This window comes from Tachypleus tridentatus, chromosome 2 (assembly GCF_004210375.1).
Source record: "Tachypleus tridentatus isolate NWPU-2018 chromosome 2, ASM421037v1, whole genome shotgun sequence".
NCBI classification, from domain to species: Eukaryota; Metazoa; Arthropoda; class Merostomata; order Xiphosura; family Limulidae; genus Tachypleus; species Tachypleus tridentatus.
Genome location: NC_134826.1, coordinates 23,864,712 through 23,979,801, shown reverse-complemented (window position 1 = coordinate 23,979,801; position 115,090 = coordinate 23,864,712). Strand labels below are relative to the sequence as shown.

The following is a 115,090-nucleotide window of genomic DNA, read 5'->3' as shown; positions in this document are numbered from 1 at the left end:
AATCATGGATGAAGAATCAGCTGCTTTTAAAATAACACCATGTAACAAAATGTTTACTTTTTTTTGTTCCTGGGCAGAAAGTGTTATTTCCCAGTTGCTTATGCCTAAAATAAATGGAAAAGGCCTATTTTTCTCTTCAAATTGCCCTCTGCTAGTACAGCGGTATGTCTTCGGATTTACAACGCTAAAATCAGGGGTTCGATTCATCTCAGTGAACTCAGCAGATAGGCCGATGTGGCTTTGCTATAAGAAAACACACACATCTCTTCAAACTTTGCTTTTGTGATCTAGGAGCGTATAACAAAAACATGATGGGAGACCATATTTGGGGCTGATACGTGAAAGTGATTTACCTTACAGTCGCAAATCTCGAAAAACTACTCACTTCTAAACATATTTGTATAACTTTAGTATAAATACACGTATATCTTGATTCATATGTTGTTTTATTCAGACCTTATGTAAATGAAAATGTGCAAATTTGCCCGTTTTTATATAAAAAATCGTTAATTTCTAAATTTCATTATTCAGGTCACAAAAGCAAAGTTTGAAAGGAATAATGGCCATTTTCTGTACTTTTACAACATAAACAATTAATAAATACAACATACTATCCAGGAACAAAATTTGTTTTGCATAGTGTTATATTCTACTACTTGCAGAATGCACTGAATTATTTAATATAAGAAACAAACAGACCTTGTGTACTAGATTTGATAAGTATAGATATGAATGACAGTTGTTTTAGATAAACTGTTGCTTTTATACACTGTTTGAATTTTTAAATCATTTTGTATATAATACACTTGTAGATTTTTGTGGAAGGTTACAGTAGTATGCAAAATATATGGTAAAACAATACATATGACACGTTTTTGAAAATTTTAGAGGAACTGAAATATTACATTAAACTAATTCATATACTTTCAAACTTGGATATCAGTTAGTGCTCGCGTCAAATATCATTTGTAATAGCATTATATATATATATAAAACATTGTGCTAAAGATTATATTTTCATGTTTTCAGCTATTTATTTGTATGTATCAGACTTTTCCCACAAAGCTATCATGAAGGCCGAGAGTTCAATTCTCCGCTACCAAAATGCTCGTTCTACCTGGTGAAACAGCAATTATATACATTTCTGTTTTATACAAACACAGAATATTCGAATCCATTCAACTTTTTTTTTTTGAATTTCTCACAAAGCTACTCGAGGGCTATCTGTCCCTAATTTAGCAGTGTAAGACTAGAGAAAGACAGCTAGTCATCACCACCCACCGCCAACTCTTGGGCTACTCTTTTACCAACGAATAGTGGGATTGACCATCACATTATAACGCCTCTACGGCTGAAAGGGCGAGCATGTTTGGCGCGACGGGGATGCGAACCCGCGACCCTCAGATCACAAGTCGCACGCCTTAACGCGCTTGGCCATGCCGGGCCATCCATTCAACAAATTAAAATATAAACATGTTTAGTATTATGAAAAGTTCCAATGGATAAAGTGTTCTGCACAAATTTCATGACTCTGAATTCACTGTTTAGACATCAAAAATTTTGAATGGGTAAAAATAAAATCTTTATTATAAATGTACAGTATTTCGACCAGATCACGTCCTGCTCGTACATTTATAATAAAGTTTTCTTCCTTACTTAGAATTATGAACAAAAACAATATGAAAAGAATTAAGAAGGAATTCTCAATAGCCGCGGCACTTGAAATTATTTTAGATTGGATTACAGTAAATTAATCTATCAGTTTCTTGTTTTGTTTTGAATTTTGCACAAAGCTACACGAGAGCTATCTGCACTAGTCGTCCCTAATTTAGCAATGGAAGACTAGAGGGAAGGCAGCTAATCATCACCACTCACCGCCATCCCTTGGGCTACTCTTTTACCAACGAATAGTGGGATTGACCGTCCATTATAACGCCCCTACGACTAAAAGGACGAACATGTTTGGTTTGACGGGGATTCTAAACCATGACCCTTGGATTACGAGTCGAATGAGTGTATTAAACCACCTGGCCATGCCAGGCTCCGTTCCTTGTTTCCATTTTTAGTAGATATTTTACTGTGCAACCAGCAATTTCAAGCATTGGGCGCATGGTGAATCGATTAGATTTTATCACCCCTCAAGATCTCTACCAGCCAATCATCATTGAAATTTTTCTTTCAGATTGGATTTAAAAACACTAGTCTATTACACCTTGGGCGTGGTCGAATACATAAATCGAAAGGATTTGACCACCCATTGTATGAGCCGCTTTCCAATGACTTGAAACAAAAATAACTCGCACTACTTTTGACTTAAATAATAAAGTTTGGAATATCTACTAAATAGTACTATAGCAGTTGTATTAATTTATCATAAGTATTTTGTAAATAGCACGTTTTTCATGTCTTTCTTACTGAAAATTATCATGTCGCGAAACCGCAAAGGGAAATACTTGAAAAATGTCTACTGATGAAATTTAATAAGCAACAAAGTTTTTACTATTATACTAAGATATTGAACGCTGTTCACAATATTCGTATTTTATAGATTAAGCTATATCAAAAAAAAAAAAAAAGACGTTATTTTTAAACAAGAGACTTTTGTAGATTAAAATAAGTGATGCTATATTATATCACTATTTCATTGAAGGTTTCGTTTTTGAAATTCTCGCAGAATTACACGAGGACTACCTGCGCTAGCCGTCCCTAATTTAGCAGTGTAAGACCAGAGGGAAGGTAGTCATCACCACCCACCGCCAGCTCATGGGCTACTCTTTTACGAACGAATAGTGGGACTGACCGCCACATTACAACTTGAGCATGTGAGGTGTGACGGGGATTCCAACCTGCGACCCTCAGATTACTATTCGAGTGCCTTATCTTCCTGGCCATGCCGGGCCTCGTTAAAGGATAAATCGCTTAAACGTTTTATTTAAAAAAATTCGTTTATACAATGTATATTAAAAATACTTCTAGTAAATCGTTATGTTATTTATACAATATATGTTAAAAATACTTCTAGCAAATCGTTAATTATTTATACAATATATATTAAAAATACTTGTAGTAAATCTTTATGTTATTTATACAATATATGTTAAAAATACTTCTAGTAAATCGTTATGTTATTTATACAATATATATTAAAATATTTCTAGCAAATCGTTATGTTATTTATACAGTATATATTAAAATACTTCTAGCAAATCGTTATGTTATTTATACAATATATATTAAAAATACTTCTAGCAAATCGTTATGTTATTTATACAATATATATTAAAAATACTTCTAGCAAATCGTTATGATATTTATACAATATATATTAAAAATACTTCTAGCAAATCGTTATTTTATTTATACAATATATATTAAAAATACTTCTAGCAAATCGTTATTTTATTTATACAATATATATTAAAAATACTTCTAGCAAATCGTTATGTTATTTATACAATATATATTAAAAATACTTCTAAATCGTTATGTTAAATCGTTATGTTATTTATACAATATATATTAAAAATACTTCTAGTAAATCGTTATGTTATTTATACAATATATATTAAAAATACTTCTAGCAAATCGTTATGTTATTTATACAATATATATTAAAAATACTTCTAGCAAATCGTTATGTTATTTATACAATATATATTAAAAATACTTCTAGCAAATCGTTATGTTATTTATACAATATATATTAAAATACTTCTAGCAAATCGTTATGTTATTTATACAATATATATTAAAAATACTTCTAGCAAATCGTTATGTTATTTATACAATATATATTAAAAAAAATACTTCTAGCAAATCGTTATGTTATTTATACAATATATATTAAAAATACTTCTAGCAAATCGTTATGTTATTTATACAATATATATTAAAAATACTTCTAGCAAATCGTTATGTTATTTATACAATATATATTAAAAATACTTCTAGCAAATCGTTATGTTATTTATACAATATATATTAAAAATACTTCTAGCAAATCGTTATGTTATTTATACAATATATATTAAAAATATACTTCTAGCAAATCGTTATGTTATTTATACAATATATATTAAAAATACTTCTAGCAAATCGTTATGTTATTTATACAATATATATTAAAAATACTTCTAGCAAATCGTTATGTTATTTATACAATATATATTAAAAATACTTCTAGCAAATCGTTATGTTATTTATACAATATATATTAAAATACTTCTAGCAAATCGTTATGTTATTTATACAATATATATTAAAAATACTTCTAGCAAATCGTTATGTTATTTATACAATATATATTAAAAATACTTCTAGTAAATCGTTATGTTATTTATACAATATATATTAAAAATACTTCTAGCAAATCGTTATGTTATTTATACAATATATATTAAAAATACTTCTAGCAAATCGTTATGTTATTTATACAATATAGATAAGAATAATTATCTTGTAAAAATCTTTATAAACATTACAGCTTCTGTTTAACTACAAAATTATTGTTTGATTATAACTAACAAAATACATGAATTTTTAACAACTGTTTTCTTTCTGTCTGTAACTTAAATTCAGCTAATGATATGACTGAAGAGGCGAATGTTTCCTACTGTTATCCTTAAAAAAGCATTAAAAATGTTCGATTTTTATCATCAAAGTAGTGGGTGATAATCAGAAACCGTGTTTCTTGTATAAACTACTGTTTTTTGTGTTCCTTTTAGAAAAGCATGAAATGTAATATATGTTTTTGTTGTTTTTATGGTGATGTTTAATTTATATTAAACTAGTTTACGACTAGTTAAATGGAACCGTACTATAGTTCATAAGTAATAAGTATTTATTATTTATCGTACCTGTTTGTGTTAAAACTGTTGTTTGGCTTTATTGGACTCGGATATTAATCCTCGAATTTACTGTAAAATATTGTATCTGTTTGTGAAAGGTAATAATATCAAATGTAGGTTTTATTTTTGTAAAGGGCGGAAACAATTGAAACCCATTAAAGGTTTTGGTTTTGTTTCCAACTGGATTAATTATATGCGGCCCGGCATGGCCGGTTGGTTAAGGCACTCGACTCGTAATTCGATGGTCGCGGGTTCAGCTCCCCATCACACCAAACATGCTTGCCCTGTCAGCCGTGTGGGCGTTATAATGTGACGGTCAATCCCACTATTAGTAAGTATAAGAGTAGCCCAAGATTTGACTCGCTACCTTCCCTCTAGTCTTACAGTACATAATTAGGGACGACTAGCGCAGATAGCCCTCGTGTGAGTTTGCGCAAAATTCAAACCAATGCTCATATGCTCTATTGGGTAAAGAATAACGTAATTAATGACAATATTTTATATTTTTGACAAAGAAAAATAACTCTATAAATTGTAATATAATCGTTTTATCGAATCAAAATTACGTTTCTAACATTTCTTCTCTAACGATTTAGGATCAAACTGAGCCGAACAGATCGTTCGAAATGTATAAATTTAATTATAATTTATCATAAGATTAATTGTATTTCACTTTACGAGTGCACTGATTGGTTTAAGACAGTTTGTATAAGTACTGAAATCGCTCAGTGAAAAGTACAGTTTGATAGGCTTTATTCTTGGTTGACGAGAAACCCACTTGAAATAAAAATGTATAAGTGTTCCTGTATTACTTTATAACTTAACGTCTCACTGCAACGCCCCCTTACGATTCCGTACCCGTTTATACTCTCTTTAGTTGCTCTGTTTGTTAGTTTTGAATTTCGCGCAAAGCTACGCGAGGGCTATCTGTGCTAGCCGTCCCTAATTTTGCAGTGTGAGGCTAGAGGGAAGGCAGCTAGTCATCACCACCCACCGTCAACACTTTTGGGCTACTCTTTTAGCAACGAATAATGGAATTGACCGAACATTATAACGCCCATTATAAAGCATGTTTGGTGAAACCGGGATTCGAACTCACGATCCTCAGATTATGAGTCGAGGGCCTTAACCCACGTTGCCATGACGGGCCCGGTTAGTTGCAAACTCTCTCTTTGTTTACTTGTAGATGACCTAAGAAGGTCGGAACGTTGTTCTCTGCTTATCATTGAAAGTGTAAATACCCATACCAGCCGTTCTGAGACACATTTTGACAGACTTTATGCCAACGGTTATACCTGAATGACTTTCGAACAATAAAGTATCGCTTTGACGACTGGCCCAGCATGGCCAGGTGGTTAAGGTTCTCGACTTGTATTCTGAGGGTCGCGGATTCGAAACCCCGTAACACCAAACGTGCTCGCCCTTTCACCCGTGGGGGCGTTATAAAGTGACGGTCAATCCCTCTATTCGTTGGTAAAAGAATAGCTCAAGAGTTGGTGGTGGGTGGTGATGACTTGCTACTTTCCCTCTTGTCTTACACTGCTAAATTAGAGACGGCTAGCGAAGATAGCCCCCGATTAGCTTTACACGAAATTCAAAACAAACCAAACGTTTTGACGACTCTGATTTTTAGTATAGAGAATTGAAATAAAATTGTATGCAGATAAATGATGTTTAAGTATTAAACAATACTGTAACTAACAGTTTCATTAAATCCACTTAAACCAAGTATTCGATTGTGTTAGACATTGATTTATTATTAAGCGATCCATAAGATAGTTTATAACAAAGAGAACAGAAAGTAAAACAAGTTAATGTTAACATTGAAATGTTTATATTTTACCGATCAGTGATGATAGACGCACGTGTACATATGGAAGATCTCTTTGTTTTGAACAATTAACTGAATGTAAATGATTATAATAGTAACGTTTTATCAAAACGTTTGCACGTGTTATCTAGAAAACCTCTTTGCTTCGAACCATTTATTGAATAATAATGATGACTGTTGTGGCATGTAATTAACACATGTGTTTCAGATGTCTGTTCTTTGGCATTAAATACACAGATAGACAAACTGATAAGTAGACTGTGTTCATCTATAATTGACAGAGCAGCATAACAAATTAGCTTTGTTATTTGATTATTCCAACAAACTTCCCTTACTACAGAATAATACATTACATCACACTAATTACAGACAGTTATAATTTAATATTTAATAAGTAAGTTGTAAGGAACGATGACACTACGTACATTACTTGTAAGATAACGGTGGTAAATGAATCATAAAATCACATAATAAATAATAAACATTTTTGATACAGGTCGCCAAAGTATCCTGTTTAGGTTTATGGATTTCATCGTTAAAAGAATTAGGCAAAGTTAAAAAAAAAAGAACCTAAAGTAACACTTTAATTTCGATGCATGTGTCTCACGTACCACGTTTATTTCTTAACGTTAACTCTTTTTCGTTTCTACAAAGACCTAAGATGAACAATACCCCTAATTAACGTGAATTACAAAGGTTTTTGTGCAACTGTGCTTAAGGCCCAGAGCTATAATCTCGATTGTTTGTTTGCTTTGAATTTCGCGCAAAGCTATTCGAGGGCTATCTGCACTAGTCCCTAATTTAGCCGTGTAAGACTAGAGGAAAGGCAGCTAGTCATCACCACCCACCGCCAATTCTTGGGCTACTCTTTCACCAACGAATATTGGGATTCACCGTCACATTATAACGCCCCTACGCCTGAAAGGACCGGCATGTTTGGTGCGACCGGGATTTGAACCCGCGACCCTCGGATTACGAGTCGAACGCCTTAACACGCTTGGCCATGCCGAGCCCCTATAATCTCGAACTCATAAAACCAGGAAATGTAAACATGATTTAATAAAATTTGATTAAAATGTATTAACCAATGCACAAGAAGAAACAAACAGTTTAAGACGTATTTTTATCTGAAACGTTTATTTTACATAAGGGTAAATATGTTATATTAAAACGAATTTAAATCAGCAAGTCAGGTGAAAAACACAGCCGACAAAATGTCGTGGTAGAACTGAATGCATCAGAACCACATTTTGATAAACTTTAGTACATAGTATTTAGTCTGATGTCACCAAAAGTTGGTCGTTTTGGGGAAAGATTTCTAAATTTTTTTTTCTGACTTCAAATATCGTCCCCTGCTGTTACAGCGGTAAGTCTGGGATTTCAACGCTAGAATCATGGGTTCAATTCGCCTCGGTGGACTCAGCAGATAGTCCGAAAACATGCACACGCACACGTACACTCAGACCTGTCATTTGTGACAGTCTATACGCTAGTACTATATCTAAACGCTAGTGAAATTAAAGGAGGCGCACTTTGGTTTGTTTCTTTGTTTTTCATTTCACGCAAAGCTACTTATGAATCTGGCCAATCACAAGATTGTATCGTAAATAATCATTGGTAAAAGTAGACACAATTCACTGCTATATCTAATTCTATTGTAATAGTATATTCTGTTATATGGAAAATTATATCTGAGGAAGTGTAATTGTGTTTAGAAGTAACGCTTAAGTGGGTCTAACAGCTAAGTGAACTTTATACTAAAGTACATTTATACGTTTCGTATGTGATTGGCTTCCATTGATTCGTGTAATTCAGACTCCAATACTTATATGCTTGTTAGGCGTCAAGCTTCAATATAGTCATTTTGTTTCACCACGAGGAATTGTCTCGAGATACACAGGATTATAATACTTGTATGTTTTCTTAAATACATTCACTTGAGATGTCGCCCCAGGACTTACATCTGTTCTTGACAGGATTCTGTTGGATCTCACGTGCCATGAAATGAATCAGACTGTGAAATATCACACTGCATCTGAATGTTTTGAAAACAAAGGTTTCTTGGAGAAATGGTCCATTTTACCATTTCAAAACCCATTTATTCTGGAACCATTTTACTTCCGTAGGGGAAGACTTGTGACAAGTAGAATTTTGTCACTTATAGTTTGAAAGTAATATTATATTCAAGACTTTTGAAAATGATATATTGAATTTAAGATAAACACATTTTTGAATGAACAAACATTTAGCATTGTCAAGAATTACTGCTTGGAGCGCTATTCAAAACAAGATCATACAGAAGTAACTAATTGAAACTTATAAGTTCACTACCATTATTATGTGCACCATTTGTTCAATTTTGTTACAATAAATACACGGAAAAAGTTCAGTAATTGTACCATATCTCACCATTATTAGATGTTTTTGGACTATAAAGTTAGTAAAATATTTAGCAGTTGTTTCAACTGTTATTAAAATTATTATGTCTTCGTTCTCTTAGTTATATTTACTTCATTGAAAATTATTATTTTCGAAACCATTATCTTCTTTATTACACAAAGTAAAGAACAGAAGACAAAAACAACCAAAAACAATTAGTTTCTAGATATTGTTTTCATGTATTATTTAATTAAATACTATTTTCTTAATCGAAGAGTCTTTGTTGTATTAATAATATCGTCTGTCAATAGAAGATTTTACACGAGCTCAAAATCACTATTTGTCAACGTAGAAAACTTTAAGAACTATATTTGAATACAGTATATCTTTTTACTGAAAATAAGTCTCTTTATTTTGAATTACCACAGCAACATTGGCTAAACTGTCATTTCTATCAGTAAAACACAATATATTCCGCATCAGGTTTTGATGTTCCAGTGATGTGCAATATATTTCTGAAATGTAAGCTGTGGGATATTGAGTTACGTGGTGACAAATTTAATTATTTGTGATACATGAATTTATGCTTGAGTTTAAATAACCAAAGTGAATTATTAATGTCAAAATTACTGGTAAGTTTCCATCCCTTTGACTTTTCAAAAAAAAACATTTTTTCCTATAAGCAACTTACTCGTTAAATAGAATACACGCATGATTTTCTCAGTTACAGATTCCTTAATAACTCGTGAGTCATCCTGAACTAGTAAAAAGTAAAAAAAAAATCACAGTTCTATTTAAAGATGTCACCACCTATGTATTTCACAAAGGACATAGTAAGTAAGTGTTTTCACTCAGTTGTTGCTCACAGAAGCTCAGTGGCACGTACAAGGACATATGGTGCTACAAATCGAGTCTGGATCCCACTAGTCAGAGCACAAGTAAATATGCAACTGTGTATCTTAGCAACAGAGATAGAATAAAATTGATCACTATGACGTATTATATAATTTCTAACGATAATGGACAATATGAAACAATATTAAGTTAGTTAGTTTGTTTTTAATTTCGCGCAAAGCTACACGAGAGCTATCTGCGCTAGCCGTCTCTAATTTAGTAGTGTAAGACTAGAGAGAAGGTGGCTTGTCATCACTAACTCTTGAGCTACTCTTTTATCTACAAATGGTGGAATTGACCATCACATTATAATGCTCCCACGGTTGAAAGAGCGAGCATGTTTGGTGCAACGGGGATTCGAACTCGCGACCCGTGGATTAGGAATCCACTGCCTTGACCACCCGACCATGACGGACCGTTTAAGTGAGTTCATTAAGGGAGTTCAAACGATTGTTGAGGGAACATTGAAATACTATAGAATTATTTTAGGAACTCACACTTACAGAATGTACAATGTTACTTAAACATGCCTATCTTCCATGAATATCTACTATATGTATGAAATACTTAAAGAATGTTACTGTTGTGAAATATCACCAATGTTCCATAGTCTCTTAATGTGGAGTTTATTTGTTGTACAATTAGAAGACTCTATATTAAACACGTAGACTGCGATTCTAAAATACAGTGCTCTAAAATAGTAAATAATTACGTATCTCCCAGCTGTTCTTTTGGAAAGTATTTCTTCCATTCTTCAATGATTCAAGCAATGCATTTATGACGAAACAATTCTTACAATGAGTATTAACACTCTTACAAGGATACCAGGATTTCTAATGAAAGAGTTTCTTAAAGAAAACGAAGTTAACAAAGTTTCATAAGTTTTCAGTCTTCAGAAAGAATAGCCTACTATCGGTGAGAATTAGAAATTGCTACAGTTATTTTCGTTTCTTTTGTACAGTATGTGATTGAGGTGTTATTCGGACGTGGATATTCGATGGAAATCGTTAGAGAAACATATGTATTATTGTTTTAAAAAAATACGACTGAAAACGTGCGCTTAAACATCATATATAAAATTCCTTGTTCCTGCAAAAAGACCTTTATTGGAAACACGAGAAAATATTTTGGTAGGATAAAGATTTGAAGATTAGAAGTTTGTGGTTATCACTGAAATACACAAGAACACTCACACATTTGGAACTCGAATAAAAAAAAACCTACATCGGTGACCATCCAACATTCAGAAATATATTAACCGACATTGAGATGTGTAACGGAGTTACTGTTATACATTTCTTTTAATATCTGCGTTTGTTTCAGTTTGATACATGCGACATATACTGTTGGATGTGTATTGCGCAAGTCTTGCCTGTTTTCTAAATTCGTAGAAGATTCTCGAGAGTAAGAATCAACAATACATGTTTAAAAAACATAAGTGTATTTTCGAATATTGTTGAGCTTTGAGAATCTCGCCTAAAGATAATAAATTGACTCACCAAGAGACAGTAATGGAATATTGTTCTTCAGTTACAGTCAGTATAATATAAGTCTTAGAAACTATAATTGTGATTATTGCTTATTAATCGGAAAACTACAGAGTTTTAACAGGACATTGAACATCACGAACCGTTCAACTTCAGAGGGTTAACTTCGGACGTTAGTATTTCTAGAAGCTATCGTATAACATAAGCAGAAGAAAGCTCATGTGTGTAGAATAGAGCTAGCTAGCATTCCCGTAAAGCGTATTGTATCTCTGTATCAACATAAAAGTACTTTGCGCCTCGTGGACCTGTACCTTTGATAAAATATTCAGTTTTAGGGCCGACAGAGAACTGAATATTGTGAGTTATAAAACTTGTGTATATAAATAATTATTTGTAAGAATCGTTACTATAAAATGCACTGTCTTTTTGTGTGTGTGTTTGTATATTAAGATATATATGTGTTAAGAAAGAAAATTCTGTCTTCAATCTTGTTGACAAGTATCATAAATTTGTTACATATCGAAATTCAATTAACTTTTACATTAAAATTTTCGGCTATTTGAAATCGTAATACATAATGTAGATAACATAATAAATCAAAAACTGGTTCGAATTAAATTATAATATGTATCAGGTGCCAGTACAATCCATCAGTAGTAACCAACATCAAATATCCTTACCAAACGCGTTATATACAGAGGATAACTGGTTATTATTCTCAGCTGAAGACGATAGACTTGTGGTAATATTTCTATAAAGTGCCGCCATGTTTACAAGGAAACTGACGCCAACGTCCACCTTTATTTCACTGTTTATTTCATTGTTGGAGATTGCACAGTCGTACGAAGCAAATAGCATAGGCTTCAATAATGCAATACTGCAAAGTATTAATAATTACACAAGTCGCAACTATTAGGTGTTTCTTCATTGTTAGAGGGATGTCTGATCGTCTTAAGATTCTATTAGGTGTTTGGTCATTGTTAGAGGAATGTTTGATTGTTTCAAGATTCTATAAGATGTTTGTTTATTGTTAGAGAGATGGCTGATCGTCTAAAAATTCTGTTAGGTGTTTGTTCATTGTTAGAGGGATGTTTGGTCGTTTTGAAATTCTATTAGGTGTTTGCTCATTGTTAGAGGGATGTTTGATTGTTTGTAGATTCTATTAGCTGTTTGTTCAGGTGTTTGTTTATTGTTAGAGGGATGTCTGATCGTCTTAAGATTCTTTTATGTGTTTGTTCATTGTTAGAGGAATGTTTGATCGTTTCAAGATCATATTACTTCATATTCTACGATCACGTTTAATTGTACTTGTCGTAGACACTGGATTTTAATGTGTTTATCCAACTTTTAAAAAATGACCGTGTAAAACATCTTGATAGAGTTTCTATAACGTTATGTTCCAAACTTACTTGTAAGTAAAAGTGTCTTAATCTTGATTTATATTGTATTATGTTGATTGCTCAAGGGATTGATCATCCCAATTTACAGATGTAATATTATAAGCCTATCGAGGAAGTGTCAACTGAAACAGCTATCAGCCTAAGAAATAGTTATTAATTAAAACAACAGCTTGAAAAAGTTAAAAGGTAAATGGTTTTCAATTACTTTCATATTTGTGTAGAAATTAATGAGGTTTATAATTTCGTAAAAGACTAGGTGTAAATTTCCTTGGTGACCTTCGTTGGTCCCATGTATGGGAATAGAAATGTTTTACGGACATGAAGATGTAAATACACTGAGATCTTGTTTTGATGGGCATTGAAATGGGTTAAACCACACTAATATTGCACACCATTTTCCCTCCTATTACTCCCTTGTGTGAACTTAATGACATCTGCTTATTTCACAATGTTGCCTTCCATGACAATAGTCACATTTAAAATTTTAATGAGATACATTAAACCAATCTCGAGCTACTTAACACCTTTAAAGAGATAAATTAAACCAATACTAGGATACTTAACATTTAAATGATGTTCATTAAATTAACCACAGGTCCTTGGAGAAGAGAAGTGGATAACTGTCTCTGGTGGTTTATCTCTTGTTCTCTGAATATTCCTACTTACCAACCAGAAACGGTTTAATATTAATATTTACATAATTCAAAGAGATAGAGGTTGTATGAAATGAAATAGCTTTGATGGATCAAATTACCAATTTCTTTCTTTGCATCTTGTTTCATTCTTGTGGTGATTGGTATATTGCATCTCCAATAGAATTGCGTGCTACATATAAGAACATTTATTACAATTCTAAAGAGACCTTGGATTTCTTATAAAGTCATTGATTTGGCCACATTTGTAATATTGTGTGCTGTTTCTGTTTTATTAAGATGAACATTGAGTTCTTAGAGAAAGAGGACGCTTTTAGAAAGATTCCAGAATGGATAGCTTTAAGTATCTTGTCTTCCTCTTCATTGTTAGGGTTAGGGAAATTAAACTGGCGTATTCAAAGTTGGTAAGATATTTTATGAGACTGAAGGATTAGATGTCTTCATGTTGGATTTTGAGGGCGGTTGGACAAGAGTGCACACATTTATGGTTTAGTTGAGGCATTTTGTTTTCTCTAATTTCATGATAAATTTCTCGAATAGATTGATATCTGGAGTGGTATGGTACAGGCTGCAACATCAGAGGAGTTCCATAGAAACGGTTGATGAATATCTGAGGGATCAGAGTTGGATTTAGTGTTTAGTTTTCTGTTTGTTGAGAGAGACTGAGAATCAGAATATCCTTGATGGGGTAAAGACGCCCTTGGTCTCCCACTGTGGGTGATTACTGAAAGAACAATTTAACGTCATAATAATAAAATTAACCACGATCAATGTTATCGCAAGTAAGTGAATTTATATTAACTAAGGAAAGTAAAAACAATAGCAACAACAAAGATCCATTTGGTCTAATAAAGAGTTATGCTTACATAGTTTGTGTAAGTTTGGTCCAGAAGCTAAAGTTCTAATTGAGGATACATTATCTTTCTCTGTACATACGACTTGTGATTATTTACGCGTATCTTGTGCTCCTTCTTGTTTCTTTAACTTAAAATGTTTGTAACATTTATTAGGTTAAATTTTCACCGTAGCTTGTAAGTAACTGTTTTAATATATGTACTAGGACATAAATTAAAATCATGTAATGCTTTACTCGGCTCCTTCCGAAAGCAATGTTTTTTGTTTGTTTTAGGAATTTCGCGCAACGCTAAATTTCCCTAATTTAGCAGAATGCAGCTAGCATGAGTTACTCTTTCACAAACCGAACCGTAGGATTGACCGTCACTTTATAACACTCCTACGGCTGAAAGGATGAGCATATTTGGTGTGACAGAGATTCGAACCCCTACCTTCAGATTACGAGTCGAGTACCCTAGCAACCTGGTCATGTCGGACCTCCGAAAACAAGGACTCATAACTATAGATTACTGCCTTTCAAAACTAGATTTTTATAGAGCGAGTAATAAATGGAATTAGCATAAGATGTTTGATAAAAATATCTTTAATGAGGGAGAAATGAAACTGTTTACATTAATAGCAATAAAACCCAAACTATTTCCAAGACGATTATGTCCGTTCATAAAATACAAAACATTAAACGACTGTTCTAACGTTTGAAAACTTCACCTCATTTCACGAATTATGAGCGAAAACGTGTTTATGTTCAACTTAACAAACCTTCCTGTTTCTTAACTATCTAATGAACACAGTAAAGTTATATTTATTGTGAAACGTAAAATTGTATCAAATTTCGATTATTTTAGTCACAAAAAAAAACCAGTTGAAACAACAGGTCTGGTTTTTATCGTTGGCTTGATATTTGTTTTTTATTACATACAGACTTTTCTACTTTTGTATTTCTTTAAAGAACACTCTCTCTCCGATCCAACAGACTGTGAAAATGTTTGTTTTACGTTGTACATTGAAGAGAATAAAATCGTTTCACAAATGATTTAACTCTTCTCAAAATTAAGACTGCTACGCGCAGGTGATATTCGTGTTGCTACAGTATTTTGTTCTTTACATATTTTATTACTTTATTGTGTGTTGTCAATCGTATGAATACCATGTTGCTTTACTACCAGAAAATTTCTAGACACTAACAGATAAGTTCTGTAATTCTGATTAATTATTTTAGCACTTCTGTTTGTTTGTTTGTTTGTTTTGTAACTAAGCACGAAATTACACAAGGGCGATCTGTGCTCGGCCCACCACCGGTATCAAAACCTGGATTCTAGTGTTGCATTTCCGCAGACGTACCCGCTGTGCCACTGGGTAACTTATTTTACCGGGGTTACTTTGTATGATTTGGTTTGGTTTATTTTGAATTTCGCGCAGAGCTACGCGATGGCAGTCCGAGCTAGCCTTCCCTAATTTAGCAGTGTAAGACTAAAGGCGAGGCAGCTAGTCATCATCATCCACCGCCAACTCTTGAGCTACTCTTTTACCCACGAATAGTGGGATTGACCGTCACATTATAACGGCCCCACGGCTGAAAGGGCGAGCATGCTTCGTGCAACGGGGACTCGAACCTGCGACCCTCTGTTTACGAATCGAGCGCCTTAAACACCTGGCCATGCCTAGCCTATTTTTCATGACTAAATCAAACTCGTTAATAGAATAGATTCAGAAAAAAAAGTCAAGTTCAATGTCCAAGTCCTCTTTCATTTTTGCTGAAATTAGGACTACAATCTGCTCTTTCCATGTATCTTCCTTGAAACTCATCTTGCCACTTGAACAAAGAGAATTATCGAGTTAAAAGGAATTAACTGCTGTTATAATTTGTTGTTCAATGACATTATTGCTAAAGAAATTCACAAACAATTTTTTTTCTGCCCTCACTAGCATAGTGATATGTCTATGGGCATTAGAAACCGGATTTCGATACCCGTGGTGACCAGAGCACAGATAGTCCTTTGTTCTTAATACTGAACAACTGCTCGTTGTTGTATTTTTTGCTAGTCCAAGAAAAGCTGGATTCTCCTGCATGTTTTACCTGATAATATTCGTCCCTAATTTATCAGCAAAAGACTAGAGGGAAGACACCTAACTAGCACCACCAATCGTCGACTCTTGTGTTACTTTTTTCTTTACGAACGTTTAGTAGAATTGACTATACATTACAATACCCTCACGGCTGAAAGAACGATCGTGTTTTCCTACGCTGTTTTGAGCCCGCCGCTGGTAGTCGATCTCTGTAACTGCTCGTCATGTCAGATACCAGAGTTACTTTACATGTCAAACATTTTTGCTAACCGGATACTCTAATATATCAGACTATATACCGTTGAGATAGGCCCGGCATGGCTAGGTGGTTAAAGCACTCGACTAGTAATCCGAGGGTCGCGGGTTAGAATCCCTCTCACACCGAACATGCTCGCCCTGTCAACCGTGGGGGCGTTATAATGTGACGATCAATCCCACCATTCGTTGGTAAAAGAGTAGCCCAAGAGTTGGCAGTGGGTGGTGATGACTAGCTGCCTTCTATTTAGTCTTACACTGCTAAATTAGGAACGGCTAGCGCAGATAGCCCTCGAGTAGCTTTGCGCGAAATTCAAAAAACAAAACAAAAAACAAACTTAGGAAACAATAAATAAAATTTTAATAATGTTATTGTTTCTAATGTAATTATTTATTATAGATAAGGTTTTTGCAATTTTTTAAACGAAAAACAAATGTAATATGAACAAATAGGTGACTTAACCAGGTATAGGTTTCTCTGCTTATCTGGCATTGGTCTGTTTCAAACCATTTTGCTATAGTTTTTCTGTGACAGAATATATTATTTGAAAAGCAGATGAAATTAAAGTAAATATTTTAACGTTTTCTTAATTTTAAGTTATTGCATGTTATTTTAAAAATAATTTCCTTTAATGGATTTTAAATATTAAAAAAATATAGTGAACCCGTGCTTTAAGCCTATACTTTTCCTCAACTAAGTAACTGAGTTGCAATTGTTTAGAAACGAGAGTAGAACTTCGGTTGAAATCGAAAGGTTTTCACGTGACAGAACATCATCAATTTCACTGTACACAGGTTGCTAGCCAAGAAACGGAAATATCTCACTATTTACACTGTTTCGATACGGCGTTACCATAGTACTGGTGAGATAGTTGTAAAGTGTGTTCATAAGGAGAGATCGATTTTCTCCAGGAAATTACTTAAATATATTACTTTTATAATACAGTTTCTGAAGTTTGTGGTTTTCGGTCTTCTACTAGTTCGGCTTTTCTGTTATTAATTACCAGGATATTGACAAAGTTAAGGATACCATGTCTTGTTGAGTTCATTTCATTTATTTTTAATTAATTAACGGACTTTTTAGGATAAAAATTCATGTCTACTTGGAAAAGATAAGAAACACAACATGGTGAAATAGTCCTGATTTTACATACACTAATAGTATAAGTGGTCTGACTTTGGTTTGAAATGTATGGTAACTCCTGTAAGAAATAATTCACGTCCTTAACAATTGTGCTCGAACATCCGTTTTTATTCATTGTGTGATATCGCGAGTTCGCTCCAAGATACCAGAGAGACAATTATAGGAAAGTTTCTAAGTGTATTTAAGTGACAACATGTATGAAATTTGAAATATTTTGGGGATAATTTCTATTAACTGTTGAAACGTTTCGAAAATTCAAAGAGTAAAAAATGATCTTGAAAACAATAGAGAGTATAAAAATTGGTCTGAGATCCGCGGACACACCACACATTGTTTATATGGACAGGTGGAGTGTTTTACGTTCTGATTGTAATAAAGAATGGAGTTGCCAAACATTGTTGATGAGAGAAAATGTCAGAATTATTTTAAGATTGGTCTGGCAAGGACCATGGGCCGTCTATAATATGAGTTATTAAGAAGAATATAAAATTAACGCACTATTTTTAAAGACAAATCACTGGATGTTTAAATAAGAATTATATAGTGAATTAACATCATCGCAAACAATTAAAATATTATATGAAAAGAGGTTTTTTTCCATGGAAATGCCTTGAATGTCACGGTTGTGTCTACCGAGTAATATACACTCACGTCTTAAAAGCACATTTCACGGTTGAAATTCCATTAAAATATGGAAATCGTATTTAAATGTCAAAAACGTTTTACTTCAGAATATATATTCAATTTACCAAAAAAAAAAAACTTAAAATAATTTATTCTTCTAACAGTAATCTTTTATTCAATATGAAATCTGCCTCCTTCACGAAAAATGAGCCAACAATAGTGCAATGAGCCACTAGTACGCTTCGGAGTGAATAAAAATATTTTAAGGTGTGACAAACAGCGATCAATAACAGCTTGCTGAAAGTCACTAGTAAAGTAATGATCGGCGTATATCCTTCTATTTCGTGTCATTTTAAACAAACAGCTTGCAAATGAAAAACCACATTTCTTCCAGGAAGTAACTCACTTTATAATTTTCGTGAAGAAACGTCTGGACTTTATATTTAATTTTTAGTTTTACTAGTAATTATAAGATGTTGTGTATTTCTTCCGGTTAGCTTATAAATACAAAATTTATGTATGTAGTCAATTTCGTTTTAAAATATAAAATATTACGCAACGACGTTAAAATAACATCTTTATATCAATTACATAAATATTTATCGCATTATCTATGATAAACAGAAACGAGGAAGAGTAGTTATTAATTATAAGAGAACGCTGTAATTAAGCCTAATGGTTTGGTTTAAATTTCGCACAAAACTATACGAGGACTATCTGTGCTAGCCGTCCCTAATTTAGCAGTGTAAGATTAGTGAGAAGGCAGCTGATCATCACCACACACAGCCAACTCTTGGGCTACTCTTTTACCAACAAATAGTGGGATTGATCGTTACACTATATCGCTTCCAATGCTGACAGTGCAAGCGTGACGGGGATTCGAATCCGCGATCGTCAAATTACGAGTCAAATGAAATCAAAGGGACCAGAATGGTCATAAACTGCTACCTAACTTGTGTGAAAGCGAGTATGTGTCAGGTCACGATTGATTTCTCGAAATCACAAAAGCCAAAATATAAGGTCATCCCATAAGTCATGTCCGAAAATTTAATAAAGAAATTTCATCGTAATTTCTGTCTTTGTATAAGGCTTTAATGACTAAAATATGTAGTAGAACATGTCTAAGAATGTTCAGATATATAAAAGAAACTAACCTAATTCCACTTTTTCATATTATTAATCAAATACATCCTCATGAAGATGGATGTGTCTGAGGAGCACATTAGGCATATAATGCTTTATGAGTTTTAAAAAGGCAATAGTGCAGCAGAAACTACAAGAAACATTCAAGGTGTTTATAATTCAGAGTCTATTAATGAAAGCAGATGTCGAAGGTGGTTTCAGAAGTTCAGATCAGGTGACTACAACTTAAATGATGCGCTACGTTCAGGTCACCCTGTTGTGTTTAACGAAGATTTGCTGCTGACTACACTTGGTGAAGATTGTGTAACAGTTCAAGAACTAACACAGAAGTTTAATTCAACCTATTCAACAGCTCGTCGTCATCTGCAACAGCTTAAAAAGGTGCCAAAAGTTGCAAAATAGGTTACCCATGATTTGACAGAAGCGAACCGTAGAGCAAAAGAGGACATTTGCACTTCTCTGTACTTTCGTGAATGTAACTCACCTTTTTTGGAGAGGTTAGTGACTGGAGATGAAAAATGAATATTTTATAAAAATGTTAAGCGCTGCAAACAATGGCTCAGTGCAGATAAGCTGGCTAAAGCACAGCCCAAAATGGACCTTCATCCCAGGAAAGTCTTGTTAAGTGTTTGGTGGAATATTGTTGGTGTTTGAGTTGCTGCCATTCGAGATAACGATTACATCACACTTATATTGTCAACAGTTGGAGCGCTTGAATGTCGCACTGAAAGAAAAGAGGCCTGCTTTGATCAATTGTAAAGGTGTTGTGTTATGCCAGAATAATGCATGGCCTTATACAGCAAGGATCACATCTGTAAAGACTGAAGAGCTAGACTGGTAAAACTTCCACATCCTCCTTATTCTCCAGACCTTGTCCATCTGATTATCATCTATTCCGAAGTTTGCAGAACTATCTTGATGGAAAAGAACCTGGAACACATGAAGATGTCAAAACTACCCTCTCTACATTCTTTTCCTCAAAACCCCAAGAATTTTATAGAAGTGGCATTCAGAAGCTTGTGAATCGTTGGCAGGAAGTAATTAATAATAATGGAGCACATGTTATTGATTAACTAACATTAAAAGCGTTTGAAATCATTACTCTCTTCCTGAACCTAAAATCGGACATTACTCAAGGGATGACCTGACACATTTATCCAAATAGAATAGTTCAGTTACTATCTGCTCATTAAGAGTTCAGTAACTGGGATGCAAGGAAGCCGTGAGAGTTGGAAGGTGCCGTGAAACATTATAAATATAGTGAGTGTCGGTATAATAAGTCTAAAGTAAAAACATAGCCTAGAGGCAAGTACATAAAATGTATTGCCATAGTAAAAATATTGATTTAATTTAAATAGTTTGTGACTTAAGCTATTTTGTGTTAAATATTTTCTCAAGTTTCTTATAGAAAACAAACTTCTTTAATCAACAAGACTAAATTAAGAATATTTTTCCAGTTTTGTGGTATATTCATTTCATTTTCTACTTTCAATATATAAACTAATAACAATATTAGGTAACACTGTCGTTGCTAAGCAATATGATATAAAAGCTACTGGGAGGTCGTAGTGTTACTGAAACGCAATGGCTTTTCTGTATAATAGACGTTAGTAATCTAACTGATTTTTTACAATAATTATTCTTTAAACTCGCCACAAATTCATGTCATGAATTATGTCAGTTTTGATTGGCTGACAAAGGAATTTTGCTACGTTTTGGTGCCTCAACTGCACTTTTCTGCCTCTTTAGTGGTTACGTTTACTTGTTTATTTATTTCAGTTAGCTATGAAATGTGAGGTTAGGGTATGCTATGGGGTGGGTTTGTGAATGGTAGTAATTATCCTGTCATTTGTGACAGCCTAAACGCTAGAACTATATCCAAACGTTAGTGAAATTAAAGGAGGCGTACTTAGGTTTGTTTCTTTGTTTTTCATTTCACGCAAAGCTACTTATGAATGTGGCCAATCACAAGATTGTATCGTAAATAATCATTGGTAAAAGTAGACACAATTCACTGCTATATCTAATTCTATTGTAATAGTATATTCTGTTATATGGAAAATTATATCTGAGGAAGTGTAATTGTGTTTAGAAGTAACGCTTAAGTGGGTCTAACAGCTAAGTGAACTTTATACTAAAGTACATTTATACGTTTCGTATGTGATTGGCTTCCATTGATTCGTGTAATTCAGACTCCAATACTTATATGCTTGTTATAGCTTCAATATAGTAATTTTGTTTCACCACGAGAAATTATCTCGAGATACACAGGATTATAATACTTGTATGTTTTCTTAAATACATTCACTTGAGATGTCGCCCCAGGACTTACATCTGTTCTTGACAGGATTCTGTTGAATCTCACGTGCCATGAAATGAACTGGACTGTGAAATATCACACTGTATTTGAACGTTGTGAAACAAATGTTTTTTTTGGAGAAATGGTTCCAAAATAAATGGGTTTTGAAATGATAAGATGAACCATTTCTAAAAAAAAACAACCTTTATTTCACAACATTCAAATGCAGGGTGATATTTCACAGTCCAGATCATTTCTACTTGTGACAAGTAGAATTTTGTCACTTATAGTTTGAAAGCAGTATTATATTCAAGACTTTTGAAAATGATATATTGAATTTAAAATAAACACATTTTCGAATGAACAAACATCTAACGTTATCAACAATTACTGCTCGGAGCACTACTCAAAACACGATCATACAGAAGTAATTAATTGAAACTTATAAGTGCACTACCATTATTATGTGCACCATTTGTTGCGCTTGTTACAACAAATACACGGAAAAAGTTCAGTAATTGTACCATATCTCACTATCATAAGATGTTTGGGACTATAAAGTAAGTAAAATATTTAACAGTTGTTTCAACTATTATTAAAATTATTATGTCTTCGTTCTGTTAGTTATATTTACTTCATTGAAAATTATTATTTTAAAAATCATTATCTTCTTTATTACACAAAGTAAAGAACAGAAGACAAAAAACAACCAAAAACAATTAGTTTCTAGATATTGTTTTCATGTATTATTTAATTAAATACTATTTTCTTAATCGAAGAGGCTCTGTTGTATCAATAATGTCGTCTATCAATAGAAGATTTTGCGCGAACTCAAAATCACTATTTGTCAACGTAAAAACCTTGAGTATTATATTTGAATACAGTATATCTTTTTACTGAAAATAAGTCGCTTTATTTTATAGTTTAGTTATTTTGCGTGTAACATCCATGTATAGAGTCCGACATTTTAATCAAAATATTCGCCTGTAACGTAATCTGTTACAATTTTTTTTTTATTGGAAACGCACTCTGGGGGTAAGTGATTTATTGTCCTTGATATAATGAATGGGTGGTGAAATAATAATACAAAGATAAAAAAATCATAAATGAGCGATAGTTATCAATAATCTAAGCAAAAACACCTCGGTTGTGCAGAAAGGAGATCGGCCAAAAATAACTGAATGTGCGACTTAAAGAAATAAAATTACAACTAGCGGTCAAACTGATAACTACATGCATAACATTGATATGAATTTACAGCAAATATTCATTCATTAATTAACTCGGCCGTGCATTTTGTTCTATTTCCTATCATGCCCTATGTACAACGAAAACGTAGCATCAGTTAGCAAACTCATGAATGAACATCTGATTAACATTAACATTTAACATTAAAAATTAACATTTTTATCAATGCTATAAGTTTAGTTACCAGTTTGGCCGCTAGTTGTGATTTCATTTTTTCAAATCTCACTCACATTCAATACTTATTAGACGAACATTTTTCCAAACCTAAAATATATTCGATTAGGTAACATAAATTTTTATCAATACTCACCAAGACGCCATATTAGTTTAAAATATGACACACCATAATAACCAGTACTAGATTTAGGATCGCAACCATATTATTTGTAACAGACCTATATTTTACAGAATCAACCAAATTCTTTAAAATATATAATGGTAGTGTTTCTCTTCAGAAGAGTGTTAATAATTTTCATTATTGTAACGCTATGGAATTTAGATTAACAGTTTCTTGTCATAGCCTCCTGTATCACGCATAATCATCTACGCTAAGTGCTTACGCTAATATCACGTGACGCTAAACGTCAAATTTGAGCGATTTCTGTTGAATAATTTCACACATGATGTCTAAATTTACACCAAATAAGGCTCCTAATTGTAGGTTGCACAAATCTAACAGTGTACCAAACTAAAAGCCATCCATAAAAGTTAAGTATGTTTTTATATCAAGTTTGTTAGCTTTGAATATCGCACAAAGCTACTCAAGGACTCTCTGTGCTAGCCTTTCCTAATTTAACAGTGTAAGACTAGATGAAAGGCAGCTAGTCATCACCACCCACCGCCAACTCTTGGGCTACTCTTTTACCAACGAATAGTGAGATTGACCGTCACATTATAACGCCCCCACGGCTGAAAAGGCGTGTTTGGTGAGCCCTATACAAAAAGACGTGGTGATATTCAAAATAAATTAAGTAATACAAATTGGGATAATGTATTATATCAATTTGCAACGTATTGGCCAAAAGCCCTAAAAACGCCATTTTAAACTAACTTACAAAGAAACAATAGGCTGGACAAAATCGTTGAAAGATTAGAATAAACTGATTTTAAATAACGTTCGTACCGCGTAGAGGGTGTTAACAAAAATATTGTTGTAAGAAATATTGTTGATATACCTCTGTATACAATTTAAAAACGAAAACAAGTATTAGAGTGATATAAATCGGATTTAAAAAATTAAAATGAAACATAAAACTAATAAACATAGAACTGAGAAATGATGAAATGCACTTTAATGCCAGTAATAACAATTAGGAATATATGTTCAGACTATGTCACATTAACAGAGGTGGCAAAGATGTATAGACAGAAGCTTGTAACCAGTTGAAAGAAAAACGTTTATTAATTCCGTGTAGAAGAATAGTTTGTTCTCTTGTTAAGCCCACCACGAGTATCAAAATTAGAGTTCTTGTGATACAAGTCCGCAACATACCACCGTGCCACTGAGGAAGAGGGCATGGTGCAAGATAACTCAGTTTAAATATAAACTTATGATCTAGACTTTTGCGATCATATTTGTTGTGGGGGCATGTAATAAAATCTATTCCCATGTCATCAATTCTGTTGTGATCTAGGGAGTTGAAGCAGTTTGGGACTGGGTGGTGGACGGTGCCGTGGTGTCCAGTTCAAAGATGTTCACGAAATCTGACACCTAATTTGCGTATAATTTCACCAGTAAATAGTTGTTTAACTCCAGTACAGTGAGTACAATGAATAACGCACACCGTTGTATAGGTTAATAGTTCTGATTTTTAAGATAATGAGTCATGTCGTTTGTTTTTCACCTGAAGTCAGCGTTAAGGGAGCAAAAGACGTTTCAATCGTAGAAATTGTCCCTTAGGAGTAGTGTGTTTGTGCTTAGAAGGATGAAAAGAATGATTATATAAATAGAAATGTCTGCCAATAATTCCGTTAGATCCTCTTGTTTAATAAACATTTCACCCTTATGCAAGGATTACGTGATTAAACCGAAAACTTTTGTATTAAGATATTGTACAAAAAATGTTTGTGTTTTAAATTTCGTGTAAAGCTACACACAGGCTGTCTGCGCTAGCCGTCCTTAATTTAGCAGTGAAAGACTAATGAGAAAGATAGTCATCACCAACTACCGTCACCTCTTGGGCTACTATTTTACGAATGAATAGCTGGATTGACCCTCACATTATAAACACCCTACGGTTAAAGTGTGAGCATGTTCTGGTTGAGTGGGGATTCGAACCGGTGACCCTCAGATAAAGAGTCAACCACCCTGATCACCTGCCTACGCTGGGTCACACAAACAAATAACAATCTTGCAAATATGTAATTGATAATTTATAATTATTATTTGTATTACCTAATTTATTTTGACTGTCACCACAGCTTTTTGTATAGGACTCACCAAACATGCCTTTTCAGCCTTGTGGGGCGTTTTAAGGTTACGGTCAATCCCACTATTCTTTGTTAAAAGAGTAGCCCAATAATTGGCGGTGGGTGGTGACGACTAGCTTTCCTCTCTCTAGTCTTACATTTCTAAATTAGGGAGGGCTAGCGCAGATAGCACTCGTATAACTTTGCACGAAATTTAAAAACAAACCTTTCTGTATATTTTTCTTTTTTGTATTGTGCAAGTCTCACCTGGTATCGAAATATGTACAACATTCGTGAGTGTAAAAATCAATAATACTTGTTTTACGAAAGTGTGCGAGAATTTTGTCGAAAGCTCTACAAACTTGCCTGAATTAAATAAGAAGCGGCAAACCGAAGAAGTTGTATTATTACTTGACAGCTACAGTCAGTACGCTACAGACGTAGGAAGCTATACCTGCGAATAACGTCTGTTAAATGGGAAAACTACAGAATGTGACCGCGAACGTTTATAGAGTTCAAACATTACAAACCGTTCAGCATCAGTGAGTAATTTCAGACGTTTTTCTTTCGAAGCAGATAATAAACGTAAAAACACCTAAAACAAGACATATTCAGCAATAACGGTAAACCTGCAATAAAAAGTGAGAATTCATGTTTGTAGTTAATCGAACAATTAAAACGTTTTGTCTTTTGCTTCATATTTATTTAAGTAAATTTTATAAAGAAAACACGTTCTCTTTTATCTGTGTAATAACTTCAACTTATGAAAACATTTCATTTATTGAGCTATAGTGCATTTGAAAGATAAAGAAATGATACGTGAACAATATTAATTTTCAAAATCTAGGAATTTTCTTAATCTGATTTATTCCTAATGTATTTAGATTTGGATTATGGATAATACAATGTTTACTTGTATCATAAATTCATAAGAATTTGTGATTTACTGTAAATTCCATTTAACTGTTTTTTGTGTGTGTGTGTGTGCTTGTAGTTAAGCGTAAAGTTACACAATGGACAATCTGTGTTGTATCCACAACAGATATCGAAACCCGGATTTTAGTCTTATAAGTCTGTTGACTTAAGTTTAATTGTGTCATGTATTACATTGTTTTCTTTTCTTAGAATAATTATAATAATTTGTAACCAAATTTGGACATAGCGATGGAATAATCATTTAATATTTATTTTGCGATTTATTTATAACATAATGTTAATTAAGGGATAAAAAATAACAGAACCTTGAGTGACTCGTTAGAGATGCAAATTGAAATGAGTTGTATTACATAACTGAATACCAGCACGATTCTTGAATATTTTCAGACAATGATACGTTCAATGCTGCTGACTAGTCACTTTTGAAAACAAATAAATACATATTTTTAAATTAAACATCCGTTTCTTTTACTATTTTATAACTACAATGTTTTTGATATTTTATTAAATTAACATATATTTCTGAGATTATTTATGTTACGTAATGAAAATAATATTAAAACAAATCCTTTTGTGAGGTTAAACTATATAAAAATACATCACAATTTTACACGTATTTTCCGTATTTTTTCATGTCCTAGATATTGTTCATTTCGTTAAATTCTGTACAAAACTACTCAATAATTACACTGGTTTACAAAGAAATTGAGGCAAGCACAAAAACAGCTGTTTTAACCTAATTTGGGGGTGCTGAATTCAGATTTGAAATCCGTTTTTATTCATCACCTCTAGTTTTTTAGATATTCATACTGTACATTTTGTACACATACTGTACATAAAGGCGTATATGCATTCAGGGTTAATTTCTAATATTGTGTGACTTATGTCTTCTCTTTTAGTTATTATGCAATAAATGTAAGTGATAGCATTACATTATATATATATATATATATAGCTATATATCAAGACGGATTTTGGCAGTTAAGCGTAGCCAACACGTCTCCATCAACAGCCAGTAGTGCAGTGGCAGTCAGCGCAGGAGGTTGGTGTCCCTCGACAATTGTGTTACACAATCTTTTGGGTATATATTTGTATTACAATTTCCAACGACGCACATAATTATTATTGCCTTACATATGATTTAATTTTACAAAGTACTGTTGCTTTCTCTGTCTCTGGGATAGTCGAGCTGTATCCCAGCATTACAAGCAGAAAGACTAGGGGTCTAGAAGCACTTTCGTTCCTGGCGAACACAGCGTCAAAGAGAATCCTCTGGTTGACATGAAGAAGGTGCTTCTTCCTCCTCTTCACATCAAGCTTGGTTTGATGAAGAATTTCGTGAAGGCCATGGACAAAAATGGTGCTGCCTTCCAACACTTGTCTACTGTGTTCCCAGGTCTCAGTGCTGCTAAGCTCAAAGAGGGCATCTTTGTCGGACCTCAAATCCGAGAAGTGCTGAAGGATACTGATTTTGAGGAGCTTCTTACCTTAAAGGAACTGAGAGCATGGGAAGCATTTAAGTCAGTCTGTAGTGGCTTCCTTGGTAACACACACGTACCAAATTACCAAGCCTGTATTGAGAAGTTGCTAAAGACTTATGAGGATATGGGATGCCGAATGTCACTCAAAATTCATTTTCTCCATTCCCACCTCAACTTCTTCCCTCCAAACCTTGGAGCAGTGAGTGATGAGCACGGAGAAAGATTCCACCAAGACATTACGAAGATGGAGAGCAACTACCAAGGCAAGTGGAACCCCAGCATGATGGGAGACTTCTGCTGGATGCTCTTGCGTGACATCCCGGAGGCAAAATACACCAGATCATCTAAGAAAACACACTTCTAACTGTCTGCGGTACTATGAATTGTGTACATTGTGTCATCCAAGTATATTTATTCCGTCAATGTTCTTTATTTATCCTGTTTTATCTGTAATAAGCTGCTGCAACTGTTGAAATAAGCACGTATATACTCTGTATATACTAAAATGAGACTATTTAAAAGCCAGAAAACTAGAGGTGATAGAGCAAAACTGTTTATAAATTTGAATTCAGCACACCCAAATTAGTAAAAAACACCTATTCACATTCTTGCCTCAGACAAAAATTTTTTTTTTGTAAACCAGTGTTATTAGTTGCTAGTCGTCCTTAAAATAGAAATGATAGATTAGAGGGAAAGCAGATAGTCAACACCACCCACAACCAACACTTGAGCCACTCAGCCATTCTAATTAAAAAGTGAAATTGTACTTCAGATTATAATAACCTCATGACCAAAAATATGAGCATGTTTGACGCCAAGTTCGAACCCGAGATCCACAGAAAGTTCGTCGAGCGTCTTAACAACAGCCCGTGATAGGTTAAAAATCGTTCCCTTGTTCAACTTTCATTTACATACAGAAAATAATAAATGAATATTTTATATTTTTTGAAACTCTGTACCTTAAATTACCTTATTGCTTATACAAAACCCTTTCAAGCTAGTTTCATGTAAAGACAGTTTATAATTTTAACTTTTGAATTTCTTTTAATGGCGAAGTTCTTCACTTGTACTGCGCTTAGAGTTATGATCAACCACTTGTGCTTCAGCGTTATAAGCCCTTAGGTTTACTGGCCATTGAGAAAGAAAGGCATTTCAATAAACTATGCTTTCATTTAAACCTTTAATAAAAATATTGGACAAAAATTTTAATTTTTATACACATATATACATTCCTAATATAATAACTATATTAATTTCAATACTTAAAGAAAAACATTATTCAGCAATATTACCGTATATTGTTTGTTTTACTCAGTAAAATATATAAAACTATAATAAACAATAGACTTTGAAATATTAAAATGTATTATAGTAAAGAAAGTAGGACTCGTATAACAATGCGTGAATGTTGTCTATGACATCTAGCCTGTATTCATGGTAGGTATTAAAGGCATTGCAGCGCAATTTTAAAACTAGTTGGGATAGTGCACTGAATCATAAGAAGTACCTTATATCATTCACATTTAATTATAAGTACTTTTAAAAATGTCTTCATCCACGCAATTCGAAGAACTTCAGCACTTAAAACATGTAAATTAATAAATAGAGGGCGCCTCTGATCCACAACTCCATCCACTTCAAATATGGTACGAAGGAAGACAACTAATTTCTTCCTTGAAGCTTTTAAGTTTCCTATAACAATTATAACGTATGAAAAACTTATAATTTTAACATTATTTTAAAATGAACTTGTTATTTATTCTCTTCAAAATACTAAGAGTAAAGTATAATGTAAGTACATCATATAAGATTTTAAAACACTCATTTTAAAGTTTTTCAGGAAATAAATAATATTATCTTTCAGTTTTGTATACATTTCCTTAGACAGCGAGGCAAACAAAATTTTTCTTCAGTGCTATTAGATTTACATCAACGAAGACATTAATGTATGACTATGTTATAATGCTATTAGTTAATGATCCAATGAATAGGTGGAGTCTAGATAGAATACTTTCCCTTTCGCATTAGTAAGCTCCACTTGAAATATTTATAACTAATTGTTCCAATTAAAAGTCCTACACTCTCACAAGTTTTTCTCAACAATTGATCAACCAATCCAATCATAGCATCAACGGAAACATAAAATTAAAAGCAGTAAAAAAGAATTCCTGTTTCTTGGTAAGTCATTAGTCTCACCAGAAATCTTTGAAATTACTTTTATAACTACAAATCCCTGGCAAAATTTTCGTTTCCGCAAACATGGCGAAAAGAGATATTAATATCATTGAGCACCCCAGTTTAGGAAAATGTATCTTTCCTTGAAAAACTAAATATCTGTCCCGTTGTATTTTTTTTTTTATTGCTGTTAACACGTTCACTACTAACCACCATTTTAAAACCTTCTCCAAGCCCTTGTTGTACATTAAAGAAAAATATGATTAAAGCAGTTCACATAAATATATTCTAATAAAATTAATGTTTTCAAATACCTAAAAATTTAAATTTATTATTTAATATATCTCAGATTTTTCAGTATTTCAGCTAAGCTATTACAACAGGAAGGTGTGTATGGTTTTCTTATAGCAAAGCCACATCGGGCTATCTGCTGAGCCCATCGAAGAGAATTGAATCGCTGATTGTAAATCCATGGAGTTACCGCTGTACTAGCGGGGAGCACAAGATGAAGGAAAAATGAAAGTTTGTACTTGGAATAAGAACCCTTTTTACCGTTGACACGGAAAATGAGGAAGAATTACAACTCAGTAAATCAGAAATTGGTTCTAGTATCGAACTGTCCCGTGACACTGCACTGAAAGACCGTTTTAGTCAAGTTTCTTTAATTAATTTTTCAGCTGAGCTATCGTGCTCAGTATCCAAATTTATCAGAAAAAGTAGTGAGCTTTCTTACGCCCTCTGTCACGACTTATAAATGTGAACCAGGCTTCTCAACGTTGGTTTTCTTTTTAAAAAAGTAATTACAGGAATAGATTAGATGCCGAGCCAGATTTGAAGATCAAACTGACTTCTTTCCCTCCTGATTTGAAGTTGCCGTGTAATGAAAAACAGCATCATTTTTCTCGTGAGGTAAATTACTTCTTAAAAGAGCATTAATTGTTTGTTTTCTTAATCTCGCACAAAGCTACTCGGGGGATATCTGTCCCTAATTTAGCAGTGTAAGACTAGAGGGAAGGCAGCTAGCCATCACCACCCACCGCCAACTCTTTGGCTACTCTTACCAACGAATAGGGGGATTGGCCGTCACATTGTAATGCCCCCACGGCTGAAGGAGCGAGCATGTTTGGCGCGACGGAGATACGAACCCGCGACCCTCAGATTACGACTCGCACGCCTTAACACGCTTGGCCATGCCGGGCCGTGAGAGCATTCATAAACATACAGTTAATGTAAGATTAAATAACAATGAAGTATAATTTCTTTTATTTTCTTTTACACAGTAGTACTATAAAACAGTGTATATTATATAATTAATCGATGATGTATTCCTAGAACTATTCTAGCATCATGTTAGGACTTAGCCATGCCTTATCGGGTTATCTAATTAGGTATTTGAGAAGGCCGGGCCTCATGAAAAATTATAAAACTAAACCAGTGACTAGTTGGAAAAGGCTGAACTAGAGTATTCCATGAGTTGACGATGGATTGTGTTGACTAGTTGCACTACTTCTAGTTTATAACTTCTAAATTAGGGAGGACTCGCGCAGACAGCCATCAAGTACATTTAGCAAGGCCTGGCATGGCCAAGCGCGTAAGGCGTGCGACTCGTAATCCGAGGGTCGCGGGTTCGCGCCTGCGTCGCGTTAAACATGCTCGCCCTCCCAGCTGTGGGGGCGTATAATGTTACGGTCAATCCCACTATTCATTGGTAAAAGAGTAGCCCAAGAGTTGGCGGTGGGTGGTGATGACTAGCTGCCTTCCCTCTAGTCTTACACTGCTAAAGAAGGGAAGGCTAGCACAGATAGCCCTCGAGTAGCTTTGTGCGAAATTCCAAAACAAACAAACAAACAAACATTTAGCAAAGTTCAATAATTCTACAATTTTATTGGTAATAGCGAGTTTTATGAAATTTTGAAATGTAGAAATTAAACGGATAGCGATTTTTTATACTGTCAGCAATAAGATTTCGAAATATAACTAAAAAAGACGGGTTTCAATTTCTGCGATTAAACAGAAAGCAGATAAACCAATGTGTATCTTTGTGCTAAAAACAGAACAAGAAAAATAACTTTTTTATTTCAACACAAACTTTTAATTCTTTCAACATCTCTTTCTTTCATCTTTTGTTCAAATATTACGTATTTATAAACAATCTAATGATGATAAAATAAACATCTAGCCTACCAACTATAGATGGAAGGTTTACCACAGAAATCGATATGTCACACAGTATTTGGTTGTTCGAAAAATTATGACAGATTTTAAATTTTATATTTAATAAGAAATAAAAGAAATTCAAAAGCAACTTTATTAATCAAAACAAGAACCTAAAGAATCTACACACTTTTGCCAACCAGAAACAAGATTATTTATACCATGACGATAAAACTCTGAAATCCTAGAATTCAGAAATTCTCCGCTGATATTCTCTTGGTGAATATTTTCTTGTATAAAAATTATCCTAATGCTTAAAATAGTGGTAGTCGTTGGGTGACACGTCTAAGAAGTAAGAAGGATGAGGCAATGTTTTGTAGCCCAATTCGTTAAGCTTCTGCAGCGTCACTTGAGCAATATGTGTTCGAGCATTGTCATGAAGCAAGATTGGCCGTCTTGGACTGACTAATGCTGCCATTTTTTTTCTGGCAACTTTCTAGGCATTTCCTACAATTCTTGATGGTAAACCTCCGCATTGATACTATGGTCCTGGTTGAGCAAGCTTTAATGGATGATACCGGCCTTAGACCAACATAAAGTGACCATAATCTTCTGTTGGTGCAACTTTGGCTTTGGGTTTTGGCTTTCTATCAGCATAGAGCCCAGTTCGAAATGGTGATTTTTCCGCTTTTCACTGAGTTCGTGTGGAACCCATTTGTCGAACTTTTTCTCTTTTCCAATCTGCTCGAGGTGGTCAGAAATTGTGGAAATGCCAGCACAAAATTATTGTGCCATTTCTTGAAAAGTTGGGTGCGGGTTTCTTTCCAGTAATGCTCTCATTTGGTCGTTTTGAATAGCATGAATAGCATCATCATGAGATAATTTGTTGAGCGAACAGTGTATTGTATGTTCGGAGGTGGTTTCATCGCTCCATGCTTGGTCGATAGTGTGAGGTGTTTCCGATGTATTATGGAGAAGTTTGAATTCGTGGGAATAAATGATGCGCAATTTTTCCATCATTAATTGTAAGGGTCTACAATACTGGAAATAAAGTTTCGGAAAAGAATGAAAGAACTAATCAATAGAAGAAAGCTTTAGTTTTTCAATGGTATACATGAAGCCGTAAAAGAGACAGATTTCTTATCCCTACAAATGACTAAAATTTTGATATAAAAATCCACCATTATATTTCTAACAGCCTAATATTACACAGGAAAATTTGCAGGTTATTACTAAATGTACAATATGCTGTTTTCCTGTTGAATTACAGCCCAGTAAAGCTATAAATGTTTATAACAATTTATGTGAAAAGCCAAAAAGAGAGAACATTAAAAATGTTGCTAGAAACGAAGATTCTACAAATATTTTAGGGTAAAAAACAAGAGCACTTTGTTAATCTGATAAAATTAAAAAAATAGAATAACAGGTTTTCTGTTAGTTTCATTTTGAAGTTCTCGCAAAGCCACGCGTGATCTATCGTCACTAGCTCTTCATAATTTAGGAGACAAGAGGGAAGGCATCTAGTCATCACTTCCTCCTGACAAATTCTTGGGCTACTCTTTTTACTAATGAATAGTGCAATTGACCTTCAACTTATAATGTCACCATGGTTGTGAGAGTGCCCGTGTTTGGTTAAACAGTTATTTAAACCCGCGACTCGTAAATTGCGAGTCGAATGTCCTAACCACCTGACGATGCTCGGCCTCACTGGTGTTTATATGGGTTAATGGTTAAAAAATATTATTGTGTAATATCCTGACACCATGATTGTCATCTAATTTTCAATAATTGTCTTTGTTATTCCGTTGTTCTATTCATTTATTTTGTTTTTGTAATTGTTTATATTTTGTGTGTGTCAGGAAACATTATTTCAATACAATAACGAAGTAAGCAACAACTTATAACGTAAGAATAATTTTATTGATAGTGCAATATACTATATGTTGGAAGAGAAAAATGTATGTTCAGTACTAAGCAATACAAGGTTAGTACATCGCTACAAGCTATAAAAACAATCAATGTAGCAGGACGTTTCTTTGAAACAATAAAGGACTATATGGTAGCTGTGGGTTCTTCTCAACAGGGGATTTTTCAGGACGATTTGTTCTCTTTCAACTTCACGCATGAATCTGCTTGACTTCGATAGATTATTACATTTTGACAGTGAAGATTATACCTAACATGTTTGTCTTGTTGGAAAACCGTAGAGAAGGTCGGAGAAAGCACGGATATCTTATTGTTGAAAGGTTTTCTACTTCCTGTTGTTTGTTGTTATCAGTTGATGTTGTGAATGGACCAAAACATCTTACCGTATCATTCAGTTCGAACGCACTCTACATACATTTCTATTAAGTGTTGATTAAATTTCAGGGTTAAGTTGCCAATTGGTATTATAATTATTTAAATGTCAGAAAATACGACGAATAATCAATGTGCCCTGTGCCATGGCTGTAAATATAAATATGACAGTTAGATAAAACATAATATAACCTTCAAACCTCAGTTAGTGTGGGTGATCGGTTATTTTGTTTTTCTCTTTGTAAAGTGATACGTGTTCGAGAAGAACGTTTGTGGTTTTATGTGATGTAGCTGTAAGTTTGTTTCTCTTTCTGCTTTGTTATAGTACTGGTACTCAAGCTTGGTTAGTTTGTTTCTCTTTCTGCTTTGTTATAGTACTGGTACTCAAGCTTGGTTAGTTTGTTTCTCTTTCTGCTTTGTTATAGTACTGGTACTCTTTCTGCTTTGTTAAGCTTGGTTAGTTTGTTTCTCTTTCTGCTTTGTTATAGTACTGGTACTGGGTTAGTTTGTTTCTCTTTCTGCTTTGTTATAGTACTGGTACTCAAGCTTGGTTAGTTTGTTTCTCTTTCTGCTTTGTTATAGTACTGGTACTCAAGCTTGGTTAGTTTGTTTCTCTTTCTGCTTTGTTATAGTACTGGTACTCAAGCTTGGTTAGTTTCTTTCTGCTCTTTATGCTTTGTTATAGTACTGCTTTGTTATAGTATTGGTACTCAAGCTTGGTTAGTTTGTTTCTCTTTCTGCTTTGTTATAGTACTGGTACTCAAGCTTGGTTAGTTTGTTTCTCTTTCTACTTTGTTATAGTACTTTACTCAAGCTTGGTTAGTTTGTTTCTCTTTCTGCTTTGTTATAGTACTGGTACTCAAGCTTGGTTAGTTTGTTTCTTGCTTTGTTATAGTACTTGTTTGTTTCTCTTTCTGCTTTGTTATAGTACTGGTACTCAAGCTTGGTTAGTTTGTTTCTCTTTCTGCTTTGTTATAGTACTGGTACTCAAGCTTGGTTAGTTTGTTTCTCTTTCTGCTTTGTTATAGTATTGGTACTCAAGCTTGGTTAGTTTGTTTCTCTTTCTGCTTTGTTATAGTACTGGTACTCAAGCTTGGTTAGTTTGTTTCTCTTTCTGCTTTGTTATAGTACTGGTACTCAAGCTTGGTTAGTTTGTTTCTCTTTCTGCTTTGTTATAGTAGTACTTTGGTTAGTTTGTTTCTCTTTCTGCTTTGTTATAGTACTCAAGCTTGGTTAGTTTGTTTCTCTTTCTGCTTTGTTATAGTACTGGTACTCAAGCTTGGTTAGTTTGTTTCTCTTTCTGCTTTTTTATAGTACTATACTCAAGCTTTGGCTTTGTTATAGTATTGGTACTCAAGCTTGGTTAGTTTGTTTCTCTTTCTGCTTTGTTATAGTACTGGTACTCAAGCTTGGTTAGTTTGTTTCTCTTTCTGCTTTGTTATAGTACTGGTACTCAAGCTTGGTTAGTTTGTTTCTCTTTCTGCTTTGTTATAGTATTGGTACTCAAGCTTGGTTAGTGTTATAGTACTGGTACTCAAGCTTGGTTAGTTTGTTTCTCTTTCTACTTTGTTATAGTACTGGTACTCAAGCTTGGTTAGTTTGTTTCTCTTTCTGCTTTTTTATAGTACTAGTACTCAAGCTTGGTTAGTTTGTTTCTCTTTCTGCTTTGTTATAGTATTGGTACTCAAGCTTGGTTAGTTTGTTTCTCTTTCTGCTTTGTTATAGTATTGGTACTCAAGCTTGGTTAGTTTGTTTCTCTTTCTGCTTTGTTATAGTACTGGTACTCAAGCTTGGTTAGTTTGTTTCTCTTTCTGCTTTGTTATAGTACTGGTACTCAATTGTTAGTTTGTTTTGAATTTCGCACAAAGCTACTCGAGGGCTATCTATGCTAGCCGTCTTTTTATTTTCTATTTACGGTTGGGGAAACATCATCTTTATTCTTTTGTGGCATCTGTTCTGTGTTTGATGAAGTCGATGTGTGTGTTTTCTTCGAGTTCTTTAGAGAAGTATAGTGAGGGTCAATGTTGTCAACAACATAATCTAATATTGAAATAAATTCAATATGTCTCAGGAGTCTTTTCTTTATTGAAAGTGGAAACTGTTAAAAACGATAATAAAGGTTCGTTATTTTAAAGCACATAATTCAGCTTTAACACTTTATTACCTTTCAGTAGACAGAAAACGAAAGACCCGTTCCAAATAACAAAATATACACGGGAAATAAATATGACACAAATGATATCAACACGTCGCAGAATACAGGTAAAGGTCAATTCTGGTCATACATTTGCAATGCGTTTATCAAGACAATCTTTACCGTCTGTCGTCATCAAATTTTCGTAAATACTTCAAGCCACAAACACAATTTCCAACACGCCCCACTTTGCCCTTTACCAACCAAATTACCCAAAGAAGAATAAATGTTTCTATCACTGATCAAGTCACCACCCTGGTCAACCTCTCGGAAACTAAAGCAACATCACTACCACATATCGATCAACCTTCTGTGACTGTTACAACGACAACGACGAAGATGACTATTCTTTTCCAAGCCTGTAACGTCTAGATCGTATCTGTAATGAAAAGCACCTATTGTGATAACAAAAAACATGCAGCCAAGAAACATTGAGTGTGCAACATGAAATGTACCTAATTTGGCAGCAAAAGTGGTATTTACATTTAAAACATTGGTAAGTATTTTACAGCAAATATTTATTCATTAGATAGTCACAAATCCATAAGCGTTTTTCTTCCACACAAATTTTTCGAACGAAGAAAGAAACTCAATATCTCAAATATTTCTTCGTGAATTGTCTTGAAGTTTGTTTTTTATGTGAAGTAAGAGACCAGCTTGAAATATATTGTGGTTTCAAGCACAACCGTCAGAGATAATAAAGATGGAACATTGCTAAACTAACAATCCTGTTAAGATAATACACAGTGTATCATGTAGCAGATTGGTTTGGCTGTACGACCGTTTACCAAGAAAAATAGCAGAAGCTTCTAATGTTTGGGTAAAGCTCTCCAGTGTCCCAGTGAAAGCTAAATGAGTTAATATTGTACTTCGTGATTTCAGATATTTTGTCAATTAGATTGTCGAATCAACCATCTTTTAGAACACAAGATCATTTATTTCTTGAAAATTAGGTATCGTACATTTGTGGATAAAATATCTATCTTTGTGCTTTAGTCCGAGTCAGTATAATAATCTTTATAGAGCGTTTAATTTACATATCTGGCTCAAAGAAGACTGACAAATAGCCTTACACACAAACAAGTTCACACACGTTGTGTTCTGTATGTTACTTGACACTGTGTGTTCACCCGTTCCATCTGTCCTATTTTCTACATAATGAATAAAAACCACTGATATGCTTGTTTACATCTGAGATGCTTACACTCGCGCGATTCGTATAAATTTTCTAATGTTCTTCGCAGCACAGATATTGTAGTTTTATTAAAAACCTTTCTAGAAATAATCAGGATAAAGAAGCAAAAATATAGGAATTTGAGCTAATTTACAAATGAATCTGGGCCAACATACAGGAGATTATAGGAAATACCGGAATTATTAAGAAGCTTGGAGTGACCAATAGAGTTAAGATAGCTTGCTCCCTGTAAGCTGTGATTTATACAGTCAAGATAGTTTTTGTCTTTGTAAGATGAAGTGACCCATACAGTTAAGATAATTTTCACACCTGTAAACTGCTGAGACTTGCATAATTAAGATAGTTTTGTCCACGTGAGACGAAGTGGGTTTGTTTGTTTTGAATTTCGCACAAAGCTACATGTGGGCTATCTCCACTAGCCGCCCCTAATTTAGCAATGTAAGGCTAGAGGGAAGGCAGCTAGTCATCACCACCCACCGCCAACACTTGGGCTACTCTTTTTACCAATGAATAATGTAATCGACTGCCACATTATAATGTCCCCACAGCTGAAAGGGCGAGCATGTTTGGTATGACCGAGACAGAGTGACCTACATGGTTAAGATAGTTTTTGTATTTGTAAACTGAAGTGACAAATACAGTTAAGATAGCTCATGCCCCTGTAAGCTAACCTGACTTATACAGAAAAAATATTTTTGCCCTTGTAAACTGGTTTTGATACAGTTAAGAATTTTTTGCCCTTGCAAGCTGAAATGACCAAAACTATTATTATAGATTACAACCTTCTTAGCTGAAGTGGCATATACTGTTAAGATGGTTTTGTATTTGTTAAATGAAGTGACCGAAACAGATTAGATTGTTCTTGTCCATTTAAGATGAAGTTACATATACAATTAAGACAGTTTTTGCCCTGGTAAGCTGATGTGACCTGTATAGTTAACATTCATTTCCTGATTCAATGGTAACACAATTATAGTTTTCTTTTTACCATATTGTTATAAAACTAAGGTTACTTTAAATGTATTGATTCTATGATGCTTTTATTAAAGTTAATTTATTCAACAAAGAAAATCAAATACAATTATTAAATTTGCATTGTTATTTACATATACGGTGTGTCCTTGTCATAAATGTTACTAGCAATCAGGCCAAACAAAAAAGCAACAGGCCTTCCAGGCTTTACTTTGGAGTAGTATCAAAACTATTATATATGATATTAATACAATACTAATGGCTTATTATTCTAAAAAGTTTAACAATATTATAGTTCTATTAAAAAGATGGTTAGCTTTTAATTAAATACTTATTTTTTTAATTCTTTAAACTGACCTATGTTCTAGAATGATCTTAATTGAATTAAAACATCATTAGAACATGCTGTGCAATATTTTCATTTTTCATAAACAACATGCAGTGCCTTTACTGATGAATTTTGTAATTATCACGTGTTAGAACATCTATAATAAATAAAGGTAATGTAGATAATCTAAAGTGTATTTTTATTAAATATATTTACACAATATGCAAAATCCATCAGATATGTATATATAATGGATCTACATGTTTGTTTGTTTTAAAAATACATTAACAATTAACATATCATTATAAATAATTAATAAAACAGGCATTATTTGTAATCAGATGACTCATATATAAGTAATATTTTAATTTTCATAAGAGTGCAACAAAAAAAATACTGTCAGAAAATGCTTTAAATAAACAAATGGAACTGTATATAAAAGTTAATATTTTTATTTCTTACACAAGATATCAAAACAAGTATGATTACAGACCATTTGAAAACATGACTTTATGAACAAATATACTTAAAAGCAAAATTTCAATATTTTGAAGAATAAACACTTACGTATTGTACTAGCTTTCACAGTCAGATGATACACCATTAATAGAAAAACTTTAAATTTGGAGAAACAATAAAAGTTCTTGTATAACAACAGAACTGAAATGGAATTTGTATAATCATATGCTCTAAAATATATGTGAAACATTTCCCTAAGAGGAGGAAATACATAGTGAGTTGACAAAAATTAAAATTTGAATGTGAAAATTTAAAATCTGTCATTTATATTTCTTGACATGTTGCAAACATAACAAAGATGTTATTATTTTATAACTTTACATAGTATATAGTCTTACTATTGGAAGCATTCTAAGGTTACTATTTTTTAATTTCTCTTCCTTAGTCTTCAATAATGGAAAAAATTAATAAATTGATTTTATATTAATACTACTAACACATGACACAAGTCAAAAACAATGTTGAACATATGAGAAATTTCCTTATAATTAGCCTGCAAATAATGTTTCAATATGAAATCAAATGAGGTAATGTTTAACTAGAGCACCACCTACAGAACTTTGTCAACCACAACTTAAACAACTGACACTGTGTGAAAATATTGATAAATTTATCAGTCTTATACCCTGTAGTACATTAGTAAACAAGAAACAATATAAATCTAAAATCATACTTTGAAAACACATGATAATTTTAAAGCATTGATACTTGATATTTAATAAGACAAACCACTAACAAAAGCAATCTTTAGCATATTACTGTAAATCTATACAAAGACATTTAAACTAAATAATTAGTGTGGTACAGATAAAACTCAGGTTTTTAGTTATTACAAAATTACAGCTAGTACATTAAAATTAGTTTGCTAGATGTACACTGTTTAAAGTACTTTTTTTCAAAAAATTTCAAAAATAAATTGGTCTATAATTAAAAAGGCAACAATAAACATTAAGTTTAAAAACAAATAAATCAAACACCATTTCGTTCTTTGTTCAAATGGTATTTTAATAAGAATAATTCATTACAAAAATATTCACAGTGCTATTAATCAAGACTTTCACTACAATGATTATTTTAATTCTATTTGTGAATAGATATACAATCATGAATTTTTTGTAGATCACTGAAAGAGGACGGAAAGCCTAAAACTTACACCTTTTCATAGATTATCATTAAACTTACACCCTTGTCACAGATTATCATTAAACTTACACCCTTGTCACAGATCATCACTAAACTTACATCCTTGTTATAGGTGATCACTAAATTTACACCCTTGTCATAGGTCATCGTTAAACTTACACCCTTGTCATAGATCATTACCAAATTTACACCCTTGTCATAGATCATTACCAAATTTACACCCTTGTCATAGGTCATCCTTAAACTTACACCCTTGTCATAGATCATTACCAAATTTACATCCTTGTCATAGATCATTACCAAATTTACACCCTTGTCATAGGTCATCCTTAAACTTACACCCTTGTCATAGATCATTACCAAATTTACATCCTTGTCATAGATCATTACCAAATTTACACCCTTGTCATAGGTCATCCTTAAACTTACACCCTTGTCATAGATCATTACCAAATTTACACCCTTGTCATAGGTCATCCTTAAACTTACACCCTTGTCATAGATCATTACCAAATTTACACCCTTGTTATAGATCATTACCAAATTTACATCCTTGTCACAGGTCATCATCAAACTTATACCACTGCCATAGATCATCACTAAACTTACACCCTTGTCATAGATCATCACTAAGTTTACACCCTTGTCATAGATCATAGATAGATTTATGAAGAATGATATTATTTACTGAAAGTTATAATGGAACTCAAATTTGTAACAATTTTATGAATTAAATGAGATAATTTAATAAATTACTCTGTAGCACTGAATAACCAAACTGGTGACTTGTCACTTAAGCCTAATATTTGTCATTTCTTTTTTCATAACTTTCAAAAGATAAATCATTATTTTATAAGTAACATTCTCATCTGTTCTGAACTGGTTGGTCATGTAAATGAAAGCAATATATTGTAAAACTGATAATGAATATTTCTGTACAGTAATAATGGAATAAACAAAAAACAGTTCTTACACAGAAAAAAAAAGATGTCCAGTAAAAAAAAGGCAAGTTAAGAAAAATAAGAAGTGAAAGTTATAGTGAAACTAATATCTGTATATATTATATCCATGGATCATTCTATACAGTAGTCTCTTATGTAAAGAAGTAATAGTAACTAGGGTGCTAAACCAAACATTTTATAAACGTGATCAAAAACAAAACTAAATAAAGCTATGAATAATCACACGATAACATTACAATATTATTATGCTCAGAATAAAATATTAAGTCACAAAAACGATGAAAGTTGAACCTTGTTAAACAACAATGCAATCCTTATATATATATACATTTTATTACTGAACTATAAATGTTTCTTCATTAGTATTGACAATGAAGTTGAATAATTAAAAATTATACAACATAATAAAAGTTGGTTTTTGTAAGATTAGAACATGAATTTTAAAAAAATTCTATAAATGTTAACAAGTTTAAACACAAAAAGTGTTTTTGGATTTAACTTTCACCTTAGAATTTTATTTGTTAAAAAATAAATCAATGATTGATAAATTTCAACAAACACATTGGGATATCTCTGACTGTTTGAACTTCATTGTCAAGGGAAAAATAATGTTTTATTCAGTTTTGTACTCATTAACCATAGAAATTTTAAACATTCATAATAACCATGAAGAATCATGACTTCTAAATACACACAATTAATGATTTTATATAAAAAACAACAATACTAAAATAACTTTATCTTACTTTGAAATAGCTTGAAATTAATTAGTATTTCACTTCAGAATGTATTTTTTTAATATTCTACCAAAGTTATTGTTTATATTTTTACTTTTCATTACCGAACGGTAACCAAGCAAATGGTTATAATCTAAAAAAAGAAATCAGGTATCAAAAATAAAAAATATAATTTATTTTGAAATCTGAGAAACACTTGTAGCTGTACTTACTTGTTATTTAAAGTTAAAAAATCTTTAAATTCATACAAAGACAATTATATATTTATAACATACAAATTTAAATGTTTGAAAATACACTAAAAATAAAAATAATAATCACACTGATTTCCTTAGTACAGCATTGCCACAATAATATAAAACATTACAGTTTACTATTAAAATTAACAAAATATATACATTTTTGGTAACAACATTGTTATAAAGTACCAAGGAATATAAAATGTGACATAGAATTACACTAGAACCAATAATCATAACATGGATGAACATAATTATTATCAGTACTAAATAACAAGCATGTTATTGGGCAATGAAAATTTTGCATAATAAATGCACATATAATTAACATATAAAATAACTGCACAAATGAAAATTGTCAAAAATGACATCCCTAAAAACTTATGACTACGCTGTTGCCTCAGAAAAACTAAAATAATGGCCACTTATTAATCCACAATCATTTCTATGCTTAAAAAGAGAGGATGTGAAAAAATGTACAGTTGTATCTGTCTAGTAAACTGACTGGGAGTTTCTTAGTTTATCTAAAACTAGAAAGAGGCAATTAGTTTGTGGAACTAAAATCAAATGATACCAGTATTGTCAACTACATGTATGCAAACAAATAATGCTAACAACTTACATATATACTCTGAGAAACCTCAAGCAAATAATTGTATTAATCTGCTTTTCTTCACCATCAGAGGAACACCAGTGCATCACTGACTGCTTGTTCTGCTAAAATAATACAACTTCAATCGCATGTGAAAGTATACATGTTTATGTAATAAATTCATGACATTTTTTTTTCTCTTTATGCTACAAATAATGAATCAAAACATGTAGTAATACCATGATTTAACAATGAGTCTTTTTTACTTGAAAACAATCAAATAGAATGTTACACTACTGAAATTTCCCTAATAAATACCAGCAAGGAAATTACTGACTGCAGTTTACAACCTTGTTTGTGCTGTGCCCAACATAGGTATCAAAACTCAGATTTTTTTTTTGTAAGTCTAGATACTTACCACTGAGCAAGAAAGATCATTTTTTGATACAAATACTTGTGGGAAATGGAAATATGTAATTTTACTAATTTATAACTTGATATGGTTCAATGCTTATTTCTTTATGTTATAAAAACATGAAAAATAATTAAAATAAAATCACAAGAAAAATAACATTTTACCCAGATTACTAACAGAATACTATTTATTTGTGATGATAAGAAACCTAACTGAAGTAAAAATGTATTCTCAAGATGGCTGGTGTGGGTATTAAAATTTTAATTAAAGTACAGAACAATGTTTCGACCTTCTTAGATCATCTTCAGATTAATAAAGAGCTGAAGTTTTAATACCCATATCAGGTGTCTTGAGAATACAGAATGCCATTTATGCATGGATAATAATGCCACATAAAAAGGTTTCAAGGATCACACCAAAATCAAACATTCTGATAAAGACTGTATCATGTTGAGCAAAGAGCCAATTTTATAATACTAAGTTACAATGAGAACTTGGCACTAAATGCTAACCATATTTGTAAAAAACTTTCAAACTAAATTACAATTTCTTATAATTTACATATAGATGTACAAATCTATTAAGATGAATTAACAATTCATGTAATAAATAATGACTCCAAAATGATCCTTCATACAGCAATGAAACACAAAAATCTCTTCTCATAATGCATCTTGAAATGAACAATATTTTCCTCAGGTTTTTAACTTTACATCAAGAAAACAAAAAAAATCTCAAATTCATATATATTATGGTTGTATATATTTATATGTAATAAGCCCCATTGTGAAGGAATATAACCCCAAGCAGTGTATACCTTTTATAACATTGCTATCAAATATGACTAAAACCGATCTAAGATGCAGAAGGACTTCATTACATCATAAATACAATGCATGATTACATAACACATTTCATTACAGCCAGGAGAAGGACAAAATTACATTAACTTATTTACCTTTTGAATATACCTTGACCTAATTCTGCACCAGAAGTTCCCTGCATTACTGAACTGTACATGTTGATGGCAACCATCAGTAAACATAAGAGCATTGGTCCAAACAAAGCGCCTCGAAACCCTAAACAAAACACTCCACCAGCTATAGCCAATCCTGTGAGATATGGGTGACCACCCCTAACATCACAAAAAAACACACATATAATAATGATAAGTGAGAAGCCAAAGATGCTATCTAGATGACTAATAACTGAGTCATTGGTAAAAATTAGCTGGAAGGAACACTGTGTCTAAAATTATACATGTTACTATGGTAGAACAGTTTTTATCGTTTTTAACAAAAACATTTAGGTTTTTGTGACAAAATTCAACCATAAAGAAAATGTTATGAACTGGAACAAGTGGTGCCTCTGATTTTTTAATTATATTTATCAAAGTATTCATGTTTTGTTTTGAGAAAATATAATTCTTAACTCTTTGGCAGGCTGTAATAATGTATCAGCACTGGAACAACAAATGTTAAAAGGAAACACAAATCTTTGAATAATGACACACTTTTATATTGTGTGAAAAAAAAACAAAAACAGTTGATAAAAGATATTAATAAGGAAATAGACAGAAATTATGCACAGATTTCATGTTTAACCCTTTTGGTGCTGAATAACAACTTTTAATGTTTGGCACGGCATTGAATATATATATGTTTGATACTTCAAGTGATTATGGTATCAGTACTAAAAGCATGATATCTCGACAATAACTCAACAAAATTCCCTGAAATATTCAGTGATTGTACCCAATACTATATATGTTAAATTCAATACATAAGCATAACAGGAATAAACGAAGGTCGCCTGCCACGCTGAGCCTACAAGTTGACTGTGGTCGCCAACCATGCCAAAAGGGTTAAGAGTTCATTTAAACTTTTCCCCTGAAATACTGTAAGCACTAAGTTTCATTTTTACAGTAATAATATTGTGTCTTTTAATACAAACTACACCATTAAATATACTGTAATCATGTAATACAATCATCACTTAGGTTTCTTAACCAAATTAGTAATAAAAACAGACATGATTAATTCTGTTATAATACCACAACCACAAATCATTTCATAAACTGTTGGAATAACAAACTAATTGTCTCATTATTTTTAGGAAAGGGGTTTTTAAATAATGTGTGCTCATTTAAGAAGAATAATTCTGCTCTTATCTTAAAAATTTCAAAATGTTTATTGTTTTTCAAAAGTAATTTTCAAGTCATTATATAGAATATATACTTTATATATAGAATATATACTTTATATATAGAATATATACTTTTTATATAGAATATATACTTTTTATATAGAATATATACTTTATATAAAGTTCTATTAATATTTTTCTCAGGTTACTAGTGTGGTATAGAATTTTTTTATATAGAATATATACTTTATATATAGAATATATACTTTTATATAGGTTCTATTAATATTTTCTGATGCAATAGAATGAGGACCAGAGGACAATGTCATGTAAATGACAGCTTTACTTCCTAAAGAAACTTATCAAAATAATTTTTTAAGCTTATGTCATTAGCTGTCAGAGATACACAGAAAACCATATAATCTTCTTGTTGAAGAACAGTAAAAGAAGTTTGAATTTGAAGGTAATTAACAACACCTTAATGGTTTTGAATGTTTATTATTAAAGAAACATATGAAATTGAGTAGGCCACCAACTGTGGGATATCTACATATAGCATAGAACTACTGGTGCAGAAAAAAAAAATGAAATTAATAGAAAAACTAATTTGAAAGTGGATACATATTCCATAGAATTTGAGAGTTACAAACTACAGTGGAGCACTGTTAAGCAGAGGTATTTGAGGGGTCAACCTGCTTAACCGTGGCTTAAGAGGTCTGCGGCTTAAACCTTTGTGACTGAAAAGCCGAAGTCGCCAACAGCTCTGCCGAGGAGCTTCATCCGGGCCATTGCGTAATCATTATATCGGATTATCGAATTAAAAATAATACTTAAATTATTGATCACTTTTTTCACGGATTTACCTCGGATTAACTTTAATGTATGGAGAGGTGTGATTTGGTAACAATGGCGGCCTCCATAAAGCTGACATAGAGAGCGTATAAGGTAGATTAACGGTCGATTTCTATTGTAATATATTTTATTTATTTCCCAAATTAAAGCAACTCCTTTTTAAATATCCCTTTGAAGTTATAAAGCCAGGATTAAATTCGTGAGCCGCGTTTTTACACTTACTTAAATTAGCGGTGAGCCACAATAATCCTCGCTCACAAGACTTGCTACAGCAGCTTAAGCGATTTCGCGGTTTACTGGTCTGTGGCTTAATGGCGCTCCACTGTATATGCTGGAATAATTATGATAGAATTTTGCAATGTTTTGTCTACAAATACATCAATAACATACACACCCTTTAATTTCACTGTAGATTGCACTGTCAACAAAAGAAGAAGGAGCAAGTTGCCCAATAAACATGAGACATGCACGAAATGGTTGTCCATTCACCAACCACAGCTCCAAAACTGCAGGTAGACATGCCCAATAGGCACCAAGAAATGGGACAGCCCCAAATATGGCAGCTAAAACTAGAAAATATGCACAAAGTTTTCATCTTACAAACATCATTCCAAGCCAATTAAGGCATTCAAATAAGTCTAAGAATAATTTAAGAATAAAATTTGTCATGTTGCTGGCTTTGTTAGCTACTAATGAACAACAAGCCTAAAATCTCAAGCATTTGTTTTACTTTATTTTACATTAAAATACCTGTCACTTTTGATTCACATTATAATAATTTAGAGAAGTTAAATCACCTCCCAAACTACGTCTAAAATAATTAACAAGATGCTCACCCCCATTGGAACAGTAAGTGTCACAAATAGGAGCATGATATACTTGCACGATGCAATTGACTCCTTCTATACTCCTCTAATGAACTATCACTTTGGAGTTTGGCAGAAGATTTCAACACTTGAGAACTTTGGGGAGGAAAGCTGGGAAGTGTTAGAGGAGGTAAGATCCTTTCGTAAATACATTTTCAATACAATAATATTATAACTTCCAAAACAGTATTTACATCATCTCACAAGATTAGATAGAACCTCGCACTGAGGAGAAGAAGGGACCAGTGCGATGAAATAACAAAAGTACTCCCCCAAAGCATTCAAAATATACCCCTGAAAATGAGAGATTCAGATCAGACAAACAATCAGAAGAGGGGAACCACACTACTTCTGAACCAGGTATACTCTTCAGGTATGAAGAAAATGTGTAAGGTATAATGGCAGAAAAAGAAGATCAAATCTAAATTGGAGACAATGTTACAGGAAAATGATCCTAACCAAAGAAAGATATTGTAACTCAATCCCACAATGAAAAAAGTACATAAACAAGGATATGTAGAGTGGCTAGAGCATGGTGGACCATAATACTTGGTAAGTGAATTACATCGAAAACATCTGAGTAAGGTTAACATTACGTATTATAATTTATCCTGGATAAGTCTCTGATTTATTATATTATGTACACTAGGTATTAAGATTTTAAATAACTGGAAATTTATATTTGAATTTAAAAGTTAATTAATTGTTAATATGTATCAAACGTATGATATTTGTCAACAAGATTGATACACACAATCTTCTTTTTTAACATGAATATATTTTAATATACAAACAACAATATGGTCCACAACAAGCAAATTAATTCAAAGTTGATATTGTTACACATCACTTTAGCTAGCTAGCTGTCTTTTCTTGGCTGGCCTCAAACCATTTACAAGCTGATTTTATACTGACTAAGATATTTAATGTCCTTGCAGAAATACTATCACCCAAGGTAATTCATTGTAGTTGAATGGTTTGTAACATTCGAAATCTGTTAATGTTCCTCTTCATGCATCTGTAGTTTTCTGATAAATAAGCATTAATCACACTTATAGCTTCCAAAGCTTATAATATACTGACTGAACAAAATTATATTACTGAGTCTTGGTGCATTGATTTATATACTTTAAGGCGAGGTCTTAGGAAGTTCAACTGGTAACAATACTGGCAATCATTAGTATTTTACATACATCATACAATATTGTTTCTCATGCCCAAAAATCTTCTACAAATTTAGAAAACAGGCAGAACGTTCACAATAGATTAGTATTTTTATATATATATTCAATTGAAATGAACATAGGTAGTAATATATATACAAAATATTAAATCCCTTACAGTAGGATAAGGATCACACAATTTTCAACTCAAACCCACAAACCAGGGGAGTGACAAATACTCTGATTCTTGGGTGTGATACAAGAAATAGCTCTAATCCATTGATCCATGAGCTTAGCTTCTGGTATCAAAAGGATGTCTATCACATGCCATCAAAATGGCAATAACATACTTGTATAAAAATAGGATGAGGGATAGCCAAGTATGGAATTGGATCAATCCCATGTACTACCACTGTGACTCACAATACAGACAAGAAATTGAGTTAGGAGGATAGACAACCCAAAACTTGTGTGATAACTTATGTTGATTGGTTCACTCAAAATCCAAGACCTGCTCACAAGATACCAATATCCACATGGGGGTAGGATGAGGGCTCATAATCAAAGGGTTAAACTGCACTTTGACATCCCACTCAACTGTATGGATTATAGCAAATTTGAGGGTATTATGTCAACTAGACCCACATCACTACCCTACTCTGTAGCTACATGGTTATTGTGTGGAACTCATTCAGCAAGATGCCTTCATGGTCAAACATCTCAAAAACTTGGAGTCTGAAAGTGGTAAGGACATCCATACTTCACTTGAAGAAAGGAAGGATATAATTTGTTGGAAAGTCTGGAGGAATGTCATCATTGGAGAAAGTAATGGGTGACCATTAAACCTTATTTTCAAAAGCAAACTGTCAGGTGTTAAGGTTGTATTTGCCAATTATCAATTAAAGATTTTTACTTACACTTTTTGATAGTATAAATATAGACTATGTTACTGTTTGGCTTAGGATTTTTCTACAGTAGGTGGCAAATTCAAAGACAAATGAATTGCATGCTCTCTACTTGTTTTCAAAATAATATATACATATATTTAAAACTAGTTTAACATACGTAAAAGTTCTTTACACTATAATAATCATAGTGATATATCATAAACACTATATGGTTCTCTGCTTCTTGTCAAACATCCACTTAAGCCTATTCAATTACTTTAGAACTACAGCTAACAAGCCAAAGTATCCTTCCCTATTTCTATAACACCAGTATTCTGTGTATAAATCATTTGCAATGTGGGAAGTGTTATTGCAGTTGTATATTACTCTTCTAGTAACCATTTAGTTTCCTTTTTTCAAAATATCCTCTGTTCCTTTTGTCAGAGTTCACTCAGGCTGATTCAGTTTCTTTGGAACCTTCCTGTGATGGAATCAATTCTAATTCTCTTCCTCCTTGTCTACTGTTACACTTATTCAAACATATTAAAAGTTAGGCTTAACAGTCCGACAAACTTCATGCCAAACTTTTTCTTGGCTGTGACTTTACTCTCATCTCCATTTATCTGTGTCTGTCTGTCTGTCTGCACATCTCACTTTATTTATAGGTTTAATACTAAAGCATCTGCCTGCCTGCTATATTCTTGACATCAATGAGTTACAAACACAACTTCCAATAATCATCTGCTTTTAACTCTCTTATAATAAAAAAACAACTGAACAATCATACAAGATTCATTCACAAAATAAATTAAACAATAATATCTACACTGTACAGTCTTTTATATCGTGACACAGACCATAGTAAAAAGGAAAGTATGAATAAAAACCAGTTATAGTCTCAAAAAGACTGAAATAATGGTTATAGGTGGTAGTCAAAACCCTTATGAGCAAAAGTTGTGATACAATGGAGATAGTGGGAGATGAATTTACTGGAAATGGTCCACATGTTGGATTGCAAAATTTCCTTCATTGAATGATAAAGAAAAGAAGAAATGGAAGAAGTAAGGTGTCAGATCTGATGGGAGGACAACTGTAACAAAGTCCAGAAGGAAGAAAGTAGGGAAGAATAGGCCAATCTAACCAAAAAATAGACCCACTTGGTAAAGCTAGGAGGTCAAAGATCATGAAGGTGATAAAGAGTTGGAAATGCGTGCTCCAGAAAATAGTAATAAGAGATATGTCAAAAACAAAGATCTCTGACCAAACACAGAAGCCTATCCTAATCTAGTCAAGGGTAAAAATGGGAAATAGAAGAAAAAAAATAAGAGAAAATGACGAATAGCCCTCTTCAAGATGATAAGGTCTTCAGGAAAAATAAAGGAATGAACTGGATAAAGGAGAAAATAGGAAAAGGTAGGGTAATAAAGGATACATGAAACATCAATGGTAAACAAATAAATCTGACCTTTGATGTCCATAGGTTGAGAGAAGGAATTGTTTCTTAAAGGACAGATGAAACAAAAAACATGAAGGAAATTAAGGGAAAGCCAGATCACTTTAATGTCCTAGTCTGGATAACTGGTAGGACAATGTATCTTGAAGGAATGCATGAGCATGGTAAGAACAGGGAAAATACACACTTTATGGTATTTGAAAAACAAATGATATAGAATAAAGGCTGCCCAATATCTATAAAGCAAGGAAACCAAAGATCCAGGGGAAAATTTCTGCCACATGTGTCACAGTAATCTTGTCAGCTAAAGACACCCCTGGTAGTTGACCAATTATGGAATACCTTACATTTGTATTGTACACTTCTGTGAAAGATGTATGGGTGGAACTAGCTAACAAGGAAGCATCTCAACATGTAAAACTGGTTTGTTTCATAAAAATTTGGCAAAAGCCAGGCATGATAATGCAGACTGTAAAGGCTGGGATGTAAGACATGTGACTGAGGTTGACAAAGAAAAGGAGGACAACTGGATGAATAACTATGGAAACCAAGACTGGTATGGCCAATAGAAAGCTAGTACAAAGACTCAACGTGGAATGGAGAGGACAAGAAAAATCGCCCAATGAAGTGATCAGATGGATGGATACCCATAAAGATAATTAGGTGACCAATACAGGCTGAAGGCACTGACTGCCAGAGCCTGTGGATGAAGTACAGGTGATCAAAAGAAAAGTAACTTTGTGGTGAGGTCCACAGCAAGATATCCACATGGGAGGATTCCTACCAATGGGAAAGATACCTGAAAACGAGGGGATCTAATGCCAACACTATGGGATATATCATGTCAAGGCTTGAAAAATAATCCACAACCAGACTGAAAGCACCTGGCAGGCACAAGACATGCAATAAGGTGAATGTGATGTGTGAGGCACCAGTATAAGAGGTCTAATGTCTAAAAATACAGATTTCTGGACCAGGTACACCCTGGGTGGGTGATATGTGCCACCACCTCAGAACTGTCTGAAGGAATTATCCCAAGACAATACCAGGCAAAAAGGAGGAAATGATATAATGTCCAACATACTAACAGAAGTTCAAGAACAGTGATATTCAAAAAATTTTGTCTGCAGGCTACTAGCCTAAAGCTCCTTGGTAATTGACCCATATTTTCCATTCCTAAAGGGCTTCATCCATCAAAAGATGTAAAATTGGATGTGGGGAAGAAAGGAGCACATCCTCTGGTGTGAGGGCTTTGTCCAGCCACCAATGCAGGTCATCTTGCAGGGAAGGAGAAAGAATATTTAGGGAAAAAGATGATCCTGAACAAGGTTCCATTGTTCATGAAGCACTCACTGAAGGGATCTCATATAGGTACAACAAAGAGGAGCTAGTGATATCAAGGAAGACCAAATCCCTTAAAGAGATAGAACCTTGCAAACAGTAAATAACTGAGCTGAGGGCATGGAAAATCAGATGTTCCATTGAAATAAGCAGTAAAGGAAAAAGCAGTGTTCAACTGATAGTTGGGTCAAAAAAGACCCCCAAAGGGTCAAGATACTGAGTGGGTCTGAGGAAGAACGTTTCGAATTTGACCAACCAGCCCACATAAGCTGCACAGAACTAGCTGCCAAGCATAAGTGGCTGATTCCTGTTCAGAATGAGCCAGAAGAAGCCAGTCATCAATGTATTAATTAAATCTCAATCCCTGCACATGAAGATGGTATACAATAGTCTGGAAAGTTTGAAAATACACATAAAATGTCAAGGCCAGTCTGAAGGGAAGGGCCCAACATAGTTAAAGCATCCTGAGATGGACAAATTGAGGTGATATCTATGTATGCAGGTAAGCATTTGAGACTTCCATTTATGTCATCCACAACCCTGGATAAAATGCCATCTCAGGGTGAGAAAAAAACTCCATAGCGAACTTGGATAGTAACATGAAGCAGTTGAGATAAGATAAGTCAATATCCAGCCAACAATACTCGATTTTCTAGGGAGCAAAGAAAAGAAGGAACCAAAACCCCTAGAAGTATGGGGAACAGGATCAACTGCCCACTGCAAGAGTAACTCCTGAACCACTTCTGACCAACACTGGTAGTGATCACAGGATCTTGAAGAGGATGGAAGGAAACAAGAAAAGAAGAAACCAGAGGTGGGAAATGAAATGGGAATCAGAGACATATGAGGTTCCAACAGAGACAAACATGGTGTACGGGTGGAATGTTGGTGGACCAATGTCACTTGAGGCTCGATAATATCTGAGACTGGATCAAATACATAACATTTCAGAAATGGATGCGTGTGTAATCCCTAAGAGAAGTCGAGTGTAAATGGACCCTAGCTTATATCGCATAACAATCTATAGGCTTTCAACAACAAAGAAACTATGTATATATTGCTGGAGCCAAAGACAAGATGGAGACAAGTGGAGGACAGAAAGACAAGGGTGTTTCCAGAAAACCCAACAGGATTCCTGTGGAGAGCTTCAAAGAAGCTTGGCAGCACCAAACAAGATTAGCTAATCCTGTGAGTGGAGATAAATGCTGTAAAGGAATACAAAGATGCTTATTTATTTTTACTTTGGTGGTTAGTATGTGTCTGTAGTTATTGAAGAGAAAAATCTACACATTACATCAAAAATTGCTGAGAAATGCACAAAACAGTTGACAATTCCTTAACTTACCAGATGGTATATAAATGATATTCACATCAAAAAGAGTGTGTATCAGCCAGGTGTACAGACCATAGAACAAAGCCAACTTGAAAGAAGCAGCAAACACTCCATTTATGGACTGCTCCACTACCTCTCCTACTTTGTTACCAGCTCCACCAGATGGTAGCAGCTTGCTCACAAGTTCTACAGGCTTGTAACAAGTACTACTAGCACAGAGCAAGTAAAATAAAGCTGTTGAAAATACAACCTAAAAAATAACATTAATATGAATAAACCTTATGTGAATCAAGTTTCTTCCAAACAGAAAAGATTCATATGATTATGAATTACTGATACATCATAAATTTTGACATTTCATGATATTTTGGTCCCATATTAGCCAAATATGTTTCATTAAAAATCTATGTAAAACAGTTAATTTTTTTCATGAAGCTTCTTCATGCAGTGTTTTATTTCTAATAGTAATTAATTTGATTTGCTTAAGCACAAAGCTGCAAAAAGGGTCATCAGCACTGCAGCCACCACTGAGACTGAACTCTAAATTTTAGTGTTTATAAGCTAACAACTGAGCCAACTAATTAAAAAATATTTTGTTCCTGCATTTTAATAATATAAATAACAATTTTCAAAATATAAAAACTATTGGGAAAAATAAAACTAACTTTAAATAAATGGTCTTTGAGCATTAAGTCTATGTTATTATAAGTATCTGTATATAATATTTACATTAAGCATATACATATATATTAATTTTAGTTTATTGTATTAAAGGTGCCATAAATGTTATCCTTAGGTACACACCATTAATTTAAACAATCTTAGAACTGAGCAAAACACATCATTGGCAATGGATGTACAAAACTAAGTGTGGTTAGAATGTTATTATCATGCCACCTTTTAATCTTTGAAAATGTCTAAAGAACTAGCTTTAGACTGCAGTGTTTATATATATAATAGCACTAAAACAAATAACTAATTCATTATTACTGGTGAATATGGAAGTCAAGTGAATGCAAAGTAATGTAAAAGGAAATTATTAGTTAATATGGAAGTTGAGTGATAGTGGTACAATGTAACATGCAATTACTGGTTAATATGATTGTGAGGATAGAAACATGTAATATCTAATTACTCATCAAAATGATTCCAACAATGGATGTAGTAAATGGTACATGCAATTACTACTCAAACATGATTCTCAGTTAGTACAATGTTACATGTAACTACAAGTCAAGGATGATTTTAACTCAGTACAATGTTATATGTAATAAGAACCCGAGGATGATTCTAACTTACAACAGTGTTACAAATAATTACAATGCAAAAACAGTTCTAACTTAGTACAATATTACATGTAATTACAAACAATGATAATTCTAACTTAGTACAATGTTACATGTAATTACAAGACAGGTGTGATTCTAACAATAGACTTAATACAATGTTACAAGCAATTACTAATCAAGAATAATTCTAACAATGAATGCGGTACAATACTACATGTAATTAACAGTCACAAGTGATCCTAATAACAATTTTACATATAATTCCTAGTCAAGAATTATTCCAACAATGGATGTAGTACTATGTTACAAGTAATTCGTAGTCAAGAATGATTCTAAACATGGACATAGTACAATGTTACATGCAATTACCAGTGAAGGATAATTCTAACAATGGATATAGTACAATGTTACATACAATTACTAGTCAAGAATGATTCTAACAACAAATATGGTATAATGTTATATGCAATTAATAATCAAGAATGATTCTAACAAAGGATGTAGTACAATGTGGCATGTAAATAGTAGTGAAGAATTATTCTAACAATTGACATAGTACAATGATACATGCAATTACTAATGTGAAGGATAATTCTAACAATGGACATAGTATAGTATCACATGCAATTACTGATCAAGAATGATTCTAACAATAGATGTAGTACTATATTAAATGTAATTACTATTCAAGAATGATCACAACAGCAAATGTGTTACAATGTTACATGCAGTTAGTATAAAAGGTTGAGTCTAACAATGGACATATTACAATGTTACATGCAATTACAATGTCACATGTAATTACTAATCAAAAAAGATTCAAACAATAGAGGTAGTACAATGTTAAATGCACTTTCTAATCAACAATAATTCTAAAAATGATATTGTAGAATCAAGAATGATTCTAACAATGGGAAAGTACAATGTTTCATGTAATTAGTAGTCATAGATGATTCCAACAATGAATGTTGTGCACTGTTACATGTCATTAGTTGTGAAAGATAATTGTAACAATGGATAGTAGAGTATTACATGGAATTACAAGTCAGGGTTAAGTCTAACAATGGAAGTAGTACAATGTTACATGCAATTACTAATCAAGAATGATTCTAACAATGGATGTAGTACAATGTTACATGTAATTAATAGTGAAGGTTGATTCTAACAATGGATATATTATAATGTTACATGAAATTACTACTCAAGAATAATTCTAACAATGGACATAGTACAATATTATATGCAATTACTAGTCAAGGATGATTCTAACAAAGGACGTAGTACAGTGTTAGATGTAATTATTATTAATGGATGATTCTAATAATAAACAACAAATTAAATAAGTTACATACATAAACTTGCATAAAGATAAAGAATTTTAAACAGTGAAATAAAGCAGACTTTTGGGAAGGTCATTAAGGGAAGGAACTGAGTATGGTGTCACAAATGATGTTTGTCATTACAATCTACAATACATTCACTTCATGTTAGCCATCCCAATTTGTAAAGAAATAATGTCATCTACAAGTTATACAAAAATTACTAAATACCTAAAACCTTTAGAGCTCGACACTTACAAAATCTAGAAGAAAATTCAGAAGAGCTGTTCCCCCTCCAAACAGTAAGGAGAAGATTGCAGTTAGGCTACTAAGTGCTAGACTGAAGTTATTGATAATAACTGTCCATACAGATTCTAATACCTGGAATGAAACACAATCAATAGTGCATTTTCTTTAAAAATTTCTGCTTCAACATTCATATGAAACTAAATATTCTTTGATAAACAATTGATTTATTATTTTCTGAAGTTATTAAATCTTCAAAAAAAAAATGTTTCTTTTTTGTAATTTACAAAATTAAGTATACATTTGAACAGCTAATAAATCTTGCATGATAGCTTTTGTATAAGTAATGGATGAAATCTTGAAAAACCTTAATGTTCCTTCACCAAATGAAAAACATATTGTAGAGTGTCACACAGCAGGTTTTGATAACTGATAAAAAATGTATATGTATATATATCAACATTCCTTCTTGATGTAACAAGAACCCCCAAACTATAATCTACATTTATTGATCTTTCAAATCACTCATTAACTTTACCTTTAACCATCTTGGTTGTAAGTTGAATGTGAAATTGAACCAGTTTAGAAGACATGCAACAAAAATATAACTAGGTAATTTGTGTTTTATCACTTTAAATCTAAGATTTTGGGCAGTTCTCTTTCTTGTGTAGTGTTGTATAATTTAGTTGTAACTGTACAGAAATATACTACTTGAAAAGAGGCACTGTCCAAATTCTAGTTATTAAATTATGACTCACCGATATCAAAGTGCCAATATTTTGTTGAATATAACTGATTAAAAGAGTAAGATTTAATGTTTTCATTCCATCTACTAGTTCATTCCAAGATACTCCATGTTGTGAAGTCAGAGCTATGGTAGAATTTTTAGTTTTCCACATGTGGTAGATTCGGTCCCAGACTTTCAAGATCTGCTCCTCAACAATGTTTGCTCTGGATTCATCTTTTTCATTGATAAACTCTTTCACCTTTTCATTAGAAAGCAAAATTTATTCACAGTTAATGAAAACTTAACAGGGCTCTTACGAGAAACCCGATGTTGTTAACAAAACGTACGATTAAAAACTTCCTACGTCCTTTACCCATTGCAGGGCATGCATTACTTACATATATATCTTCTCCTTTCAATTGACTTGTTTCACAACCATCAGTGGATATTACGTTAGCTCTGTTTTCCTTCCATAACTTAGATAATATTGAAAGTTGTGAAGAGAGAAAGTATTTTAGAGATAAGTACCAGTTTGAAATACATTTTAATACTACAAATGTAAAATTCAAATACTGAAAGTTAAAATACCTCACACTGCAAAGGAGGTGGAAACTGATTAATAGAGAATAAAACCATAAACATAAAAATACAAGCTACAGGACAGGAAAATAAATATCTAGATTACAATAGCTAGAGTCTAAGCAGAATCCAGAAGAAGAAAATAATTTGTCGGATTGAAATCCAGGAAGAAAAAATAAATGAAGCAGACCAGTATAAAGACTATTTTCTTAATGCAAAGCTACAGAATGAGTTAATGTGTTATATGTCCACTATAGATAATCAAATCCTTAATTTTTGCATTATAAGTCCATACTTAGTTTTGATCCACCTCAGTAATGCAACTCTTCACTCACAAAGCCTTTAATTCAAGCAAAAGGATTAGCTTTATAGGTGGTATTATGTATTACAGTCAAAAGATTAATGGGATATTTGAGAACACCCTATATAGACCCTAAAGATAACAGTCTCTCAGCTTTGTGGGTTGTAATTGTGTATTAAAGCTGCAGATCCTAAAGATGAATGGAATATTGAGATAGACACTAAAGATAACAGCTCCTCCATACATCATCCTACCCTGCTGCACGTAATGTTATGAGGAGGAATTTCTGTGAAAAACTCCAGAAGAAGGTAGGGGAATCTACAAAGCCAAACCTTACAATGATTCACACTGGAAGGTAAAAGACAACAACAGAAGAAACTTCAATAGACAAAAGTGTAAAGATAGACTCTACGAATGAGCAAAAATCCCACTGAAAGTAACTTAAGTATAAACAAGCATCACTTGAAATCCTTACTGCCATGTAGAAACCCTGAATAAAGAGCTTTTATAAGATGCTCCTAGGTTTCACCTACTAAAAAGAAAGAATATACCAATAGGAAATGAGATGAAAAAAGACCTAAGATCAGTTTCCAATCTCCTATTGTTTGTGGAACCACTAACAAGATGACAGTAAAAACACTGAGGTAACATGAAGTACAACACTGACAACCTTTTGTTGTAAAAAGAAAGATATAAATTAAAGATGAACAGAAAAGCAAACTGAAACATCTAATGATCTCAGAGAATACAAATCAAAGGATCCATAGATGAACAAAAATCTGAGAAGACATCCTCCGAAAGTCCAAATAGAAGAGCCATCTAGGAGGAAGTGAGTTATAAAGACCCATCTTTCTCACATCAGTACAACAGCACATAGAAAATATGGGTAGATGTAGCAACCATGTAAAAATACAAGACTCTACAAGACAATGATGAACAAATCCTTGTCACGTTCTGCTGACAAACTTCCTTTAAATGGGAACACATTATTGCAAAACACCTGCAGAGACAAAAACAAATGAAATACTGAAGTTATCTGATTAGAGCCATACATATGTTACAAGGTAATCTGAAAGGTGAAAGTGTCAGAATGTAAGACCTACGTGGCAACAGAAACAACAGTAGTGAGATACATAGGTTTGGAAAACATCAAAGTAAGTAAATGGTCCTGATTAATCAAGAGAAGAAGGAAACTATTAATAATGCAGAAGAAAGAATGTCCCAAAATTGATGATGAGTGCAAGGAAAAACACTACATGAAGTAAACCCCATTAAAAAAAACAACTAATGGTCAAAAACTTGAGAAGAAATAGTAGAAAATGAATATGAAGTTTATGAATACAGAATAAGTTACAAGATGCATCTTCAACTCCAATATCAGGAGAAAGTGAGAAAAATAAAAGAATCCAATTCAGTTCTGCATCCTCTGAAGACATTAGGTCTGAGTAAAATATCAAACTTCATATAAAAAAAAACTGTTACATAAATATTGTGTTCACACAATCATGACATCTATTAAAAATATCAATATATAATGGCTAAAATACGTTGAAACATCACAGCTGACATTGCATCTACAATTTGTTCTGAAAATTACTAGTAAACTACAAAGTTATAAAACTATTACAGTGATACAAATAGATGTGTCAGATAGAACATGACAAAAGAGTGAATAATACAACTGTTAAAAAGAAAATGTAAATATTATATGGCTGGAAATTACAGCTTATGTTCGTAAAATCCCATGATGCTTGCTCTGATAAGTCATGTTGAAGTGGGATAGCAGAGAAAATTATGGGTGACATATGCTATGTGTAATGCATAATCAACATTTGGATATATTTAATCACATACTTTGTTGACATCATGGGTTAAAACTCGACAAAGAAACCCCATCTGTACCTTAGAAGTAAGTCTACATGATTTCAAATATAATATTAACTTGAATGTTATTGTATTTAGGTTTTACTATTATATTTTTGTTAAATATATGTTAGTTATCTTTTAAAATGCCTAGTTAAAAGGTTTAAACCTTTTTAAATATACATCTGTTCTCAAGGCTTACAATATTATGCACTCAACAAAAATTTGCCATAGGTTATCCCAACGAAATTGTAATATGTCTAGAGGGCACCACTCACTTGTGTTGAGATAAAGAATAAGTGGGAAAGAAGAAACAAAATAAAACATTTAAAATTAATTATATATGCAAAGTAAAAGATCTGAAATTACAAATTTAACAAAATAATAATATTTAAATATATTCCACAAACAATTAAAAGGTATGTACTTTTTTCTATTTCCTAATTTTAATTATTTCATTGCATTGTGCATTGATGACAGCAGCTAGAGTTAGTGATATGGTGGAGAAAATTAAAAATCAAATATAAACATTTACCTTAAAAAATTTAATATTCATTCAGAAGGTCCTAGAGATTATGCAAATGAAATATGAAAACTATAAGATAAATAAAAGTATTTTTATACTTAAAATGAAAATCACCAAACACTCAAACTGTTTTAACTGTTTCAGTGCGAATAACGACTATAGATAAATAACATTTTCATTAGAAAGACGTGATTAAAATAGTGTCATACTTTATGTCAAAATACTTTAAAAGTTTAATGGAATCTAACAAGAATTTGGTAGGAATACTCAGTGTTACTATATGTTGTTTTGCTATATGTACTTCTCAAGCAAGGTGATACAAACTGCATCAGCATGTGCTGGAAGGGTTAAAATGTTAAAGACTCTCTATGATTATGATTTAGTATGGGATTTTTGAAAGGAAATATAGGTTTTGTTTATTTAGAAAATGAATCCCACATTAAACTGTAGTTATTCAAAATTTTTCTAAAACTAACATGGAGAAATACTGGAAATAATATATTTTATAATAATAATTAAAATAACTTTCATATGTCTCCAGCCTACATTACAATCACTGATAAAAAATAAAATACTATGATACATGTATAAGTATTTTCTCTATGTATATTATTACTATGATGCTACAACTATCTCTACAAGCCAATATTTTGCAGTTCAGCTACTTTGCAAAACTACTATGTTCACAATGTCAGAAAATCGTGTACGTTCAAGAAGTCTTGATAGAAATTAAATAAAAACCCTATAACCCGCTCACTCATGAAAGGTGGACTTTTTCTCTTGAGGGGCAAACTGGGAGTGGGGGTATAATCGAATGAGTGATATGTCCATAAACGGAGTTTGGTGCCATCGTGAAGGTCATCTGGTTTTCCAGGAAATGTTTATTTCTCTATGCACAATTGTAAGCATCTCACTTCCTGTACAATGTAGCTGACTGCAAAACTATGAATGTTGAAACAGTTAATGAACATGCTTCTAAAGTTCTAAGTTAAAATATATATACAACTCATGGAAACTAAAGTTACAGGATACATTAAAATACTCCACACTTATTCTTACCGTGGTGGTAATCCACTCCCTTCCATAAACATAAGCATTTCCTACCACAGAGTCCAATGTTCCCTGAACATCTTGCAGTTTCTCTGGTAACAACTGTTGCAGTTCTGGATTGTGAACAACAACTCTGTTGACGAGGTTACTAGTCACTTCAACGAGATGCACACTTTCACCATAAATCTGTTAAGTGAAAGGTTGTTTTTCAGAATATTTCTCACAAAATTTGGTAGCAGACATTAAATACAAAATAGCAGTGTTTAATTATATTCACAATACACAATACTCTGAACTTTACAATTGAAAGCATATGTTGAATACATTACTTATCCCTAAAGTGTTTAGTTGATTAAATGTTACACAACAATATGAATGGTAACTTACATAACACTCCTTAACAGCATGTTATTTGTTGAATACATTAACTATGCCTAAAGTTAAGTGTTTTGTTGATTAAATGTGTTAGACAACAATATGAATTGTAACTTACATAACTCTCCTTAACAGTATGCCATCTAGCTATTTTAATTTTCTGGACTTTTACCATCTATATATATATAAATTCACTTCTTCATAAACCCCTACTGCCTGGTATTTATTCACTTATAGCAGTTTTTAACTGCAACCAATCTACACTTCTATATCAATCACATTCATATACTGTACTCATTTACATGTTTCAGTACATCAATAAAGAAATTAGAAACTTATAAGTTTTCAGTCTCAGTGTTAAAGTATAAGATGAACCAGTCTCTTTACCAATGTGTGAAAACTCAACATAAAAACATTATGATCTTAAAATTACATAAAAGTTAACATTATATGGTTTGAAGAACAGGAAGTAGATGAGTTTAATTTCTTTGAATTTAGACTTTTAGCTTTTGGATTGCAGTTAAAATACATTTTAATAACCACTGAGATACAAAGAGGTACAAATTAAAATGTATATTATAACATATTATTTTCAAAAGTTATGTTGCTGTTTTTTATTACTATTAATTTCATTACCTGAACAGAGAGTAAAACTGTTCCAACAACTGCCAATATCAAAACTAATAACATGACACCAATACTAGTGAAAGTATCAATGGATCCTTCTAACACAGCAAGAACCTGCAAGAGAGAACATAAACCTTTCCTTCATTCAAATGAAGTTTTAAGGTGTTTTCTTTTTGTCACTGTAATACTAACAATACTTTATTCATTGTAATGTAACTACTAGGAGCCATCAAGACTTTGTAAACACTAACAATACTTTATTCACTGTAATGTAACTACTAGGAGCCATCAACACCTTGTAAACACTGACAATACTTTATTCACTGTAATGTAACTACTAGGAGCCATCAAGACCTTGTAAACACAAACAATACTTTATTCACTGTAATGTAACTACTAGGAACCATCAAGACCTTGTAAATGCTAACAATACTTTATTCAATGTAATGTAACTACTAGGAGCCATTCAACACCTTGTAAACACTAACAATACTTTATTCACTGTAATGTAACTACAAGGAGCCATCAAGACCTTATAAACACTAACAATACTTTATTCACTGTGATGTAACTACTAGGAGCCATCAAGACCTTGTAAACACTAACAATACTTTATTCACTGTAATGTAACTACTTGGAGCCATCAACACCTTGTAAACACTAACAATACTTTATTCACTGTAATGTAACTACTAGGAGCCATCAAGACCTTGTAAACACTGACAATACTTTATTCACTGTAATGTAACTACTAGGAGCCATCAAGACTTTGTAAACACTAACAATACTTTATTCACTGTAATGTAACTACTCGGATTCATCAACACCTTGTAAACACTAACAATACTTTATTCACTGTGATGTAACTAGTAGGAGCCATCAAGACCTTGTAAACACTAACAATACTTTATTCACTGTGATGTAACTACTCGGATCCATCAACACCTTGTAAACACTAACAATACTTTATTCACTGTAATGTAACTACTCGGATCCATCAACACCTTGTAAACACTAACAATACTTTATTCACTGTGATGTAACTAGTAGGAGCCATCAAGACCTTGTAAACACTAACAATACTTTATTCACTGTGATGTAACTAGTAGGAGCCATCAAGACCTTGTATATACACTAACAATACTTTATTCACTGTGATGTAACTACTAGGTGCCATCAAGACCTTGTAAACACTAACAATACTTTATTCACTGTAATGTAACTACAAGGAGCCATCAACACCTTATAAACACTAACAATACTTTATTCACTGTGATGTAACTACTAGGAGCCATCAAAATCGTGTAAACACTAACAATACTTTATTCACTGTAATGTAACTACTAGGTGCCATCAAGACCTTGTAAACACTAACAATACTTTATTCACTGTAATGTAACTACAAGGAGCCATCAACACCTTATAAACACTAACAATACTTTATTCACTGTGATGTAACTACTAGGAGCCATCAAAATCGTGTAAACACTAACAATACTTTATTCACTGTAATGTAACTACTTGGAGCCATCAAGACCTTGTAAACACTAACAATACTTTATTCACGGTGATGTAACTACTAGGAGCCATCAACACCTTGTAAACACTAACAATACTTTATTCACTGTAATGTAACTACAAGGAGCCATCAAGACCTTATAAACACTAACAATACTTTATTCACTGTGATGTAACTACTAGGAGCCATCAAGACCTTGTAAACACTAACAATACTTTATTCACTGTAATGTAACTACTTGGAGCCATCAACACCTTGTAAACACTAACAATACTTTATTCACTTTAATGTAACTACAAGGAGCCATCAAGACCTTGTAAACACTGACAATACTTTATTCACTGTAATGTAACTACTAGGAGCCATCAAGACCTTGTAAACACTAACACTACTTTATTCACTGTAATGTAACTACTCGGATCCATCAACACCTTGTAAACACTAACAATACTTTATTCACTATGATGTAACTAGTAGGAGCCATCAAGACCTTGTAAACACTAACAATACTTTATTCACTGTGATGTAACTACTAGGAGCCATCAAGACCTTGTAAACACTAACAATACTTTATTCACTGTAATGTAACTACTAGGAGCCATCAAGACCTTGTAAACACTGACAATACTTTATTCACTGTAATGTAACTACTAGGAGCCATCAAGACCTTGTAAACACTGACAATACTTTATTCACTGTAATGTAACTACTAGGAGCCATCAAGACCTTGTAAACACTAACAATACTTTATTCACTGTAATGTAACTACTCGGATCCATCAACACCTTGTAAACACTAACAATACTTTATTCACTGTGATGTAACTAGTAGGAGCCATCAAGACCTTGTAAACACTAACAATACTTTATTCACTGTGATGTAACTACTCGGATCCATCAACACCTTGTAAACACTAACAATACTTTATTCACTGTAATGTAACTACTGGGATCCATCAACACCTTGTAAACACTAACAATACTTTATTCACTGTAATGTAACTAGTAACCATCAAGACCTTGTAAACACTAACAATACTTTATTCACTGTAATGTAACTACTAGGAGCCATCAAGACCTTGTAAACACTAACAATACTTTATTCACTGTAATGTAACTACTAGGAGCCATCAAGACCTTGTAAACACTAACAATACTTTATTCACTGTAATGTAACTACTAGGAGCCATCAAGACCTTGTAAACACTAACAATACTTTATTCACTGTAATGTAACTACAAGGAGCCATCAAGACCTTGTAAACACTAACAATACTTTATTCACTGTAATGTAACTACTAGGAGCCATCAAGACCTTGTAAACACTAACAATACTTTATTCACTGTAATGTGACTACTGGCTAAACACTAACAATACTTTATTCACTGTCATGTGTGTAAACCATCAAGACCTTGTAAACACTAACAATACTTTATTGACTGTAATGTAACTACTAGGAGCCATCAACACCTTGTAAACACTAACAATACTTTCTTGACTGTAATGTAACTACTAGGAGCCATCAATACTTTGTAAACACTAACAATACTTTATTCACTGTAATGTAACTACTAGGAGCCATCAAGACTTTGTAAACACTAACAATACTTTATTCACTGTAATGTAACTACTAGGAACCATCAAAACCTTGTAAACACTAAATATACTTTACTGACTCCACTGTGATTACAAGTAGCTATCAAAATCGTGTAAACACTAAAAATACTTTATTCACTGTAATGTAACTACTAGGAGCCATCAACACCTTGTAAACACTAACAATACTTTATTCACTGTAATGTAACTACTAGGAGCCATCAAAACCTTGTAAACACTAACAATACTTTATTCATTGTAATGTAACTACTAGGAGCCATCAAGACCTTGTAAACACTAACAATACTTTATTCACTGTAATGTAACTACTAGGAGCCATCAAGACTTTGTAAATACTTACAATACTTTATTCACTGTAATGTAACTACTAGGAACCATCAAGACTTTGTAAACACTAACAATACTTTATTCACTGTAATGTAACTACTAGGAGCCATCAACACCTTGTAAACACTAACAATACTTTATTCACTGTAATGTAACTACTAGGAGCCATCAACACCTTGTAAACGCTAACAATACTTTATTCACTGTAATGTAACTACTAGGAGCCATCAACACCTTGTAAACACTAACAATACTTTATTCACTGTAATGTAACTACTAGGAGCCATCAACACCTTGTAAACACTAACAATACTTTATTCACTGTAATGTAACTACTAGGAGCCATCAAGACTTTGTAAACACAAACAATACTTTATTCACTGTAATGTAACTACTAGGAGCCATCAACACCTTGTAAACACTAACAATACTTTATTCACTGTAATGTAACTACTAGGAGCCATCAAGACCTTGTAAACACCAACAATACTTTATTCACTGTTATGTAACTACTGGGAACCATCAAGACCTTGTAAACACTAACAATACTTTATTGACTGTAATGAGCCATCAACACCTTGTAAACACTAACAATACTTTATTCACTGTAATGTAACTACTAGGAGCCATCAACAACTTGTAAACACTAACAATACTTTATTCACTGTAATGTAACTACTAGGAGCCATCAACACCTTGTAAATGCTAACAATACTTTATTCACTGTAATGTAACTACTAGGAGCCATCAACACCTTGTAAACACTAACAATACTTTATTCACTGTAATGTAACTACTAGGAGCCATCAACACCTTGTAAACACCAACAATACTTTATTCACTGTAATGTAATTACTAGGAGCCATCAAGGACCTTGTAAACACTAACAAAGGCTGTTATGTAACTTAATGATATGACTACTAGAGACCATCATACTTTATTCACTGTAATGTAACTACTAGAGCCATCAAGACCTTGAAAACACCAACAAAACTTTTCGATTCACTGTAATGTAACTACTAGGAGCCATTAACACCTTGTAAACACAAACTATACTTTATTCACTGTAATGTAACTACTAGGAGCATCAAGACCTTATAAACACTAACAATACTTTATTCACTGTAATGTAACTCATAGGAGTTATCAAAACCTTGTAAACACTAACAATACTTTATTCATTGTAATGTAACTACTAGGAGCCATCAACAACTTGTAAACACTAACAATACTTTATTCACTGTAATGTAACTTCTAGGAGCCATTAACACCTTGTATACACTAACAATACTTTATTCACTGTAATGTAACTACAAGGAGCCATCAACACATTGTAAACACTTAACATGTACTTTATTCACTGTAATGTAACTACTAGGAGCCATCAACACCTTGTAAACACTAACAATACTTTATTCACTGTAATGTAGCTACTAGGAGCCATCAACACCTTGTAAACACTAACAATACTTTCTTGACTGTAATGTAACTACTAGGAGCCATCAAGACTTTGTAAACACAAAACAATATTTTATTCACTGTAATGTAACATTACTAGGAGCTTATCAAGACCTTGTAAACACCAACAATACTTTATTCACTGTTATGTAACTACTGGGAACCATCAAGACCTTGTAAACACTAACAATACTTTATTGACTGTAATCAACCATCAACACCTTGTAAACACTAACAATACTTTATTCACTGTAATGTAACTACTAGGAGCCATCAACAACTTGTAAACACTAACAATACTTTATTCACTGTAATGTAACTACTAGAGCAATCAACACCTTGTAAACGTTAACAATACTTTATTCACTGTAACGTAACTACTAGGAACCATCAACACCTTGTAAACGCTAACTTTACTTTATTCACTGTAATGTAACTACTAGGAGCCATCAAGACCTTATAAACACTAACAATACTTTATTTACTGTAATGTAACTACTAGGAGCCATCAAGACCTTGTAAACACCAACAATACTTTATTCACTGTTATGTAACTACTGGGAACCATCAAGACCTTGTAAACACTAACAATACTTTATTGACTGTAATGTAACTACTAGGAGCCATCAACACCTTGTAAACACTAACAATACTTTATTGACTGTAATATAACTACTAGGAGCCATCAAGACTTTGTAAACACTAACAATACTTTATTCACTGTCATGTAACAACTAGGAACCATCAAGACCTTGTAAACACTAACTATACTTTACTGACTCCACTGTGATTACAGGTAGCTATCAAAATCGTGTAAACACTAACAATACTTTATTCAATGTAATGTAACTACAAGGAGCATCAACACCTTGTAAACACTAACAATACTTTATTCACTGTAATGTAACTACTAGTAGCCATCAAGGCCTTGTAAACACTAACAATACTTTATTCACTGTAATGTAACTACTAGGAGCCATCAACACCTTGTAAACACTAACAATACTTTATTCACTGTAATGTAACTACTAGGAGCCATCAACACCTTGTAAACACTAACAATACTTTCTTGACTGTAATGTAACTACTAGGAGCCATCAATACTTTGTAAACACAAACAATACTTTATTCACTGTAATGTAACTACTAGGAGCCATCAAGACCTTATAAACACTAACAATACTTTATTCACTGTAATGTAACTACTAGGAGCCATCAAGACTTTGTAAACACTAACAATACTTTATTCACTGTAATGTAACTACTACGAACCATCAAAACCTTGTAAACACTAAATATACTTTACTGACTCCACTGTGATTACAAGTAGCTATCAAACTTTTTCAACTTATAAAAATAAAATCTAAATAAAAGGAGCAGCATTTATGAGTTGAAATGTACGGGGCCAAAAACTTATAACACAAAGCATGAAATGTACCTTTTGGTCACCCTGTACAAGTATCTTTCCTAAACCTCGAATTGGTGTAGGCACGAGTACTTCCTTCCTAGTTTGATACCACTTCTTTCCAACTTCTAAACCAATAGCAACTTTTCTCCTGATGAAACTGAACAATCCAGAGTGAGATCCTATAAATGTTTTGGATAAAGAAACAAATTTGAGTATTGTATTACTTGTGCAATCAATACATGCCTTAACATTCTGTAATATGAGCTTCATTCTTAAACCCTCAAAGAATATTTATAAAACATTATGTATACAGTTACACATGTAATCACGTCTAAGTTTTTTTCTGTAAGTTTTCAAAAACTGTATTCATGGTATTCCCTGCTCTGCTCTTTCAATATTAAATACAACTAAAATTATGTTTCAGTAAACCCAATGAAACTATGTGGAATGGATGGAAACTGCCTGTTATGGAGACATAAGCATAGAAAACAACGTTTCAAAGTCTTCCACCTTGTGTCTTCGAGTCAGTGTATGTGCTGGTCTTTTATAGTGTCCTGGGGGATTGTGGAGAGTGCGTTGTGATTGGGTGAATTATCACTGTTTCTGATTGGAGATTTCCTGTAGATTCAACCAATGGCAGCCACAGGTTTCTCACCTCTAATCCAGAATCTCTGTTTAGTGAAAGATTAATAGTGTTAATATAAAATGATTCTTTGATTTTTCTTGTCTTTCAGATTTGAAGACGAAAGGCGGAAGACTTTCGAAATGTCGTCCTCTATGCTTGTGTCTCCACAACAGACAGTTGCTATCCATTCTACAAAGTTTCATCATGAATATGCTGCCTAAAAATCTATCAAAGAATACAGTAAATCTGTCTTTCTTGTTCTACATTTTATGATGTCTAAAGGTCTTGCTGTCTATCTACTGATACAGTTTAGCTGAAGTTAACATTTTCCTCACCTCAAAATGTATTTCTGATAGATATTCACTTTTTCACATAAAAGCTATTTTCCCCATGCATCTGTCTTAGACATTTGCCTACCTTTAGCCTACAGGCAACTCTCACCTCAACAAACAAGGTTTATTGTGAATTACTCTACTGTGTTACTATGTAGCAAAAACCCTCCATCAATAGGAGGGCAACACTGCCTCCAATCACATTACCTCCCACTGTAATTTAATATTTATGATCTTACTATCCTGTGAAGTGACAAAAAACAATAATTTGCAGTGAAAGTAGGAAAAAAGGGTGGAAAATGTGTGAAGAAGTAAGTATCTATTGGAAATACATTTTTAGATAAGGAAAATGTTAACATCCAAGAGGATTAACCCCTCCCCACAGAAAACCAGAATCCAATGTTGATATGATGGAGGGACTTGTGAAAATTTTTCTTATATGAGCTCCTTTCAGAAAACACCTGAAATGTGGCCCATGATTAAAGGGGCTTCATAATGGCATATTTGTGAAAGACTACATCTTATCTCTTCCTGGGTAAATGAGCCCTATGTGTCATGAGTATGGGCAGACTAAAAACAAAACCTGGTCATTCAAGTACTAGCACAGAAGATGTCAGATGACCTATATTTGTAATGTGGTTAGAGCAAGTTCAGAGCATGTCAAATGCATACCTCAACTTAACCATCACACTTATTTGACTGAAACAAGTTGTAGGAGGCATGCACAGAAATTGTGTGCTTGTCTCAACTCTACTGATAGAGTCTTGAACCAACTACAGCTACAGGAAGAGAAGCGTACAGAATTTATATCATAGTGTGCGTAATTCTGGTGCATGCTCACCTCAATTCTACCATCAGACTCTTGGACAGACACCAGGTGTACAAAGATGGCAGTAATATTCATGTTATAAATATTATTTGATATTAAGTGGACCAATGTAGATGTGATGAAAGAAAAAAGAGATCCTGTGAGGGAAAGGAGATGGGAAAGAGTTGAGTTATCAGGTGGCATAGAAGAGGGATCCAAGGATAAGAGTGTCTCTAGTTAAGGCCAGGGTACAAGGTAAAGACCATAAAAATTAGTGAGTATTATGATAAGAGAAAACCATGCAAAATGCAGTGAGATCAAGGGCTAAGGGATAGAGAAAGATTACTAGAAGAGAGGAAGCATGACATTCAAAGGGTTGGCCAAGCAAAAATGAGTGGTATTCCCAAAAGATCATCCTAATGGGAAACTGGGGAAAAAGAAACCATCAACATGCACAACATTGCCTGGCCAAGGAAGATGGTCTACAAACCAGTTCATAGCAGGCAAAAATAAAACAACCTGTTGATAAATGGCCCAATAAGAAAAGTATAAGAAGAATTAAGCAAGGGATGCTGGATCATATATCACATGGCAGTTAAATTTAGAAAAATCTAAGGAGTTGTTGGAACAGAATATATCAAAATGATTCACTAAAAGTGATAATAATGATATCATGCCTGAAAGTCTACTGGAAGTTTGAGTATATGGAAAATGAGAGATGAGTCACCCTGGGTCCATTTTCCAGATATAAGGTTGTTGTTCAGGAATGCTCCCCAACAAAATGTGGAAGCATAGGTAAAGAAGTGTAGGTCCAATTTGAGTTGAGATAACGGAACACAGATAGTAATATTGGATCAGTCCCATCCACCCATACAAAAACTGAGGATGGACTGATCTAATATCACTATCTGTGTTCCATGGTCACCAAACATTAAACACATGTAAAATGATCAGGATAGGTATGAATTTTAGTTGCCATAAGTTCCATATCCCATAGGTAGATAGGAGAAGGCCAATCCCACTGGGAATGAACAGAAGCAAGGAACTACTGGAAGTGAAGATGACCACACTCTTGAAGAGAAATTGGACAAAGATGGGAATAGAATGAAAAAAGGAAAAAGGCATGTGTTGAAAGGAAGAGTGGAAGGGAATTGGATTGAAGGTCCAGAGTAAAAAGTAGAAAAACCCTGTGTGACCATAGAAGTTAAAACCATGATATGAGAGAAATGACATTGATGAGCTCAATGAGTCTGATATTGGGTAGAGAGGAATTAAAAGACAAATAATGAAGGAGTAAAATGGTGAAGGATAAGATTTGGGACAGTGGAAAAACAAAGTATGAAATTTAGTGTTGATGAAGAGTAGCAGCAGCCCATGAATCAATCCAATCAGGAGTACCTCCTAATTCAGAGCAAAGAAATGGGCTAGGCAAAAGGCTTGTAGAAGGAAAGATAGAACTCAAACTTGGATAGGAGAGTATCCCTATCCAACACTCCCCAACAACAAAGATGCTAGTGATCAGAGAATAATAGATGTGGAATGGCCACAGTGGGGAAGTAAGGAAATGAGAATCACCCACAAAATTCTCTGAGTGCTTCAGACTTGAGGCATAGAGAGGAAAGATAAAGATATATGGTAAAAAGGATCAAGTTAAGACACAAGTTTGGGTATTTGGGAGCAAGATGAACTAGCAAAGCCAATCACAAATGTAATATACACAAAAAAATGGGATGCACAAGGATGAAAAATGAGGAAATAAGAATTAGAAGTAAGAAAGTGAGTATTGACATTGCAGAAATGTAAGTGGTCAGGAATGGTGAAGGAAGTGAGTTAGGATTAGGATTAAAAGGAATATGAAACAGGAAAATAAAAAAAAAGATGCATACCTGAGAAATTAAGGCCTAAAAATACATGATTTTTTTTTCAGGAGGGAAAGAAATTTTCAAAATTTAATCAGGTGAAGTAACTATCAAATTTCTCCTCCTTATTCAACCTAGTAATGAGTGGAAGGAAATTCTGAAGAAAATACTGAAATTGAAGGCCCTGAGAGCATAAAGTAACTTCTATCATATTCACAATGACCACTATGTCATCTCAAAAGTTTAAGCCTTAATAACCTACAAGTGTTACACAACCTGGAGGAGAAAATTAGGCATTCACACAAACAGCAGATGTTACATGTTACAATTTGAATAAAAAAAAAAGGAAAAGTTCCTTAACAACTACAACTCTCCTCAAACCAACAAAGAAAAAGCATGGCTGATGTATTTAACACTGTGGAGTTGAATGAAGATCAGGAGTGCACATGGAGATTGGGTCACCATCCTACTTGTGTATGATATCATTGTGCAGAAACACAAGTAATGAGAAGTCTCATGAGGTTAGGTGGGAGTTATCTAAAGGTTAGTGGCATGCAAGTTTCCAAATCAGATGGAAGGAAAAGCTAGCTTTCAGTGTGATGGTTGTGTATCATCTCATAGTTTCTTTGTTTTGTTGTTTAACCCTAAATTCCAAACTTAACCAGAACCAAAAAGGTGACAACTCTGAGAAAAATATGTATTTGCTAAAATTATAGTAGGACAATAATTCTGGATTAAAATTTTAATTCTGTAAGAAAGAAATTTGAGCAACATTTATCATTAAAGTGTATTCAAAAACATTTTGTTCATCCTTTCACTATTATTTTCCATTTTAAGCCAAAAACAGATTTCTTGTTTCTGTGCTTTTTTTTAGCAAAGAAAACACAGACAAATCAGATGATGATCCTATGCCTTCTATTACTTGCAACTGTAAAGGGAAAAGTATTTAGTCAGTATACATGTAATCATGATGAGATACTCATTGAAATAAAGTTACCAAGAACAGTTGGTTGTTTGGTTGGTTAGGACCTAAAAGTGCTAAGCACTAGGATTACTGATGACAAACTGTTTATTAAAGAGAAAAAAACAGAGAAAAATGTAGAGAAATAAAAAAACACAAATAAATATGTAAATTTTCTGTTGTTGAAACAAAAATAAGACAGGATAATAAAGGCTAATGACCCTTAAAAATACTGTCAATATGAACAGTGTCAACGTTGCCAATGGCACTGTTCAATGTCATAGGTAAATCCTAAGGAAAAATATATTTAAAATGGTGGCATCCTTGGAAGTCACAACAGTGGCATGAAAGTAAAATGTGGGCAATCATAACTTGAGCATAACAGAAGCTATAGATTTATAGATCAGATTTTTGCAAAATTCCATAACAATGAGTAAAGAAACTGTGGCTAATAGCTTTGACAAGACAACCTTCTCTCTTCAGTACTCACAGAAACTAAACAGCCAAACAATAACAATAGGGTTTATTCAGAAAATCTTGTCACAAACTTGCTCATTCCAAAACTACTGCCAACTTTCATCATACCCTGTTTGTAGACATGTGTGAAGTCTACATAAAGAACAGGTATGGCTATTACAATGCCAGATGTGACCAATGCATAGTCTAGTTAGAACTACTTCCTCTTTCCGATCCTTATGGAAGCAAGATGGCTAAAGTCCAATATAGGGTTTTATTTCAAAAAGCTTGTTTTCACATTGCTCACTCCAAGTTGACTGCCAGCTGGCACGGAGCCAAGCCTTAAATACAGGACCATAGTCCACGTATGGAATATGCACAGCAATGATAGTGCCAGAGCAGACAAATTTAGCTGCAATGTTGGCAATCTCGTTCCCACAAATTCCAACATGGCCCGGTATTCAAAAAAACTGGATAGAAGTAGATGTTAAAGAGAAATGGGCCAGTTGGTTTTGAATATCAGCAAGAACAGGGTGTGAACAAACTTGAAGCCATTCCAAGGACTGTAGAGAACTAAATGACTCAGTACAAATAGTGCATTTGAGTACTGCTTAGTTTCTATGTGCTCCAGGGCAAGAAAAATGACATACAGTTCAGCAGTGAACATAGAAGCTGTAGAGGGGATTCTGCATGCAACCACTGAAGTACAACAAACCACGGCACAGCCCACACAGTCACCTCATTTTGAACCATCTGTATAAATAGAAATGAAAGGATGGTTTGAAAGATGTTCAGCAAATAACAAACAGTATTTCCAATCAGGAGTGTCTGCTTTTCTCAGATGACATAAAGATAAGTCACATTTGGGGACTGTAAGAAGCCATGGTGGGATGGGATAACCAGTGGATACAGCAATATTATCCAAGGACAGATCCAATTTATCCAACAGCACCTGGATACGAAGGCCAAAAGGAGCAATGGCAGATCATCTGTTCTGAAAAATTATGGCCCACCAAGGAAGGAAAACACAACACCAGGTAGGATGCTTTGGTAAAAAACAAAGTTTCAAAGCATATAATAAAGACAGTTGCAAATGGCCAAGGTGCAGAGAAGGTTCATGAGATTCTACGTATAAGCTCTGAACTGGGGAGGTGCAGAAAGCTCCAGTGTACAGCCGAATTCCTTGATGATGAATGGAGTCCAGCATCTTTAAGGCCAAGGTTCTGGCAGAGCCATAGACCAGTGATCCATAGTCGAGATTTGATTGAATAAGAGCATGGTATATCTTTAGCCCAGAACATCGATCTGCTACCCAAATGGTGGAAGAGAAGGCATGGAGGATGTTCAGTGCTCTTGTACATTTGACTCATAGCTGCTTCATGTGTGGTATAAAGGTCAGCTTATCATCAAAGATAAGCCCCAAGAACTTTATCTAAGGGACCACAGGCAGCATAACTTCACCAATGTGGAGTTCAGAATCAAAACGAATACCCCATTGGTAGCAAAAGTGCATGCAAAGAGTTTTAGAGAGAGAGAAGTTAAAGCTGTTTGCTGTAGTTCACTTCAGCAAACGACTGAGAGCAGTCTGTAGCTGTCGCTCAACATACCTCACATTCGACAACTGACATGAGATGTGAAAGTTATTGACAAAGAGCCAATTTGCAACAGTGAGAGAGAGTTATTCAGTGATGGCAGTAAACCTCGACAGTTTCACTGTATTAAGGAAACCATTTTTATTTATGTGTAGGCAAATTGGGTGGAGAACCCTTCTGTTTACAACCATGTCTTTTTTCTTTACTGTCTTTATTCGAGGGAGGTCTATTGACCTCCATAGATCCTGCCCTGGGTCGATTGGGCAGGTCTTTGCTGTTGGAAAAGGATTCCAATGAATGAGGAAGTGAATGAATGATCGTTTTGCATCTTAGAATGGAAGAAGAAGATGTATCCAAGGAAATGCCTGTACCCAGAACTAAAGGAAGTGGATTGTGGGATTTGTTGGAATGTATATAAGGGAGAGAGATGGGTGTTGAAGTTATTTCATCAACTTTTTTAACCACGGAGATCAAAAGACTTTTCATTTGTTTTGAGAACAATTCTGTTAGAAGCACAGACAGATCCGTCTGCACTTCCACTGTAGTAGTGGAATGAAGTGCAGCAGCATACGAGGCCTGTTCAAAAAATTGAATTGCGCGGCTCCAGTTGGTTCCAGGGGAATCCGCTTGGTGTCACTAGGTTCGCACAGATCAGCTGATTATGACGCCATTTCTTGATTGCAGATATCTTCATTTGTGTATTAGCTATGCGGTTTTAAGTGAAGTGCAATTTTTTCGTTTGGCGGATTTCAGAATGAATGACCTGAAGGAGCAATGAAGGAGCAACTTGCTGTGAAATTTTGTGTTAAACTTGGAAAATCTGCGACTGAAACTTTTGCTATGCTTAACATGGCTTACGGTGATGTTAGGGGTCCGTTTCACACTCACAGCCGTCATGGTCCTTGCCACTGTAATGAGCACACGTCAAAGAACCACAACATGACATCTTCGAGTGACTGAACCGCTGACACTGAAAACATCGGAGAGGGTTTGGAATGTATGGCCATACCATGCAATAAAGATAACCTGCCTTAATGGTGACAGGTGGACGTGGTGATGTGAATGTCAGAATGAGGATGTTGGTCGGCATCATAATTCCATCTTTGCGAGTAAAGATACGCCTCACTGCAGAAACTCTTTGAGTGGAGAAACCAGCAAAAATCTCTGACTCAGGGATGTTCTTCAAATCCCTCTCAATAATAACTCCTCATGATGAATTCAAAGTAGCATGAGGTGTAACCTCAATAGGTATATCCCCAATTGCCTTTGAATGCATGAGGAGTTCACTGTGTTGAGATGTGGATGTTTCCATCAATATGTCACCAGATCAAGCTTCTTTACTGACTCTGAAGAGGCAGCAAGTCCCTCTAGTCCATTCTGAATGAAAAAGGGAGACATCTGCCCTAAAGGTGTGTCTGAAAGAGAATGTAGTATCAGAAAATGAGGTACAAGTGTTACAGATGTTGAAGATTGCTGCTCAGAATCTTCTAAATGTAAATGTTTACCTACGGACTATTTTTTCACTATTTTATTTAAGCTTTTATTTGGGGGATCCATAATAAAAAAAGGAAATTTTGGTGTAAAATGAACCCACCCACCATGGAGTGCTATGAGGAAATGCACTTCAAGCAAGGACACTGCAGTAATGCCAGGGTTTTGTGAGCACTATACCCAAACACCAGCATCAGATACAATGTCCACAACACCTGTTGAGAACATCCAACATGGGTACTTGGTTGACCCTAGTCCAAGTGGACCAGCCAATTGTCCCAAGGGGGGCCACCCATCTACAGGAATTCAAGGCCAAAGTGGTGTGTTAGGGTTGGAACCCTCAACCACCAGGATCCTCTCCTCCCATTCATGGGTTACCACACATGGCAAACATATGGGTGGGTGTTTAGATCCCAGAGGAGGTAAACTGAAAGAACAGAACCTTTCCTGGGAGGGCCCCTCACCATGACCAGAAATCCAAACCAAGGAGGCAAGAACTTGTACCACTAAACAGAAAATATCCAGAACTGAAGTCAACCTGAAGGAAAGGGTGCAAAATTGGTATACCACCTCTCAATGGATGACCCATAGATAAGAATGAGATCATTTTGAGATGGAAATATACAGAAAGGCACTGGAGACATCCATCTTGGCCATCCACAGACCTGAAGAAAAAGACCACCAAAGATTAAGAGAGGATTCCATGGTGAAACATTGGAGATGAACAAAATGATTGAGGTGAAACAGATCAGTTACATTCCTCCATTCTGATCTTTTTGGGAATGAAAATCAGATGGGAGTAAAACCCCAGTGAATGATGTGGAACAAGTTCTATAGCCAGTTGGATGAGGAGGTCCTGTACTACCTCTGATATATGCTGACAATTTACCAAATCCTAAGAGGAATATAAACAGCTACCTGGGACAAAAAATGGAATTCCAAATCCCTCAAAAAACCCTGAAAAACCCAAATGTCTAAGATGAAAGAGTGCCACTTATGAGCAAAAGACACAAGGCAAGTTCTCACTGGGCTTGGCCCATCAGGATGTAACTGGAACTTTTGGTGGCACTTTTTGCATCATAAAAAAACAACAGAAAACTATGGCACAGCAGGAAGGAAGGACAGGCAAGGGAAAAGATAGTAAACTGAAATTGGTGCTATAATTGGCTCTTACTGAGATAAATGGGTAAACAGATGAAAAATGGTAGATTGTTGCAGGTTCCAACTGGCATGGAGTAAAGCCATGAATACAGGGCAGTAGCCCATGTAAGGAATAGGCAAAGCAGTGACAGCACCAGAATAGACAGACTTAGCTGCAGTGTCAGAAAGTTTGTCCTCATGAATACCAACATGGCCTGGTATCCAGAAAAACTAGACAGAAGTAGACAATAAAGAGAAATGGGCCAGATGGTTATGAATATTGACAAGAATGGGGTAAGAACTAGAAAGAAGCAATTCCAGGGCAAGTAAAGAGCAAAGCAAGTCAGTATAAATAGTACAGTTAATGTAATGCAGAGCTTTTATGTGATCCAAGGTGAGAGAAAGACATACAATTCAGCAGTGAAGACAGAATATGTGTTTGTGTTTTATCTTAGAAAATGTAGAGGGGAAACTGTGTGCAACCACAGAATCACAAAAAACCATGGCAGGGCCCATAGAATCACCTGATTTCAAACAATCTGCATAAATGGGAAAGGAAGGATGGTTCAGAAGAAGTTTGGTAAATAGTAAAAGTACTTACAAATGGGAGTATCCACCTTCTTTAGATCCCTCTGAGAAAGGTCACACTTGGTGATGGTAATCAGCCATGGTGGGATAGGCTGACCTGTGGAAACAGCAACATCATCCAAAGACAGATCCAATTCAGTTAACTGTAACTGAAAAAGCATGGCCTACTGAGGAAAGAAAACACAACCCCAAGTGGGATTCTATGGTAAGAATCAAAGTTTTGAAGTGTACAGTAAAGACAGTTGCAAATGGCAAAGGTGTAGTGGAGGTTCATGAGATCCAGTGTACAAACTCTGGACTGGAGTCAAAGCCATAGATAGTGAAATGGGTCCAACATTTTTAAGTCTGAAGATCTGGCAGAGCCATAAATCAAAGCACCATAGTCCAGTTTTGATCAAATGAGGGCACAATAGATCTTGAGCATAGAACATTGATCTTCTCCCTAAGAGGTGGAAGAGAGGACACAGAGGATGTACACTTGACATGTAGCTGCTTGATGTGTGGAATGAAAGTCAGCTTATGGTCAAATATAAGCCCCAAGAACTTTGCTTCAGGGACCACAGGAACAACAATTTCACTGAGACAGAGCTCAAGATCAGGATGAATTTCCTGTCGATGGTAAAAGCACATGCAAACAGTTATAGAGAGAGAAAAAGTAAAACCATTTACTGTGATCCACTTCAGCAAATGATTGAGGGCAGTCTGTAGCTGCTGTTCAATAAACTTCATGCTCAAAAACTGACATAAGACATGAAAGTGATCAACATAGAGTCAGAGTCCATTTGCAAATGTTGGGGGGAGCTGTCAAGTAATGGCATTAATCTTTATAATGAAAAGTGTGACACTCAAGACACAGCCCAAAGGGAATTCAAGTTCCTGTGGGAAAGAATAAGAAGGTGTTGAACCCACATGACTTTGAATTGCTGGTGCAGCAAAACAAATTTGATATTTTGAAATATGGCATTTCTATGTGATGCATAAAAATTTGGATAAGAGACACACTGGAATCAAAAGGCTTGTGGCATACATATTAAAAATATTCATATATAAAGGGCAGCAATAAAGAAAAATAGCTAATCTTCTGAGTGGAGGGAAGTACCATATCAGAACATCCCCAAAAGCAGTTTCAATCTTAGTAAATGAAATTCTTTGAGAGATAGAGCAAGGGGAAGAACAACACAGGCCCACATGTTCATCAACTATGACTAAGAAAACATTAGCAATGAACATGATACTAGCTGACTGATGAAACAATCACCAGTAATACATGTGTGAGAACTTATGTTGACTGGTTCTGCTCTGAATCTAAAACCCAGCCACTGGGAATCAAAATCTATGTAAACAAAAAAGGATCCCATATGAAGGGGTGAACTGCAATGTTAAATCTCACTCCAAAGCTACAACCTACCCTTGGAAAGACCTGTTCAAATATAAAGCATCAGTGTGGTTGACAATTTGTTACCTACATTTACTCCATCAGAACACTACCACTCTCAACTAAATGGACTCATTAGTTTATGCATTTTTTATATCACTATCACATTCAGAAGGATACCTCCATGGTCCACCACCTCTGCAGCTTGGAACTACAAAGTGGTAAGGTCACCTATACTTCAATGGAAGAAAAAGGGAAGAAGAAAATGCAGTGGAGAATCTGAAGGAACCTAAACACCAGAGACAGTGCCATAGATAACCATGAAAACTCTATTTTAAAAAGCTGACCACTGCTGATTAATTCAATCTAAGGAACAGCTTGAATGGGCAGCTGTCCCACTTTTGCTTTACCCATGAAATACATGGGTCAGTACAGTATAGAATAGGCATATTAATGAAGCAGATATATCATGAGGAAACCCTACAAGCACTTTTATGGAACCCAATCTCAACAGTGTGCATTCATGTTTATGGATATTATAAGTGTTAAGTTATTATGGCCAAACAGTGTGCATTTGATAAGTTTAAATACACTTGGACAGACACAATTTGCCACAGAGTAGGATTCATAAAGAAAAAAAAATGTGCCTGAAAATTAAGATACATATACAAAAGGTAAATTACCCAGTCACAATTGCACTGAAGAGTAAATGATGGTGATCAATGAAAGTGGTACCCAGACAAAGAAGACACAGCTATCTGTAGCAGATAATGATAGATAAATGTATGAGGTGTAGTCTCAGTGCTTGATGGAAGAAATACCTGATGTGGGTGAGAAAAAGGTAAAAGAGAAGGTGTTTGATCAGATGAAGACACCAGGAATTTATTATGGGAAACAAGAAAGGAAAAATCACAAAAAGAGGAATGGTGAATGAAATGAAATAGAAGAAATGGCCCAACATTGTGTAATAGAAGACAAAATAGTAAAAAGGAAAGAACCAAAAATGACTGAAGTGAAAACAGAACTCCAATCAGCATCAAGAATACATGACTAATGGAAGAACTCCTAAATGTATGACAGGTAAACAAGAGGAAGACATGGAACATGAGTGAAGAATACAATAACTAAAGAAATAAAACAGCAAACAAAAGAAGAAAATATCAAATGTAGCTATAGACACTTGATATGATGCTACAGTCACAGGAATAACACTTCCAAAAAAATAAGCCAGTGGAGGAAAAGAGCCATCTGTAAGTCCTGATTAGAAGTGGAAGGGAAAATATCCAGAAGATCCTAGAAGGAAAAAAATCATGTATGTATGGAAAGGGACAAATATGGCAATCCCCCAAAGTAAATGTAAGGAGGAAGAAGTATTGTAGGAAAATCCCCAAGAAATAGTTGGAATGCCCTGAAAAGGAGGTGTATGGTGTACAATATGAGAAAACGTGGCTGGGAATAAAGGGACTGGATTAACAGGATCTGTCCCTCTACAGGCAACACAGAATCCAAGTGCAGAGGAGCAAGAAAACAAAAAAACAATCTACTTGATGGTGAGCTAGGGCAAAATTAACCAAACCCCATGGAGTACAAGGCATGCCAGCACCATTTCTTAAAAGAGAAACCAAAACGTCCCCTGAGAAGGAGCAGAAAAGTATAAAACTTGTATAAAAAGGGCTGAGGTAGGCCTACCAGATTCCATAGTAAAAGACTGGGAAGGTGAAGTCATAATCTGATGAAGAAAAACTGTCAGAACACATGTCATACTGAAATGTTTCACCAGTTCAAGGAAGAAGGCAAACGATACTGGGAAAAGGTTGGGTGTACTCCAGCCCTAGTACTCCTCACATATGAAATTAACTGTAAGAAGTATATAACATAATTAATTATGAAGATGGAATGATTACATTTTAAAATTAAGAAAGTATACATTGATAATAAAACTTGCAGTAAATTATATTTGTTGATGAAGCAATATATTTAACTAATTCATGATTTACCAGTGAGAAGAATGACAGGTAAGGTTAAAATAACAAAGACACATGTAAGCCTAATCTAAAATTGTTTTACAAAGGATATCACTAAACCTTAATCGAAAAACTCTAACCACACAAGAAGTAATTACAAATCTAACCAATGTATGTTACTGAAAGCAAATAACTACAAATAATAACATTAATACTGAAAATAACCTAAATGGTATAACAGTGTAACAGCTTATTTATCCAAAGTTGGCAGACCATAGTTTGAAGCCAAACAAAGGTCAACTCATGTTAACAATCAATCCCTGAAGTATTGAAACTGACAATTCCTCAGACAAGCACTGCAACCTAAAGCCTGAGTAGTTAATATGAAAGGAAATTATAACATTTTGGAAGTGAAAACATAAGCTTTGGTGAAAAACAATAAAGGTAAGTTATCACCTAAAACTAGTTAAGGGAAGAAGGAAAAAAAAACAGAAAATATCTCCACTTCATACAAAATTAAAATGAACAAACATGGGAAGACAGCACAAACAAATGATGTACTGATGATAGCATTATTGTATGAGAAGTAATGGTTTGAGAGAACCAAACAGAGGGAGTCATATGCCTCAGGAGTGTGTATCACACTACTATCCATGGGGTTGTCACATGATGATTTAGATGCTAAATGCAATTGAACCAAGTTGATAGTGGAGTACATTTGAGATTCAAGCCTTGATATACAATAATGTTTTTTATATTCCTATTCCTTAGTAATCTGTGGTTATGGAAATACCTTGTTCAAAAATAATGTCAACAGAGTTAATATTTGAAATATATACAGATCAGTTATCATTACTTTGTGTAATTACAGATCTATACTTCTTACTCTTATATCAATATTCCTTCAGTATGGTTTGTACAGATATTTAAACAAACACAATAAAAGTATCTTAAAGCACATCAATGTCTCAAAGATAACATGATACTTTACATGCTATGTAGCATGACAATCTATTAATATTCTACATTATTGAAATGCTGTTATGTTTGTAAATACATTATCTTTTTAAAGAATTAATATTGAACAAGATGAAGGGTTTAATAAAATATTCAAAGACTGCAAGTGTATCACATTTTTATTACAAATTAATAGGTAGACATTCTGATTTATTGTAATTACATAGATTATTAGCATACAAGTCCATTATGCATAAATAAATTTTATGCATTAAATAAAGTACATTAAATGTACTTCCTTCAGTATGTTTATGTATTTGAAAATTAGTATCACATAATATATAGTTAAATGATTTTCCAGAATGACCTAAAATATTATCAAACTGACGATTTATAGCAGTCTTGTTTGTTATTAAGCACAACACTACACACTGGGTTATCTGTGCTGTGCATACCATAGGTATTAAGACCCAGAGTTTAGCATTATAAAACTTTAAGCTCACCACTGAGCCACAGAGAGAACCTAGACAAGAGATGGTAAAAGAAACTTTCTGTAGTTTGTTTGTTACTCATATTTAAGATTTCTTATCATTTATTAAAATTACTGTTATAGAACTGTAGTAGCCTAGTACATTATTACATGACTACAAATTCACAAATTCATCACTATTACTAATAATTATCTGTCACTTTCCTACTTAATGTTTGAGTGCAAGTCACCATTTTTCAGACCTCATGTCAAGTTCTAACACAAAGTATATTAGGCTGTAAAGTTAACTTGTGCACTCATTCAGTTCACATCAAATATAGCAAGAACTGTCACAAAAGATACAATTAAAAAACACCAAGAACTGTCACTACAGATACAGTTGAAAACCAGCAAGAATTGTCACTACAGATACAGTTGAAAATTAGCAAGAACTGTCACTAAAGATACAGTTGAAAAATAGCAAAACTGTCACAATAGATACAACTGAGAAAAAACAAGAACTGTCACAATAGATACAGCTGAAAAATAGCAAGAACTGTCACTAAAGATACAGTTGAAAAATAGCAAAACTGTCACAATAGATACAACTGAGAAAAAACAAGAACTGTCGCAATAGACACAGCTGAAAAACAGCAAGAACTGTCATTATAGATACGGTTGAAAAATAGCAAGAACTGTCACTACAGATACGGTTGAAAAATAGCAAGAACTGTCACTACAGATATGGTTGAAAAATAGCATGAACTGTCACCACAGATACGGTTGAAAAATAGCAAGAACTGTCACCACAGATATGGTTGAAAAATAGCAAGAACTGTCACTACAGATACGGTTGAAAAATAGCAAGAACTGTCACTACAGATATGGTTGAAAAATAGCATGAACTGTCACCACAGATACGGTTGAAAAATAACATGAACTGTCACTACAGATAGGGCTGAAAAATAGCATAAACTGTCACTACAGATATAGTTGAAAAGTAGCAAGTACTGCAACTATAGATATAGTTGAAAAATAGGAAAACTGTCACTATACAGGTACAGTTAAGAAAGTATAAAACAACTTCCTACAAATATCTCAAACACTCTTCTTTCAAAGGTTAATTTAAATGTATTTTACAAGTTCATTATTTAGAGGTAATGACTGTTATCACCTTTGTAAAAGTTAAAATGATTTATGTGATGAAACATAATACACAAATCAATATTTAGCTTGAGTTAAAATAGTTTACATATAATTTGCATGTACCTTATAACTCTGACTCTCTTTCTCTCACACACACACCAATAAATAATGCCATATATTTTAACACATACACAAGTTCAGTAACTTAATTTAACACTCAACTCACCTAACTTTTTTCCAACAATATAAATCACTGGCAATGGAAGGAGGTTTAAAAGCCACAAATTTAACCATATCTGAGTCAGAACACAGCCCCATAGGACTGCATACAAGCATAAGTTGCTCCTCTTTGATGTTGCTTTCTGCATAGATTTACTTCCTTCATTTCTTTTTGGTGTAGATGTTTGAAAAAAAGGGGGTTCAGTAAAATCTTGTGCCACTTGATCTAGGTTAGGAGTCTCTGATTGAACTTTTCTTTTATTAGAAGTTTCTGTATCATCACTCTGGAATGAAATAAACATGAATATCAAAAAAAGAGCATTCAGCAAAAGATGGTGACTAGAAGCATGAGGCATGCGACAGAACCCAAAAACATTCTGATAGGAGCAAATTTTACAAAGTTACAAATGTTGAAAAACAAAACTGGGTGTAGAAATAAAACAGTTACAGAAAAGGATTACATTTTTTTATATCAATAAAAAATATCTTCAACTCAAACTGTCTGGTTAAAATGTCATTTGCATTTTTTTTTGAGGAAATATATCCTTTTCGGACATCTACTATTAAGAACTACAGCCTATTAATATGACATGATAAGCACTGGGTGAGAAGATATACACAAAACCCTAGTCATGAAATAAGAATGTTTTTTACCAAACTTTTATCCAAACACACTGCTTTCAACTACTATATCTAAATTAACCAAGGAATTGTAAACTTATTTTCTATTTAAATCAAAACTGAAATAAAAATGTTTTGAATATAAATTATGTGTGTACAATTTTTCATCCTAGAAGAAACGTACATGGAAAAGGAATGATCCAAACTGCATTTTCTCCAAAATATTTGGTTTTAAAGTCATACTGCCTTTGTTATTTAGAAAAGTATGTGTTTGTTAATGTAGTCATGAAAATGTACATAAAATACTGCTAGTTAAAAATTCAATACCAAATAAATAAAATGATTTATGCAAACATTGTTAATCATTGATATTTATAAAAACATAATTCATTTTGAAAGATGTTACAAAATATTAATAATAACACAGTATTATTTTTGAATAAAATAATTTTAAAATTTAATCCATTACAAATACAGAAATTTACAAGGCTGACTTACTGCTACGAATAATTTCTATATCAAATTACTATCATAATCTCAAAGCTTTATTTTCAGGTATGGTCCAGCATGGCCAGGTGGGTTAAGGCGTGTGACTCGTAATCTGAGGGTCACGGGTTCTCATCACTGTCACACAAAATATGCTCGCCTTTCCAGCCATGGGGGCATTATAATGTGACAGTCAGTCCCACTATTCATTGGTAAAAGAGTAGCCCAAGAGTTGGCAGTGGGTGGTGATGACTAGCTGCCTTCCCTCTTGTCTTACACTGCTAAATTAGAGATGGCAAGCGCAGATAGCCCTCAAGTAGCTTTACGTCAAATTATAAAAATAAAACAATTTTCAGGTATATGATTTTGTTAACATTAAAGCAATTTATTTTTTATTAATTCTCAGTGGTGTTAAAGGTATGCATAAATATCTCAACTGAGAAATCAAAAACTGAAAACACGTCACTTTTAGAAGTTGGTATTTTTTTCCAAATGACAACTTAAGAAACTTACACTTCAAATATCCAAGTCAGAGTCATTTAAAACTCAGACATAACTGTCCCTAACATCGAATTGTAGATTAAAGGAAGAGAAACTAATCAATAGTACCAAGAAATTTAATCAATTAAAAGATTGGCATGGTGATAACTTCCCCATGGGCTGAAAGTGTGAATGACGTTTCGTGGAATATCACAGCTCTAATAACTATTCTCATTCAGTGCTGCTCTCTATATGTAATAAATTTTTTTGCATGTCTCAAGTTTCCTTTTTCCTATCCATTGAAATTGACTGATTCCAGTGCATTTTTATACAAATAATCCACATTAACCCTCAACCAATATAGTGCAACATACTCTCATGATAAATACGACTCCCTCTATTCAGTTCTAGTGAAATATCACGTCGAGTTTTGGCAGATGGAAACACTGATTTGTAGTAGAAAGGAAAGATGGGAAGTGTAAGCAAATGTAAGTATCTAATGGACATACATTTTCAGTGTAAGAAAACTATAATTTCCATAATGATACATTACTTCCACTCACAAAAATAGCTAGAATCCCACACCAAATAGATGGAAAGACCAGCATGAAAGAAAGAAAGAAAGAAGCATCCTTCAAAAGTGTTCAAAGGACACTCCCTAAGATGAGACAGTCAGATTCTAATATCTGATGTGGGGAAATGCACTACTTCTGAACCAGGTATACTCTTCACCCATTGTTGAAAAATGTTGGGTAGAAAACATAGGAATACATCCAACTGGGAGAGATCTATGGCTAGAAAATGATCCAAAACATGCAATATTTATTGAACCCAATCCCACAGATTATAAAAGTGGGCTAAATGTAAAAGATATGCCTTTAGGTATAATATAGCTAGGGTGCAAAGACCCGTATATGTCAAGTTAACTACATCCAAAATCCATACTACTTGGAACTGACATCCATGCAGAGAAATAATGATAATCATAACATCGGTAAGTCAACTGCAGTTCAAAACCTGGCAGCTGGGTACCAACAAACATCCATATTGGGGTCAGAAAGAGGATCATGCCACCAACAAGTCAACTAAAATCCAAAACCCATGCTACAAGGAACCAATATCCATGTGAGGGTAGATAAAAAGGATCATATCAGTGGCAAGACAACTACAATCACAGATACATGATTCAAAACATATTGCCAAAGAAAAATACAGATATCTAGAAAGGAAAAACAAATGTACCCAGGACAAGGTCACACTGTTATCCAGTGAAACAGCATGTGTAAAGCAAGAGCCAAAGACAACATGTGAGCCAACATGAAGACAATAAAGAATCATAGAAAAACAGGAAATTATATAAAATATAACATACCTGAGAAATTATGTTGAAAAATCCCATATTAGGGCTAAGTGATGCTTCAATAGGGGTAGGAAAAAAATCTGTAGTGCAAAAAGGCAATCAAATCTTTATTGGATTGAATTGGTTTAGAAGAAGAAGGCAACCCGTGTAATGTAAAATAATGACTGAGAAATCAAGTTAAATCAAAAGATTTCTTCACTGTATTGAAAAAATATAATCAGGAAGATATCCCATGTTGGAAATTAAACCATGAAAATGGTGTGGTTCATACGAACAGCACCAAAAGAAATAAAAAACACATGAACACGAGTACCGTTAAACAAGAATTATGTCACTTGCCTCATGAGAATACATCACATTTCTGCTGGTGCATAATAATTTGCATGAGAGGCTCACTGGAATAAGTCAATTCCAATGGAGTGGAGACAGTAGACTGGTTGGCATGTGTAAAATTTGTTTTGCATATAGAAGACAGCACGGAATAAGAATAGCTATTTATGTAAGAGGAGGTAATGTACTGTATTGGAAATCAGTAATAAAATTCTTGATATATTCAACTGTGTTCAATGTTTCAAATATAACAAAAGAACTTTTGTTTGTGTAAGATATCGTAAATTAGGATAATAAGAATTATAAGAAAAAAATTAACAAATTTTTGTACAATATATTTTGGATTCCAAAACCTCAAGTAACATACAATTGTATATAATTTTTACCATAGTTAATTTTACATCTTCAGTATTTTGGGTGTGATCCAATTATAAGATACCATGATCTTGTGATATTTTTGTTTTGTTGATTTGTCCATTTCATACGATATATATCTCAAACTATTCACACACAATTGCACCCGACAGAACTGATCAACATTGTAGATCTACTTTAAGTCTACAGTAATTCAAAAATATTATATATACAGACATAGAAATTAAAAACAATGATTTTTACATTTTACTTTCTGCAAAACTGAACTAACGGTATGAGACACCTCTCAAAGGAAAGATAGTGTACCTAAACTTCTTCAGAACAGAAGTAACAGCATAAAATGAAGATAGCCTTAAGAGTACAGCCACAAATTTTCACTAAATGGTTTTCTTAATTAAAAAGTGTTGAGTGAAAAAAAATAACCAACACTATAAAAAGAAAGTATATATCTATTACAAAAAAACATTGGCACTATAATACTACTTATGGAAGATACAAACATTTCTGTTTTCACTGATTAAAGCATGCACAATAAAGAACAACTGGAAAATGTAAAGAAAAGTGCATGTTTTTTTAATTTGCTACTAAGCTTTAAATGTATATTTTGGGCTTTTTATATAAAGAGAACTGAGATCAAACATTTTTAATTATCCTTTTTTTGAAGCTTTTACAGAATATGATAAAATGAAAAACATGGTGTATGAAACTAACTTATACAGTGATATAATGGAAATGTTTGGGGTGGAATCTGTTTCTATTTTCCTGTTTAGTAATGGAATATGCTTACAAAGTCCTTAAATCAGATCTGAAAAATTCTTATAACTACTGTTTTTTAACATGCTCAACAATTTTTCAAAGTTGACATTTTTTAAAGAGATAATCATACACAAAAACATGCCTGTTTCATCTTAAATTTTAACATATTAACAATAGCCTTACAACTACTCTTTCAAAACAAAATGTTATATGTAAAGTTCAAAATACACATTAAACCAGAAGCTTTCATGAACAAGACATTAATAACAGTGAATGTTAAGTTCTACTTACTTTGTAAAATACAGAAATAAACCACCTAAAGTCATAAACCTTACATTATTTTCTCTATTGTGTGAGAAATGTTATAACTTTTAAGACTGAAATTAATAAAATAAAGATAGGTACATTACAGAAAATTCACAACATAAAGATTATTTTACATTATTAATGTATAGATTTAGGACTAAACTAAATCCACTAAGCAAACCAAGCCACATATAACTTTTACAGGCATGGTAGTTCGTATCTGGACATCAGCCTAAATAGTTAAACTTTTACCACAGTGTTGGTCATAATACTTAATATATCTACTTTAAATTTTATTATTTCTCATTTAATTTTATATTTATTATTTTATCATGATGATTATTTTGCAATGTTTGCTTAATATGTAGTCTTAAAACCAACATGAGTGTCATGGAACAAACAACCCTCATGAGTTATTATTGGGTTCATAGCTGAAAACATTTTAAACAGAAAAAGTATCAAACTAATGATACAATACATGTTCTAACTATTATAAGTAATAGTTTGAACATTATATTAATTAACTTTGCTTATTACTAAGTGCATACTTTTAGTAGGTTCCTTACTTTAAATCAGAAGATAGATATTACTAATTAACCATTGACCCACATGAGCTCTCAATTCAATGATTTTTTAGGTTATTGGATTCATCCCAGTTAACAAGATAAATTATGAGGTCCAATTTATCAACTTAACAGGAGCTAAGTCCAAAAAGGACTTATCGTAAGATACAAATAAGCTATGATTAGACCTTCTAAAGGAATCTATATGTGCTATGTATATGTAACATCTAACAGCTCAGGCAGTGTAAATGAAAAAACAAAAACAATAATAAATATTTTCCTGTGCAGTACAAGTTTGATAGAAACATCAACAGAAGTGGTGTCAAACAAAGGATCAGAAGATAAGGTCTGTTCTTATTTCAAAAAAAAAAGACAAAATTCAGTATATTCACCAAGAGATGAGTAAAACAGTGGCATTGGTTTGTACAAGAAATCCCATTGGGTCATCACGTGTGACTCAGCAAACATGGCCTGAGCATGTTGTGAACAGAGTTGTCCTTCAGTGGTTATTCAGGTGGTTACAGTACAACCTATGTTGTAATGAGAATTAACAGTCCTGTGGGTAGTGCATGTCACACTTGGTGACAACAAAGGTTCTTTGAAATTAAGGAGTCTAACACTTATGATGCCTAGTACAATATCTCAATGGACATAGATGGCCTTAGAACTTTATCTTGACCAAAATAGTCTGAGGAGAGTCACCTAGAGTGATGATCCAATACATGCATATATTGCATTGTGTTTAATAGATATAAGGTACTTTGTTCTACATATGTGTTCAATCTATCGTATTCCATTTACCATGGATTCAGGTAGGTGAGGGCTTTAACATTTTAGAATCAGTATCATGTGCCTATCTTTCTATTAAGAAGACCTATCTGAAAGCTTTAATAAATATTCAGTTCACCTAAATACACCATAACCATGAATTCAAGTAAAACATCTCAGTTGAAAAATTGCAAATATTCCATAACATATGGTTGCGTACGTCAAGATGATATCATTACAGTAAAAATCATGGATGCAGCATAATTCTAGAAAGTATCTATGTTTATTTATTTTTATTTTTGATCCATCATGCAATACAAAATATAAAGTTTTTACATAAAATGAGGCTATTATATACATTAATAAGTAAAAAATACAAAATATCATATTACATGTTATCTAACATAATTTTTCACTATGTTTCTTTGAGAAAAATATGCTAATATTAATAATTTTTAAACCATCTTACCATGGATGATGGTTCATTTTCTTCAGTGGGTGGAATTACACCAGCCAGTGATTCACTTGCAATTTTCAGCGTACTGGTAACCACATTTGATGAATCACTCTCTTCTATATCCTCAGTGCCTATCGATACAAAAATCACTGTAATATGAAGCTCCATCAGTTATCATACATACATAAGTAGCCACCACTTCAGATATCACTAGATGCTACCACAAAAGCAAAATTCAATGTTACAGAAAAAAAAGTACTTTGACTACTGTTACAGAAGTACATTTCTTCAAGAAATGTAGTCTTGTGTAACATGCCTAATAGAAACCAACATGGATTCACTAAAGGAAAGTCTTCCCTGTTATATTTTTAAAGAATATCATCTAGTGACAGAGAGTGTATGAGCTTGGTATATTTATATTTTCAAAAGATATTTAAAAAGGTACCACAAAAAAGATTAGCTAAGAAAATCACAAAAGTGAGGAAAAGCTGGTTAACTGAATTGTGGGGTGGTTTGGTTGGGTGAGGGAAACCATAACCTTGTTTCTGAATTTAGTTAAACTGGATCTTCATTACTAACACTGTGCTTCAATGTTCAGTACCAGACTTCTTTCTTGTTAGTGTGATGATGAAATTAAATTATTTGGTACTTATAAGCGTATCCAGCATGACTAGGTACTACAAAATGACTTGAATCAATCGATAAGTTGGACAAATAACTGGAAAATTAGCTTTAAAAACAGTAAATGCAAATTAATATGTTTATGTTGGGCTGTGCTGATTGTTGGTGGTACCTTGTATGAGATATGAAATCTGCATCACTCCTACAAACAACCTAATCAGTACAAACCTATCATCGACCCTTATGGGTTGGTGCTCTGTGTGTGTGCACTGTTTGCATTACCCTTGATACAGTCCTGCATTTGAGTTATCACAATCTTGCTCACATGTTTAATGACTAAAGAAAAGAATTTTGCCATAACAGTAGAGTAGTCTGTCAAGACATTAAAGCAATTCTCTGTTGCAAGTAATAAATTTAACAGAATTTTAAGTGTATTTATAAACATATTGATTACAAGCCAGAATATGGAATTCTTTCTTTACACAAAAGATAGTTGAGACTCACTGTGAATACTTTGTACAGTACTAGTCTCCTTATGGAAGAAACAATATTGAGTTATTGGAAATGTTTCATAGGAGAGTTACAGGAAAATCTTAATGTTGGTCAAATTATTTTATGGGGCTAGGTTAGGATCTTGAAAATATTGATCTTACACAATGATTTAGAGGATCAGAACAAAGAGTTTTGTTCCCAAGAGATGATATGACAAGGAGACACAATATTTGTAAAAGACAGGTTATATTACAATTAATTTCTGTTTCATTCTTTTTAAGAGGTTTGTTGGTTTATCAAATGAATTAGCACTGGAAATGGTGGAGGCTGACACCTTACACAAATTTAGAAGGGGAGTCAATTTCCTTGAAAATAAAAGGAGGGTTTAATAATTTATTTTATTCAGAAGGTGAGTGTTGGGTGTTCAGGGGCAGCCTTGAAAAACCTAATGTCCTCTTTTTGTTTGTACATGTTATACGTACAAACATGCTTCTTAACAGGATTTTTCTATCTGGTAGCCAGTGTAATGATTTGAGGTTCTTAGAAACATGTGTACATTCACTGACATTATTTTTAGCAATGTACAATTTCAAAACATGTCAACAAATTGTTATTAATCTCAAAGGATCAAAAGTATATATGTTACTAACAAACAAAAATAACAACATGTACCTTTTGACTTCTTTTGTTTCCAATTTTCTTTAACTTCAGTGATAAAACCAATTACTAGAAGAACTAAGAATATAAATAGAACAGCAACTCGTACAGGTCCAGCAACTGTTGCAAACTGAGATATAACCATTACCCAAATAGCTACAGAGATAAATGGGAATGCACATTGAGTTTGAGGCATCCACCAAAAGAATATCAAAAGTATATAACCAATCACCACAGCCCATACCTGGAATTAGTAAAATATACTCATAAAAAGAAGGTAAAAAAATGTGTGATTAATAAAACCAGAAACAGATTGAAACAAACAAAATGTAACAATTTACAAAGAACACTTAATAAATGTATAACAGTGAAATTTTGAATGGAAATTGTAAATTAAGAGAATAACTTTTAACAATGTAAAAAATTTATCAGCTTGCAGAAGTTATTTTATTGCACTGATCCTGTAAAAAATAAAATATATATAAAAACAAAAGCTTTTAGTACACATATTATTTTGAATATAATGGGGAAAAATGATTGAATATACTGTGCTAATACAGTTAAATATAATAGAATGGTCTACTTGGGGCTTGAAACTCTAGTAGCTCAATTAATAGTCACTAAGAAGCAGTTGATGATCCATACAATAACATCATTGGTACTGATGAAATACATATCACCCATCACAACAATAACATTTTTGTAGATGTTCAATTTATTTAAAATTAAAACCAATATGGAAGAAATGTTTCTGAAATCACACAATGTACAAAAACTTTAAAAGAAATTTTAACTTATATATACAGGGTGGCCCGTAAATCCCTACCCATCCATATGTTATTATGTTAAATTCAATTATGCATGCATTATAACTTTATTTCTTTTTTTTCAGAGAAGTATGGTTGATGTAAGCCCATTTACACTTGAAGAGCGTATTGTGACAAGTACGTGGGAACATGAGTGCAGCGAGAATGAAGGACAACACACAGATACACTGGATACATAAGATATATGGATGGGTAGGGACTTACAGGCCACCCTGTATATATTAACATTTCATGTATAAAATATATATATATTCACCAATAAGCCAGCTTTACTGAAGAATTCCAAGGTATGTGAAGCACTCTGGAAACATATTACTATTCCATTCCATAAATGAACAGGAGAAATTTCTGGTAACACATTATATATAAGATATACCACTGGCAAGCCAATACAAAGTCCCAAAAATACCTTCATATTGCACAAGAAGAAATAGCCTATGTTCTCAGATATGTTGTCAATTACTTTAAATGGACATGCAACCAAACCAAAGGCAAGAGGAGTTTTATCATCTCGAAGTCCTTTAAACCACCCATGAAGGAGCAAAGTCAATGTCTGCTTGAAAGGATGAAGAACAGATCCAAACAGTACAGCCCATAGTAGTGGTTCTAAGAAAGGCTTGAAAACAAAATATAGAGCAAAAGCTGCTGTAAAAGCAAATACAACAAAGAGTACTGCAGCTGTGTTGTAAAATGCTTGTTTCACAGCTTTTTCATGACTCTCAGGAACAAAGTTAAACATATCCAGTGGAGATTTGAAGTAGTGTGAATAGGCCATACTTCAAAACAGAAATCATGTCATGGAACAATGTTGTCTTTTATCAAAAACAGGTAAATCAGTGATCTAAAAAAAAAAATTGTTAACATAAAGAGTATTTAATTTGAAAATAGTTATTTTCCTGCATAAATAGAAAGTTATACAAAGATATCCTGTTGAAAATGTTTGGGTGTTTTTCAAACTACAAAATGAGACAAATCAGTGCTATAGGAAATCTATAGAAAATAACAGTGTGGTACAAATCCAAAACAAGTATACACTTAAAAAAATGAAGAAGCAGGATGTTTACACACTCTTTTATAATAAAACGAAACAATAATTACAATAAATATTGTTCCATGTATATATAAGCATATAAAAGACACGTATATATCTAGGACTAAAATCTCATTATATCTTGGCATATCAAACTGTATACATCTAGGCTTACTGTATTATCACTATCACTTTAAATTCATCCATTATATGATGACCTATTTATGTTTAGGCCTACTACATTACCAGTTTAATTTACTTCATTATTTATATTATACCCATTATAATATTTTATATGTATTTTAAATATGTTGCGAATTTTTTTAAATTTATACATCCCACTAAGAGTATTAGGTATTTAAATGTCCTAGTTCTTTCTTTTTTTTTTAGATGTCTAATTCTTCAGTTCCCGTATCGTACTTAATGGGTCTCTGTGATAGTATTAACATTAATACTTCATAGTTGCTTATTTCGAAAATATTTGTCACGTATATTTTTCAACTGTGTAATTATCTGAACTGGTTAGAACTTACGTTTCACGGTAAAGGCATATTAAAAATTGTTTTATGTAGGTATGGGGAATACGTTGGTTAGAATGACAGTATTGTTTCATAATTTTTCCATGTACTTAATTAATAGTGAGAACATTAGGGTAAATGGACATAAATATAATGTTGGGAAAGGTAGAAGACATCTACGGTAGTTTCAAGACCATTCTCCGAACAGGGTTGTTGGCTTTTGCCAAAACTTTTGGAATGGATTGTCTTCAATACCAGATGTGGTAAATGCAGTACATTTGAAAGAATTTATGGGCATACTTCAAGTTCATACATATTTTAAATATGAGGTGTATTTTTAAGGGTACTTTTTTCTTTAATATTAGTTTCGTGGCATAGACGGCCTGTTTGGACCAAAACAGGTCCCTTGCTATCTTTACTTTTTTAAACTGTAAATGCTTAAAATCTGGACGTTTGGTAATCCTAGAATATACGTATAAAACAAGAAGAATCCAATTCTATCACATACGCATACGTTAACACCTTTTAATCCACTAAACACAAAACATACGGACTTCTAATAATTAATTTATTAAGCCTACGTTTTCTAATTCTACGAAATGCTCTAAACCAATATGTACGTCAGGCCCTCTGTAGAGCATTCAAGAGAAATATTATATTTATTACAATTTAATCTCTTTTCACCTGTGAAAAAACACTCCTTTTTTGATAGCAAATAATATTGCACCATAAACGTGTTTTTTAAAACTAACAGGGATAATATTTTTCTGGGTTGTTGTTTTTTTTTGCGCAAAGTTACACGATAAATTTACTTCACACCGTGCAATGCGAAAATCAAGTTTCAAATGTTATCGTTATGCATCGGTAAACTTAGCGCTGACCCACCAGGAAAGTCTTTGTTTGTTATCGAAATTTTTCTGGCAGGCATACATACATATATATAAACACTCGCACACGCATCCTCCTCCATATACATCTAGATATGTTCCCTAGTAGTTCAACGGTAAATGTAGCTCTGTACTTAACAACAAATTAATATATATGTCTGTGTTTGTATTAGACTCTACATTGCCGGCTTGTTCTTATACCTGTCACTACCAGCAAGATAATGTTTTTTCATAACACTGGGTAATTTATGTTTTTTCTTGTTACCATAATCATTGTAAAAAGTTTACAAATAAAAATGTAAAGCTGGTCACTTTCCATATAAAATACATAGGAAACCTCAACGTTAAAATTAGTGGGATTAACTGCAGTATTGATAATACTGCACTGATAATAATACTGATAATACTGATAATATTGATAATACTGCACTGATAATAATAATACTGCAGTGATAATACTCGTTTGTAATTAGGGTTCTGCATCCAAGTCTCATAGACCCACCAGCAATCTGACATACTATTGGTACATTGAGAATTATGCAATTAATTTTAGTTCTGCTGTGTTCGTGTGTTTGAAGTGATTTCTTGTGTAGCCATAAATAATGAATCTCCTTCATTCGAACAAGAAATATACATTAATTTAAAGATTAAAATTAACTAATTAATTAATTAATGATTACACATATATGTTACAAACTTCTGTTCAATGTTACCTAATCACCGTTATAAAAGGCCTAACTGCATTTCTTCAACAGTCGAAACTGCAGCCTGCAGCAGAGGGTTCAGCCAATCAAAAGAAATATTAGGCCTCTACTTCACATATTATAAATTCAGTTTTACATACGGTGATAGGTAACATTGAACATAATTTTATCACCAATAAAATTACTCTCGTCCATGATACTATCTTACTCTTTAATCAAGGTAAGCATGGTTCTTTCGAGAGCTAGATTAAATTCGCCTACTTGTTTAGCTGTTGTTGTTTTTTTATGGGGATATGCAGAAATGCAGTCATCAAAATCAAGTAACGCAGTAACATTCCGTTGAAGCATTTCTCTGTCTAGAATATGTATTTTTTCTATGCAGTTGCGGCATCTTCGGACTTATTGATTTCCTGTAAAGTAAATTGGTAGATCCCCCTAAAACAAAAGCTCCGAGGAATACTATACGCAAAGTAAAAGTTTGACTTTCTCCAACATTGACGAATCCGGAATAAGACTGAATACTAACTTGTGCAAATTATAATCAGTTACTTTCGGCCCGGCATGGCCAGGATGGTTAAGGCGTTCGACTCGTAATCCGAGGGTCGTGGCTTCGAATCACCTTCACACCATACATGCTCCCCTCTTCAGTAGTGAGAATGTTACAATGTAACGATCAATCCCACTATTCGTTGGTAAAAAAGTAGCCCAAGAGTTGGCGGTGGGTAGTGAGGACTAGCTAACTTCCCTCCAGTCTTACACTGCTAAATTAGGAACGGCTAACGCATATAGCCCTCCAGTAGCTTCGCGCAAAATTTAAAAACAAACTAACCATGTATTGATTAAACAGCAATAAATGTTAAGAAGGAACAAATGTTTATAGTGCTTTTTTAACTGGGTAGACAGATAAATTCTATGTTTAAAAAATTATTCAAAGTTAAAGAAAATTAATAAAAATCTGTGTTGTCTGTTATCTAACTAGATCTAGGCCGATGGGCCAGTCTCAACCAGCTTTGTAGAATGATAGTGTTAAAAATGTTAATAGGGGTTAATAACCTTTTACACCCTTGTTCAAATTAACTGAAACAAGACGGAAAATTACGATTTTTTCAATTTTTTGCGTTTTATTTCAGAGAATCCAAAAATTATTCACAAATTAATACATGATATGACCGCCTTTATTTTTCGGAAGATCATTAATCCGCTTTGGTATCGAGTCCACGAGTTGACTGTAAACTTTACTAATTTTTGGATCGCGGTACCACACCTCAATTATGGCCTCAATTAGTTTATCTTTCGTAGTACAGTCTTTTCCCCGACGTCTTTCTTTACAAATTGCCCAAAGATTTTCAATAGCATTTAAGTCTGGAAAGTTTCCAGGCTAGTCCAGCACCTTTATTCGCGTTGTAGTCATAAAATTCTTCATAAGTTTCGATGTGTGGCACGGAGCCAGATCTTGCTGAAAAATGCCAGATCCATCTGGAAATCTCTTTTTCAAATCTGGAAAGACTCTTCTCTGCAAAACTTCGATATACTGTGGTTCTCGCATCATACCTTCTACGATATATAAGCCACCGACGGCATAGCAACTGAAAAGGTCCCAAAACATCTTCTTCAAGGGATGTTTTACTAACTGATTGATGTGATATTTTCGAAGTTTCTCACCTGAAGATCTGCGAACATGCAGACTTCTTTGACCCTGTACGAAGAAATGAGTCTCGTCATTGAATAACACCTTCCTTCATTGTTCTTGCGTCCAGTTCTTGTATTTCAGACCCCATTGATACCGTTTTTTTTTCATTGAGTTGGTAAGATGTTGTTTTTGACTGGTCTCCTTGCCTTCTAACGCAATTTCGAATGACGTAATATTCTTCAAAATTTCGTCATGTATTCCAAAAATAGATCGACGGTACTGCAAAACACAGCTAATAACGCCGTCTGTGTGAAAAATTGACTATTAAAAGAAATCAACGGGTCCAGCGAGCCTACACCAGTCGCCATGCTGAAAAGATTGTAAAATGACCATTTGTTTCAATTAATTTACACAAGGGTGTACACTTAACAATATTGATGTTACTGAGCATTTATATTGGACCTAAGCTAATGTGAGTTATATGCATAGATGGCGCCACGTTTTAAATCACACAAAAAACAGCTTAAATTTTCTTTTACGAAACATACGTACATTGTAGGGGATGGCACACAAATATTTTATATATCTCAAAGAGTACCCTATCATTGTCAATATAGAAATGCAATGAAGTAAAATAACCGCCACTATTGAAATAATACATAAACTGAGTCAGGTTTATACCACAGCAGCCACCATTACGCTGATATGGAGGATCGTTTCTCGAGTCATACCCATTTCCTAGCTTGACCCATGACCTTAAACCTTTATCCCATAAAACACTTCTGCGGCCATTGACCATCAATTAATTACAATGTGAAATATTAAAATCTGGCTGTTGAAAGCCGGCAACATAAAACACACCAAGAACCACTACTTTATCCATTACCTCTTTGTTCAAAATCACCGAAATTATCACCCGGTGTATAAAATGTTTGAAGTATATACAAAGTAAGTTCTTAACGCTTAAACATGGCCACTTTATTAAGGCACTTGACTCATAATTCGAGGGTCGCGGGTTCGAATCCTTGTCACACCAAACATGCTCACCCTTTCAGCCGTGGGGACATTATATTGTGACAGTCAATCCTACTATTCGTTGGTAAAAGAGTAGCCCAAGAGTTGGCGGTGGGTGGTGGTGACCAGCTGCCTTCATTCTTGTTTTATACTGCTTAATTAGGGACGGCTATTTCAGATAGCCCTCGTGTAGCTTAGCGCGAAAATCAAAAACAAAGCTTATACAAAACTTTGAGGGACGTAATAATTAATACTATAACAGCATGTTATGTTATAAGTAAAATGTGGGAAAGCTAGGATTTTTGTTTTATTTATCATAGCACCCATCCCTACATTTTTTTTTTTAAATTTTATACCTGAACAAAGAACGGGTAACCCAGTTTGTCTTTAAATGTTTATGGAGTTATTGAAAAAATCTCAGAAAAAACATAAACAATATATTTTAATTTACCTCTAAACTAAGCCTGTATCTCAAACAAAATTCTAATTAAACACTTCAGAGGTGCAAATATTTCTAAAGACAAGTTTGTTTGTTTGTTTGTTTTGGAATTTCGCACAAAGCTACTCGAGGGCTATCTGTGCTAAAGTGTGAGAAAGGGAAGGCAGCTAGTCATCACCACCCACCGCCAACTTGATATTCTAAAGACAAAGGAAATGCAGCGAAATCTGAAAAAAAACGAAAAATTGATGAAACAAAGAAATAAACTCTTTTTTTTTTTTTCTAGGCGCACGCGAAATTCACGCGACTGAGATCAATTTCATTTAAACATGTGCATGACACGCCCCTAAAGGAAAATTCTGTTCATCACAGGAGACGATAGTTGTCGCTATTTATAACTTATCACGAACTAAAGTGATAGCACCACAGGAGCTGATAAGAAATAATGTTGCTATTAGTGTAAAATGAAAGAAAGTCATTTTCTATATTTTGTGAACAGTATTAGAACTAAAAGGAATAGTACGGGACATTATTAACTTTATTCGTCTCTGAGGAGTCTAAAAGTTTATTTTTGAAACCTAAACTATAAGAAAATTTCGGCATATTTCTGTCTAAGATATTATTTTGCCTTAAATCATTTGGCTCAAAATGCACGAAGTAAATCATTAGTAGCTAATATTAAGTAAGACATTTTAGCCATCATTGGATCAACAAATGAAAAATGAAATTTTAAGCATACTTAGGTCATGCCATATATTTTACTTTGTTTGTTTTTTGAATTTCGCGCAAAGCTACTCGAGGGCTATCTGCGCTAGCCGTCCCTAATTTTGCAGTGTAAAACTAGAAGAAAGGCAGCTAGTCATCACCGCCCGCTGCCAACTCTTGGGCTACTCTTTTTCAACGAATAGTGGGATTGACCGTCACATTATAACATCCTCACGGCTAAAAGAACGAGCATGTTTGGCGCGACGAGGATGCGAACCCGCGATCCTCGGATTATGGGGTCGAGTGCCTTAGACACCTAACCATGCCGGACTGTCATGCCATACATACATATCTGGGCCACAAGCCGAAATAAATCTTATAAGGAATGGTTGTACTTTCATAATTTAAACATAAATTTTTAATACCCTTCGAAAAAAAAAAAACGTTGTCTCAGCTAATGAAAAGTGACGGAGAAATATATAATGTTGTAAGACAACTGATGAAGATACGTACAGCAGATTCGTGTACAATACAAGAAAATAAACATTATATCAAAAGTAATGAGTCTAGTCCGAGATGTATATAAAAAGAACGAGGTGTTTCACATCAGATCAGACTGAGTGAAATGCCTTCTGAGTTTATCAGCAGCAACAACCAAACGACACTTTGAACGTGTATCTAATAATTATCTCCTTCACACCTAACTGAAGTCAATTATTTCTTTGCCAATTATCATGTTTATCTTCCAGGATGTAGCAAGTTACAGACAGTCTTATTTTGTTTGTTTGTTTTGGAATTTCGCGCAAAGCTACAAAAGAGCTATCTGCGCTAGCTGTCCCTGATTTAGAAGTGTCAGACTAGAGGGAAGGCAACTAGTCATCACCACCCACAGACAATTCTTGGGCTATTCTTTTACTAACGAATAGTGGAATTGACTGTTACGTTATGACACCCCATGGTTGAAAGGATGAGCATGTTTGGTGTGACGGGGATTCGAACCAGCAACCCTCGGATTACGAGTCGAGTGACTTAACCACCTGGCCATGCCGAGCCTACAACCAGTCTACTCACAATTGTTGTTACGCATGATCAGTTTTGAAAAATGTGAGATATATACCACTAAAGTCTTGTTAGATGAAAATTTTAGCAGTTAATGTGAAGATAGGAATATTTCCTGTGGTTTGTTTGTTCGATTTTCATCCTTGATATTTTATAATGATAAATTGTATTTACGTGTGTTATAATTTTGTTATTTTACATGACTTATAGAAGATTGTTGAGTTTTATAAACCTTTAATAATTAAATATTTAGTAAAAGTTTATTATTATTATTATTATTTTCGTGCTATGCACCTTCTTCACTATCCTTTCTTATAACTTTATTGAGTTCATCTTCAACCCTATAATAAATTGACTCATACCAGTGTAAACATAATAAATTGCTGTTTATTACTGATAATCAGTAACATACAGACTTAGAAGTAGGTTTGATTCTTTTTAAGATCATATTACTTCCTTTCTTCGCACTTTTAGTTGTTTGTTTTTCGTTCTCCCTCTCACATCTCCCTGTCTCCTCTCTCGCATCTTCCTGTCTCCTCTCTCACATCTCCCTGTCTCCTCTCTCACATCTCCCTGTCTCCTCTCTCATCTCCCTGTCTCCTCTCTCACATCTCCCTGTCTCCTCTCTCGCATCTCCCTGTCTCCTATCTCGCATCTCCCTGTCTCCTATCTCACATCTCCCTGTCTCCTCTCTCACATCTCCCTGTCTCCTCTCTCACATCTCCCTGTCTCTTCTCTCACATCTCCCTGTCTCCTCTCCTTTCTTTTTATAGTGTTTTTTCAGACCCATGCCCTTTCTTTGTGACTTTGTATCTGCTTCACATATATGTGCGTTTAACGCTTCATAACCCCAGATAAACTTGTAATATTCATACTGATTGAACTTAGAAAGATGGCCACTGATTTCAGTTCTTTCTAATGACGAAGCGTAGTAATCCATTAATATCTTAAAGAGAGAACATAGACTTCAACCAATGCACCTAATACCTAAGTTCATAGAAACTACGAAAGTAATTTAAATAAAACTTATAATAAATTTCTCATATTCGACTTTTTTCATCGCTCGTGAACCAAATGTAAAACAACAACAACAACAACAAAAGCACCCACCCACACGAAAAACTATTTGAATAAGATTGAATTATTCGCCAGGAACGAAACCTAAGAGCATCTGGTTTGTGAGTTAGAAAAACAAAATTAATAACAGTTACAACTCATTTGTTTAATATGGTTCACATCACAACAGTTGTTTGTAAAAATGGATGATATATATATATGTATTTATACAGTGTCCAGACCACTATCATATCCGACGTATCTCTGTCGGGCTGATGATCCACTCCACAGCGATGGACGAATGGCCTCGTAGTCACAAAATATAGTAGATGCAATGTGACTGACACATTGTAATAATATTATAAAATAAAGTGAATAATGTTGTACTATTAATTCGTAGAGCCTAATAATATGATTTATAAATGGCCTGTAACATAAAATGAATATCAGTTACAATTCGCTTGCTCACTCTGGCTCACACCACGAAAGTTGTTGTTCGTCAAAATTTATGATGTATATATGTAGATATAAACATAGCGCCTACACCATTATCCTATTAGTGTAGTATCCCAGCCAGGTTGGTGAACTCTGTTGTTGGATGAAAGGTCTTGTCAGCATTAGATAGAGAAGTTTTAACGTGGATAATATACGAGATTTCATTTTACTTTCATTTATGGATTAATTGTAGCTACGTTAGCTTCTCATAATTAATTCTAAGAGTTCGATGACCTATTTTGTTTGAATTCGAACGTTTTGTTTATCAAATCTTGTTCAAATACAAAAAATATAATGAATTATATTCAATTACTGAAAGTATTTATTTACTGTCAGTGTTTTATTTAATTATCGTAAAATAGTTATTGTTTACTGATATGTGGTCACAAATAAATAAATATACTGCATATTGAAACTGAGGACATTTCTTAGTGAAAAAGACACCATAAAAATCTCGTGTCTCGGAATGGCCAGGTGGTTAAGACACTGCACTCGTAATTTGAAAGTCGCAGGTTCAAATGCCTTCCGCACCAAACATGCTCGCCCCTTTTACCGTGGGGTCATTATAATGTGACCATCACTCCCACTATTCTTCAGTAAAAGAGCAGCTCAAGAGTTAACTGTGGGTGGTGATGACTAGTTGCCTTCCCTCTAGTCTTACTGCTAAATTAGGGACAGCTAGCGCAGTTAGCCCTCGTGTAGCTTTGTGGGAAATTCAAAATAAACCAAACCAAACCTAGCGCTGCCTATTATATCGATTCAAGGATAGTTTTCGTGTGATCGTGGTGACCTAAAATGTAGAGGGTGCTGTAGGTTTTGAAGTTCTGAATAACTAATTGTTAACTTAAAAATCTATTTATGACTAGAAAACTCAAGAAGACGTTGAAACAAAAGGTTTTCAAAGCTAGTAACAAAACAATACATAAGTAAAGAAAATCACGTAGCACGAAAGAAGGCGGCTACATATTACACATACCCGTTGGAATATATATATCCCCAAGAGTATCCTATTTGGTTTAGGAAATTTCGCACAAAGCTACTCGAGGGCTATCTGTGCTAGCCGTCCCTAATTTTACAGTGTAAGACTAGAGGGAAGGCAGCTAGTCATCACCACCCACCGCCAACTCTTGGGCTACTATTTTACCAACGAATAGTGGGATTGACCGTCACATTATACACCCCCACGGCTGGGAGGGCGAGCATGTTTAGCGCGACGCGGGCGCGAACCCATAGAAATGGAGTCGTACATAACTTAAAAGTGATAGAGTAAAAATATTGCCATTCAGGGATAAGTCTTGGGTTATTTTAAGAAAATAATAGAAATAGTTTGTTTGTTTTTTAATTTCGCGAGAAGCTACTCGAGGGCTATCTGCGCTAGCCGTCCCTAATTTAGCAGTAAGACTAGAGGGAAGGCAGCTAGTCATCACCACCCACCGCCAACTCTTGGGCTACTCTTTTACCAACGAATAGTGGGATTGACTGTCGCATTATAACGCCCCCACGACTTGTTTGGTGCGACGGGGATTCGAACGCCTTAACCCACCTGCCATGCCGGGCCTAAAGTAGAAATAATCGTCATATTCTAATATTTTCCCGGCGGAAAGAACGAGTATGTTCAAAAAATAAATTCGAACCCGGTACGTGCAGGTTGCCATTCGAGCTCCATAGCCGCCAGGCCATAAAACCATAAAAGGTTAATATAAGGTTAGAATTTAAAACTTGGGTTAATAGAGAGGCTTGGTGATTGAGTAATACTGTTTCAATGTTATTTAGTAAATGGATAATCAGTAAATATCTTAGTCATTTAGGTAGTTTAATGGTGTGAATATTGAGTTTACTTTTCCATGAGAAAATAAACATGCGAAATTAGTAAGTAAGTTAAACTTCGGATAAACATAGTTTATTTGTGATGCTAAGCCTACTAATGATATTTATTGTGAACTTTGGTGTTTAAGAAATAATTTTTTTCGTTTATCAAAGTGAACCTTGCGCTGTTTTTTAACAGATTAATCTTAAAGAATTCGCCCAACAAAATAAACCATTATAGCAATAAAATAGTCTAATGATGAGTTATTTTCGTTATGAAAGACAAAAATTATCATTAAATAGTGTGTCATTCATGAAAGATTTGTAAGAATGTTTAATTAACATTTCCTAGGCCCAGCATGGCCAAGCGTGTTAAGGCGTACGACTCGTAATCTGAGGGTCGCGGTTTCGCATCCCCGTCACATCAAATGTGCTCGCCCTTTCAGCCGTGGCGGCGTTATAATGTGACGATCAATCCCACTATTCGTTAGTAAAAGAGTAGCCTAAGAGCGAGCGGTGGGTGGTGATGACTAGCTGCCTTCCTTCTAGTCTTACACTGCTAAATTAGGGGCGGTTAGCACAGATAGCCCTCGAGTAGCTTTGTGCGAAATTCAAAAACAAACAAACAAACAATTAATATTTCCAATTTATTTAGCACCATGGTGGCTCAGCAGTATGTTTAAGGGCTTATAAATATACAAATGGGTTAAATGTTCGTGGTAAGCACAGCGCATGCAGTCTACTGTGTAGCTTTGCGCTTGGAAAGAAACAGAATAGTTATTGTGAACAGAAATGGTAAGGAGTCTTAACACGTTGACCGCCTTTATGATCCTGGCAGTCGATAGGCCCAAAACCAAATAACCATCTGGTAACATTGCAAAGCGGTTTAATGATACAATAGGGTTGATGGTATAGAGACATCCCCTCTCCTAAAAAAAAAACTTAAAAATAAGGTTATGAACATCCGACATTAACGTGATACTCGTTTACATTTTAACGGATTTACCGTTATACGTTTATTTTAATACCTACACTTGTTTTAGTATAGTCTTCTTTTGTGCATTTGACGTATATTGTTGGCTGTGTACTGCTCAAGTCCCGCCTGTTCTCTAAATTTGTAAAACATTCTTGAAAGTAAGAATCGACAATGTTTGTTTCACAAAACGCTGGCTCGTTTTCGAACATTGTTGAAATTTCGAGAAACTCGCGTGAGTTGCACAATAGCAGCTAGCGAAAAGACAGTAAAAGATTATTATCCATCAACTACAATCAGTGTGCTACAGATCTTGGAAGCAATAATTATGATTAGCAACAATTAATTGGAAAAACTACAGAATTTGACCAGGAACATTTATAGATTTTTAGCATTACAAACTGTTCCATTTCGGTAAATTACTGTGGATGTTATTGGTTCTACGAGGATATTTAATGCTGTCGTCAGTAAAAACTTATGTGTGCTTCAAGCTTAGGCAGCCGTCAAAAGAAGTATACAAGTCTATAGGTTTATCAACAAATAATTAGTTTGCTCTCCGTGAACGTCGACAAAAGATTCAATTCCAGACCAGATATAAGTTATATATACATATATATATTTTTTTTTGCATATTAAAATAAATTTATATTTAAAAAGAAAATTATGTGTATCAGTCATGTTGGAAAATATTATTAATTTAATACACACGTACATTTAATTAACTTCTAAATTCAAATTTCCGGTTATTTGAAATAGTAATACACAACGAACATAACATAATAAGTCGGAGACTCGTCCAAAATAAATTATAATACGTAATAATATTTAAAAAAAAACAGCTCCTTCCGCTAATGCATTGAAAAAATTAGAGGGAACATTGGTGTGGATAGCTCGTGATTAGGACACAGGATTAATAAAACATTAATCACTAGAAGGTGCAAATTACCAATAGATTTGGTTTGTTTCTTTTAAACACAAAACTATGCAATGGTCTATCGGTGCCCTCCACTTGTATCGAAACCTTGTTTTTAGCGTTATTAGCCTTCAGCCTTACCGCTGAGTCGCTGAGAAGGGAACACGTGAGTTTTTAAAACAAAATGTTCTTATAACTTAAACTGATATAATGAAACATTTCAAAGCTCTATAAGTAGATGTAGAAGGCAAAGAAAACCTGCTGTTAGCGTACATTATGAACGTATATTATTAGCGTTTCCCAAGTTATCTGTCTATTATTCCATTCTATTACTCGACGAAGTCTTTGATTGATTGATTGACTATTTGGAATTAAGCACAAAGCTACACAATGGGCTATCTGTGCTCTGCCCACCACAGTTATCCAAACCTGATTCTCGTAGTGTGAGTCCGCAGATATATCGCTGTGCCACTAGGGGGCTTGACGAAGTCTATTTAAAACGTTTTACACATAATAAAAAATATTACTTTTATGTTGTTATAGAATGACTAAAAGACATTGATAAGGTTTGTGAATTTCACGCAAAAATACTAGAAGGCTATCTGCGCTAGCTATCCCTAACTTAGCAGTGTAAGACTAAAAGGAGTGCAGCTAGTCATCACCACCCACTGCCAACTCTTGGGCTACTCTTTTACCAACGCATCATGGGATTGACTGTTTGTTTGTTTGTTTTTGAATTTTGCACAAAGCTACTCAAGGGCTATCTGTGCTAACCGTCCCTAATTTAGCAGTGTAAGACTAGATGGAAAGCAGCTAGTCATAACCACCCATCGCCAACTCTTGAGCTACTCTTTTACCAACGAATAGTGAGATTGATCGCCACATTATAATGCCCCCACGGCTGAAAGGGCGAGCATGTTTAGCGCGACCCTCAGATTACGAGTCGAGTACCTTAACTGCCCGGCAATAACTGGTCTAATTGATGAGGAAGTGCATATATACTGTTACTGTTTTATTGTGTAATTCGTCTAATATATCTGTGAGTAGTACAAATAGTTTAATAATACTATGCAACACAAATTTTGTTCCTGGATAGTATGTGTTATTTCTTAATTGCTTATGTTGTAAAACTACTGAAAATGGCCATTATTTCTTCAAACTTTGCTTTTGTGACCTGGTTAATGAAATTTAGAAATTAACCTATTTTCTATGTAAAAATGAGCAAATCTGTACATTTTCATTTACATAAAGTCTGAATAAAACAACATATGAATCAAGATTTACATGCATTTATACTAAAGTTATACAAAAATGTTTAGAAGTGAATAGTTTTTCAAGATTTGCGACTGTAATGTAAATCACTTTCACGTATCAGTTCCCCAATATAGTCGCCCATCATGTTTTCGTTATACGCTCCCAGGTCACAAAAGCAAAGTTTGAAAAGAAAAAAATAGGTCTTTTCAATTTACTTTAGGCATAAGCAATTGGGAAATAACACTTTCTGCCCAGGAACAAGAAAAGGTAAAAAATGTGTTACATAGTGTAATTGAAGTGTTACTAAATAGAAGTCGTCCTTGTTAATGTTGATATGATTTTTTTATCAAAGTGTTTTAACATCAACTTACACACTAACACCCATCTTTATAAATTTATTGACGATGTTTTAGGTGAATAATAAATCTTACTTAATACATATTTTTACACCAACATATGTTCTGGAACCAAACAGTCAACATGCTCGCCCTTTCAGCCGTGGCGGCGTTATAATGTGACGATCAATCCCACTATTCGTTAGTAAAAGAGTAGCCCAAGGGCGGGCGGTGGGTGGTGATGACTAGCTGCCTTCCTTCTAGTCTTACACTGCTAAATTAGGGGCGGTTAGCACAGATAGCCCTCGTGTAGCTTCGTGCGAAATTCAAAACAAACAAACAAATAAATAATATTTCCAATTTATTTAGCACCATGGTGGCTCAGCAGTATGTTTAAGGGCTTATAAATATACAAATGGGTTAAATGTTCGTGGTAAGCACAGCGCATGCAGTCTACTGTGTAGCTTTGCGCTTGGAAAGAAACAGAATAGTTATTGTGAACAGAAATGGTAAGGAGTCTTAACAAGTTGACCGTTTTTATGATCCTGGCAGTCGATCGGCCCAAAATCAAATAACCATCTGGTAACATTGCAAAGCGGCTTAATGATACAATAGGGTTGATGGTATAGAGAAATCCCCTCTCCTAAAAAAAGATTTAAAAATAAGGTTATAAACATCCGACATTAACGTGATACTCGTTTACATTTTAATGGATTTACCGTTATACGTTTATTTTAATACCTACACTTGTTTCAGTATAGTCTTCTTTTGTGCATTTGACGTATATTGTTGGCTGTGTACTGCTCAAGTCCCGCCTGTTCTCTAAATTTGTAAAACATTCTTGAAAGTAAGAATCGACAATGTTTGTTTCACAAAACGCTGGCTCGTTTTCGAACATTGTTGAAATTTCGAGAAACTCGCGTGAGTTGCACAATAGCAGCTAGCGAAAAGACAGTAAAAGATTATTATCCATCAACTACAATCAGTGTGCTACAGATCTTGGAAGCAATAATTATGATTAGCAACAATTAATTGGAAAAACTACAGAATTTGACCAGGAATATTTATAGATTTTTAGCATTACAAACTGTTCCATTTCGGTAAATTACTGTGGATGTTATTGGTTCTACGAGGATATTTAATGCTGTCGTCAGTAAAAACTTATGTGTGCTTCAAGCTTAGGCAGCCGTCAAAAGAAGTATACAAGTCTATAGGTTTATCAACAAATAATTAGTTTGCTCTCCGTGAACGTCGACAAAAGATTCAATTCCAGACCAGATATAAGTTATATATACATATATATATATATTTTTTGCATATTAAAATAAATTTATATTTAAAAAGAAAATTATGTGTATCAGTCATGTTGGAAAATATTATTAATTTAATACACACGTACATTTAATTAACTTCTAAATTCAAATTTCCGGTTATTTGAAATAGTAATACACAACGAACATAACATAATAAGTCGGAGACTCGTCCAAAATAAATTATAATACGTAATAATATTAAAAAAAAAAACTCCTTCCGCTAATGCATTGAAAAAATTAGAGGGAACATTGGTGTGGATAGCTCGTGATTAGGACATAGGATTAATAAAACATTAATCACTAGAAGGTGCAAATTACCAATAGATTTGGTTTGTTTCTTTTAAACACAAAACTATGCAATGGTCTATCGGTGCCCTCCACTTGTATCGAAACCTTGTTTTTAGCGTTATTAGCCTTCAGCCTTACCGCTGAGTCGCTGAGAAGGGAACACGTGAGTTTTTAAAACAGAATGTTCTTATAACTTAAACTGATATAATGAAACATTTCAAAGCTCTATAAGTAGATGTAGAAGGCAAAGAAAACCTACTGTTAGCGTATATTATGAACGTATATTATTAGCGTTTCCCAAGTTATCTGTCTATTATTCCATTCTATTACTCGACGAAGTCTTTGATTGATTGATTGATTATTTGGAATTAAGCACAAAGCAATACAATGGGCTATCTGTGCTCTGCCCACCACAGTTTTCCAAACCTGATTCTCGTAGTGTGAGTCCGCAGATATATCGCTGTGCCACTAGGGGGCTTGACGAAGTCTATTTAAAACGTTTTACACATAATAAAAAATATTACTTTTATGTTGTTATAGAATGACTAAAAGACATTGATAAGGTTTGGTTTAAATTTCACACAAAAATACTCGAAGGCTATCTGCGCTAGCCATCCCTAACTTAGCAGTGTAAGACTAAAAGGAATGCAGCTAGTCATCACCATCCACTGCCAACTCTTGGGCTACTCTTTTACCAACGCATCATGGGATTGACTGTTTGTTTTTGAATTTTGCACAAAGCTACTCAAGGGCTATCTGTGCTAGCCGTCCCTAATTTAGCAGTGTAAGACTAGAGGGAAAGCAGCTAGTCATAACCACCCATCGCCAACTCTTGGGCTACTCTTTTACCAACGAATAGTGAGATTGATCGCCACATTATAATGCCTCCACGGCTGAAAGGGCGAGCATGTTTAGCGCGACCCTCAGATTACGAGTCGAGTACCTTAACTGCCCGGCAATAACTGGTCTAATTGATGAGGAAGTGCATATATACTGTTACTGTTTTATTGTGTAATTCGTCTAATATACCTGTGAATAGTACTAATAGTTTAATAATACTATGCAACACAAATTTTGTTCCTGGATAGTATGTGTTATTTATTAATTGCTTATGTTGTAAAACTGCTGAAAATGGACATTATTCCTTTCAAACTTTGCTATTGTGACATAAATAATGAAATTTATAAATTAACCTATTTTCTATGTAAAAACGAGCAAATTTGCATATTTTCATTTACATAAGGTCTGAATGAAACAACATATGAATCAATATTTACATGCATTTATACTAAAGTTATACAAAAATGTTTAGACGTGAATAGGTTTTAGAGATTTGTGACTGTAATGTAAATCACTTTCACATATCAGCCCCCAAATATAGTCGCCCATCATGTTTTCGTTATACGCTCCCAGGTCACAAAAGCAAAGTTTGAAGCGAAAAATAGGTCTTTTCAATTTACTTTAGGCATAAGCAATTGGGAAATAGCACTTTCTGCCCAGGAACAAGAAAAGGTAAAAAATGTGTTACATAGTGTAATTGAAGTGTTACTAAATAGAAGTCGTCCTTGTTAATGTTGATATGATTTTTTTATTAAAGTGTTTTACCATCAACTTACACACTAACACCCATCTTTATAAATTTATTGACGATGTTTTAGGTGAATAATAAATCTTACTTAATACATATTTTTACACCAACATATGTTCTGGAACCAAACAGTCAACATGCTTGCCCTTTCAGCCATGGAGACATTATAATGTGACGGTCAATCCCACTACATGTTAGTAAAAGAACAGCCCAAGAGTTGGCAGTTGGTGGTGATGACTAGCTGCCTTCCATCTAGTCTTGCACTGTTAAATTAGGGACGGATAGCGCAGATAGCCCTCGTGTGGCTTTGCGCGAAATTCAAAACAAACCAAACTAAATTCATCTCAAACGTGAAGACTAAGTTTAATAGAATCAGGTCAAAGTTAGGCTTATTTCGTTCTAAACTGTGATACTCGTAAGTAGATGAATTTCAATAATTTGTTTTACAATTCATTGCACTGATTTTAATAAATCCTCTCTCTCCTATTATATAAACTTGGAAAGAATTGAAAGAGGCTGTGCGTGGTTCATGTGAGTTAAATATTCTTCCAATTTCCTTTGAAACCTGCTATTAGTTTTATTATAAAGTAATATCATGTTGAAATAAAGACAGATTACGTAATCCACACTTTCTTTTAAAACTCATATTTTTAGATTCCGTCTTTTTATTATAAAAAGTTTAAATAAGAATCAACATTTCCAATATTATGCATAAAGTCATTAATCTATAATATTACTATGAATAAACTATGCCTTTGGCTTTTCTAAGTCAGTTTGAAGACTGATTTCAGACAGTTTTGTCTCACCATAAAAGTATTTTCTTTACTGTGGGACTCTTTCTGATCTTAACGTTATTAGCATTAACTGAATGTGTGGCAAGTAATTTTACACTTATATTTTTGATTGGATGAAATTATAATACGTTGTATTGTACTTTCAAGGTTGCGTACGAGTATTATCAGTATTTGCGTGTAAAAGGGGCAGGTGGCAGTTACTGTTCCCTTAGAATACTTGCCTTCTGCTTGGTAATCCTTGAAACTGTTGATGTCTTATCTGAATAATTCATTTTCTTATTGTTTGTTAGCTTTTCATCTAGCATTGAGTAATTTATATATGCTTGTCCCTTCAGCCTTGAGGGCGTCATAATGTGACGATCAATCCCACTATTCGTGGGTAAAAGAGTAGCCCAAGAGTTGGCGGTGGGTAGTGATGACTAGCTGTCTTCTCTCTTGTCTTACACTGCTAAATTAGGGACGACTGGCGGAGAAAGACCTCGTGTAGCTTTGCGCGAAATTGAAAACAAACTATTCATACGTTCTGACATCAGAATTGTCACTTGACGTTAAAACTTTTGCGACAAACAGAGCAGTAACTGTCAAATACAAAGTGGAGTGTCACAGTGTCATCTGACCCTTTTGTTTGAGAATGAAGAAAACGAGTCGTTGGTCGTACATAAATACCTATATTTCCTAATTCAAAATAATGTGTTAGATAACACAAGTATTATGAAAATTAAGGGTAAACACAAAAGCTACGTACAGGATAATAGCAAGTAATAAACAACGTTATTAACCGACACAATAGGATCTTGAGTGTATCCCTGGTCATGGTTAGCTGTAATCCACAATAAAAGCAGGTTCACACGTATTGTCAACCAGAATTTTGTATGAATACCCACATCGAAGTCATTAGTACTATACGTCACATTATCGATAAAAAAGGCTTTCCTACATTACTCGAGCTCGGAGAGTAAGAATTGTATATTATAGAATTATATATTAGTTTGAGCACGTGCTTCGACAACATATGTCAAAGTAACTAAAGTTTGTAGTAGGAAAAGCATTGTGGAAGGCTATCTAAGCTAGCCGTCCCTAATTTAGCAGTGTAAGATTAAAGGGAAGGCAACTAGTCATCGCCACCCACCGCCAACTTTTGATCTACTATTTTACGAACGAATAGTGGGATTGACCGTCACTTTATAACGCCCCCATAGCTGAAAGGGCGAGCATGTTTAGTGTGACGAGGATTCGAACCCGTGACTCTCGGATTACGATCGAGTGCCTTACCCACCTGGCCATGCCGGTTCCCGCTCTTAGTTCACAACTTGTTTCTTTTAATAAAATATAAAATTTTTTGTCATCAATCATGTTAGCTTTTCTTCCTGGCCCGGCATGGCCAAGCTTGTTAAGGCGTGCGACTCGTAATTTGAGGGTCGCGGGTTCGCATCCCCGTCGCGCCAAAACATGCTCGCCCTCCTAGCCGTGAGGGCGTTATAATGTGACGGTCAATCCCACTATTCGTTGGTAAAAGAGTAGCCCAAGAGTTGGCGGTGGGTGGTTATGACTATCTGCCTTCCCTCTAGTCTTACACTGCTAAATTAGGGACGGCTAGCACAGATAGCCCTCGAGTAGCTTTGTGCGAAATTCCAAAACAAACAAACAAACAAAGCTTTTCTTCCCTCACTATAATGACGCCGTTATGTTTTCTTCGTTACTTTTACCATGCAATTTAAAAGTTAACTGACATTTCTAAATTGTTATATGCAGTTCTGATGCAAAATAATTCTTAAATGACTTAATTGATTTGACTGACTTTCGTAATGCATATTCTTATTTTGTGATTAATTATTTTATTTTTTGATGTTCATTGCGTCATTAGATTGGAAAATACTTATCTACTCTATCGTACTTTTATTCTATAAAATATTTATTTACTTTTTATTAAAGGTACCAGCTGCACAAGTTAACAGTTTTGTGCAGTACTTTTAATGCTATAAGTTATTTTGTTCTAAGAACTTTATGCAGTACTTTTGGTATTTAAATTCATTTCAACTTAAGAATTTTACGTAGAACTTTCA

General features: G+C 33.8%; 1 protein-coding gene across 7 annotated transcripts; it reads right to left on the bottom strand.

The window, feature by feature from the left end:
• Positions 1-39,704: 39,704 nt before the first annotated feature.
• LOC143239573 (transmembrane protein 245-like) lies at positions 39,705-96,408 on the bottom strand. 7 transcript variants are annotated; one of them, XM_076480774.1, is made up of 14 exons: positions 96,356-96,408; positions 94,483-95,067; positions 93,415-93,643; positions 91,642-91,760; positions 85,135-85,411; positions 69,176-69,324; positions 62,827-62,931; positions 61,825-62,001; positions 57,528-57,755; positions 56,782-56,904; positions 53,928-54,165; positions 47,267-47,441; positions 44,834-45,010; positions 39,705-43,585 (listed from the first exon to the last, which is right to left on the bottom strand). In XM_076480774.1, exons 2-14 carry the CDS (start codon positions 94,999-95,001, stop codon positions 43,567-43,569), a joined length of 2,535 nt encoding a protein of 844 aa, XP_076336889.1. In that variant the 5' UTR covers positions 95,002-95,067; positions 96,356-96,408; the 3' UTR covers positions 39,705-43,566. The 7 variants fall into 7 exon arrangements, with proteins under 7 accessions (XP_076336889.1, XP_076336925.1, XP_076336897.1 ...); XM_076480810.1 differs by having other exon boundaries at positions 39,705-43,582; XM_076480782.1 differs by having other exon boundaries at positions 95,790-96,394.
• Positions 96,409-115,090: the final 18,682 nt, after the last annotated feature.

What these genes read in the sequence shown, in the direction of transcription:
- LOC143239573 (XM_076480774.1), bottom strand. Translation starts at nt 95,001, where the DNA reads ATGGCCTATTCACACTACTTCAAATCTCCACTGGATATGTTTAACTTT. An exon ending in ATATTGGCACTTTGATATCG is followed by an intron (nt 56,905 to 57,527) that starts GTGAGTCATAAT and finishes GTTTCATTCCAG; the next exon opens with GTATTAGAATCTGTATGGAC. An exon ending in TATCATTTATATACCATCTG is followed by an intron (nt 47,442 to 53,927) that starts GTAAGTTAAGGA and finishes CATATTTTCTAG; the next exon opens with TTTTAGCTGCCATATTTGGG.